The 101,004-nt window shown below is 34.3% G+C and overlaps 14 protein-coding genes across 26 annotated transcripts; 5 read left to right on the top strand and 9 right to left on the bottom strand.

The window, feature by feature from the left end:
- Positions 1-1,803: 1,803 nt before the first annotated feature.
- LOC108198468 (histidine-containing phosphotransfer protein 1) lies at positions 1,804-4,158 on the bottom strand. The gene is made up of 6 exons (XM_017366223.2): positions 4,053-4,158; positions 3,782-3,912; positions 3,344-3,412; positions 3,121-3,192; positions 2,956-3,028; positions 1,804-2,130 (listed from the first exon to the last, which is right to left on the bottom strand). Exons 1-6 carry the CDS (start codon positions 4,110-4,112, stop codon positions 2,080-2,082), a joined length of 456 nt encoding a protein of 151 aa, XP_017221712.1. The 5' UTR covers positions 4,113-4,158; the 3' UTR covers positions 1,804-2,079.
- Positions 4,159-5,777: 1,619 nt separating this feature from the next.
- LOC108199800 (probable prolyl 4-hydroxylase 4) lies at positions 5,778-14,132 on the bottom strand. Its single transcript, XM_017367779.2, has 7 exons — positions 13,808-14,132; positions 13,644-13,701; positions 13,431-13,535; positions 11,509-11,566; positions 10,026-10,201; positions 6,370-6,439; positions 5,778-6,235 (listed from the first exon to the last, which is right to left on the bottom strand). The coding sequence occupies exons 1-7, from the start codon at positions 13,927-13,929 to the stop codon at positions 5,940-5,942; spliced, it is 885 nt and encodes a 294-aa protein (XP_017223268.1). The 5' UTR covers positions 13,930-14,132; the 3' UTR covers positions 5,778-5,939.
- A 493-nt stretch (positions 14,133-14,625) lies between these two features.
- Positions 14,626-18,984, bottom strand: LOC108199799 (receptor-like cytosolic serine/threonine-protein kinase RBK2). 2 transcript variants are annotated; one of them, XM_017367778.2, is made up of 10 exons: positions 18,926-18,984; positions 18,712-18,795; positions 17,750-17,856; positions 17,284-17,612; positions 16,879-17,130; positions 16,638-16,792; positions 16,130-16,209; positions 15,904-16,039; positions 15,616-15,765; positions 14,626-15,422 (listed from the first exon to the last, which is right to left on the bottom strand). In XM_017367778.2, the coding sequence occupies exons 4-10, from the start codon at positions 17,588-17,590 to the stop codon at positions 15,246-15,248; spliced, it is 1,257 nt and encodes a 418-aa protein (XP_017223267.1). In that variant the 5' UTR covers positions 17,591-17,612; positions 17,750-17,856; positions 18,712-18,795; positions 18,926-18,984; the 3' UTR covers positions 14,626-15,245. The 2 variants fall into 2 exon arrangements, with proteins under 2 accessions (XP_017223267.1, XP_017223266.1); XM_017367777.2 differs by having other exon boundaries at positions 18,712-18,971.
- Positions 18,985-24,520: 5,536 nt separating this feature from the next.
- On the top strand, positions 24,521-24,925 carry LOC108198467 (uncharacterized). Its single transcript, XM_017366222.1, has one exon. It carries the CDS (start codon positions 24,521-24,523, stop codon positions 24,923-24,925), a length of 405 nt encoding a protein of 134 aa, XP_017221711.1.
- Positions 24,926-26,836: 1,911 nt separating this feature from the next.
- Positions 26,837-27,664, top strand: LOC108199014 (protein DMP2). The gene has a single exon (XM_017366780.2). It carries the CDS (start codon positions 26,852-26,854, stop codon positions 27,458-27,460), a length of 609 nt encoding a protein of 202 aa, XP_017222269.2. The 5' UTR covers positions 26,837-26,851; the 3' UTR covers positions 27,461-27,664.
- A 1,772-nt stretch (positions 27,665-29,436) lies between these two features.
- On the bottom strand, positions 29,437-31,378 carry LOC108197821 (uncharacterized). The gene is made up of 4 exons (XM_017365528.2): positions 30,418-31,378; positions 30,060-30,267; positions 29,835-29,964; positions 29,437-29,748 (listed from the first exon to the last, which is right to left on the bottom strand). Exons 1-4 carry the CDS (start codon positions 31,251-31,253, stop codon positions 29,510-29,512), a joined length of 1,413 nt encoding a protein of 470 aa, XP_017221017.1. The 5' UTR covers positions 31,254-31,378; the 3' UTR covers positions 29,437-29,509.
- A 2,484-nt stretch (positions 31,379-33,862) lies between these two features.
- Positions 33,863-38,226, bottom strand: LOC108199517 (putative E3 ubiquitin-protein ligase RF298). 5 transcript variants are annotated; one of them, XM_017367355.2, is made up of 4 exons: positions 38,038-38,212; positions 37,786-37,823; positions 35,451-37,614; positions 33,863-34,557 (listed from the first exon to the last, which is right to left on the bottom strand). In XM_017367355.2, the coding sequence occupies exons 3-4, from the start codon at positions 37,608-37,610 to the stop codon at positions 34,021-34,023; spliced, it is 2,697 nt and encodes an 898-aa protein (XP_017222844.1). In that variant the 5' UTR covers positions 37,611-37,614; positions 37,786-37,823; positions 38,038-38,212; the 3' UTR covers positions 33,863-34,020. The 5 variants fall into 5 exon arrangements, with proteins under 5 accessions (XP_017222844.1, XP_017222843.1, XP_063938484.1 ...); XM_017367354.2 differs by having other exon boundaries at positions 38,042-38,212; XM_064082414.1 differs by having other exon boundaries at positions 37,940-38,047.
- Positions 38,227-40,569: 2,343 nt separating this feature from the next.
- Positions 40,570-44,353, top strand: LOC108197562 (tRNA(His) guanylyltransferase 1). 2 transcript variants are annotated; one of them, XM_064083549.1, is made up of 3 exons: positions 40,570-42,817; positions 43,451-43,537; positions 43,632-44,353. In XM_064083549.1, exon 1 carries the CDS (start codon positions 40,838-40,840, stop codon positions 42,389-42,391), a length of 1,554 nt encoding a protein of 517 aa, XP_063939619.1. In that variant the 5' UTR covers positions 40,570-40,837; the 3' UTR covers positions 42,392-42,817; positions 43,451-43,537; positions 43,632-44,353. The 2 variants fall into 2 exon arrangements, with proteins under 2 accessions (XP_063939619.1, XP_017220700.1); XM_017365211.2 differs by having other exon boundaries at positions 40,570-43,537; positions 43,622-44,353.
- A 616-nt stretch (positions 44,354-44,969) lies between these two features.
- Positions 44,970-48,560, top strand: LOC108198946 (uncharacterized). The gene is made up of 4 exons (XM_064082581.1): positions 44,970-45,077; positions 46,618-46,767; positions 46,852-46,897; positions 48,306-48,560. The coding sequence occupies exons 2-4, from the start codon at positions 46,636-46,638 to the stop codon at positions 48,347-48,349; spliced, it is 222 nt and encodes a 73-aa protein (XP_063938651.1). The 5' UTR covers positions 44,970-45,077; positions 46,618-46,635; the 3' UTR covers positions 48,350-48,560.
- A 759-nt stretch (positions 48,561-49,319) lies between these two features.
- LOC108199520 (SAC3 family protein B) lies at positions 49,320-64,269 on the top strand. The gene is made up of 14 exons (XM_017367360.2): positions 49,320-49,605; positions 53,285-53,515; positions 54,182-54,424; positions 55,968-56,165; positions 56,273-56,523; positions 58,042-58,142; positions 58,258-58,473; positions 58,756-58,983; positions 59,059-59,150; positions 59,230-59,323; positions 60,584-60,676; positions 60,750-61,516; positions 61,597-61,711; positions 62,427-64,269. The coding sequence occupies exons 1-14, from the start codon at positions 49,466-49,468 to the stop codon at positions 64,188-64,190; spliced, it is 4,533 nt and encodes a 1,510-aa protein (XP_017222849.1). The 5' UTR covers positions 49,320-49,465; the 3' UTR covers positions 64,191-64,269.
- Positions 64,270-64,409: 140 nt separating this feature from the next.
- On the bottom strand, positions 64,410-66,442 carry LOC108199521 (putative F-box/LRR-repeat protein 23). The gene is made up of 2 exons (XM_017367361.2): positions 65,592-66,442; positions 64,410-65,091 (listed from the first exon to the last, which is right to left on the bottom strand). The coding sequence occupies exons 1-2, from the start codon at positions 66,083-66,085 to the stop codon at positions 64,512-64,514; spliced, it is 1,074 nt and encodes a 357-aa protein (XP_017222850.1). The 5' UTR covers positions 66,086-66,442; the 3' UTR covers positions 64,410-64,511.
- A 1,885-nt stretch (positions 66,443-68,327) lies between these two features.
- LOC108197774 (S-adenosylmethionine decarboxylase proenzyme 4) lies at positions 68,328-70,174 on the bottom strand. Its single transcript, XM_017365471.2, has one exon. The coding sequence runs from the start codon at positions 69,784-69,786 to the stop codon at positions 68,755-68,757; it is 1,032 nt and encodes a 343-aa protein (XP_017220960.1). The 5' UTR covers positions 69,787-70,174; the 3' UTR covers positions 68,328-68,754.
- A 14,401-nt stretch (positions 70,175-84,575) lies between these two features.
- Positions 84,576-88,736, bottom strand: LOC108197693 (F-box/LRR-repeat protein At4g14103-like). 3 transcript variants are annotated; one of them, XM_064083854.1, is made up of 5 exons: positions 88,569-88,736; positions 86,957-87,933; positions 86,705-86,851; positions 85,784-86,075; positions 84,576-84,988 (listed from the first exon to the last, which is right to left on the bottom strand). In XM_064083854.1, the coding sequence occupies exons 2-5, from the start codon at positions 87,929-87,931 to the stop codon at positions 84,837-84,839; spliced, it is 1,566 nt and encodes a 521-aa protein (XP_063939924.1). In that variant the 5' UTR covers positions 87,932-87,933; positions 88,569-88,736; the 3' UTR covers positions 84,576-84,836. The 3 variants fall into 3 exon arrangements, with proteins under 3 accessions (XP_063939924.1, XP_063939923.1, XP_063939925.1); XM_064083853.1 differs by having other exon boundaries at positions 84,578-84,988; positions 86,957-87,951; positions 88,569-88,735; XM_064083855.1 differs by having other exon boundaries at positions 84,793-85,043; positions 86,957-87,951; positions 88,569-88,734.
- Positions 88,737-89,945: 1,209 nt separating this feature from the next.
- Positions 89,946-96,878, bottom strand: LOC108199561 (protein FAR1-RELATED SEQUENCE 7). 5 transcript variants are annotated; one of them, XM_064082650.1, is made up of 4 exons: positions 96,515-96,852; positions 94,211-94,343; positions 90,895-93,231; positions 89,946-90,202 (listed from the first exon to the last, which is right to left on the bottom strand). In XM_064082650.1, the coding sequence occupies exons 2-3, from the start codon at positions 94,257-94,259 to the stop codon at positions 90,911-90,913; spliced, it is 2,370 nt and encodes a 789-aa protein (XP_063938720.1). In that variant the 5' UTR covers positions 94,260-94,343; positions 96,515-96,852; the 3' UTR covers positions 89,946-90,202; positions 90,895-90,910. The 5 variants fall into 5 exon arrangements, with proteins under 5 accessions (XP_063938720.1, XP_063938719.1, XP_063938718.1 ...); XM_064082649.1 differs by having other exon boundaries at positions 90,900-93,231; positions 94,211-94,317; positions 96,515-96,851; XM_064082648.1 differs by having other exon boundaries at positions 90,900-93,231; positions 96,515-96,850.
- Between the last annotated feature and the right edge of the window lie 4,126 nt (positions 96,879-101,004).

Raw genomic sequence — 101,004 nt, 5'->3', positions numbered from 1 at the left:
GATATATCACTAGTACTCAAAAATTCTGAATTTGAAAACCAAAATAAATAAACTTCCAAAATACCATATAAAATTTCTAAACAAGATCAATAAAATTCATATCAAGTATCTAAGTGATAGTTTGTGCCTTTTACTTATCATTTCCTTTGATTTAAACTTGTCTGATTGATAGAGGATAACAATCACAAAAGCTGTTGAAGGTTTTGCCTTTAAGCACTGTTACGTACATAGAATCTTACGCACAAAACTATGTTCATGGTATAAATCACTACAAAAAAAGGCTAATTTTGACCGCTATTTTCGAACAGTGCCTATTTTTGACTGTTAACGGTTGAAAATAAAAACAGTCGAAATTAAGCAGCCAAAAATATTGAAAGCGACAAAAAACAATAGAAAATATAGCTAGTCGAAAATATTGCCCTGATATTTTGCCGCCCATTGATTTGGTCAAAAATAATTTCGGTCAAAAAAATTTTAAAGGCGGGAATTATCCCGCATTTTTCATTCAAAAATTTTGACTATATTTCCGGGTCAAATTTATATTCTTATCTAATTTTGATCGAATTTAAAATTTCGACTATTACTGATCGCATAAATATATTTTCGATAATTTCTACTCGAAAATAGCCGAACATAAAAATATGCTCTAACCCCTTTTGCTTTCCAATAATCACTATTAATTTCTCATTTTTCTTTCTCCTTTTACCCCATTTTCTCTCTCTTTGCCTCTTTCTTTCCTCCCTAATCTCATAATTAGCATATGATCTTTATAACAAATAAAGTAAGTACTTTTTTCACTCATTCATGCTGTATACGCGTTTGTGTTTGTAAAATAAATGGTAAAATAGTTTGGCCACATATTTTCGGTCGAAAAATTAAATGGTAAAATAATTTTGACCAATTAAGTTTGTTATATTTGACTGGATACGGTCGAATTTAATTCTTTTGGGGGAATATGACAATGCGGTGAAATTTATAATTTTGACCGAAATTTTAAATTTTGGACGGGAAAGTGAAAATTTCAAACTTTTTTCTTGAAGTTTTAAAATCGGGGTGAAAATTATAGTATAATTATTTTTGACCGCTTTTAGTTGAAATTATCTATTTTCGATTATTTTTTTAAATTCGACGAGCTTATGTTCGACCACCTTTGCTTGGGTCGAAAATAACTATTTCGACCGTTAACGATAAAAAATACTCCCTCTGTCCCCCTGAGTAGTATACCTTGGAGGACGGGGACGCGGCACGGACTTTAATGCTCCTGCAAAATGTAGTTGTGCAATCTATTTTTAACATTTTTTTTTCTGAATTAAAGTTTGGATGTTATATTTTTATACAGAAAAAGAAAATCTCAAAAATAAGTTACGGAACTATATTTTATAAGAGCAGTTAAAAAGAAACATATAGAATTAATGGGACGGAGGGAGTAGTTATTTTTGACCACTGTAGAAATAAGCCGCTTTTCTTGAGGTGAATTTGTTCTTAACAGCGTTGCTCCGACAATATTGATAACTCATAGTCATATATATGTATAATGTGCAAACTTAAATATTCTGCACATCAAAGTCTTTTAGCATAGTAGATACGTACGTAGGTTAAGGATTCAATTTTCAAGCTTAAGTGGAGGCATGCATCTCTGCAACTCTGCAAATTTAAAATTTAGCAAGCGGTTTGCACACAACTACTATGTATTTGTGCTGGCCTGTGTTTCAACCTATTCTTAAGAAAACTCGGAGCAACTCAACTCAAATGCATTATTGCTGCATAATCACGTTCACTAAGTTGCCTTTGAGATGCAAGTTCTGGGTAATCACATCTCTAAAATACAGACTAAATAGTCGAGAAGACGACCTACATAGAGATCGAGAAATATAAAATATTTTCTTTTGCCTTCTGCATGCAATATGTAATAAGTTTACAAGCAGACAACAAAATCTTCAGCATTATTATAATTCTCAAGTCACAACAAAAGGAAATAGAAAAATTATGCCGTGAATGAAAACCGCCAAAAGAAAAGAAAAAAACACGAAGCTATGCAGTCTTAGTCCATGACGACCACATTTCAATGACCCTGACTCATTACTGGAGCAGAGGAACTTTACCTCCAGCTTGCTCAATCTGCCGCTCCAACTGCAACCAAAAAGTTGAAGCAAAACCCTAGTTAGATATGTAATATATGGTTCCGGTCCTTGACATACGGGACACATGATGTTGCATCATACTATTACTGGTTTTTTTCCTCCGGATGCCATAAATACTAAATTTTTGATGTGAATGCAGGGGTTAAGTACCGTCTTCTGGTGGAAAATGACTTATCCTAGGCAGACAAGGGCGGACGAGTGTACGAGCCCCCCTCATCCTTCCAACATCATAAATTATAGTAGTACTATATATATAGTCTGTATATAATCAGTTGTAAAATATGAAAATGGCCTCCATCTTTGCTTATATATATTTGCCCATATTGGGGATATTATGGGCTCTGTGTCCAACATCTCTCTACACGAACACGGGCGCTTGTAATGTGCATTGTATAAGGATATAAGGTAGTACATTCTCTACAAGCTCGGGCTTTTAGAACAACTGGTAAGCGCCTGATCCTAACAATTGGTATCAGAACGAGGTCGCGTGTTTGATTACCAAGGAAGACATTTGTGCGTCACAGGTGGGATGCCTGGAAGTTGACCGACTGCCGTAATTTATGTTAAAGGCAACCCTAGAGCTAATACAGCTAATACTGGTTGAACAAATTTATGCCGGCCTTCTCTTAATAATGACACCAGACAGCCAATGGTCACTGGACTTACCACACAACACACTGGTTGTGATCGATGAATCCCCCTCCCCCAGCCACCACTACCACCACCAACACCCACTTGTGACTATGTATAATAATTTATCCTGAACAAATTAAGATATATTATAAGCAAATAGAAGATAAGTTTAGGAGCAAACCGTGATCAAGTTCTGAAGCTTCTCCTTCACAATTAAGTACTCTTGTTTAACTTGCTGCAGAGATCTCATGCATCTGCAGGTGAACGCATATGTGTTTATGTTTAGCGGGCAGATTAAGATTAATAAATATTTTAGATTCATAATGAAATCGAGTGGAGTACTCACCCTTCAGCGTTCTGTTCACAAGAGAAGTTATGAAAAGCATCGCAGCCATCTCGAAGACGCTGGGCACCAATGCTGCCAAACAATAGAATGAAAATCTTGTTTAGCTATAGATCAATGTTCTAAAAAGTGTATTAAGGGAGCGTTGCGTTTAGGCGGAATTGGTTCTTAAGTAGATGCTTTATTATAGTTACATGTTGACACAGCCCTAAAATTAAATATGTACCTGGAGGTGCTACCCTTAAACTGATGTGTATATTCGGTTAGCTTCCTGAAATCTATAGGCTGCTGATACCTGCAGTTATCATGACATATAAGATTATTAGTTCTAACAAGTCAAATAAGAAAATATGAGTTTCCATAGTAGGGGGATCAATGCTTGGGAAATGGGAAACAAGTAGAAAGAGAAACAGCAGATTAACCAGTGTTTTCCAGTACCGGAAAACACAAGAAATGTCCTGTATCAAAACCATATATATCAACTACTCATATTCCTATCAAAATCTAAAACGTTCAGGACTAACTACTAACAGGGGGGGGGGGGCCTCAAGTCCACTTTCTATGTGTGTGGGAGGGAGAGAGAGAGGGAGGGAGAGGGGGAGAGAGAGAGAGAGAGAGAGGGAGAGGGAGAGGGGGGGAGAGAGAGAGAGAGAGAGAGACTGACAGGGCCACGGTGAGATCGTTAAGAATCTTGTCAGAATCAGTGAAAAACATAGAGACCACTTCACCCACAAATCCAGGGTTTCCAGATGCTTGCAGTTGTTGCAGCTGTCCAAATTGGCAATCGACGTGCCCCTTTCAACCAAAGAAACAATCAGATAAACAATCTAGTCCAACCGTAACTTGACGTAAATGTGTAAAAAAACCCAAGGAATCGACAGAAAGTACCAGAAGCCAGGCATGATATTGTAACAATAGGTAGGCTAGTTACTAACCTCAGTAAACAATGATGCATTGTATTCAATATATTTCATCTGCAATTGAAACATCTCCATGCTTCAAAACTTAGCTTGCCCTTAGAATACCCTGCCACCACAAATAATCTTTCAGCGCTTAGCTATATATTACAGGACTAAGAGCAGTTGATATTACTGGCAGATACCAATTTTATTTCATACTTGTGTGTGTGTGTTGGAAGCAGAATTAAGTAATATAAAAGATTGAAAGCTAGTGATGTGTGAAACACAGAGGCAAAATCCGAGAAGTCTGCCTTGCCTTCTTTGTTAGTTCTCTGGTGTTAGAGAGCACAAAAATGCTTTGTCTGTTTTGTCAGGCAATTACATCCCACTAATTACTCCATTGCCTTATAACCTTGCTCATTCATGAGTTTTCACCAAGATGCACTATTATTCTTATTTTATTAATAGAAAAATGGATGCAATGATATTTTTTTTTGACAAAGGATTCAATGATATTTTTAAATTCTAAAATAGTAGTTTGATAGAATATATAAATTATTTCTAAGTAATTCTACAACTATATGAATATGAATATAGTTAATTTACTTAATTTCCGATAGAAAAGTAGAATATGAATGCGAATATACGAGTAAAACAAAAGATAACTGTGAAAACCGTCGCTAATTGGATGAATCGTGATAATGATAAAAAAGACGGAATAAGAATGCGAATATGTTAGACGTCTGTTTCCTTTTGTAGTGGGAGCAAAACATTTGTATAATATATCCCAATAACATAACATTTGCTTACTATATTATTTTGCTTGTTTTTAATAAAAGAATGGAGTAAGAGTGCGGTTGCCAATATGTTGACAGATTTTCCTTTTTCATTCAAATAAAATACTCATTTTCTTTTTACAATACAATATAAAATTTTTATTTTTATTATTACATTAGTCTATTTTCACAGCTCCACCGCTTTGCATTTTGCCTTTTCGCAATCCATAGGGCCATTCTAAAGCCCATTAGAGATTGTTACGGACCGTCACAACCTCAGCCGAGCCCGCACCACTTTGCTTTTTCAATCTCCCAAAAAATCGTATGCTTTATTTATATTCTAACTATCCGCCCCTCCCACAATTGTGATACAACTCCTAACATTACATGCTGGGGCATAAAGGGTACACCAAATGTAAGACATTTTTTCTGGAGACTCTGTACTGACACGCTACTGAATAGAGCGCGTCTTCGGACTCCGCCATTTGATTGAAAACAAGTAATCATGTTCTATTCAAGTCTGTGCGCGTATCCAGAAATAGCCGAAGGTAATTAACGCTATGTTAATGGCTATCCGAATTGCAGAACAATACATGTACAGAATATTATTTTGGAATCAGATTGTCAAATGCTCATTGATCGTCTCTGCAGCAGCGCAACTTATCTATCAGATTTTGAACAGTGTTTTAGATGATATTTTATCCACAAGTAAAGATGATAGATCTATCATGTGATCTCATGTTAAAAGAGATGGCCATTCAGTTGCTCATCATCTTTCAAAAATAGTACCTTTCGGTGCAGAACAGGTTTGGATGAATCATTATCCTACCGAGGTTCATCCCTTTGTAATGTTGGACTAGCTCCCTGATTACAATCAATCGCATTTCTAAGAACAAAATAACACCAGTTCGAGATGCGCGGGCAAAAAATACCAGTAAATTTATATGAAAAAACAAAAGGTTATAGATGGAGCTAACAGAGGATCTTGAAACATCTACAAAAATTGGTTCACTAATTTAACATTTAGTAATATTAGTACATCGTAAATGCTCAAAGTTTGTATAGAAACTGAAATATTATGGAGTGAAACATAACTCGAAAAGAGTAGTATTTGGTTTCTTTAAGTGGTAATGAGCAAATTAGAGAGCTAACATAGTTTGCAACTTCTTCTACAGGCTCCTGGAAGCTCTGCAGTTCCAACCATGTACTCAGCGTTGTTTTTGCACTCACCAAGAGCTGCCCAACGCTCACAATTGTCATTCTGATCTATGCAGTTTCCACCAGCACCTACTATCTTGTCAAATGAGTCTACGTGAATCCACTTGGTAGCTGACCACTTTTCCCCTTCGATCACTGGGCAACCTGCATGGAGACTTTGAGGATCTGGAATCGCACTTGGGAGGAGACTGAAGAAAAGAAGTGCATCCCCTTTCCGTGGTTTCACTATATGACAGATATGAAAAACAACATTCAAAGACCCATGTCATCCTCCGAGGAAAAGCGATAGACAAAATGCTAAGAACATTTGATAGATTTAATAACTGGTAACAGAAGTATTTTTTTTACTGAAGTCCCACCTGCAACACCTTTTTTTGCGCACTCTGATAAATCATCATCTGATTTGGAAGGTTTGCGACGTGAAGGTTCCTACACAACAACATTCAGTTAAGTGACGTATATGATTTGAGGATTGGAAATAGAAAAAGAGAAAAGAGTCCAATATGTCATCCTCCAATCCCCATCAACGACAGTTTAAGAGAGAATGTGGGGAATAAAGTAAAAGTCATAAGAACACAGTACTCCATAGTTCTTCATTCTATGGCATAAAGAAAAAAGTTGAGAAGGCAACCCCAACTTAGATTCTGATTAATTTCTAATAAGTACTCCTTCCGTCTCTCTCATTTCTTTACCCTTTTTTTACATTACTTGGCACGCATTTTAGGGTGCATATAAAATATAGTTTTATAACTTATTTTTAAGATTTTCATGTTTTGTATAAATATTTAAACATTAACATTTTCATTAAAAAGATTAGAATAATTTAAGAAACTACATTTTATAGGAGTCTTAAAATGCGTGCAAAACCTCCGTCTCCCAGAGCAAACAACCTAGGGGGACACAGGGACTAGGGAGTACCATATAAGACAAAATATTAGAGATGGAATCTTAGAGGTTTAAACCTCGAGGTTTATCATAATTTTCATTTTAACCCTTGAAGTTTTAAATCTGCAGTTAAGACACTATAAATTTCACAAAAAGAGTAATTATGCCCCTAAGCTTAAAAAAAGAATCTCTAGACTTTCTGCAATTTGGCATAAATTCCATTTTATGGTAATCTACCCTATCACTTAAAGTTTGATAACACACACACATATATATATATATATATATATATATATATATATATATATATATATATATATATATATATATATATATATGGGTCCTTCTCTAAGGATAACTATTTATTTGAGTAACGAGGTAACTATATGTCTTAGGCTTATTTACGGATTCGGGCTTGTGGACTACCCAAGTTGTTGTATTTGGGTTAGTATATTTCGGCTTATTTTCGGATTCGGAATTCAGGACTTGACCCGAGCCAGCTCTCTCAAAAATTTGATTAGTCAAGTTGCCGGAGATGGGGATACGAAGGCCGGTGTTATTATCCCACAATGACAAGAGTCCGGAGGTGGGGACACGAAGCCAGCCGATATTATCCCACAATGACGAGGTCAGGAATTTAAATTATCGCACAATGACGAGGACGTCAGGAATTTAAATGGGGGAGTTTGTAACACCCCAGTCCCACATTGAGGAGTGTGGAGAATTTGAATGGGGGAGTTTGTAACACCCCAGTCCCACATCGAGGAGTGTGTAGACTTTAGTTCAATTTATAAGCATAAATACTACTACCAATTACACCAACAAATCATGATCTTTTGGGGGCATGTGGTGTGCTTGTGATTACCCAAGTTGTTGTATTTGGGTCTTTCATACTCCACTCTCTAGTTCACTAATTGATCCAGTGTATTTCATATGAACATATCAAGAAATACTCAACATTCATATTTTTGTGTATATTAAAGAATTATGTTACAAAAAGTAGTTTAGGTGAATCTCTACATGTGTATATTGAAGGATTATGTTACAAAAAGTATTTTAGGTGAATCTCTACATTATAATAGGAACAACTTAGAAGCGGTCATAATATAATATTTCGTTAAGAAAATGAATGATTAATAAATAACAAGTGTTTATTCTATCAATAATTATTATTGACTTTATAAAAGTATAATATGAGTTCGGCAAAATGTGTTTTACATATAGTAATATATATTTTTATAAAAATTATTTATATCATGTCCTGTATAAAGAGATACAGAACCTAACTTTAAAAAATATTAAACATGTAAATATGATATAAATACAGAACAATGGATGTTTCATAAATTCTTAAATGTATTCGACTAAAAACAATTATATCATTTCAAATAAAAAAAATAATTCCGAATGAGAAGTATATATTAAGAAAATACAAAATACAGTATAAAATATAAACAATAATGAACAATTTGCTCAATAAAAATTAATTGCATTTAATGTTACAAAACACTTTTTTTCATGTGTCCAATTAAAAAAAAAAATGGAAGTCTTGTGAATAGCGTTCTATACGTTAAAATAAGAGGTTTATTGGTTTTTTTTAGAAAAATTGAATGTAAGTGAAATCTATATGCTTCTCAATTAATCTGAACTGCGAGATCATTTCTTAATCTCAGGGTTGATGATTACTTACTCGGTTGCTCATTAGTTGAGTTTCTTGTTAAACCACATGATATATATAGAGAGAGGGGGTGTCACACTCCATGGAGAACCACCTTATATAGAGTCTAGTACAGAAAACTCATATTTACACACAAAATATATGTATTAATCTCATCATTCATCAAATATATATTTAGTAGCTATCATTCGTGCTGGTACTTATATTGGACCCCTTACTTTCACTTTCACCACCAACGGAACGAGAAATGTAACTGTTAGTGTAATTGTCACTACCACTTACATTAATCAAAAAATAAAGTTTCGCCATTTTTCTTCAAAAAAACATTGAAAATTAATCATAATATCCAAAGTGGTTCTACAGTGAAACCATTTTCGTCCAAAGTGGTTCTACAGTAAAATCAAATTTAAAAAATAATTTTTTTACTTCATTTGTATGTGTTAAATTGTTTGTGCATGTTATGTATGATTAGTATTCTACATTAGAATCAAATTTAATGCATAATTATGATTAATTTCAAAATTATTTGTGAGATTCTAAAGTAGAACCAAATGGTTCTCTACGGAACTCTATATAAGATGGTTCTCCGTAGAACAATTGCATATATATATAAGATGGTTCTCCATGGAACTACTCAAATAGAAACCAACTTAGCATAAAAACTAGAAACTAGAGTAAAATTGGTAAGTGATGTCATATAAGGAGTGGATGATGTCATGGTGAGTGGGGATAGGCCCGGGATCGAGCTGAGAATGGGTCCGGGTTGGTAATGTTATATAGGAGGTGTGATATCAAGGTTATGTCACAGAGGTTGTGAGTGATATCATATAGGGGTGGGGTTGCGTAAAATTTGGAGTGCGTAACATAGGGAGTGAGGACATTGGTTTTTTAGTTTGTATTTATGAACTGGTTTCTATTTGATCGATAGCATAAATATATATATATATATATATATATATATATATATATATATATATATGTCAGTGTGTTTTCATCATTTCTTGATGTGAAATAGAAAAGAGACGTTTGTCCAAGGTTGTTAAAATTTATAGAAATTGTAAATGGTTTTTAAGAGAGTTCAAGAAATTAGTTTGTAGTTACTTAATGTCAATAGAATATTTGAACATATACGAAGTTTATATATTAGATTATTTGCAGTAGCAAAAGTACAAAAAGGATCCCCCCCCCCCCCCCCCCCCCCCCCCCCCGAAAGAATTGATAATAGTAGAGAGATGAACACATGACAAAATACACAACAAATATTTTGAAACTTGGCAAGCTAAATATATACAAAAACTTAGGGTGCAGATATATGGACATGGATATGGTAACTAGGAGCATTGGTAATGACAGTAGAGATCCTGAACCTGTAGCAATTTGGTAACTGAAGCTAACATCTAAAGTATTTGCATACGAGTACATTTCCTGATAGTCTGAGAAATACAAACTAACCTCTGCTTGGGGAAATACAGTCTCACCTCCTTTGACTACATCAGAGAGATACATGAGTACAGTTGCAATTCGATGACCACCCCTTGCAATATTAACTTTGTCGGTGAAGTAATCATAGTGGGGGTCATATTTTTGCCCAGGTTCATATTTTAGCACCTGAATGTCTTCTCCATTTTCTGAAATAAGAAAAAGATATAAGAGTAAAGACCAAGCAATTGCTAGCCCCCACTGTGTAACTCACTAAATGAACACAAAAATGTTTTACTCTTCACCATGGCTTTCGATTGCTTAGATCATCCTTCTCATTCAAGTGCGATACCAAAAGAACGGACATAAATAACACGGGTAACTTGTACAAGATGCAAAGAAGATATATTAAAGTAAATATATCTTTTTGTAAATACAGTTACCATCTTGCAACCATCAGTAGGTTAATGTTAAAAAATAGATCCTAACCTTGCAAAAAAAAAATTATGCCCGCCATTGTAGGAGATTACCATTTTTTACTACTCTTCCAGAGGACACAGAAATAGTAAGAAATTTGCTAATAAAACTTCTGTGAAAGACATTTGAGTATTAGTTTCCACTGGCCCTGTGCTTGTACTCAGAGGCGGATTCACCTTGGGACCCCTAGGGTCCCATGCCCCCATAATAAAAAAAATTACTTAGTATATTTTTAAAATTTAAATGTTAAGTTTGTGTTTATTTTACTTAGTATCTTTTAAATAATTACATAACTCTCAAGAAATAGCATATAAAAAATTCTTAACTTTCATTCAAATATTATATAATACATCAAATTTTAGTTACTTAAACGGTTAAAAAAGTTTATGATTCAAAATTGGTGGTATTTTTATTTTTTGACCTTAAAATTTGATTAATTTTTAGTTTATGTGTACATTTATTTTAAACCCGTCTTTCGATAATATCGGTATGTTATATTATGCCCCCATATTAATATGTTTGTGGATCCGCCCCTGCTTGTACTACAACTACGTCACCTTTCTCTTCTACTACGATGGAGGACTGATACATGATACATGTACACACCCACAGGCCACAAAATGGCCACGATTATGATTAATATTCAAGGTGTTAAATTGACACTATGGGGTAAAGTGAAACAAGGATTATACCATGAATGAAGTATTTTACTGAATTACTCTAACATCAACCATATCATGTTCTAATATATAAATTCCTCGAGAGTGAGACCTGAGGTACAATAAAGAACAAAGAAGAGGAAAAAAAGCACTGCTGGCTATCTTCTACCAAGAACTATATCTTGATTAGAAGAAAAAGAACATACTAAACTTAGCTTTAACCATGCTGGACTTTGCCCAAAGAAAGTTTGGCTAGCCAAAAAATTTGCATAACTTCCAGTGCGCTTGTGAGCAGTATTCATCTTTTAAAATATCATGAACAATTTTTTAATCTGTGTCAAGTATTACGACATATAGTTTAGAGTGTTCACACCACATACCTTTCGGTAGGAAACTCCAGGTTGCGAGCTTATCTTCTATACCGGCAACAATTGGATCCTGCGCGTAATATTAATAATAAAAATGTTTCACAATAAAAACAAGTACAAATTTTCAAAAAAAAAAAGTATATGCAAGCACAAAAATAACAAACATGAATTGGTCATTGAAAAAAGAAGAAGTTAAAAACAACAGTATTTCTCTCATAGAGCACATCGCTTGATCAATTAATCAGGAATTTGAGCATGAAGGACACAGAAAGAATCACACTGGTATTTGAGCCTCGAGAAAGCTTCATAGTTGCTCTTTTTGTGTTTTCTCATGAAAGCTTCCATACTCAATGTTATTTAATAGTGTTTATTCAAAATTTAATAAATCTAAGGGAAAGTAGCCTTCTGCATAGTTTACTAGTGCCTGGCAATTTAGTCATCTCAGATGTCTTTCATTTTTTTATTTTTCCCGCTTCGTCATACTTATTACAAATAATAAAGTAACTTTCTTAAGCATAAAGTTACTTAAATACGTATAAGTTAAGCAAGCAGATAATTTGCAGTTAAAATACATCATCATATGTCCATATTCCTTTGTCTGAAGGTAGTGAGCTCGATCTTTTTCTTTCTCCTAACAGATAACAAGTATTCTTCCTTTATTTTGATAATTTGATAATCTTTAGAACTATGATGTATAAACGGTAATTTCAGACATTTTAAGAAAACAGTGATGGCGACATAATTTTTTATGATGGCATCCCATATAGGAGGTAAAAAGTAGAATGCTGGAGCCATGGGGGACCCTCGGCTTGATCCACCTACAGTGCCTTGACCTGATGAATTGGAGTACAGGCAACTACTTTATTAGTTTTTAAAGTATGCAAGGGATGCAAAGAATGGAATACCATTGTGCAAAATCACTAGATATTACAGTAAGGGGTGAGCTACTCTCAGCTGAAAGCAGCATCCGACAATAAACCAAAATCTTTTTTATTTGTTAGGAACCAATATCCCATTCAAATAAAAATTTAGGTCTTGCTTTCAGTTTTTCGCGCCAAAGCATATGAATTATGTAAATGTAGATAGAGAAGAGGGAAAAAGGAATAAGAATAGGTTCTATAGCATCATTGGAATAAGGAGCACCTCGGTAAAACAATGAACCATTGCCGTGACTCCAAAGGATTCTCTAGGTAATAGAGAATAGGTTGTCAAGCTGTGGTTACTCATTCAAATAACATATTACCAAATTAATGCACAAATCTACATGCAGCAAGAAATAACGACTATATAACTTTTTAGTTCTGCTTGACTTGATCTTTAATGCCTCAAAACCGAAAATGCAGGCAGGATGGCTAAACAAAACCTCTTGCAGTCTACTTTCATTGAGATCAAACTTTCTTATTCTACTAAGAGATTCACCATCTTCATAAAGTAGTCTGAATCCACCATACTAACATTTATTTGGCATTACCAGACTCAGTCTTAATGCTAAATGCTATTACTGACAAATAAAATATGCTCTGTTCTATATGCTTAACAATATTAAAACATTCTGATAACATATTTAAAATAATTTCCAAGACATTGCAAACAAATTAACAATCAACAATAGGATAAGTAAATCGATAAACACTATATATATTTAACATGTCTTACCTAAGGAAAAAACATCCCAGTTCTCCGTTCTAGTAATTCTTACTAACATTTACATGGCACTGTAAAGTTTGTTAATTAACGTTTCTGGTTGGAAACAATGCGACTCTCATTTCTTTGTTTCTACCAATATATGATAACATCATCTAAATGGCAAAGGATGCACTAAAATCATACGCTGTCCTCACTTAGCAAATACTCGAACTTATATACATATTACCCCAAACAGGCCAGCAGTTAAGGTTGCAACACAAACATTAGAAAAACATCGAAAAACCGACCTTCTCCTTGGGAATAAACATCCCAGAGCTAGTCCGAACCTCGCTAAGCTTACTCTCTCCAGATAAATTATCCGCAACAGCCGATCTCTTGAGCTCCAATTTCGCCTATCAAAATCATCAACCTCCAAAATCAGCACACACTCATAAATCAATCAAAACTAAACAAACACAAACACAAACACAAACACGAGGCTCGAAAAAGCGGAAACTCACAATAGAAATCAAATGATCACATTCTTCATTAGTAAGAAAACCTTCGTACACAAAAGCTCTGCGAACAATTCATCATTCAATTAGCTAAATCACTCGACAAAACATAATAATAGATAAAAATATTACAAATTATGCAATCAAGTGTATACAAATAGATAGAATACCTAGGTTTCCATGAAACTTGCTTGACTTTGGAAGGATTCATAATAGCTGAGCTTGTAGATTTCCATAAGATCGAGGCGATCGAAATCACAAAAATCAATGAAAAATTCGATAATTTATTCATTAGCTTAGATTTTCGAAATATTGAAGACTTTTGTGTGTGTGTTCGTTGAAACTGTCTAGTGTTAGTTAATCGAGTTGTAACTGGGAAGTAGAAATTTCTATACACGGTGCATGATTGTTTGTGGGTAGTGTTAGATCCGGATTCCTTTTTTCCAAAACAAACAAAATAAGTTCAAGAAAGTTACGGTTCAGTTGCAAAAGAAAAATCTTCGATCTGAAATCGAAAATTGGAACTAATTAGTTACCGATCATCATTTATATAGATTATTTGAATTTTTCTGAAGATTTTTAGTCAAATCAAAGTGTAATAAATAAATTGGTAGCAAAATTTAGAATTAGTCGATGATTTTTGTTACACCGTTTATATATGTTCATATATATATAAGATAATTGATTTTTCGCATTTTTATGAGCTTTTTTTCTCATGATTAAAATATTTTTTACAAATAGATTAATTATTTTATTGTTAAATAATAAAAAATACAAATTTAATCATAAGTCAAATCTATTGTATATATTTTAAAGATTAAATTATTTAGCTGATCAACAAATTATAAAGAAGTTTCAATTAATAAATAGAAAAATTATACTTCAATATTCCTCACAATTATTTTTATCATACTCGACATGCATTTTAATACAGTATAATACAAATCAGAAGCAAAATATGATACCAGTTTAACAAATCATGTGAATATAAAGGGTGCAATTTGTAGGATAAATGTAAAATCATACACCTATGACAGAAACAAGTGGATGCCCCAGTATTCAACAACATCAACTTACAAAGAAACAAAATTTATACTAGCACAAAACAGAGAAACAAGTAAAATCAAAACCTGAGAGTATTGTGAAAACAAGGAGAATCTACACTGATGTTACATCACAACAAGACTGGTACAGTAAAAAGGAAATCTTCCAAAGGCTACTAGCGGCGCCAACACGCTGAACAAGAAAGCCTACTGAACATACCATTTTGTATCCCATGATCAATATAAGAAAGTCTGTACAAGAATTTAGGTTTGCTGCAACATGTGGCATTAGCTTTTCCACTGCATTTATAAGATCTAACCTTTAAGCTAAGTCTTGTCTCCGCTTATTTAGTTAGGAGTGGATGTATGCAAGAAACAAAACCTTAGGTTTTAAAGACAATGAAAAAGCGGTCTTTCTTTAATTGTGCAACACAGGTTTGTTATATTAGGATTCTGATAATTTACACTTCATGCCATTTCTTGGATCATTAGTGCGCAACAATAACTCACAGAACTCATTACTTGCTCTAAGAACTATTACTGCAGTCATCACCCCTTTGAGATCTTAGAGCTCCAGTCTAAGTTTATTTTGTGGACTTAGATCATTCAGAGGTGCAGGGCTGTTACCATCTTCCATCATAGAGAAATCCGCTGAACATGTCCGCTTGAAAGCAGGTCTTTTCTGGAACTTTCTTCTGCCACTACCTAAGATTCCTTCATTGCCCTTTAAGATCCGAATGACCTGTAAAAGTTTCATTGATAACTTTAAAAAAAATATGAAGTCTTTATAATTCCACTGCTTTAACCCTTCAGGATGAATATGCTTCTATAAAAGTGACAAGAATTATAGTGTCATATTGTGTATTATCTATAGGTAGTCAGGAAGTAGAGCTGTAATATCTTAAACAATAAACATAAAAATTATAGAAGAGCACCTGGCTCATTTGGGGCCTCTCAGTTGAACACTCATGTATGCACATAGAAGCAACTGCAATCATGCGATTCATCTGCTCTGCATCGTGCAGACCAGCAAGCAATGGATCAATAAGCTCTTCAATACTTTTCTTGGTGATCAGAGGTCTAGCCTGCAAAGTACATAAGCAGATGGATTTTAAATGAACATTGTATTGTAATTTAGCCTTAAGATTGTTTTGTTGCTACTGCTGTTTATAAATGATGACTGCCAGCATAATATAATGGGAACAGATTAAATCCTAACATACCCACATCACAAGACTTTTTTGTGACTTGCTTATTGCTGGGCGTCCAGTTATAAGCTCCAATACAAGTACTCCAAAAGCATAGACATCAGTTTTTTCATCTACTACTCCTTGCAAAAAGAATTCTGGGGGAAGATAGCTGCCACAAGAAAAGTTCTAGTGAGCAAAGAAAAGGTCTCTTCTAAATTTTCAGACATATTAACAAAGACTAAATTTATGTAGGACAGACCCGAAAGTTCCTTCATATTGTGATACAGTGACATGCGCCCATTGATCTGGTAGCCACTTTGCTAGCCCAAAATCACATATCTACAGGAGTTAAGGAGTTACGGATTAAAAAACCCAAAACTTTATTAGGGGAAAAATCACTTTGCTAATTCTAGCCTCAGAATATGAAAAATGACTCAGCATACATTAATTTATCTATTCAGCAGTTGCATGTATGTGCTTAACAACGAAAAAGAAACAAAGGTCAACTGTTTCTTAAGAAATAAATAAGTCTAATTCTTAAAACTATTTTTCGTTTCATCAAAAGAGTCCATTTCAGTTGTTGGCAGTATCAACCTACACCCTGGCTCAACCCTATTCTTGATTTTTATTTCCTTGGGGGTATTATAAAACAAGCATTCCCAACATACATACATTTTGCATATGAGCTCTTTTGTGAATTGGTGGAATGATGAAGTGCACAATCAGCCATTGTTTTCGTTTAGACATCTATATAGTTAAAGATTCACCTGGGGCTCGAAATCTTCAGTAAGCAAAATGTTAGCAGCCTTAATATCTCTATGAATTATTCTCCTTTGACAGCCTTCATGAAGATAGGAAAGGCCTGCAGCAACGCCTATAGCAATGTTATATCTGATTCCCCACTTTAGCTTATGCTTCTCATCTGAAGCCAAGAGAACAAAAGATATGGTTTAATTACTAATGCTTCAGTCACATAGTCGTATCTAGAGAAAACAATGAAGTACAGACCAGTTAGGAGTGACGCTAAGCTTCCATGGGGGGATAATGGCAGAACAAGATGCATTCCACCCTCAACTCCGTATCCAAAAACATTGGCAATATTAGGGTGGTTAACATGGACTAAAATCCCAAGCTCGGATAAAAAATCTGATGTCATCTCTTCAGGGGTTCCCCTCGTCAGCCTTTTAATTGCTACAATTTTTCCATCTTTTAAAACCCCTTTGTAAACTTCAGAATACCCTCCTTCTCCAATAATATTTTCTTAAAATAGAAAAAATAATGAGAAATTAGCTAAAACAGAATACTAATTCATCTTTGAGTTCTCGAAAGGTTTACTGTCTGGAGTTGAAATATACCTGTGAAATCTATACAGTGTTTGAAGAAATAAAGACAGTATATGAAGAAGATGGGTACCTCGGCTAAAGTTGTTGGTTGCATTTTGGAGATCAGAGAGTGTAAAATTCAGCCATGAAGACTCGAAGCAATAGAAATCAGAATCCAGCTGGGAAGGCAGTCCTGGTGGCATGCTCTTCGTCGAATTTCTACTTTTTGATTTAATGAGCTTTTTCTGTGAGGGCAGAGAAGGATAATAGGAATGTGTACCCGTCGGGGGTTTCCTAAATTTACGTAAGAATCCAAACCCGCGCCACGGGAACTCATATTTGGAACTGGACTCAGGTTCTGAATGTGACATATTCACTTCCTTTTTCTCCTCCTCCATAGCTAAATCACGATTTCTAAAGCTACAAAACCATATTTATTGATAGAGGCAACATATAAGCAAAAAGGGAAAGAGTGATCAACTCAGAGCTATTAAACTGAAAACAAGGAGTATTTTATCTTTTTTAAAAGAATGAGAGATGAATCATGTGTATTATACCTTTTTCGTTTACTGAAAGAGATTGACAGTACAGAGAACAGGATTTATATCCACTGATAAAAAACAATTGTCATCATCCCGGCATGTATGCAGTCACTAAACTACCACTGCAAAAGTCAAGCAACCTTAGACAATATTAAACTCTTACTGCAGCAGAGGCGTAACTCTACATACATTGCAGAAGACAAAAGTACTGAAAATTATAGAGATTGGATAACTACCTACTGCATAATTAAAAAGAATCAGCTGTTCAAGATGTTGAAGTTAAGAAAAATAAAAATGCAATGCACTGATAAGTATATAACCTCAATCTGGCACGAATATAAGTTATTTTGTCAGTCCACTTAAACTAGTCTTCCGTCGTGTAGGTATCCCGGATCCTACTAAAGGCAAATTTACAAAGTGAAGAGGGATACCGGCAGGCTGTATCGTGCCATCAACTTCTTTCTTTGATAAAGAATCACCAATTGCATGTATTATCTACATGCTTATGTTTAATTATGCATCTAACCTTCAACAAGGGAGAGTAGTACATCCATCAATAAGTACAGTATCACCTCCTAAAACAATTAAAACGGAAATTTGGCTCCTATCCTCATGGATTTCAAAGTAAAATGAACAAAAGTCGGATCCTACTCAACAATTTTCCTGGATCCACCAATAATTCTTCTTATTAGCACGGAAAATGCATGTATAGCAATTAGGTGAGCCGGGTTTAATTAATTCAACAAATTCAATGAACATGAGATAAATTTCAATCCAGAGAAACCAAAGGCACATCATAAATTTTCACAAGGAATAGATTAAAGACAAGGACTCTGCATGAAACCAAATAATTGAATACAAAAATCACAAAACAATGCCAAGATAAAAATCCAAACAAATTGATACAACCCATTATAAACTCGAAAGATTATAAAAACAATTAAGCAAGAAAATGAAAAAACGAAACAACAGAATACCTTGTCTGCTTCTGGACTTGTGGTTCTGGACAAATGCAAGAAGCTACGGAACCAGAAACACCCCAGGCAACAACAAGGTTTGGTCTGAAAATAATTATGAGGAGGGCAATGTTGTTAATTAAGATTAAGATTATATCGATACAACATAGAAAAGTGTCTGCAAATATTAAGACAAAAACGGGTGTCATGCAGGATATCTGTGTTCAGTCCGTACAAGGTTTTTCTCGATGAGCGAGCCCCCCCATTTTTAGTTCCCCATATTTTGGTTCCTCCACTTCACCAAGATTTTTAGAAATAGGATATTTATACATTTATATTATTTTGATAGATTTTAAAATTACGTTAATACCGGTGATTACAATAAAATAAAATATAAAACACTACCTGTTCTTTTTTTTTTTTATACTAGCCTTTAACCCGTGCGAAGCACGGGCGGGTATATAGTTCGTAATTTATTATTTATAATTTAAATTTTAACATCATTTTATTAGTATTTTAATATTAATGGATTGAATTTTAATTAAATTATATTATTCAACTGACTATATTTTCTCCCCATTACTTGAAAATGGACAAATGCTAGTGTGTGTGCACATATCTGGATTTTAGTACATTTAATCCGAATTTAGTACACATAGATTTAAAAATAAAAAATTCGGAAAATTCAAATCTTTTCCGAACATAGCCGATCGTATAATACATTTGAAAGATTCAGTAATCTAATCAATCGAATTTCAACGTAATTTTGTAATCTTGTTTTTTTTACAGCAACTTTTAAGATTAGGGTTAGAAAGAGTTATGTAATGGTTCGTGTTTATATTGAAATAGAACACGTTAAAGTTAAAAAGAATTATATGAAGGTTCTTGTTAAAAAAAGATATTCAAAATTGTATATTTATAATCTTATTTATAACATCATTATAATTTTTTTAATGAAATATTATATGATAATATATTGTTATGAGTGTTTTTAGTATTTGAAACTGTTAAACAATAGAATACTAATAGACTTCACATTTGTAGACTTTTAGTACCAAAAGGAGAGTACCAAACCAAAAAATATAACTAAAACTTGGGACTACAAATTATACCCATGTTAGCTTATTATAGTATAGTATAGATATAAAATACACTACTTGTCATCAGTTTTTCCATAGTCTCATAAGCTCTTTTACAAGGGATGTTTGGCCTCCATTTTTTCGAAAATAAAGATTTAATTCTAGAAAAATTTCATATTAGTATTTAATATTTTCTTATTTAATAAAATACGTCGTCTGTTTTCATTTATAAAATTATTATCGTAAAATATACGAGGTCAAGTATATTTAGTAGAGTAAGAGCAAGGCCAACGCAATTCCCTATTTTCAACCCCTAAAATATTATATATTAACGGATACCTAAAATATTGGGGATCAAAAAGCTATTTTGCTCCAACGGTGTTCCCTATTTGATTCCCTATATTTTAAATCTACTATGTATACAACTCAAGGAGAGAGAAAGATTGCACTAATAAATAACAGAAAAATAAGAGGAGTTATGAGTTGGTGATGACATGGAGCATATAGGGGTTGCTTTTTCATCCCTCAAATAAGGGGTTGAACTTTCTCTCACCTAAAATTAATAGGGGATAGGGAGTTGCGTTGGAGGAGCTATTTTTGTTCTCAATTCTCAAATCTTGTCCATGTAGATCAAATATAAGTAAGGAATGAGTGCATTGGAGTTGCTCTAATAACGAATTTAATCATGAAACTTGTTTTTTAAAATCATTTTGAAATTTAATTTGGGTGTAACCCGGGTCACAAGTATTTTTGGGGTGAGGCACAACAAATATATTTTTGAGTCGGACTCCATGGTACTGATAAATGCAATTCGAGCTGGTCAAGGCTAATCAATTTTTGACACTCTTGTCGAGGATTTTAGGAGTTAGGATAAATCGATCTGTGTTATAAAATAATTAATAAACTAATATTATTAAGCAGAGTGAATTTGAGGAAGCAATGCTTTCTTTTTTTCTTATTTCAGCGTACATGAGATATGCGTTCTCTATTCTATTTATAGCCACAAGTATGAGAAAAGTTTCTGTATGAATACAAGCTGGTAGAGTTAATTCTCCGTGTATGGAAAACTGAGATACAACTGTATTCTTCTGTTCATATGTCTTGGAAATTTATGCGTAGCTTGCATGCATGGTTCTCCGTGCCATATCAGTTTGACAATCACAGTCCAATTTCATATGCGAATATTATAGACTTGTAACTCATGGCTTATTTTATATACTATCAATCCTAAGGAATGATTATTTGTTGTTCCTCAATTTATTATGTATGATTCCAGAGACGTTTTGATTAATGCAAGTACAGCCATTTCAATAATAAAAAAAATTAGTTGTCGGGCATTATTATTTCGAAGCGGACAAAGAAACAACGAGGAAGCCAATTTGTTGCCAATAGTTGACTACAAAAGAATTTGATAGGAGTATTTGACCAGTCTCATGTTGAAATAGCTGGTCAAACCGTAGCGAAGCAACAGGGGAAATCATCAATATACTTATATAAAGGAGAAGCGAGGGGCGTGTAGGTGGCGCCTCTCAGATAGCTCCGTTCTATTTTTCTAATTTTCTGGAATTTTTGGGTGAAAGATATAAAAAAAATTGTTTCAGATTCATTGATATGGTATATATCCTGTCATAAATTAATCTGATTCTGTTTCAGATTATTTATGGAATATAATAAATTGAAAGTATTAGTCTGATTTTATTTCAGATTATTTATGGAATATAGTAACTTGCAAGTTTTTTAATCTGATTCTATTTCAGATTATTTAATTATGGAAAAGAGTAGCGCACAAGTTTCTCGGCACCTATAAATACCCTTATAGGTTGTAGGGTTTTGTATCATCTAAACACAACCTACACTGTCTCTCAATATCACAGTTAAGGGTGTGCATTCGGTTCGGTTAACCGAAAACTGAACCGAATAACCAAAATAATTTCGGTTTGGTTAATCAAAATTTATATTTCGGTTCGGTTTTCGGTAGCCAAATTTTCATTTTTCGGTTATCCGGTTTTTTAACCGCGGTTTCATAGAATTTCAGTTTCGGTCAACCGAAATAAATTTCGGTTTCGGTTAACCGAATGCACACCCCTAATTACAATGGTATATTTTTGTTGGTGATTCTTTTATGATATTTGTTTTGGTCGTCGGACGTATTTGTTGTTGTTTGCAAGCTTACGGTCTGTTTTATTGATGTCATCAGTCAGTATAGTCGTATGCTTTTTATATGCAGGTAGTGGTATGTGTCTAAGAAGTAGTGTTTGGAAAAGTTAATGACAATGTTAGTCAAGAACATGATTACTTTTCAAAAAGAAAAACACAATTAAAATTAAGATTCGTCGTGCTTTAAATCGTTAATTACATGTAGAAACTTATTATCATTTTTTCACATATGAATTATAGTCCAATTTTGCAATTTTAAAAATTAATATTGGTATTGCATCGAGATGTTTATAATATAAAATTTATTTTATTTTATAAATATTAATTTTGAATTATTAATATAATTTTTATAAGTCGCCGCAAATTGATTTTATTCTATAAATATTAATTTTGAATCATCAATGTAATTTTTATAGGCCGCCGCAACGCGCGGATTCTCAATTAGTAAGTAATAACCCAGGTCACAGGTATCGCAGCTCTCTCTTTAGTCTTTAGCGAGTTGATTGTACATGAAAAATTGATTTATGTACTTGCAAACGATTTGAAATAATGAATATTATTTTCTTTTTGGGCAAAAAGAATAATACTATATGTAATTACATTATATTTATTTTATATATATAATAAAAGACATGTAATACTTGTCGCTTTTTGATGTAGAATATTATTTTATTACCTTATTTTATATATATTCATTCAAAATAGAAAGATTCTTGTTTCTCATAATAAGTAGTGTTTCATCAAAGCTATTCTTATGAAAATATAATTCAAAAAAATACTTTTTAAAAATAAATACCTTCATGATGAATATTATTAAAATTATATTATTTTCGTGGGATATAACCTGTGTATAATCTATAACTCTAATCAATTGAAAACATATTACTCAAAATTTTTTTTAATGCTTCCTTAATGTATGCAGTTCTCTTTTAAAACTGTGTATGGCAAAAAAAACAAGAAACGAAGAATAATACTCCCTCCGTCCCAAAATGTATGAGCTGGTTTGATTTTCACGGAGATATGGTTGCATTAGGTTGCAAGTATGGTTGCATTGAGTTGCATGCACTATTTTCACAAATGATTTGTAATTTTGAAAAACATATAGTGTTTCAGAAAAAAATATTTTGGACTTGGATATTCATGAGAAAAGCAGAAACCAAATTATTTGGAAAGAGTACTTCTAGGAAGTTCCCAAGGAGGCACATTTTCTAAATTAAAATATTAATATCAAACTATAAAAAAAAGAGTTTGATATAAAGATACATTTCAATCCACTCATTCAACATATTGGTGGTGTTTGACAAACATTTTTAAGCCCCGCTTCTGAGTTTATAAATTACAAACACTTATTCGTACCGTTTATGTAATAAGTCGAGAAGTACTTAAAAAAGCTGGAAATACTAACTTTGTTTCACGACTTCTACTTCTTTTCTAAACACTTTAATCACTTATAAGTCTTAGTTTGCTTTTAACTTCTACTCCACTTTTTTACTTTAGCAATAAACATTTATTTTAAACTCGTCCAAACAGCCCCTGTGTTGATTAGGAATGGTATTTAGAAGGATCCCCCAATTTTCCGTATTGGGTCAATTAATTAATACATATTTTATACGGTAAGAAATTAAATAATACTTTGATGATATAATATGATTCGTATTATCTAAATAAAAATATTTTAATATATAAATAATAAATCATAAGTATGACTTGTGAGAGGTCATGATAAGTTTCGTGTGCGGCGGACATGGAATTTAGGGCAAGCATGTAAACCATAAACAACTAATTGGACGGCCACACGTGTCTTTCTTTTTATCTACAAACCTCACGAAAAGATGAGGACTTTATCAAAGCAAAGGGCAAACATCACACATGCATTGAACCCAACACCACAAAACCGACATGAAAATCATTGAAGTATTTTTTCTGTAATAGTGGTTGATAAAATTATTATATTTAAAATTCTCTTTTTCTTCAATAAAAATATAAAATTAAAGTCTAATTTATTAAATCACAAATAATTAATATTATTATATAATCAAAAATCAAAATATATTAAAAAGGTCTTTTATTATAGCATTTACTCAAACTATTTTTTTAATTAAATGAAAGATTTTGATTGACGAAAATTTGTGTATACACTATATCATTAATATTAATAAAATCTGAATAGATAAAAATATATTATTTATTGTTAGCCTGATTGTGACAAACGTTAGCAAATCCGATAAAAAAAATAACACAAAATACCATTTACAAGCAACTGTGATTATTAAATATTATAATGACCGCCCACAAAATATAAAATTATTAAATAAAGACGACCAAATACGCCTCAGGACCCACGCGTCTCTCGTTGAACTAGTCCCCCTTTCCACATTTCCCCTGTATAAATATTCACTCTCGTCTTCTTCATTTCCAAACACAAATCTTCTCTGTAGCATAAACTAATTAGTTTGCTTTTTTATTTTCCTTCTAGGCAAAAAAGAAAAGAAAATTTAAAAACATTTCAAGCTTGAAACTTTAGATCTGCGCACGTAGATCTCGTATATACATACACATATACTTACATATATCTAGGTTTTGATTTGAGAGAGATGGGAACAGAAGTGTTGAGATCACAGGATATCATCAGAGAAGCTCCGGCGAGTTTTCATCACCGGAAAACTTACCACGGCTACGGAAACTCCGGTCCGAAAGTCAACCGGAAGCAAGTCCGGCCGGAGCACCGGCGAAACTCGCCGGCTCCGAGAAAATCGGAGATGTTAGGCCAACTCGTGATTCTGAAAAGAGGCGAAGCACTTGGCGCGAAAATCAAGGCAGGTCCGGATCCGAAACAGGTCCGATTGGGAGTTCAGGACACGTACGCAGGATCGGCGTTCTCGATGTCGCCGTCGCCGAGTTCGTTGCCTTTGCCGACGTTTTTTACGAAAGGCGGCGTGAAAGCGGTGGATGATTCAGCGGCGACGAGGGATTTGAGGAGGTTGTTACGATTAGATTGACAAAAAGTGATTTTTACCAGTTGAATTTGAAGTCTATGCTCGAGTATGATTTGAAACTCGCCATGATATTTTTTCACAAGTGGGGAGGAGTAAACATCTGAATATATCGAGCTGGAAGAGAAGTGAATTAGCTAAATCATTTTAGTAATTTGTATCAATGTATTTCTTATGTATTTTAAGCAGTTCTGTATCATTGTATGGTTGTAAAATTTGCCATCTTTTTTTCTAATTTGAATTACATGTTTTCGACTTTAGAGGATCAATTTGAAAGGATGATAAATAACAGTGTATGAATCATTGCTCCATATTTCAGAGTTTTGTACTTTTGTTGGCTGGTTTATGATGGTCAAGTTCGGGTTACGGATAGTGTGGTTCGGGTTTGAGTGGAGTATTCTGAGTCATTAAAATTTCAGATTAGATTTGAGTCGGGTAAAATTTTTGACCCACTATTAACCCGACCCGAACCTGAAATCAGCCCTAAAACTGGCATCACGGGAGTTGTCCTTGTGATGATAAGGAGAAAAAAAAAAGTTGGGGACAGAATAACCTTTTTTGGGTAAGTTCGGTCATCACAGGAATGAATAATTCTATCAGGGAGACACGCAGGTACCTGTAAATCACATCATTCCTCATATTTCTCATATTTTTCATTTTTTATTGAAATCCAGGTGTGCTGATGAATTCCATAAGTTAGGCATGCTTTGCACAATACAGAAGCTAGTTATTTTTAATTGATTAAACACTTGGGCTTGGACCCAAGTGCTACAATACAGACACCTGATCCACAACAATTTGGTCCCATTGTCATATCCACTATTCCTCTTTCTGTGGTCAATGAAATAGTAAAACAAGAATGAAAATACTACAAATAACATTAGGGTCAAGCCCGAATAAATGGACCTGGCCATTTTTCAAATAAATGATCTGACCACTACTCAAATTTTCTCAAATTTCATGGACGATAGCAAATAAGTCTTTATCACAAATATTCTGAATGACATGAAAAGGAATTAATTCAAATTTAGCAGACGAATGCAGCAAATGGGAAGGTATAGACGCTGTAAGGTAGTATTTGACATCAGAGAGCGATATCATCTTTTTGCTGAAAAATATGTGAAAAAGTGTTTGGTAAATCTAAAAACAATTTTTCTGACCAGGAGTTTTTTAACGAAAAAACTATTTTTAGAAAAAATAAGTTCTCCCATAGTTTTGGAAAAAAATGCTTTTTAACTTTTACTTATTACTATAACTCAAAATAAGCAAATATATCAAATAAGTTACTTGGAAACACTTCTTAATCAAACATTTTTTCATCTGTAGAAATACTATTAATTAAATTTAAAAAATATATAAACCGAATAGTAAAACTAACAAACAACCATGTGCTCTTTTAAGCACATGATCATCAGTGAAAACTTGTACGACTTCTTTCAGTAAAAGTATTGAAATGTTACGGCATGCTACTAATGGAAAGTCCAGTGACCAGAGAACATAACCCACAGCCATGTCTTAGGTATTAGTCATTCTTAATGAAACAAATCAGATAAAGTTCACGTCCTCTTTAACCTAATTACACCCAGAGATGACCACATTGCTAGGAGTAAAAGCAAAACTAAAACTCAACTTCTTGTCCAAGCTCAGATTAGTCCTTAACACTATTACGTAGAAGCAACTCCTTACTCTCCGCCCTGTACAAAAATATGTCGAGTGAGTGTCAACTCAAGTCCCACATCGAAAATATAAAGAAGATTTATCTTGAAATAAACAGTCGAACAGCTCTATTAGCCTTTTGACAGGAGTCCAAAAACAAATCTGTGCGGGCTTGACAGAGTGGACAATATCATGATAATGCGGAATTAACAGGTATTGCACGGCCAACAAAATTTTCCCTACAAATACACCATTATACATGCATGCATTTGCACAATGTCTCTAGCTTCTGATCCTTTACTCCAAGCTACTTCAAACATGTCTACCAAAAAAAACTTCACCTTGAAAGAAAAAACCCTTATCGGAGTCGGAAACCTGATCAAGCTTCTCCCTAGTGGCACAGTCTTCATCTACCAGTTTCTCAACCCTGTTGTCACCAACAATGGCCAATGCCAGAGTGTCATGAACAAATATTTATCCGGAGTCCTTATCGGACTTTGTGCCCTTTCGTGTTGTTTTGCATCGTTCACCGATAGCTACACTGATTCTAAAGGAGATACTCATTATGGTTTGGTGACAAAATACGGGTTGTGGCCTAAAGGGGATGCGGATGAGGATTTGTCGAAGTATAAGCTGAGAATTGGAGATTTCGTTCATGCTTTCTTCGCGTTGGATGTGTTTCTTGTTTTGTCTTTGTTGGATCCGAATACTGTCAAGTGTTTCTATCCTTCTTTTGAGTCTACTCAGAAGGTTTTGCTGATGGTGGTGCCACCGGTTCTTGGGACAATTGCTGGTACTGTGTTTGTGGTTTTTCCGAATACTCGACATGGGATAGGGTACCCTACAAGCAACAATGACGACTCCAGTTCATCACAAGAAGACTAATTGTTTTAATGCACGTATGCATGGCTTATGAGTGTTTGTAAATCATCTGCATAAAATCAAGTTCAGTAATTCTTGCATGAGTTTGCATTTGTATGTTATGTGCAATAATGAATTTACTGCAAGAGAATAGGGCGGTACTTCTCAGTTATCTGAATATTTTTTTAATTGTGTAAGAACTTGTGATTAATCAATCTTTTAAATTTACGCGCTTTTCTTTAAGATTGCGTTTGAAGACATGTATTTCATTTCAAATTTTAGATTTCAAATGATATCATTTGAATGTCCTGAATTTCAAATGAAATTCAAATCCAACTTTTTTGGTGTATCCGAACATATCATTTGATCAAATCCAGGATTCAAGTTTCCAAACAGGCCCTTATATAATTCAATATGCTCTAAGTCCTAAATTTGATATGTGTTTTTTCCCACATATGACGAGTATTCATATTTTCATGAAAATTACTCTTTCCTTTACTTTTCTCAACTAAACAACTTTATCTATAACTACTTCCGAGGAAGTTGAAATACCTAGGCACCGGAGAGACAACCAAACAAGCACTTAGATCAGGCTTTGCACTCGTGCATAAATCCTGAAAAAGAATGTTTGTAACGTTTGGTTGCTAGCTGCAGAAACTAAAACTTTTAACTAAACACTTCTCTCACGCTTTTATTAATCAGCATTTTGCACTTTCGGCAACTGATACTAGTCAAGCTTATAGTCTCTTTCTTCACTCAAAGGGTCTCAGGCTCTCAGCTAATATCAAGTTTCTCCGTTATACACAATTTATGTGCCTGCATTTGGATTAGTTAGAGTTGGGCAAAGTCATATAGCTATTGGCTAGCTTATCATCGAAGTAGCTTGTGAATGAGTCTTTACATTTGTGAATACATGACGAAAGCTCTCGAGCGCCAAAGCTTACCGTCAAATATGAATTACGTAATATTAATCTGACATATAACTACCAAAACTAGGATTTTTTGTTATGTACAGGACGGCACTAACATTTGCAGAGCACAGTCAAAATCGTTTCTCCGAGACCCTAATTTATATGTATTACATATTCAGACAATTTTTTGTATAAAGGAACAGAAATTTTGGGGTCCATAAACATTGGACCCTCGACGTAAGTCTTGTCCATCTATAACCAGGATCCCCATGTTTACGAACATTTCAATGAAATTTAATATCAAAACTCGGCACCCACTAGCTTCTCATATATTACCAGAAACTTGAAAATATTTTACCAACCTGCATGTTATGAATGGATCATGAGTGGGAGAGCACGTTTTCTTTCTAATTAGCCTAACATCATATGGTGGGCTTTAACTTACGTGCAGTGAGAAAGTGAAATTCACAACTTGAACAAGCAATTCTTAAAGCTTAGCAGACATATGTGTGTGTGTGAGTATTTATTGCTTAACTTTTTGCCATTAACAGTAGAACTAAAAAAGAATTTGGACCATCAAGAAAATAACTTAACAATGAATCAGTGGTGTGGCAATGTGAGATCCCTCACAACTAACAGAGTAATTTACTAGTCCCAGAAAGTAGTTTGGCTGTACCAAACTAAACCACTAGCCCATAACATACGAATGCCGCTAGCATACATCTAGCGACCGGACGTGAAAAATCCTAGAATGAGTCAATTTTCCGCTGAATGATACTACAATACTCTCTGTATACATATCAAAAACTTAGGATTAAGTTGTCCAACACTTTTTTCCGCTGAACATATGCTACTAACATACGTATGTCAGGGATCCGGACCCACCAAGCTATACAATGTGATCTCTGTGCAAGTCACCAAACTCAAAATCCATGTTTTACTTGTTTTAACTTTTACCCATTGTCCCCCTGCTCCCCCAATTTACTCCCCCAGGCATATGGAGCCCCACAAAATATTTTCCAGAAACAAAGCAGTCAAAATCGGAGCCCTATGGAATTATATCTGGACACTTGATCAACCTTGGGTCACAGCAGATATCAAATTTTCATCTAAATAAAAATAAAGTATGATAGCATCTTATTTAATTGTTGAAGGATTAACTCTAGTCTATTTTCCACATTCCACTAGACGAACAAGAACTGGCTATTCTTGCAACCTTCTGTGTCAGCTTCTTCGGTCGTCTGTCTGCTGCTTTCACTATATCAACCTTCACCAGATGGTGATCAGAGGTGCCTTTTGATGAAATCACAGAATAGGTTTCAGGAACAAATTTATAATGCAGGTCTTGCGACGCCATAATGTAATCTACTCGTGTTCCATACTTGCACGTACCCTGCACATCTGCAATCACGGAAATATAAGTTAAAAAAAATACATTTTATTTTGGAAAACACAAATGTGGCTTCTTGTAGAACAGAGGGAAGTACTTTGGCCTTTGGCAATCATGACAACGGGCTCACAGTCCCCTGAAAAATCTTTCGCGTCTATGTACTCTTCCCCCTTTAAGAAGTTTGTTACTTCAACTTTCGGTGTAGGCTTTCCTATAGCCTGATAGTACTGCAGACATATATAGTTGCGATTTAGAAAAAAAAAATTAGTAACTTATTGTATCACAATGTATTTATCGGTTACACTGAGGATTTTGAGATTACCCTGACAATGTCTGCCCATCTCTCTGGTGAATAATCTGATATATTGAGAGAATTCAGACCTCCTGCTAGGATGTGCGGATGATCACTTGATTGAATGATCGCGTTAATCTGTTTCAGTCTCCAACTCTCATCAAGATGATCAAGTTGAGTGCAGTAGAAGTTGATATCTCCTGTCCATGGGACATCAATTGTGGCCTTCAACACGTTCCTGCGTTTTTGATATTAACATAGACTTAGCGTGTATCATGACTTTAATCTACTCAAGGCAACTAAGAATTAAAATTTTAGCAAACTAGATAAGCTACCATACTGAAGATGTTAAGCCGTGTTGTAGATAATGGAAAAGAGAAGAGGGTACCTGAAATCTTGATCGTCGTAAATTCTCTGTACTTTCCAACGCTTGATTGGCCATTTTGACAAGATGGCATTCCCATACTCTGGAGCCCAGCTTTCTGCAAAGACATAATTCATTCCTAATGCATAAGCCAAATCAGAAAGAGGCTTCATGTTTTTCTCTTCCTCGGCCTTCACGTCTTGTAAAGCCAGGATATCAGCATCCACTTCTTTAAGAACATCAAGAATAGTTCTACTTCCGATCAGACTTCCATCATTCATCCAATTAGTCATACCAAATGGTATATTAACCGGAGACCTCATTGGACCTTGGTTTCTAACACTCCCTTGCCTAATAGGCCTCGAGGGCTCGTCTATTTTGCCAAGAACCTTTTTCTGAGCCAGAGATATCTCATTATCCGGAAGATTAATGGAAACCTTCATCTTTGGTTTTATTGGACTCAACAGATACTCAGGACTGGCAGTGCCACTAAAAGAAGAGTGCAATGGTGACTGCTTCAGTATACTTTTAGGAACATTATTTGCAGACTTCTCCATCGTCGTAAACAGGTCATCTTCATTGAGAAAAACAACCGCCTTCTCAGCTCTCGGGACAGCAAGTGCAAGAGAGAACAACGCTGCATTAAACGTGGCAACACGGACAGATTTTTGCAGCAATGCACCTCCCATAAGGTCATTTTTTCGACGTACAGCTAAATTGCTTGGTTTCCTCCTAAGCTGCCCTTTAGAACTCAACTTCCCAAATCTTCTGATCACAACTTTAGATTTAGGCCTTCTCCATATCAACCATCGTATCCTCGAGCACAGATGAGAGAGCTTCTTCCTGAACTGACTCAACATGGAGATGATCTTTAGCTTACAATGTACAACTTTTTTAATAACTTCTGCAGATCAAGAAACTGGCTTGTTTTTACACTAGTTAGTATGCATTAATGAGAAGAAACTTGGTTTATTATATAGCATGTAAAAGATCATGACATGAGATTGGTGGGGTTTTTGTTGAAAATGTGGACAGAGAAAGGGGAAAAGGTAGTTATCAAGACAAAAATGCATTACAACTGCTCCAAGAATTCATGTGCAGGTTGACAATGAATCAATCTATGTGTATTTGTTGAGCTTCATCTTCTCTTTTCTTAACAATAACTCACCTAATCTCACCTATGTAACTCGGACTTTTGCTGGAAAAACAGCAAAATTAACTGTTTAAAAAGAAGAAAGTGAGACATAATTTGATTGTTTAACACCATTATTTTATGAATAGCCCTTTAAGTTGGCTTTGTGTGAAGCATGTTGTTATATATATGCATTCCTAGGGGTCCAATCAAGATTTTGTTGACTGTTGATTCTTCATAGTATTATTGTGTTTAGACCGCGACTCTATTCATCACAGATATCATTATTCCAAAAATCGGTGATTAATTATGATTAATCATCGATCAATCTCTGTTTCGTAGCTTGACTCACCTATTAATCTTTGTTTCTTAATTCAACAAACTGATTAAATCTCCGATTATTCGATTAATCATTTGATTAATCTCCGATCAATCCAATTATTATAATTCTTGTTACGTGTCTTCTAAATCTGATTCCCGCTTTTACACACTACTGATGGATACGATTAAGTTTGCTTTACCAACAAAATTTCAATGAAATCATCGCCTAATAAACCGTGAGAACATAGAGGATCAAAAATTTGTTAAGGGCCAAGATATAGACTTGGCATCATTTAAGACTTAACGTGCTATCAACTAAGGAGCCTAGGGTCAAGAAAGAGACTATAGATTCATTTAGTTAGCGGTCTCGAAAAGTTGGCTAAGAGGCTCAACGTTTATTATCTCAGGATGGACGTTTGTGAATGATGGTGACTCTTCACTAGCCCTTCTGCTTGCTTAATGTGCGGCAAGTCAACAAAGGTTGAAAGAGAAAGGAATAGAGACTAAAGTCTAGAGACTACCCATATTTAAGTTGTGTACTGATCACTGTTCAGGCACTGATTTAGGAACTAATTATTTGGGGGAGACAAGCAGCCCCGGATCAAATATAAACAAGATGGGTAACATATATTATCTTAGTGATCAAATACATATATAAATATTAAATACAAATAAAAAAAAAACTATTCTTACATGACATATCCACCCGTACAACCCCGGATCACATTTCTCATCCGGAGTTTATCCTCTATCGTACTCAATTCATCTTGGATCCACTAAAATCTTGCTAAAGCTCCGGACAGGTCTAAGAAAGGCTCCAACAAGCTCAAGAGCCAATACTTAATTCCATCCGCTTCTTACTAAGCTTAGTGACGTTATGGCCCATCTCAGGGGTCCTTCAGGACCTACAATCCTCCCCAAAATTTTTTTTTAAAAAAAACCGGTATTTATTGAGTAGTTTGTAACGGTGGAAGACTCTGTATATAATTCTGACAAATGTAAACTGACCTGACTTATGTTATCTACTTCATTAGCCAGCAAATCTCAGAAAATCTTATGTTAACAGGCTTCCAAAAGCTTTACTATTCTATTTCAATATGGTTTAAGTCTCAGAAAATCAAACTCTTGTTATGTTCTGAACTGAACTGCAACGCGGGCTAACAAATCATACATACCATTAACAAATCTACCATGCTCGTCGGAGTAGGAACAGAGGCAAATTTTCTAGGCAAACTACGTCTTTCTTTGAGAAAGATCTTAACATAACTAAAACGCAAAAGGTGGAAACACAGGTAAACAAGTTGTGTGCATGTTCTGTTTCTTCATCATTGTCCATCAAACAATGCTTCTAGTAAGGTGAATCTAGTTTTACACTCTCATCAAAAAACTCATTTAAAGCATTTTCTTTTCTTAATTTTCGCTCCTCAGACCATCTCCAATCATAATTTTATAAATAAAGCAACTTCATCTTCATTTTTCACCTTTTTCACTTTATATCTTTATCCAACTCCAACCATTACTTCATTTTATAAATAAAGCAATTTTTGCTTTATCTTCAAGTTCAACTTCATATATAGAGTAGGATAGTGGATGACTTTATATATAAAGATAGAATAATGGATGATTGGAGATTGATTACTCTATTTATAAAGTTAAAAGTGAAGAAATATGAAGTTTAGAGTGATGGTCGGAGATGCCCTCGGTGATTGTCTCTGCTGTTACCATGCAATAATTTCATCCTGATTGTCTCACTGGTCTCTCAACCACAAGAAACTTGTTTCTCAGAAAAGCCTGCCCAGACTGATATTGCAAATACAATGAATTAGATGCTTCTGCAATTAGCATGGTCCTCAAAACACTTAGCAAAATTACAAGAACTTTTTCAGTTTGTATTTGATCATCTCATATTCTCCCCTGTTCTGTTCTATACCAATAGGCCGAGCAGTGATAATAAATGTATCTGTGCTTTCCAAACTAAAAAAAATAAACATATGAAATGTAAGGAAAAAGAAAGTATTAAACAATCCAAACATAATGCAGTATATTTTTTCTTTATAAAGCATTCACAAATAGCAAGCTCACAAGTTTATACCTTGAGAAAGGTACTGAGCATTATTCACTTTCATAAGAGACACACTTATTATTAGGAAAACCCACTCGGTATCTAGAATAATTTAAGAGCGAGAAAAATGGACAGGAATTCGTTTTATGATGGTGCTCCTGCATGAAGGGCAATCTTTCATGCCTTGTTTTTCGTGAAGCTCATTGCAAGTTGTACACACAACCTGATGGGCACATGGGAGGAAAACCACGGACATCTCCTCAGACAAGCACATCACACACTCGCGTTCACGTTTGACACCTCCCGCTCCAGAATGGTCCTCAAAATTATTTACCATTCTCGAACTATAAGATTTTGTGGACTCCTTGGTTGGAGTTTGAGAATCTATTAATCTGCTGGCATAACTTCCGTCAATGCCTTTCCTTAGTGCAGCTATTTTGGAAGAGTCCATCTTTGATCTAAGCTGAGAGATCTCTTTCTCATGCTTTTCGATATCATCTTTGAACTTCTGTAGTTTCTTTTCTGCTTTCACCCGAATAATATTTTCCTTTGATTTAGCTGAAACTTCACTTTGTTCTCTCTCTTTCTTTAGTGACATGGCTTGTGTAAGCAGCTCTTCAATAGCCATTTCTTCCCGTTTGCATCTAGCCTGTGATATTATACCTTTTCAATGAGAAAATATGGAAGGGTGAAATATATATATATATCAAATAAAACCACCACAAAAGAAAGCATTATGCGTAGAAAAACACAACCACCAACGTCTCTTTTAAGAGCTAAAATTTTGAGAAGATAATAGATGGAACTTCTTAGCACTGCTATTCTCGTGACCTGAATTCCTTCATATTTTGTACTTTATATGTGCTAATATACAAATCTGTTGCAAGAATTCTAGTATATTGTGTGATACATACAGGATAAGATGATTTCAAGCACAACTAATGTGTAAGATTTGAAGAAACAATATGTGTAATTTTGAAGATAGTTTCATATGCCAAACAAATACAAGGGACACTAAAAAATGCATCAAAAACCAAAAGGAATTCAATTGTCTTTTTAATGATACTTCTACTCAACCTCACACAAACTATAGATGAACATAAGTAGCAACTAGCAAGAGAACAAACATATAACATAAGTTGTGCACAAGAGATATATAGAATAGATCAAAAGCTAAGAAGAAATTAACCACCTTGCATAGTTGTATTTGAGTTCATACCAATCTCTATTATTTTGAGCTGCCTATGTTCATTCAAAACCAAAGGACTCAACATAAACATATATCTCAGTAATTCACTATCGTGACAAGGTTAGTAATAAGCCTAATTCTTCTTAAATGATAAAATGTGCAGCAATTTAACTATAACTTATCCAATAAATCTTGGGCACCCCACAACAATCCTGAAACAGAATAAGCAAATAAGCATGAGCAGCACCTTTGTCAAAGAGGCTAGACAATTATTAGTCATTATCCATGAGTTACAGGCGAGTCAATGATATTCATTGGACAAGTATATAAAAGAAAAACATGGGAAAACATACCTCTTGATGATCCAGAAGTTCAGTAGCCTGCTCCAATTTATGTTGCAACTGTGTTTTCCTGTGTTTCTCTGCTACTAGCTCCTCTTGAAACATGAGTTTTTGTTTCTCCCATGACTGAATTTTCATCAGCGTGTTTTTCTCCCTCTTTGACACCTCCTGACAGCTTGCAGCAGACTGTGCTGCTTGTAATTTTGCAGCCTCCATCTCTTGTCTCAATGTTGAATTCTCCACCTCCAGCCTACGGACAGCAGCATTAGCCCGCTCCACCTGCCCACTTGCCTTGCATAAAGCATTTTCCATCTCGCATAGTTTTTTCATTGTGTTCTCCTCCAAATTTTGCTTGTCCTTCTTAAGGCGCTCCACTTCTTCTTTCTCTTGTTTAAGTGTCTTAAGTTCAGCCTTATCTTTGCTCAATCTACGAGCAGCCTGCATAACCTTCTGATTAGCCCATTCTGTCCATTCCTGCATTTGATTTTGTAATTCACGCACCCTTGGAGCCAGCTTCATAATGCTTTCATCTTTTTTATCTTGAGGTACCCACTGTCCTGCTGGCTTCTCATTGGGGAATCCAGAATAGCCAAATTTTGGAGCCCCAGAACTGCAGCTGGCAGGCATTGGTACACTGTTGTTTTTTGACGACAGTGAGAGAGAGAGCTCAGTATCAGGTGCTGGTAGTGAATTTTGGTCACTGATTGTAGGTATTGCTGATACAAAATTAGTCTTAGGTATTGACGAAATAGTATTATTAACAGTATCCAGACTGAATGTCGGAGGCAGACCATTTGTATTCAAAAGATCATTGTGCAAGGTGTCCTGAGGCAAACAGGTTCCCATTTCCTTGCTAATCTTTAAGGTGGCATTTCTTACACTTAGACCTGTAGAATCTGCCACGGACTTTATTTTTTTATCCAAAATTAAACCACCAAAACTACTGAGTTTTCCTGCCCTAGAGCCACCTTTGGATCCATAAGTACGGTAACTTTTCTCCAGTTGAATCGACTTATGCCGGAGTATGTACTCTCTTTTAGTTATACCAGAGATCTTTCTGCTGCCAATGAATTTTTCTTCAGAAGCCGAAGAATGGGTTGGTCCAACAGCAGTAAATGGTTTTTCAATAGAGCCTGCAGTTTCCTTCTCTGCGACAAGTCCATTCTGAGCAGACGAATTTCTAGGCTTGAAGTTTGAACGCACAGTCATAGTTGGTGCCTCAGGAGAGTTATGCAGACAAGGGACTGTAGCCATGATAGATGATTCAGATGGGAAATGACAAGCACAGGCAAATGACGGGTTCTGTCTACCAGAAATTTGAAGGTTTTCAGAACCTCTTGCCTCAGTTCTTGCTTGCGGTTGAACAGGAGCAGTCACAGCACCATTTGGAACCCCATCACCCAGAAAACTACCGAAAGAATCACTCTCCATTGCACAGGCAAGTGAGACATTCATGTCACACACCAGCAAGCACCACATCGCATCCCCAGTACTGAAAAAAGGTTTGACTTCACGAATAACACAAACCAATTCGGCCAATATATACTTCTCCATCTGCTGTAAATCATCAAAATCCTGCTCCCTTGCTGGATCAAGCTCCTGGCCATTTCTTAAAAATGCTAAAGTATTCTCCACTATGTTCGACACAGTGTCTTTACACCCATAGCAAAGACCAGACCTCAAAACAGCCCGAGTAGCAAACTCTTCGGTATAACCACAATCCACTAACTTTTTAATCGCACTCTTAAAAATCGTATCCAAATTATTCAAAACAAGCTCCTCCAACTGAGACTCCGTAAGATCACTCCAATCCGCATCATGAACCTCATCGTGCACCACATTCTCCTCCTTAACCTTACTCGTCCCAGCCTCAAACGGCCCAACAGCACACGCCAATCCAAGATCAAGTTTCAACGCATCAGCATGTCCTTCACTCACATGACACATATCACACCCCCCAGAATGCCCATGATTTTGCATAATATCCAACTTCTCCGCCGAAAACTCATAACTCGAACAATCACTCAACGGCACCGAAACCGTTTTACTCGCATCCGAAACCGGCGGATCAGCTCTAAACTTCCTCTTATTCCTACTCCCTTTCTCCTGCACTGATATCGACGACAACTGACTCGAATTACTATTACACGCCTTGGCAACCATCGACGCCATCACACTACACAACACAACACCAAACCAAAACACCCTCATCAATCATCAAATTCATTTCATCAAAAACACAACAACATTTTAAGTAGCTCAACAAATTAAAAACCACATCAATCAACTAAATTAAAATCAAAACCAACACTCTCAAATCAACCAAACACACTCATCACATCCATACCTTTATTACTATCAAAATCAACAAAATCGACAAAAAATCTGCACAAAAACACAAAATTAATCATCAAAACCACAAAATTAACCAATCAATCAACAAAAACAAACACAAACAATCAGAATCAACAATCAGATCAATCAAATTCAACAAAACATACATTCATACAGTGAAGATCCCAAACAAGAGTGTTTTTTCAATTAAAATTATATACAGATGTGTGTGTATATACAGGATATAGATACGATCGATACATACATACCAGATTGGAGCTACACGAGTCGAGCAATCAAAGATAGAATAAATCTCGAAGCATCGACGAAAGTAGAGAAAACTGATTTTATTTTTATTTTTTATTTTGTGTGTGTGTGTGATTTTAAAACTTTATTTTATTTCTTCTTCTGCTTTATGCATTCAACGTCTGTCTCTTCTTCTCTCTAATTTTCAGGAATATATATAACCATTTATTTTTATTTTTATTTGTTTTGTTTTTAATTGGATATTTGTTTTTCTGATTTTGTTTGTTTTTAATTTTTCTGTCTAGGGCTGACTAAGTAGGTAACTATGGTTAGATATTAACCATGGTTAAAGTGGTCTTTGTCTAAGCCACTCACATTGGCACACGTGCGATGATGCAGGCATGAGTGCAAGCATTTTCTTGTTCTCAATTTTTTCTTGAGAGCTTGGTCTTTCTTTCTTTTTGTTTTTCATTTCAAGCATGTTCAAATTGTCTCGTAATTTTGCTATGGAGTATGGAAGGCTTGTCCATTTTGTCATAATAAGATATCGTGATGTTGTATGATCAAGGGTTCCTTAAAAATACTCCCTCCGTCCCAGTCAATAGTATACATTGGGGGACGGGGGCGCGACACGGACTTTAATGCTTCAATATAGTATAGTTCTGTAAATTATTTTTAAGATTTTTTTTTTGTATAAAAATATAACATTTATACTTTTATACAAAAAAAGAAAACCTTAAAAATAAGTTGTAGAACTATGTTTTATAAGAGCCTTAAAAAGCGTGTCGAGCAGTGAAAAAGAAACGTATACAATTGACTGGGACGGAGGGAGTAGTATATTACGTTGTAGGGTTTGAAGAGTCGTCTCTTTTTTTTGAGTTAGCTTTTTCTAAATTAGTTGAGGCCTTGAGGGCTTTCACCGGTTTTTCCGCCCAATTTTTTTGTTTTCTATTATTTTTATTGATTTTCTTTTAATAAAATCCAATTTATTAGATGTTCGTGCGTCTCTCCTTTTAAGTGGTGGTTTTGTTTTCTCCTTTTGGAGTTTTTGTTATGTTTTTGCTTAATTATGTTTGGAGTTATTAAATGTTGAATATGTTGAAGATGATTTTATTGATATTTTTGGGGATTTGGAAAGCCTTCGTCAAATCTGAGTCGATAGTGGTAATTATTGGAAGAGCTCACATTTCATAACTAGATATGGTTCATCTATTAGGAGTTTAAATTTTTGACATGTCTATGGTCGGTATCTGTCATGTAAATAGTTAGGATGTCTATCCTCTGTCTCAGTTTATGCGATTATGATTTCTCAACACTAATCTGATAATGATTTTTATGTAATAAGATCAATTGTGATGCGACTGTTTTATGGGATATTGGTGCAATTTGTATCGTTTGGAATATTTTTGATTTCATTTTTAACTTGAAACTTTTTAAAATTTTATAAAATACCCATCTGTAAAATTATTTTTTTAAAAATACTACCATCTTTTTCATTGTTTTTAAAAATACCTTTTCATAATTTTTTTTTTTCAAAAATACGATTTGCAACTTTTGCAACCTCATTTGCAACCTTGGGCGGCGCAGCCGTAAAAGTTGCAAATGAAGTTGCAAAAGTTGCAAATGAGTTTGCAAAAGTTGCAAATGAGGTTGCAAAAGTTGCAATTAAAAATGGGAAGTTGCAACTGTTGCAACTGCAATTGCAACTAGTTCAACTGAAAACTGTAAGTTGCAAAAGTTGCAAATGAGGTTGCAAAAGTTGCAAATGAGGTTGCAACTTTTGCAACCTCAGTTGCAACTAAATTCAACTGAAAACTATATATAGTTGGAAATGAGGTTGCAACTGCAGTTGCAACTTTTGCAACTTCATTTGCAACCTCAGTTGCAACTAAATGCAACTGAAAACTGTAAGTAACAACAGATGTATGGTGTGCCCCTGGCGGGGCCATTAGATTACAATAGAATCAACTGAATGCAACCATATGTAACTGAATACAACCATATGCAATCATATATGCAATTACAAATCCTGATTTCAAGTTCCAGTTTTCAAATGTCATTTTCGACCTCATTTTCGGAATCGATATATCGATTCCGAAAATGAGGTCGAAAATGACATTTGAAAACTGGAACTTGAAATCAGGAATTCAGCTGCATATGAAGTTGCAAAAGAGGTTGCAACACGGCTGGCGCCGCCTGTAGTTGCAAATGAGGTTGCAAAAGTTGCAAACAGTATTTTTGAAATTTTTTTTTATGAAAAGGTATTTTTAAAAATAATTCTGGAAGGTAGTATTTTTGAAAACAATAAAAGAAAAGGTAGGTAGTTTTGTAGATTTCCCCAGAAAATAAAACAACGGAATATTTTTAATATGTTATTTGTTTTACATCCTGGTTGTATTGACAGTTGAGATTGTCCCAACATTATTTTATTCTAATGAAAGTGATTTCTTTTTTTGGCAAAAAAAGAAAAGCAGTATAATCAGTCTTTTAATGTTTTGTAAAAATATTATAAAAATACTATTCTTTATGAATGTTTTTGAAAATAATAAGATTTTTTATGTGTAACTTGTACGTAGGCCGAGGATTTTAGAATTTATTGATCCAAATAATTTGTCGAGAATAAATTTACTATCGGCGTGTTAGAGTCATCGGGGTAGATCCAGCTGGAGAATAATTTGACGGGAATTATAAGTAATTAATTGGGAAAATATAGTGAACCCACGCGCAACTGTAAAAAACTAGCCGGCCAGGCGCCAACTGTTTGTTCAAAGTTCCCTGAGAAAACAAAGATCGAGAAACACCGAATTAACGCTCCCGGGATGGCAAACAGCAAGTATGAGTACGTCAAAGTGGACTACGAAGTCAACGACGAAGTAATGTTTCCTAACTTCATTGTTGTTAATCTTCACTGCTGCAATTCAACGACATTTTATGAGTTTGAGCAACCCAATGATGAGAGAGCTGTGAATTTGATGAATGCTTGTGCAACTGCTGTGTTGAAAGAGTACCCAGATATCGTTTTCGCCTACGGGTTTGGTGATGAGTATAGTTTTGTTTTTAGTAAAGAAACAAGGTTTTACCAGAGGAGGGCTAGCAAGATATTGTCACTTGTTGTTTCGTGCTTTAGTTCGAATTATGTGAGGAGTTGGAAAGATTACTTTCCGGGGTTGGATTTGGCAGGTGTTCCGGTGTTTAAATCACGGGTTCTTTGTTGTGCGAATGTGGAGGTTGTTCAGACGTATTTGGCGTGGCGACAGAGGGAATGTCATGCAGGAAATCAGTATAATACTTGTTTATGGAATTTGGTTAAAGGTGGGAAAACAGAAGTGGAGGCACGAGAAGTGTTGAAGGGAAGTGGGAAGCAAGACAAGAATGAGATGCTATTTCAGCAGTTTGGAATTAACTACAAGTCGATTAATAGAATGTTTCGTCAAGGATCATGTGTTGTTAAGACGGAGATTGAAGCAATTGTGAAGCATAGAGATGGGGTTCCTGTTAAAAGATTGCGGAAAGATGTCATTGTGGAGCATCATGAAAGCATTGCCTCAAGAAGTTTCTGGAACAAGCACTCTTGTGTAGTGAAGGAGATAGGTGAATTTAGAGAGGACATTAACAAGATCAAACCAGAGTTTGTCAAGTCGTTTGAATTTGAGAACAAGTTGATGCCTTCTACGTGGATTGTTGTTAGAATAGACGGCTGCCACTTTCATAAGTTCTCAGAGATGCATGAATTTGAGAAGCCAAATGATGAGCAAGCCCTGAACCTTATGAATTCTTGTGCTGTTGCTGTGCTCAGGGAATTTAGTGATATAGTATTTGCATATGGGGTAAGTGATGAGTACAGCTTTGTTTTGAAGAAAGATTCTCAGCTCTATCAAAGGCGTGGTAGCCACATAGTGTCAGCAATCGTGTCATTGTTTTCTGCTGCTTACATATTGGAATGGATGCTCTTTTTTCCTAATAAGGAGTTGAAATACATACCCAGTTTTGATGGGCGTGCTGTTTGCTACCCTTCGTCTAAGATTCTTCAAGATTATTTAGCATGGAGACAAGTTGATTGCCACATTAACAACCAGTATAATACTTGTTTTTGGGAGTTAGTTAAATCAGGAAGGAGCAAACGTGAAGCTCAGAAATACTTAAAGGGTACTCAAACAAATGAAAAATATGAGCTGCTTGCGCAGAAATTCAATATAGAGTACAATAAATTGCCAAATATGTTCCGTAGGGGGTCTTCTGTTTTTCGGGAAGAGAAGGACACTGTCAATACCATTGGAGAAACTCAAAAGAGAGTTGTAATTAAGCACTGTAATATTATTGACAGCTGTTTTTGGGAAGCCAACCCAAATATACTCAATGAGGAGCCGCTTTAGAGAACAGTGATATTGAGGATCTCCACAATTTTACCTCCATTAATCTTTGAAGCCTACATTACCAATGGAGGTGCGTAGACACCCAATTACAGTATACTGGAAAAGCTTTAATTATATATCAGTGTTATACATGCATGAACTAACGAAACATAACAAAAGGAGGAAATTTTAGCGAGGCTGCATATTGTGATCATACATTCACAGCAGTGATCCATGCTTTTAACGAAGGTGTACTGTGGAGGGGGATAAGGCGTCTGCAGTTGTCCAATTTGATTTGGTACTGTGGTATCTGTCTATTTGAAGAGGACGGTTTTATGCTTATAAGGCAGAAGCATTTTGGTGATGAACGTGTCGCATTCTCTAGAATTCCTTGTGCACAGTGTCCTCTTGATACGAGAAAAAATATACAGCTTTTGGCGCCAATAGGTTTTTGTTGCTTGCCTTAGAGCTAGAACTTTATGGTTTTTGTCTTTATCTTTGGTATTTGGTTCGTTTTTTATTAAATTTGATATTTTATTAGTATTAAAAGGTTTGGAGGCTGAATGTGTGCTAATGTTATTGAATACTGATTTAGTTCTATACTGCACATTACTTAATTATGAGATTTTTTCGTCGTATTTGGCTGCTAGTGGAGTTGGGTACTCAACCGTGGCTAATTCCACCCACAAATGAGCTGTACAATGTAATAGAGTGGCACTTAGTATTGCTTTAAAAGTGCTTGGAGCTTCTTTACCTTTACTGGTGTACGGATAATTACACTAGTCCAACTAGGCTAGTAGGTGGTCCACGTATAGAAGTACTGTTTGTGGTAATGCATTATGGCTTTCTATCTAATTTAATGTATATATGATTTAGTGGTGTCACTCTGATGCTTTAGTTGATTGAAGGAGATACTTATGGTTTCTTTCTGATGTTATGACGATGCAATGTCTAGGCGCAATGAATGTTGGAGCTCTTATTAGTATATGTTTTATGTGTTGCCATGTTTTCATTTTGAAGTGTTTGTATAAGATTAATATGCAATACAGTTATCTATGGAATGATTAGAAATATACACAGGTCATTGTTTCTTCTGCGCCCTATATAAAGGTGGATGAGCTTATAATCTTACATTCCGAGCAGCAATATGAACGTCCAATCAGCAAGGTTAGAAAAAGTTAATTAAATTGAATGCCTGGTTTTTTTTTGGTAAATTAGTTTTTTATTGATGATTCTGATATATACTGTCAGAATTTTACAGTATTGACACTAACCTCGAGGTTTGGATACCCTCCACTATGCGTACTCTCCCCTTCCTTTGCTGCCTATTTGATCAGCCCCATAATACCCGACCTGTTCTTTGTATCATAATGACACATTTGAATATTTGAGAGTACAAGAGAATCAGTAGATAATGATTGTGTTTCTCCTATACTCCCCTGTTGTTTCTGTCAAGAAAGCGTCTTAGTCATGGTTGCTGGGATTCAAGATCTTTTAGCAGGCATATGTGTCAGCAGCTACACCAGCAAGTTTGACTCGAGCAACCTGCTGTTGTTTCTCAGCAAGCGTATTATAACATCGCGGTGGGCAAAATGTGGTATACAAATCTTCCCTTGGCAGCTTAAATATTTATCTTATCAAATGCGAGTATGCGGCCACATGCAGCAGGGCCAAGGCTTCTCAATCCAGAAGTGATGTGTTTGCTATCTGTCAACAATTTATGATCTATCAAAGGTTTATTGGGGATCTGTTGTGGCCTTTTTGCTGTAGTACTTCTCTTCATTCTCATGATCGGTGTTGTCTTGTTTCAAATTTTTCATATTGACATCATTATAAACACGAAAGTTGTTTAAGCTGATCTTTTCCCTTTCCAATTTATAGTGTATGTTATTGTTGGTATTTTGTTTGGATAAGAAACAGATGTCATGAATGGTATCAGGAGTGCCTCAAATTTGTTCCGTGACATTTTAATTGAATGGTTGATGCAAAATCGTGAACTAAAATTTCGAATTTTTTCTTTGAGATCTTTAACATTTTTTCTAATTTATTTGTTTTTATATCCCAGAAATGGAAGTATTAATATTTTTTGAAATGGGTTAAAATATATATGTTTCAAAAAAAACAATAGAAGATATTTATTATTTTACTATGTAAGTTTAATAAAGTTATATAAGAAAATCTTTCAACAATATAATCATATTAACTTTTTATAAACGATGGATTTATTTTAGTTATTGTGTAGATGTGAATTCAGGTTCAGTTTATGATTAAATAATTGAAAATTAATATGTAAAATTTTAAATTACTTACATCTAATATTATTAAATTAAAGATATTTGTTTTTTCTACCTAACATTTTATATAATATAATAATTTACGCTAATAAAGTTGTTCAAAGATTTAATTAAATTTTTGAAAAGAATATTTAGTTTAACACTTTAATATGTTAACAACAAAAAATATTTAAAAAATTAATATTACATGTTTGACATGGTGGTTGCCTAAAGTCAATAATTTCGTTAAAGAGTAAGCACAGAAAATTAAAAAAAAAAGGTATTCTAACACAGGATTTATAAATATTTATTCTTATATAAGTATAATTTTGGACAGAAATAGAAAATGTTGGATCAGGGTTTATCAAAACCCCCAAATCAATTTCCCGGAATTCTCAAACTTTGGTTTCCAATTCAACTCCGATCACAATTGGGTACGATCTTTGTCTATATATCTCTGTCTGTGTGCATTGTAGGTTCTCTAATTCAGATGTTAAATTCGTAAATATTTTTCATAATTATCTACAAGAACTAGTCTGCTAACTGCTTCTAATTTCATTCCGTATCCATGTACTTGAGTTGAGTTTCCATTTGAGTTCCTTCTTAAATGATGCCAATTGTTAATCGCTATAAAACTGGAACAATGTTATGACTTGCATTATTCAGGTTGATTTGTAAAATCAAGAAATGAATTGGATCATAGGAACTGAGAGTGAAACGTATGTTAGGTTTGTTTAATCATATAGTGGAAGGCCGGGGTAAACTAGTTAATTTGAAAACAAAATCCTAAAGCTTCTCGTCACAATATGCTTTTCGTTTCTATTAGGATACGGCGAGTAGAATGATGTAATTAAGTTGAATGTTTTTTTTTTCTTTCTTTTGTTAGCTAGTAGATTAATTTAGCTCACCTTATACTCTGCGGTCTCAGAAAGTGACTGTGATATACGAGAATGATATGAACATGAGCTAGATTTTATGTACATGCAATAGCCTTGTGAGATAATTCACTCATTGGGACTTTTGAGGTTTTTGATAGTAAATTAAATTAGTATGAACACGTTTCCTCGAGGCTCTGTAGTCAATTGTGTGGTATGTGGTTGTCCTGTATATTATGATGGTACTGCTTTATTGAGATTTCTATAAACTAATATAGTAGTCTAGTAAGTGCAGTAGTGATACAGATATTCAGCAAGCATTAATCTTATTACATACATGTCATACTTGGCTCTGGTGGTCTAAATTGTATACTGCTTCAGGATATATCTGCACGCGAACCAAGCTTTAAACCCAATAAATAGATGGACTTAGTTTTTTTTTGTTAATCAGATGAAGTTAGTTTTGGTTATGTTGTATTGGTTCATGCCATACTGAAAGAATAAGTTGCCTTGAACCACCCGGACCACACTGCATTTTTTTTGACGCATATAGTCCGGTTTCAATTTTTTGTGATGCAACTTGAAAAATTAAACACATATCCAGATTGGTTTGTGGCTTTAGAGTTTAGCTATAAACTGCACAGCTTGCACAACGATCGTACATTAATTTTGTTACTCTTCACTCTTCAGTACTTTAGGGGTCCGAAAATGTTAGGCTGGTGCTTGATTGGATTTTGCTTTCCCTTTATATCATCTCCCATGGACTCCAAGTTTTATTGTTTTCTGGATCATCACTCTGACCTAGGCTTTGATAGTCACTCGATACATCACAATAAAGCATATGTATGATGAAATAAATTATATTTATTATGTGGGATGAGAAAGGGAGCTGAACAGGGGAGTGTACATGTGCGCGCTTGACTAATATTTACACAATACTACACAATAAAGCATGTCTGTGTAGATTAAATTAATAATTCTTTTACTTGGGATGAGAAAGAGAGCAAAATAAGGGTATATATGAGTGTGTGCGCTTGCCTTTGTAATAAACAGTGCCGTATGGTCCTCGGTCTCACTATCTCATTTGCTACTTTTGAAGTGCAGAGGAGTAAGCTATATGGATCAGCCACCAAGTCAACCTGGTCAGAAGCCTTTGCCATCACCTCCACTCCATAGTGACGATGCAGATGAAGATGATCAAAGTGTGAAGCAGCTTCAGGAATGTTCCTCTGTCTACCTTACCTTGCAGGTATATATATATTGGATGGTTATGTACTATCACTATGTATACAAGAGTGTTAATAACTCATTCATTTGTCTCTGTCAATTGCAGGATTGTCTTATAAAGAATGATCGAAATTGGAAATCTTGTCAGAGAGGTATGCCTTTTTCCTCCATTTCTGTTTTCTGCAAAATATGAGATTTTCTAGGGGGATGTATTTAACTGAGATTTATAAGGAATCATTTTCATTCATGAAATCTAGGTATATTCAACTCGGATTTTAAAAAATGTATCAGAATCTTGGGGTATACAATTAGGATTTTAAATTATCCTTGAAAATCTGGTCGTATTGAATCAGGTTTTCAAAATATGCTTAAAAATCCGATGGTATTTAATTGAGATCATATAAAATGCATTAAAATCTGATGGTATTCAGATGCTGATGGATTTTCTTGGACTTCCAAAATGATAGATTTCATGAGATTGTTCAGTGTATTAAATGCTTTTTGAAATCCCACCATAATCCATGGGATTTTGAAGTATTCTGCTTAAATCTTAAGGACTCTACGTCAACTCACAATTTATCTAGAATCCACATAAAATCAAAATTAGATACAGTTCACCAAAATTCATATATTACTATTACGAATTTTCTATGGTGTGCCCATGGGCACACAATAGTCACTGACTCCCATGAGAATACTAGCTTTTGATTGGTGGATAGATAATAAATGTTAATGGCCCCCCTGCATTTACATCAAGTCCACCAATCAAATGAAGCCATTTTCATGAGAGTTGGTGCTTATTATGTGCCCTTGGGCACACATTAGAAAGACCGGTACTATTAATCCATTAAAATCGTAGTTGAATACACCCACTTATGAGTAAAAAACGGACTTGTACTTAAAAGGATGTATATTCGTTTACAAGTATGATTTTAATAATTAAAGGTTTTCGTAAGAACTCTTGAAATGATCATGGAATCATGATATGCATGTCTAATAACATATCATTATATATCATCATAAATTGATTGCCTATAAGACTTTTCTGGAGATGGAAGAAATATAGTTCCCTTCAGGCCACACCATAGTAGATACATGATTTAACATGCTAAGTTCCACATATACGTGGTACGAGATATTCTATTCTCTTATGACTAGGGTCAAGGAGTGAATTAGTGAAAGGTTGGTTAAACACATTCCAATACTACAGTATACAAGTGAGTATTGGAATGTGTTTAACCAACCTTTCACTAATTCACTAGTAAAGAGAGTGAATTATTTTTTTTTTTTGCCAAAGAGAGTGAATTATTAAAAAATCTCATACCACGTAACTAGTGAAAAATAGTAAAGAGCATCACATTGATATATTAAGCGAAAACTAGTGAGTCCAAAATATATTGACTTCTTCACTATCACACCATCGACGGAGGCATTTCCTTGTCTAGCTTGTAGCATCATTCATTAATTACTTTGATTTCTTCAGATCTTGTTATTCTCATGCCCAATGGAAGATGTGAATATGTTGTCCCAGTCTCATGTATTTACTGTTTTTTTATACAGAAGTTCAAGCTCTGAAGGCATGCAATGACCGGAGAAAGAAGTGATGAAGGAAGAGAGTATGTTTTGTAATATTGTGGCGATAAAGATATCTACCACATTAAAAAATTTTTAAGCCTTTATTTTAGATACAAGTTGTATAATAAACTCCTATCATGTTGCCTTGTGATTTTTTATTACAAGAGAAGAAATATTAAATGTACTTATGTCGCAAATTGCAAGACTGTCCAAGGAAATTATAAATTAAGATGATGGAGCAGTTCGATTAAAATTAAAAGAATCCTGAAAAAAAAAGAAGAAGAAAAGAAATGATTTATGATAAGTAAATTATGATTTGTGAGTTATTAAAGGATTTGGATAACATAGTTTATAGTTTTTTTAAGTTATGTAAAGAAGCCAATTTACCCTCTTCAACCCACTTTGTTTACCGGAAACTGCAAACGGAAAATACAGTCTAACTATATTTTATACTTTTTCTAAAATGGTATAATATTTCCTATATTTTTAATAAATTATAGATTAGCATTCTGTGAAAAAAATAAATGCAGTTATAGGAATATCTTCACAATGTATATATATATTTTTCTTGGCAAAAATAAATGATCAATTTATTTTATAAAACTATCAAAATATGTAAGATAACATTATTATATTGTAATCATTTCATTTTTCAATTAAAATAGTTCATCTGTCAATAATAAAAATAATTTTTTATTTTCTGATTTTATACATTATCATTATTATCAACTCTTTATGTGAAATATATAAGGTTCCGTCGTCGCTTGCAAGAATATTTTTTGGAGAAAGATCAAACAACCCATTTCTTTTTGACAAAAAAAAAAAAAACAACCCATTTCTTATTTTTAATTAGAAAATATTCCGGAACAAATTTCAAAACTACGAGATTGGTGAATACAGTAATTAGTACTACGATATTGGGCCGGGTCAACCTGTACGGGCCTTTTACTTTCCACAAATGTCATTTTACCGAGTTGTATAAGTAGCAAACATTTTTAAACACTCACTCTGTTCTGCTCTTCCTCTTTCTCATTCAAATTCATCCCTAATTTCACCGCATAAACCCTAATTTTACAATTCAACCTATACATACACACTTATACCTACACTTCTTCACTAATTGATGCTCTGACTTATCGAAAACGATGTCGTTTCAAGGATTTGGGAAGAGCTCAGGTCCAGGCGCTCCACCAACTTCTTCGAATCCGTTCGCTTCAAGCTTTCCTCGCAACACTGCGCCTGCGCAACCTCTCTTTGCTCCTCCGCCTTTTCAGCCTTCCGCTAGGTATTGTATGTTTAATTGTATGTGCTTACGTACAATTTTACACTAGAGGTTACGTAATTGATGAAGTTTGAATGAAATGTATGTTTAATTTGATGGTTAATTGGATTGGTTAATTATTTTGTGTCGAATTGTTTGATAGTTTGTTTAGTTTGATTGATCGGGTTTTCAGTGATGTTGTTTTGTTTTAGTTTGATTGATCGGGTATTGAGTGATGTTGCGATCTGCGAATGCGCATTGCGGTTGAGTTCAGTTTAGTTAAGGTTTGATTTTGTTGCTGTTGGGGAGAGAATTGATCCTAGATTAGGGTAATTAGGGAATATGATCATCGGTTTGGAGTTCATGTATTGGTTTGATCTATGGTCATGGTCTAGTAATGTATTCTGAAATATTTTTGGGATTAGAGTTGAGGGTGAAAGCTTTGCGAAATGCCTCAGTTCGGGTACTTGAGTTTGGTTTGTATTGCCCTTCATCATTAGATTATTGGACTTGTAACGGATTTGTCAAGAAATGGGAGTTTGAGTTGCTATTCATAGTGGGTATTGGATAAAATATACTACTGCAGTGACTCAATAAGAAACTAAAGGTTAATGGATATAGCATGTGATTTAAATCTTTACAGTTACTCACAAAGATGACTTTTGCATCTTAGTAGCCCTGTAGCTGGGCACTAGATAACCTTATACTACACCAATTTTGATAATCAAGAGACTAAAAATACTTTAAAGAAGGAATTTTTGTCAGTTTGTGCAGATAATAGATATCTACATGCAAAAATGTACGAGCTGAATTGCGTTTCAGTTCCACATTGACGTGAATACTTTCCTTGATATCCAGCAACTTATGTGGTAGTAAATTTAACTCAAACTTTAACACTAGAGTTCCTATGCAACTTATGTATGACATATAATGATATAATAAGTTACCACATTTCCGTTGTAATAAAATTAAACCTTCAACGTTAATACTCATACGAAGGTTACCGAGTCTTTGTTTAGTTGAGTACCATCATGGATTCACCTTATGTTTGCAGTTAGAGCAATTCCAACGGTGTAAAATTGATGCAATCTCTATAATATAGCACCCGAAGAGAAAATCCATCTAATGCAATCCTAAACATTGATGTAAAATACCAAAATGCCATACTTGGTGCTAAATATAAAACCAAATATAGATGTTATTATTGCTGGTAAGCATGCAAGTGAAAAAATGGAGAGAAATGAATAATCAAAGTAATAGTGACAAGTATACTTGTGCATTTAATGGTCATGTGGTTGAAATATAGCTAAATTTGGATCTATTTGGTGTTATTTTAGAAATATGCAATGGACTACAATTTCTATTTTGACATCAAAAAATCACTTTTTGCTTCCAGAATTTAACAAGAGCTATATGTATTTTACATGCTCTTACACCGACTCTATAGAAGGCTCTTTGCATAAGAGTATGGACTTTATTTTTGTCGCTCGACAGGCCCCTCATTTATTGCCCTTATTATATACTCCCTCCGTCCAATGAATTGTATACGTTACTTTTGGGCACGCTTTTAAGGCTCCTTTAAAGTATAGTTCCACAATGTTCTTTTAAAATTTTCTTTTTCAGAATAAAAATTTGATGTTTAAACTTTTATTCAAAAAAAGAAAATTGTGGGAAAACATTATGAAACTATCCGTTATTGGATCCTCGAAATACGTGCAGACCATTGTTATCAAGTCGACGACTAGTCGACAAGTCGTTTTATAGAAAAAGTCGAGCAACGAGTTATTTAGTGTGGCGACTTATTTTCAACATATCAGTGTCTCCCTAATCTTTGTATCATTTCAACTTCACATTATTTTTTCCTTCCTGGTCACTACTTTTTGGCTTCAGGCTATGTAATCTTTGTATCATTTTCAACATATAAGTATATCCATAATCTTTGTGTCATATCAACTTCACATTATTATTTCTTTCCTATCACTACTTTCTGGCTTCAATTCATATGTGAACAAACAACCTGCTACATCGTATACATCTCACTGTTGCTTATTATCTTTTACTTTTGATTCAAACTATAAACTGATGTGCGTTCAACTATATTTTATACATTAAATCTAGTAAAAATATGTATAAGAATGACTTGTCGACTTTTTACGACTAGTCGGGCGACTTGTCGACTAGTCGATTCCAAGGTATCCGGGCGCCGAGGCTCGACTTGGCGCCGTAATAACCTTGGTGCAGACAGTGAACGTATACATCCCATTGGGACGGAGGGAGTAACTTTCACCTATTTGCCTTGCTATGTGGAGCAGACTCGTATCTGTGTTACCTTGTGTCCATAGTACGGCTCAGCATTTTATGTGTCTTTAAACCCCGCTGTTCTATTAGAATGTGAAAAGAATACTGCAGAATGTAACTGAATCTATAATGTTTGCTCTCCTTCCAGATTTGTTTTACCGTCCTTTCATAACAACATGTCAGTAATTGTAGAATTGCTGAGCTATTTGTGACTTTTTTTGGTGTTTTATATCGGTAAAATGCAGAAATAACAAATAAAGTAGAGATAACAAGACAGAGAGAGAGAGTTTAGAGAGATTCAGAAAGAGAGAGATAGAGACAGAAAAGACAGAGATTGAGCGGAGAGACAGAGCTTGAGTAGAGTGAGACAGAATTATAGTGATGAGAGATAGAAACCCTAGAGAGAGAAAGTAACAGGATCAATTAGAGAGATAGAGAGAGAAAAAGAAGGTTGGTGGAAATTCATCCATTTCCATATCATAATCGCAATAATAGAGATTACAAGTAGTAGTTATATTTATACACTCAGCTAATGGGTCACAACTTCTGAGAAAGACACATATTCCCCTGCACTAAAAAAACTGAACTAATACTTCTATTACTTCGTAGCCACACTACTATTAACAAGTAATATCGCTGATATAGGCCAGTCCTGACGCAGTGATGCAAGATAGACAAAAATTGCTATTATGGAGTATCATTCAATATTTAAGGAGGAGCTACATGAAATACGTTTTTTTTTTTTTGCTTAAGTTTCTACAAGTGTGCCTTTACTGAAGTCATGGCTTCTCAATCCATGACTTCAGTAAAGGCACACTTGTAGAAACATAAGCTGAATGGAGTCTTGGGGGAAAGAGAAACTTTAGATGACAGTCAATAATGTCCTTCACGACCTCCACTTTGACTTGTATATGCTGCCTTCTAAATTTCCCAGAGCGCCATACTAGGGCTGTGACCTTATATCTTTCTGTTTCTTATGTTTGCTAGACGATCCCTTCTTTTCTTGTAGTTTTTGTGTCTTTGGAATAAGAAAAATACTTTTCTGTGCTCAAGTACTTGTTTTTTTAAATTACTCATTATTGCTAGATTCACTCCTGTTGGACCATTGTGTTTGGTCATACAGAGGATAAACAAGATTTGAAGTCAGTTTTTGTATGTTTTATGGAGTTTAAGGCTGTTGGAACTTGGTATTCTTAGTATACAGGTCACTTCTATGCATTTCTTTTGGACTTTTTCAATGTAATGTTTCGTGTTAGATACACAGATAAGGATGTTCTAATTTCGTTGCTTGTTTTAAATGGCTAATTTACATAAACGGGGCTTAATTTTTGTTATGCTAATAAAAAAATGTTTATTCCATGATTTTTTGTTGCTACTTTCATTATTAACTTACATTTTATCTCAGGCGCACTGAAACTTCAGCTAAATGGGCTAACGAGTATCCAACTTTAAATGAAGTATATAATAGCCAAACCAATCAAAGGGCTGCAGTAACACCGTTTAATGCCGTGCATTCTGCTGGAAGCCGAACTTTAAGCAAGAATCCCCAAGTTCAAGATCCGAAGAGAGATAGATCACTTCCATCACTCTTTTCCGATGAAGGAACTCTCCGCAACTCCACAACTTTTACTGGAATGTATGTTGTTCATAACCACATTTTAGCGTCCAGAATTCTTTACTTGATATGCGTACATGTTAGCCTCTATATATCGGAATACAAACATTTTGACACCCATTATTGTCTGTGTTGTGTATTGTTAGTTTTCCCTTGCTTTTTATGTAAGGACTACCCTTTAGTTCGTGTTCATGTCTTATAGGGTTGCTGTATTTGTTTTTTTATATATATTCTGTTTCCGTGTTTAATGTGCCCTTACTTTATTCCTATCCATGTTTACCTACAATAGAAATTTAGTCCCAGTATATTTTTACATGTTAAACATTATATAATTTGTGGTTTGAAGTATCATTCTTGATTGCCATGGACCATTTTGCTTATTTAAAGAAATGTCTATTTTAGACTCTACCATGTACTGCTTGTAGCTGTTCAATTTTCCACAGGTAACACTACTTATTATTTATGTATGTTCTGTGAAGCACATAAGTTCGGTTAGTTGAATTTAGTTTACATTTGTGGTTACGTCTTCTGAATTCTTTTATGTGCATTCACATAAATTTTATCCTATTATACACCCATAATTCGTTTTTATTTAATTTGTTTTGGGTAGGATTCACGCTGCATGAAGAGTGAGTAAGTTACTTTCTTTAGAAAGATACTGACTGTTCGTATGCTCTTGTATTATAGGCCTCGTCTTCCTTCTCCTGCATGGGCTAATCAAAGCAAATTTCCTACTCGATTTACCAATTCCATGAATCAACAGGATCAATCATCTGTCCTTTCTAATTCTGGCAATTATGATAACGGAGGAAACTTAATAAACAAACAAGCCCATGTTCAGGCTCCAAAAAGAACTAGGTCTCCAGTGCAGTACGATGATCTGGATGGTTTCACAGAAGATACTGTATCTGTACAAACTGAATCGAAAAGGTACTGTGCACTTTTCGTTTCTTTTGCATTAGTACTAAGAATTGGATACTGCTTTCTCTAGGTGGTTCTCATGTTCCCTTGGTGCCATTTTAGTGAAAGAAATTTATCTCCATCCCTAGACCTGTTTTCAGTGTGATATGAAGATCATTTGAGTGATTTTTCTGTTGATAATTTATAAGCTTATGGTAAATGTACAAGCAGAAGTTCGTAGCTTCTTTACTTGTGTACCTATATACTACTAATGTTTCAGTCATGAAAGATGACCATTAACCAGAAATTGTGATTCCCAACTTTCATATGTTCACAAAGTTTTAAATCAAAAAGAACGGTTCATTTGGGTGTTGTAGCTTTGATCCCTCATGAAATGTTTGGAAGTATTTTGTTGTAGGCTAGAAGCATTTTAATTTTTATGTGTTAGTAATACTGGTGTATATAAATTGTAAGCATAAATAAGCACCATTTCAGGTATAGGCCAGCAGCTGAGCAAATACCTCTGATTGATAAAAGAAAAGAATTACTTTGGTAAACATACATTCATACTGAATTACTATGTTTACTCTATTCATACTGAATAGAGTAAACATAGTGTTCTTCTTTGAATGTTAATTAATAAATGTGTAAAGAAACGGCTGGAAGGAGAGCCTTAAATTTTTATCCTGATGGTAAAATTAAAATGACCTGCCTTCAGAATTCAGATATACTACTTCAATATATGGCTTGTGAATTAAAACGATCATCTTAAGCTGCACTGTTTACATCTGCTCTTGTATGCAGAATGTATGAACTATGCATGAACAAGACAGCAAAAATCGAGTGCCACTATAATTCAGTGTTGCTACCAACGCTCATGTTTATTCCTTTCCAATGACATCATCACTATTTGTATGTCAGTACTCAATTCATTTGCTTAACACTAAGTGATCTTTTTTGTAAAAAAAAATATTATGAAGACCTTTACCTCTCTCACATCTGATGTAGGACAAGGGTAGAAAAAGGGTAGAATCAAGGATAGAACCCATCTCCATGGGGAACTTGCAAAACACACAATAAATCCTCATGTTTAATACATATAATTCAAATCCAATGAATAAAGATGATTACAACTGTATAAAACGATATTCTAATACTTGGAGGCCAAGTTATATACTAATTATAGTTATTGCAAATTATTCCTAATTGAAAACTACCACCTAATGACTTGCTACTGCTTTATTTAATAAAGGGAACACTTATCTAAGTCTGATATCTTCATACTACTAAAGTAATTATGACTAATATATCTTTACTAATACACATAAAATAATTAATCAAATTCTTGATTTCGTGCTACGCATCAACATCCCTCATTTCTCTTGCATTTGCACTGATTCATCTTGCTTTATTTGTGTCACTGAGTGGGGAAGTCTTTTACAGATTGAGTACGAGGTTAAGTGATCATTCAGTTCTTGATTTCGTGCAACGTATCAACATCCCTCATTTCTCTTGCATTTGCACTGATTCATCTTGCTTTATTTGTGTCACTGAGTGGGGAAGTCTTTTACAGATTAAGTACGAGGTTAAGTGATCATTCAGGCACTCCTGATTCTCAATCTCATGAGCCGTTTGCACTATCTGGTCCGATGTACCCTGAAGCGGCCACATCCAAGCTATCAGTTCCAAAAAGGAGTAGGTCACCTTCTTCACTTATATCGGATAGGAAGCCTCAGGGTGATATTAATGTTGCACAAGATGATACAGAAAGGTAATATAGTGTCAACTCTTTATGGATTACATGAGTTGGCTGTTCAGACATTCCTTACAATTAATATAATTAAGGCACATCATAAACATGACTCTTGTGATTTGAAGAGAAATGCAAGCAAAAGCAAAACGATTGGCTCGTTTTAAGGATGAACTAAGCCAGCCAGAGCCAAGCAATCTTGGTATTGGAAACCAGAAGGTTCCTTCGAGGGGATATGATCAGGCCATGTCGGATAATCGAAAATCAAAAGAATCTTTGGATTTGCCTGCAGATAATGCTAATGCCAACATTTCAACGGATTATGAAGGGCAAGAGTCATCCACTATCATAAGTGGACTGTGTCCAGAAATGTGTCCTGGTTTGTCTATTTTTTCATGACTATTATCCTCTTAATTGTATTGTAAAGCCTTTTATTCCATTAATAATAACCCACCATTAGTAAAACCTTTGCTTCCTTGAGATTATCCTGCTATACTGCAATCAGTTAGGTTAATTGGCTGAGAACTTATATGATTTGAGTAGATAAAAACATAAACTTTCCTGATTATACTATAGTTGCCGTAAATACTAATAAATAAATGAAGAGATGAAGTTATGAAACTTGTTAACACCTATGTGATGAACTTAGCTGAAGGAAAGTTGGTTTCAATTGTACTCTCTTTTACAGTGTTACAAAAAGTGTGATTGTAGCAAATTACTCCACCTTATTCCAATTTGTTTTTTGTTCTTACTTGGGCATCATCTAATTTTTTTGTCAATGAACTAGTAGTTTGTTTGTCAGGTATTGGTAATTATTCCATGATTTATAGCTTACCTGTCTGACTTCTGTTGTTCTAAAAATCTTTTCCAGAAACAATGGAACCATGACACAATGCACTGCATTTCGTACAAAGTTAGAATATGGTAGGCCTATCTCAACTATTATGATTGAGAGAGTTAAAGTATCCAGGAAAAAAGTTAGCTTTTAGTTGCAGGAAAAAAGTGAATATTTCTTAGTAGATAGAATTTTGTTAAATGACAATTCCATTGCAAAACATTAAATAACTTACGAGTATAAGTGTAAATACGGGAATTTACATGGAATAACATGAGAAGCTCACGGAAGTTTGGTTATGGTTACCCTTTCCTTCGCATGTTCTAATTTTTTTTTCACTTTCTTACTCATTTAACTAATAGAATGTTACCCCAGTCTTATAATTTTATTTTTAATTTTTTTTTGTTGGGGGGGGGGGGGGGGGGGGGGGGGGGGGCTGGCTTAGCTCTCTCAACTCTAAAACAGATAATAATAGAAATTACAAGTAATCTAGGATGATCCTATATGTTAGTTGATAGCTTAAACTCTGTGTATATCCTTCGATTCTCTAGCATATACCGGTGTTCGTATAACTGATCTGCCTTTATGCTGTCCAAAACTGCACTTTATCTATATATTAATTATAGTAGACTCTATCAATGTTCAGACTCTAGCTTGTAGACTCTGTAAGACCTGAAGAAGTTTGAATCTTATGAATATCTTCTGAATACACCTTCCTATGGCTAATGTTACAGAAAATCATACAAGAACATTGTATTCACCTGTGAAGAGTCTGTAAGACTCTCATACTGCATACTAGACTCTGACATATACTGATATACATTACATTGTATAGAGTCTAACTTGGCTAATTCTATGGAATTCTCTGTTCTAGTATTTTGCTAACGGTCAATATCAAATATACATTTGTAATTTAACATAGAATATGAATGAAGCCAAGGCATGATTTTTTTTGCTTTTACCTGGGGTTGTTCCTATTGTTTGTAGTATCTGCAGTTTCATACCTAATTTATGTGATCTGATGAAACAATGAAGTTGACTTATTCTTAATTGGTATTTCAGAGTCCGAACGGGCCGAAAGAGAGAGAAAAGGAGATTTAGATCGGTTTGAACGACTAGATGGGGACAGAAACCAGACCAGCAAATACCTGGCTGTGAAGAAGGTCATCTTTGTACTTCTGTTCAAGCACATCCAGACCTCCTACCTCTATGAAGTGATGCTTAAAGTGCTGTGGAAAATCAATAGAACTGATGGTTGTCTTTGTATACATTTTTCAGTACACTAGGACTGCTGAGAGAGAAGCAAATCTTATCCGGCCTTTGCCAATCCTACAGAAGACAATGGATTACCTTTTGGAATTGCTTGATCAGCCTTACGATGATGGATTTCTTGGTTTATATAATTTCTTGTGGGACAGAATGAGGGCAATCAGGATGGACTTGAGGATGCAGCACATATTTAACCTAGAGGCAATCACTATGCTGGAGCAAATGGTGTGTCCCTTTTCTCACTTCTTTGATGGTTTTGCATAACAATCATGCAACTGTTTGCAAGCTATTACTTAGCAAAAAGAGAGTTTAGAAGCTGTCTGCATGTTTGTTTAAATTGTAAATTTGTAGGATTTAAAAATTATTGGCTCTACTTTATTTGATTATAACAGAATTCTATCATCATTATATTTGTTGTTTCTCTTTTGGAGATTTTTTTTTTATTAAAACAAAATGCTATACGATATTTCTCAATACTAAGTTTCCTTCTTGTTGTTATGGTGTCAGATTAGGCTCCATATTTTAGCTATGCACGAGCTATGTGAATACACCAAAGGAGAAGGCTTTTCAGAAGGATTTGATGCTCACCTGAATATTGAACAGATGAATAAAACGTCCGTTGAATTGTTCCAGTTGTATGATGATCACAGGAAAAATGGCATTGATGTGCCCACAGAAAAAGAGTTTAGGGGTTATTATGCACTTCTTAAACTAGATAAGCATCCAGGTTACAAAGTAAGTGACCTGCAGTGGTGCAATTTTATATTAATTATATCCAATGTGTTTTGTGAAAATAAGAACATATGCTAGGTTGAACCTGCAGAGCTCTCACTTGATCTTGCCAAGATGACTCCAGAAGTGCGACAAGCCCCAGACATATTATTTGCCCGTGATGTTGCCAGGTCAGATCATCTTTTAGATATATATGCATATAGTGCAATTGATAGTTTGCCTAACTGTATCTTTTTACTTCTCTTCCAGATCCTGCAGAATCGGTAATTTTATAGCGTTTTTCCGGCTTGTGAGGAAAGCAAGTTACCTTCAAGCATGCTTAATGCATGCACATTTTGCAAAGGTGTGAAAATAATAGCTCTTTGTGTAATTGCTTTTAGCAAATATTATGTGGTACACACCGTCATTATTTGTACATTGGAGAGTTATTGGGTAGTGTTGTACTTAATTACCGGTGGCCTCATCTATACCCTTTTTGAGAAGTCCATTATCATGTGAGTGATACGATCTCTTGGCCAGGAGATTACTTGTATTAAAGTTTTTATGCTCTAAACGAGTTAGGTAGCAGGTGATAGAGAGATTCTCTCTATAAAAACAAATGTCAACTAGGTCTATGGATATAGATGCCATATATTAATTTCAATATATTTTAAACTCTGATTGCAGATCCATTTTCATTTTGTTTACTTTTTTAAGTAACCAATAGAAGACCTATAATCAGTGTTTGAAAAATCCCTGCACAGACTGATTACTCGTTCCGTAGGCAGGTCTATTAGTCCGCAAGGTGACAAGTGCTAAACACTGAGATGATTGTCTTAAAAGACTAAAGAATGCTAAGGCTGTTACGATGTACTAATCGCCGATCGAGTTTGCTTTAGACGGAATTTGACTTTAAATTATTTAATTTTAAATATGAAATATAATTGATAAGTTTATTCAATTAGATATTTAAGAGACTTGTCAAATAGTAAATTTATATTCGAAGCAAAGAGTGAGGTATCTAAATAAATAAAATATAATTATATCAGCCAATCTTCTGTCATTGATGATTGATCATATATATCTCTCTTTTCTAGGCGGGCTTATTTTCTCTATTGAAGCTGATAAATAATTCGTGGTTACTTGTGCATCTCCCACTAGGCTGAAGAGAGTTACTAGTCCATACTTTGAATCTATAATTAAAGGGTGAAGTGTATACGTAGGAAGGCATTAAGGATTCGGTTTGGTTCCTGGTAATTGAACATTGACTATAATGTTTTTTATACAATGTTTGTAATACAATGAATAAAACATCGAGGCCAAATTTTAAATACTTGATGAAAGGCAAACCCTTTAGTCTACTTGAAACCATGTCACATGTTTTATTGTTTGCATAAACTGCTTACACTGAATAAGCTTGTCTGAGCTAGGGGATCGGGATGTAAGATTTGACCTGGATTGTTTCATCATTACTCTTAAAGATGTTTCAACTCGTGTCTGGTCGTCCATTTCTTCTTTTTCTTATGTAATTGCATAGAGGTGGAAAGTAAATTATTCTTTTCCTATCTGTATTTGTGCTGCTTATACTGACACACATCAATTTTGACTTGTATTTATTTTTCAGTTACGTACACAGGCATTGGCTTCACTACACTCTGGTCTACAGAATAATCAAGGGATTCCTGTGGCGCATGTTGCTGAATGGCTTGGCATGGAGGTAACTTGTCTTTTGCTTGAGCAGCCTATCATTGTTCATATATTAGGAAAACTGAAGTGTTGGTTCATGCTAGGATGAAGAAATAGAAGACCTCTTGGACTATCATGGTTTCTCAATAAAGGAATTTGGAGAGCCATATATGGTGAAGGAAGGTCCATTTTTGAACAACAATGATTCTGGGACTTCAAAGTGCTCAAAACTTGTTCACCAGAAAAAATCAAAAACAATGTTTGAGGATGTATTATCTCCTTCTTTGATGGAACCAGTCTCTTTGGAAGCAGTTAAAAAGATCAGCTTGGAAAAGATTTATGAGAAAAGTAATGCACCTGATCAAAGTAATCTGGCACAGGATCCCCCGGTTATTGAGGAAGAAATGGACAGCGAACCTGTGTCTATGCCAACAAAGGATGTGCCAATAAAACCAATATTTAAAGCCGCAGAAATTAATCAGCAGAATGTCCATGACCATCAACCGGCTGCTCTAAATCCTGTACCAGGAAACATATCTACGCCCCATGTTTTCAGATCTATGGATGATAGAGTTAATGATGCTGTGACAGATAGCTTTAAATTTGAATTTCGCAGCTCTTTTGGGAAAAACAAAAATTCTGAAACAAAAACAATGCCGCAGGACATTGTGCCCATAGTAGTTGATCAAGAGAAATTGCTGGTTCCTGAAATTGACTTGACTATAGATAATATAGTGCCCTCGCCTCTTCATGTTGAAGACTCAAATGATGTTGAATCCATCAGTACCTTTGAGGACTTGGAAAACAATGAAGGTGGTAGAAGTTATCAGGACGAAGAAATTGCTCAGGCGAAACTCATTCTGATGTTTAGGTAAATATTTGTCCTAGGAAGCTGTTTTTTATAGTTGTGCATGTTTCCATGTAAAATTTGCATATCTTTTCTTTTGTTAGGAAATGGAGACGGTACTCTTCTAAAAAACGTGAGTTGCGCAACAAAAAGGAGATAGCGGCAGATACTGCATTAAGTTCTCTGTCGCTAGGTCCTTCAATTCGATATTACCAGGAGGTACAGAGTTTAGAGGTCATATCTATCTATCTATTTATCAATTATTGTCACTCATCATGTTGTCCAGTCGCTAGAACCAAAATTTTGACTTGTACAGGAGTTACTCTTTGTTTGTAATCTGGTTTTGATAAAGTCTTAAAATGTTATGAGTTGGGTTTATAGGGAATGCTTGTGTTATAACTGAATCCTCCCATTTTTTTAAGTAACGAGTTCTCCCTAAATAGACATCAATTCTGCTATCAATTCATTTATTTTGGTAATCTATCTCATTTGCAATAATAAAAATTATTCTAGTTTTTGGGAAGGCCACTGGAAATGCTTCTCTAAAATCTAAAATGCCCAATACCAGTTTTTAGTATCTATGTGAATATGTTTTACATCTCCACCTGGCATTCCTTTCTTTGTTCCCTTTGTAAAGCATGTTATAAAGAAGAAAAAGACCAAGAGTTTCTGGTGAATGTTCTTGAAAATTGTTGTCATCTTTATTGTGAATTACTTTCAAGAAACTTTTGGTTATGCTTTCAATTGAGCTCTTCTAGCTTAATCATGCATGAGTTAGCCAAGTTCACTTTTCTGGTTAAAAATTGTATATGCATCTATATAATTCGTCACTCTCAGGCATATATTATTAGTACGAGAAAGAAATAATTATTAAAATATTAAGTCCATGTTTTTCTGTTTATATTGCTAAAGTTCTTTTTCCCTTCTTCTAAAGCAACGGAGCACCCCTGGTGAGTTCAACGTACGTCTTGTTATGAAGGAGCGCCATGATAAACATGAACGGTCATGGTCAAAACTGAATGTGTCAGACGTGGTTGCTCATAAGCTTAGTGAAAGAAATTCAAGTTCAAAATTCCTTTGCTGGAAAGTAGTTTTATGTTCTCAGATTTATGGATTAGATGGGAGCTGTCTCTCAGGTTTAGCTGCAGGCTCATGGTTGTACTCTAAGATCATACCTGCTGGAGATTATAATGATGATAATCTATTAACTTCATCAACTGCCCTTTCTATATGGAAGAAATGGATTGAGGGCTTCTCTTCTGATGAGCTTATCTGCTGTTTGTCGATCATCAAGGATACCAGATGTGATAATGTCGAAGAAAATGTTTCTGGTGCTAATGCAGTTATGTTTATTGTGTATGAGTGCATTCCATTGGAACTACAAAAGCAGCGCCTTCAGAATCTTGTGATGTCTCTGCCCTCTGGTTCAAGCATTCCTCTTTTAATCTTAAGCAGCTCGTGCAAAAACCATTCCAGTTCTTCCTCCATAGCTAATAAATTGGGACTCGATGAAGTCGACAAGTCAAGGATTAGTTGCTTTTCGGTTGTTTTCCTCCTTGAGAATCAGAGCACTGTGTTCCATGATAGTTTTTTCAGTGATGCCTTATTAAGAGAGGGATTAGAATGGCTGGCAAGTAATTCACCCTCACAACCAGTTCTTCAGAGTGTTACTACTCAGGAGCTGGTCTTCACCCACTTGAATCCTTTGTTGGACACACTTGATGGGCGCAGTGCCTACGAAGTTAGTCCAACACACTGCATCTCAGCATTCAATGATGCTCTGAATCAATCAATTGACGAAGTTGTTGCTGCAGCCGATGCAAATCCTTCATGCTGGCCTTGTCCTGAGATGGCTTTGCTAGAGCAGTCAAGTGATGTGCATAGAGCTGTCAATTGTTATTTGCCAAGGATAGGATGGAGTTCAGCTGCAGGAATAGAACCACTAGTAAGTGCACTAAAACGATGCAATCTACCATCCTTCTCTGATGACATGACTTGGTTGTTTGTCGGTTCTGGCATGGTTGATGATATTGAGAACCAGAAGTCTCGACTTGAAGATTGCCTAACTAGATACTTAACCCAGACAAGCCAGATGATGGGGTTCTCGTTAGCAAAACAAGAAGCATATGTGATGTTTCAGAAGTTTTCCCGGCTTGAGCTTCATGAGTCAACTTATTATATAGTTCCGAAGTGGGCCGCTATATTTAGGAGGGTCTTTAATTGGCGGTTGATGAGTCTATCGAATGTGGAGATTTCAAGAGCATATGTTTTGGAGCAGCATGATAGAGCTGTTGCAAATTTTACAGAGTTAGACATGGATATAATCCAGGATGAGGGTGTTGTCCCCTATCACTCTTTAACCGGACCATCTCTAGATGAAGTTCTTCAAGTCAGCTGTTGCTTGCAGCGTTATCCAGAGAGTGAAGCTTCTCAGCCTCTGCGCGTGATGAGGTCGGACCACATTAAAAACGTAAATGGTACAAGGGAAATTGAAGCCATGGAGGAAGACAGGAGTTCCCAGCAGACTAATAGTTTGGCTAACATTGATAATAATTGCAGCATGAATGCACCCAATAATACTAGCAGCGAGCGGGTTGCAGATGATGTTGCCAACGAGGCCGACAGATTAATCAAATTGTTAGAGAAGTGTAATGTGGTGCAGAACATGATAGACAAGAAGTTGTCAATATATTTCTAGCATTATAGTTACTGTACACTGACATTTACTGTATCATTTGTACTTGTAAAAGGCAAAAAGTGCTTCATTTCGACTCTTACACGTGAGGCTTAATCCATTGATTAGGGCTATTTGTATTTGAAAAGTTCGCTGAGGCTGAGCTTGTGAAGCACAAACTTTATACCAGTTGGGGAGGGGATAACAGGACTGTAAAAGTGGATAGCATAGTTATGAAAAAATTTGAGGCGCATTAGTATTACTTCAGTAAAAATGCTCAGCATTATGTGGAATTTGGGACATTGTAATAGTTACGATTGTAACCTTTGTTTATAACAACACCTTCTAAACTTGAAAAGACCTTGGACTTGGTAAGTCGGAATAATAATCACTGTAAAATAGTCCATCATAAACATCAATCCTGCGTTGCAGGCTATCCTCCGGGAACCTCACATGCTTAATTTGTTGACACAGTTTTTTTTCAACAGAAGGATCTTCAAGTGCTTCCCAGAGGCAACAACACTGTCGGAGATCAAGATATTCAAGATCATGACAGCTATTGATAATGGCCATTATACCAGTAATTGTTATCCCATTTCCAATGAGTTGCAGGTGCTGTAATCCAGGCATGTTTTCCGCAATAGCAAGAGCCTCTTCGTCACACTCTTCAGGAGGAATGTCCCTGTTATCTTGTCTGGTAGTCCATGTAAATGACTTGAGGTTTGGGCAGCAGCGACCAGCAACTTCTATCCCTTCTCCGGAGATCCTGGTGTAAAAAAGATGCAGTTCTTCCAATAAGGGTAGGTTTTTTAACATCTGGATCAGTCCTTCAGATGAAATATAGGGATTATATCCTCGGGTATAACAATAATAATAATCGCCCACAAAGCAATTTTCCAGTTGTAAACATTTGAGCTGACTTGATCTGAAAGCAGAGGAAAAAAGAAGTTAAATGGATTAGCATAGACATGAGATTACGGAACCATTTGGGTAAACTCAAAAAAAAATGGAGCTGAAGTGAGAATAAATTAAGATTCACAAATGATTAAACTGTTTGGGATAGAAGTAGAAGTTCTGAAATAAAAACTAGCATTCTCATCTTCTTGGCTTTTTACACAAACGGATTAGGAAACGTAAAAGCCGGCTTCTTATCGAAAAAAGCTGGAAGTCGTCTTGTCCAAACAAGCACTGCATTTGTACTAAGAAAAACGACCAAGAGATAAACCGCTACTATTGAAAATAGTGAATTTTGCAAAAATACCCACTATTTCAAATTTATTGTCAAAAATACGGTTGAAGTTATAATTGAGACTGCAACACAGTCGATTTTCAGGTTTAGTGGCGTTGCGAATGAGGTAGCCCCGTATTTTTGAAAATAATTTCTGCAACTTGAAAAATATGCAATGATATTATTATACTTATTACCGGTGGTAGATATACTGAAGCAGATAATCGGAGCCATGATTCTGGATACACAACTGAAGCAAGTTTCCACGGCTCAAGTCTACAACAAGCATACTCATCTTCTGGTAAAACTTTTCCAACTCTTGATCACTAGGCTTGGCCTTGTTGTGTTGCACAGACTTCTTTTTCTCCCAGAGTTTTTTAAGCAATATATCATCTCGAATATCGACAATTCGCCACAGAGCCGGGTCTTTGCAGAGCGTGAGCCAGTATTTGCACACCTTTTTGGCGTTCATCACCACATCATACCAGTGTAGGCGCTGCAGGATTGACAGCATTAAGTCCGGAGGAAGATCTTGCCAGTCCCGATTATTCTGCTCCGCCTTGGGGTCTTTTAGGAGATTGGGCTTGGAAGATCTTGTTTGATTTCTGGGTTGTCTGTGATTGGTTTTGAGAGACGGAGAAGGGACAGGGACTCGGTTTGAGCCTTTGAGAAGTGCTCGTCTGAAATCCATGCTGGTACGTGGCTGTTTAAGGGGCTTTGGTTTGTATATATGGAGTTTTTGTGATCGTTTTTCTTTGTTATTGTTTTATATTTTTTCTCATTAGGGCATCGATCATCCAAAAAAATGTGATCATTAATGAGCACATCTTGTATTGGGCCGACTCCAATACAAATCAAGGGAAAGGTTTGGAGGCTGGGATTGGACCCTGAGATGGATCTAGATGGAGTCTGGGGTGAAACCTAGTAGGGTTGAGATGGAACGTAGGACTGTGACGGAGTCAAGTTTTGACTTTTAATACTGTTTGGAGCCTGTCCAAGACATGTTGAGAGTCTTGACGAGGCTTTAATGGACTTGTCCAAGTCATGTTGAGAGTTTTGACGAGGCTTTAATGGACCTATCATCAATTGAGTAGGGTGTAATAATTGCTCTCGTTAAATATAATTTCTTGTTCTCTTGTTCTTCGATCGGTTATTATTACAAGGTAGAGTTTTGTTCAGTTGTATCAAAGGATGAATATCAATGGTATCTGAATATCGAAAAGAACGCACTACATATAATAACAATGAAAATGAGACGGAGAAAAATTGGTTTAGGAAATTAATAAAGTATATTAATCAATGTCGATTGTCATGATCTGTCAAGTAATTAGAAATATATATCACTGTGTCAATACATCCATGATCAGAAGTATGAAAATTATCACTGAATCCATATTAGTCGTCTTGTGTTGAATTCTCTGGGAAATTCACATATATGCTTTATTTGTTGTCGAAGTTTTGGTTTAAGACAAGGTTCATCTTCAAATATGTCATAGAGGCCATGACAATGACGAAGATCAAAATATTCATGACATTGATAACTATAAACCAGTAAACATGTCATCCTCTCGTTACAAGCTGGAGTTGAAGACGAGTTAATCCGGGCATGGTTTTTGCCATAGCAAAGCAAGAGCCTGCAACTGCTTATCGCATTTTGGAGTAGTACAGTAAAGAGAGGGTCTTCTTTGAGGGCAACTACTGCCAAAAAAATCATACATTTTTCAAAAATGAACATTGGATTGGGGGTCACAGGGAGTCGAACCCGCGGACTAAGCTCTAATACCATGTTAAGTGACCAATTCTGCTAAAATCTGGAGGTGTTAGGAGGAGGGTTTACATGATCATATTTTAACATTCCCCTCACTCGAAAGAGAGTGGATCACGGGCCCTTCGTATTCTTAATAAATTATGAGATTATCAGGGGTCACGAGAGTCGAACTCGAGTCTTTCGCGAGCCTAAACTCTGATATCATGTTAAGTGACCAATTCTCCTAAAACCTCGATTGTGTTTGGTTGGACAGAATGGAATGGAATGAGTAAAAATACTTGAAACTAATAGAGATAGAAAGAAAGTTTTGAGAAAAAATTGAGAGAGTGCAAAATTGCTATGATGAGATTTGATAAGAAATTGAGGATAGGAGAGAATGGAGCATTCCATCTCAAATTGGAGGTGTGATATGATGTAAGGAATGGAATAGAGGAAGCAATGAAATTTTTTAAAAAATTGGGCATAAGATAGTTTATTTTTTATTCTATTCCTTCCGTAATCATTCACCCCGACCAAATACAACGTGATGTTAGGAGGCAGAATCATATTCTAAAACAATACATCCATGCATAAATCGATCAATTTTAGAAGTGAGTCAAGTCAGGAGTGTACAAATACCCCCCAAAAAAATCTCCCAATCAGATCGAGTAGAATAAATTAAAAATGTCCTAATTGTAAAAAATATGCTAATGTGATCGATCAACCGTCTAGGAAAGGTTAATTCATCCAATCTATACTATCTATATTATTATAATATAATAAGCCAACATAAGTTTAATTTGTAGTCGTACAAAATTTTGGTTTGATCATCTCCTTTATAACTACAAGTCGGTCGCATGTAGACTTCTCTTGCTCTTATAATATTAAAGAGTTTTATACCGTTCAAATTACAAACACTTGTGATGTAATACAAGATAAAAAAACTCCACCATTGTTCTTTTAAATATAATATATATATTATTTATATACTATATTATAATAAACCGATATTGGTATAATTCATAGTCGTCCAAAACATGTAATCAGTTGGTAAATATAATCTGGTTAAAATCTAATTCATTAATAATAAAATACTAATAAGATGATGTTAAAATTTAAATTATAATTAATAAATTATGAATTCTATACCCGCCCGTGCTTCGCACGGGTTAAAGGCTAGTACAAATAAAAGATGAAAGCTACGTATGTGATAAACAAAGTGAAGCAACAAATTGATATAGACTTGATCGATCATCAATCACACTAGACAAGAGAAAAATAAGAGATAATCGAATAGGATGATAAAACACTTTTCTGCCCCCCAACCCCCACTACCAATTAAGCAATATTACAGATGTTACATAAAACATCTTCTCAAAATCTCAAGCGTGGCAAACCTAAGCGGGGTACAATATTATGATCAACCCACCCCACATATTTCCCATAGTTCATCCCTAATTAATTTCTTAATTAACACTTAAAAATATAATAATCATAATTACCGTGCACCCTTTTAAATTTAATAATCTTTTTCTACGAGTCATCCATCATCCATGCATCACCATTAAATAAAATTTCCAAATCTAAAACCCTAAAAACCCGGCCCACGTAATTTATGTCCGACGAGTGGTGAAGGTTTGGAAGACCACAGTCCCGGCGGCCGGAAACTCATCGACGGTACAACTCCGGCAGTTCATCCCCACTTGCTCCACCGCCTTCGCCACACGCGCAGCCACCTCCCGGCTGTTGCATGTCGTCGACACCGACATAGTCCCCGGCCGGAAAACTTGCACCACCTTCTTTAAAACATCTCCGATGTAGCCGCCGCCTTCACAAACGGACCCCACGCACTCGAAGCTCGCGTAGCTGAACCCTTCTTCCGGCGTTACATGAATGGTTGAGTACTTTTCCCCGTCGAGCCCGTTCATTGAGTACCCACATGGATCAAATGCAAAATCACAAATGTGAGCTCTAGGGTTTATTTTCCCAATCCCCGTCATCTCCGTCATCAATTTTCCGGCCGAGTCTCCGGTCTTCCCATCATTAGGTCCCCGGAAAAACTTTCCGGCCAGAACACTATCGAGCTCCGTCATGCAAATCTCGAACGTAAAATTTGTGCATGGACTAGGCTCTTGCATGAAAATTAAATGCGCTTCATCGGTAGCTGAAAAAACATGCCATGCATGCGTAGCTAGCTTTGACGGCATGAGGGAAGCCTTCTTGTAGCAAAGTTTCTTGGGTAGTACGTTTTGCAAGTAGACAACTTCTTGTTCAAAGCTCGTGTGAGGGTACGGCTGGGATTTGGGGAATATGAAGCTTCCTCGAGAGTATTTGCAGCACGAGAGTGAAAGACCTAGAATTGAAGAGTAGTGAATTAACGGACGGACAGATTTTAGGAGCTGAGTGGTTCCGCAAGTCTTGATTATGATCTTGTGAGGATACACAAATAGGCTTGATTCGGAGAGAACGTATGAGTCGAAGAAGTGATTTCCGACGGATGAGACTACGGTGCACTGCACCGCATGGAGTATTTCCTCTAAGGTTTGGAAGTCGAGTTGGCGAAGGCCGATTCCGGTCATCGGGTCGTCGCCGGAGAAGTGGAGCTCCAGGCGCTTCTCAATGCCTTCAAAACCAGAAGCCGCCATTCAATTGATATAATATTATAGATATGTCAATAAATCAATAATAATAATATCTTAGTTTTGAGTAAGTAATAGGTGGTGCGTGAGTTGGTGTACTGGTTCGAGCTCTTGGCTTCCCAAGGAAGGTCTTGAGTTCGAACCACGGAACTAGCAAATAGTGAGAAGAAGGTGGCTAGTTGAGGGGAGAAGAAAAGTGATGAGTTGGGGAAGAATTATACAAGGGAGAGGGGAGTTTATATAGCAATGGAGAGAGAGTAGAGAGAGATGGGAGAGAGAATAATATTAAAGTAGAGGGAGAGAGATAACAACGAGCATGCATGCGGAAGTATGGAGAGAGATGGATTAGATAGGTGGGAGAGAGATGAGGGAGGGGCATGCGGAGATGAGGCAACCAACAAGTATGATTGCAGCAGGCATATATAATCAATTTTGTATTTTGTTAGTAGTGTACATATCTCTTTAAGCCTTGACCTTTTCTGTTATACTTTAGTTTATATGTGTGGCCGTCTAGCTTCATATGTTATTGCTTTTTCGTTTACCTACATATATTCCATGTTTTCGTACTTTCTCTTGGTTGGGTACGTTTGCAACTGTGAGAAACCAGGACAGATTTATCTCTTCTACATGTAATAGCCAGAAAAATTGGTGAGGCTGAGGCATTTTGCTCACCATTCAATTTATCAGACATTTGAGATAAGTAGATTTTTTTGGAGACCACAGTCTGTTGGTTAATTGCGGTTTACCTGCTTCACGTAGTTTGCAGGCTATTACATGAGCTCGTGGGTTTACTTGTACGCACCCGAAGGGTAGAGACTGCGGGTTCCTACGTAAAAAAAAAATAAAAAAAATTGCAGATTTCATATAATAAAACAGTGCTTAATATCAACCAGTGATTCTCGTAGTTGTAACCAGTGATTTGTATATGTACTATATAAATGCATTAGTTTAAGTCAGACTAAAAAAGTGCTTCAGGGATTAATAATTGAATATAGTAATCTCTAATTAGCTGCAGCAATAAATAAATGCGAAGTGCATAAAGAAAAATTAATTATATATGAAACAAATTATTACAGTTTGAAAAAGAGGAAAAACTCTGTTTCCATTTGTAGGAGTCTGCACACTCAAGGTTGAGCACACTAAAAACGGAAAGCTCAGTCCTCAATATTTTAGAAAGTTAATGCAAATTTTGAAAGTAATTTAAAGATAAAAACAGCAGCACTGTTCTGGATTTTAATTCATCAGGACACTCGATGATTTTGTATATTCCAAGGTCGTGATGATGAAAATCAGAATGTTAAAAACAAAGTGCTTGAAGTACAAAGCGTTTTTCTCAGTGATATGCGGCCTGATCAGATAATGTAAAAAATTCATACACTTTTCTTGAAAATCTGGGGAGGTTTTCAACAAATGAATCTATAAACATGTTTGAAAAGAAAAAGTTATTTATATTAAAATTTTAAATTAATTGCCATATGTACCAACTTTTAAGAAAATTGTATTTCACTTTGTTGTACTATCGACTTCACAAAATGAAGATCAATTGATGAGATATATTGACATTCTGTATCTGATATTAGTATTAGTTTTTTGGATGTTTGATAAAATTTATGGTAAAATATCAAACCTATAAATTTATATTGATGAGATTTTTCGGGATTTGATTATAAGTTATTATTAATTTAAACGATATTAGAAATTTGTATTGTGTCGTTACTATCGTGTTTCATGTCCCAAAAAATCTGTATATTCGGGATATTTTATTGTGTAGTAAAGAATAGATATATATTATCATAAATTATAATTATCATATTTTCCTTTCTTATATAAAATTGTTGATATACAAGAGAATAGTTAGAAACATGAGGTTGCACATTAGGTAGACAGGTGGGTTAGTCAGACGTGCCCGAAATATCATCTCGTGTAGCACTCGTAAAACCAGATTGAAACCCAAAAACACAAAGAGATTCAATGTTTAATAAAATGTATTATGTGTCCTTGTGTGTCGTATAATAAAACAAAAGGAATCAGGCGTGGCTGCTAAATAATGAGAATATCCCATGAATATATTATTTGGTGTCTGGGGTGTGATCTGTTTCTGTACGTGAAATCATTTTTATGCTTCATGCATTTCATTATCATCATCATCATCTCTTCGATTTTTTTTCAAGTTCTTGTTTTGTTCGGTAGTGTACATCTCAGTGCTTGCACTTATACTTTTACGTGTCTTTCATACTAGTACTTCCTTTTAATGAAAATTTGTCGAGGTGCATGCGCTGTTCAAATCTATTTTTAACGTTCTAAGATAATTTGGAAACAAGAGAGACATCGTCCTTGATTGGCAAAAGAGAAGCTGGACTTTTTTTTATAAAACAGTCTTTCATTTTTCTTGACTTGTTAGCAGAAACGCTTGTTTCTGAAACATAGAATTCTTGAACAGTGAACAACCAGTTCATATATTCATGACCAAGAAAAAAATTAAAAAAAGTATAATAATTTTAAAAAATTCTAGTATAACATCTCAAGCCCACAACTATATGCACACCGGACCCAACAACCCACCACAAGTTGGCCCAAAAATGCGAGCAAATTGGTATACATTAATTGTTTAATTGTGCTTATAAAAACCGAAATATTCTTTTTATGTAACCGATGTGGGATGTTACAAACACCCCTCTTATATGCTCGACGTCCTCGTCGAGCCACAATCAAACTTACGGAGGGCAGTGCCTTGGTCGTTCAAAGTCTAATGAATGTATTCAATTGAGATTTTAAAATATTATCTTTTATTCATCAAATTTGAGGGTATTTAACTCGAATTTTAAAAAATTATCAGAATTTTGGATATTCAATTGAGATTTTAAATTATACTACAAAATTTGGTGGTATTAATCAATTAAGATTTTAGATTATGGTTAAAAATCTAATGATATTTACTTGAGATTTTTTAAAATGTATTAAAATATCATGGTATTCAATTAATGATGAACTTTTTTTGATTTCATAAAATTATAGATTTTGTGGTATTGCTTAATATAGTTTAAGTTTTGTGAAATTTCACCAAAATCCTTGATATTTTGAACTGTTATACTTAAATTCTAAAGAATCTATATCAATTTTATGGCATTTTATCAAGAATTCGCACAAAATCAAGTTCATATAAAACTATCGATTAAAATCTCAGTTGAATACACCCTCAATGCTGATTTTGTTTACGATATCCATTTTTCTCCTATAATTTTTCTATAGAAACACTATAATTTTTCAAATTATCAAACATTCAAATTAAAATATTTCAAAAAATTACTTTGGCCAAATAAATAATATAATTTTCTTCAAAAATTAGGAGTTCATTTCTAAAAATTAAGATTAGCGAAATGATCACAGGAGACGCCCTGATTGGTTTTACAAACTTTACCCATTTCAGCTCTTATTGTTATGTTACCACAAACTTCATGATTGGTCGCACGAAAGGTTCAATTTGTCCCCGGCCGACAACCACCGTGGCGTCCCCACTCCGGCTCGCTTATCATGATCCGTGATGTGCCCTAGTTCCTCGACAAAAATAAAATCCGAACTAGCTAACTAGCTGCACCTGATAATTGCTATGCTACTTATGGCTAATTACTTGCTACTAGGATTCGCAGACAGCTAAGTAGAGCACGCTAAGTGGACAAGTTGAGTTTATCCATTTTATTATTCCCATTTTATTATTCCCATTGACGATGACATTACAGATGTTGGTAAACGCATATAAAAAGCGATTTATTGTTATGTCCATCGGCTAGTCATGCTAAGCAGCAGGGCCACCATTACGTCACTACATTTCTTTTTCAAGAATAAGCGTTTATTACGAGAGAAAAATATATATAATTTTGTTCTTTCGAAGAAATATATAAACGGTCTTTCTAATGTGTGCCCAAAAGCACACAATAAGCACCAATTTTCATAAAAATAGCTTGTTTTGATTGGTGAAATTGATGTGAATGCAGGGGGGTCATTTACATTTATTATCCATCCACCAATCAAAAGCTAGTATTCTCATAGATGTTAATGACTATTGTGTGCCCTTGACCACACCATAGAAAATTCGATATATAAATATGTGTTTTTGAAAGAAAAAAACAAGCTCTTAAATTTTAAAAAAGAAGTCTCCCTAAACAGGGTCTACATTCCGCAAAAAAAAATGCTGGATAATAGAAATATTTTTCGGATAATATCGAAAAAATTAGTTATGTAAAAAGTTTATGATTGAATTATTAAAAAAGAACATGTTAATGATTATATCTTGACATCCATATGTTCGGAATCTAGGTAAAAGCAGATTATATTAAATTTAGATATATTTGTTAACATATATTTCTTCTATCCCATTTTTTATATTATTTAAAAAAAATTGTCTAAATATTTGTATCTCCTTTTTTTCAAAACAATATTTTGATTGATTATCCTTAATATGTTATTGAAATATAGTTTTCCGTCTTTGACAAATATACACGTACTCATAACATAATTTAATTTACTATAGTTATCAAGAAAATTATATATTTAACAACAATTTCTTATGATATATAATATTTAGAAAAGTGATATGTAAAAGGAGATGGAGGGAGTATGATATTAGAATATTGTTCAACTTAATCATTACAAAATTAGTTAATTGCTCAAACTTATATTATATAATTAAAATAAAAGTTAGATAATTTATTGAACAGGCAAATTCTATTAACAGGTAATAACAATTACTCATATACATTATGCAAATACTCCGAGGAAAATTAGCGTACTACATGATTGTCATATTCGAACTCTTTTACGTCTCAAAAAAGACCAGTCTCACGATTTTGCCTCTTCCAAAGAATCGAATACTAACTGTCTAATGCGACAAAACATGCTAAATAATTAATTTCACAACATGCAATTGATGATCAATACCACTTGTTTTTGTCCAGTAGTGAAAAAAAATTGTCATTTCACAATCTGTTGCTACATGGTAACGTGATCATTTTCTTTCCTCCGCGTCCTCTTCAACTCTTTTTCTTCTGAAAAGCATAAATAAGTACTGCGATTTTCGAACAGGGGGATAGTTGTTGTATGTACATAGAATATGTAACTTATGTTAAAAATATTAGATAGTTCATTACATTAGGTTAGAGTTTGGACTCGGATTGCTTAGTTGAAATGAAATGAAAAGGAATGAAATGAAATTTATATTTTAAATTGAGATTGTTTATTAAAATTATTGGAAACAAAATTAATAAATTCTTGATGATTGATCAACTGATCAGCTACAACTATGCTTAATATGGTTTCAAAAAAAAAAAAAAAAAAACTATGCTTAATATACTTGTAATTAAATACTTAACAGAAAGATTAACATACTTTAAATCATTTTGCGACACTTGAATTTACAAGCTTCGAATTTAAATCGAATTTAAGTAAAATCTTAACTTCTGATCTAAATTGTTAAAAAAATGTCATTCATGAACTTTACTGATTTGAACTTAGTTTTAATTTAAGTTGATGCTAAATAAAATATTTAACCGGAATTTTTAAATAATGTCATTCATATATGGACTTTACAACAGTACTGGATGTTCATCTCTACCAAAGTGTTGGCCGTCTCATATTCCTGCATTATCTATGTGCAAACACATACTCCCTCCGTCCCTTTTTACTTGTCCCTTTTGAAAAAATAACGAATATGTTAGGTGGATATCTTGTTTTCATACATATCCCTAATAAATGTAATGAATTAGATAGAGTTGTGTATATATACTATATGCTAGTCAAACATTGGAAGTTGTTACATTTTGAAAAAGCATACAAAAAGTTGCTTTGAAAAGAGAAGTGGACAAGTAATTTGGGACAAAATTTTTTTTCAAAAAGGACATGTAAAAAGGGACGGAGGGAGTATTAATTAACTAATAATAATCTGAGTCATGGGAGTTTAATATTAAGAGCATGCACTTAAACAGGAAATGTCCAAATACGCATGATCAAGCGAGTTAAATACAATATACTCCCTCCGTCCCACAATACATGTCTCTTTGACTTTTTGCACGTAATTTGATGTGCAAATAAAACATACTTCTATACATTATTTTCAAATTTTCTTTTTCTGAATTAAAGTATAACATCCATATTTTTATTCAGAAAAAGAAAATTTGAATAATAATATATAGACATATGTTTTATTTGCACCTCAAATTACGTGAAAAAAGTCAAAGGGACATGTATTGTGGGACGGAGGGAGTACAGTACTAGAATATGCTCACATACATTAATTTCTATCTCAGCATGCTATCTATATTATACTTATTTTTATAACTATAACAACCCAAGTCAAAAGATTTATATATAAAAATAGCAGCATGACCTTTTAACTACAGCATAAACTCTAACAAATTGGGGGCTTTGGGCTATCACCATTTTCAACTCTATCATATAAATCCTCAGCATATAACTGGTGGAATTAGAAAAGATACGAATATAAATCTACTCAAAATATTCATATCGTTATTTGATAAGTCGATAGATTAAGTTTCTTAATCACCTTTTGGCATGTTTTCCAAATAAATTATAGATTAATCTATTGACAAAAGGAAAATATATTTTTCTGATTTATGTGTTATCGATTTTTTATTTAATTCATGTTTTTATTGTTACATCATAAATCTATGTATATCGATAAAATTATATTTATTTTATAATGTCATATACGACCTACTTAATTTATCACAAAATTAGAAAGATGAAAGATATGGTCCACATTTAATCGATAAATTTGGACGGAATATGTATTAATTATAATATTACAATCTTTATGAAACCTAATTTTATAAACATATATCAGGTTTCATAAAATTTATAAACGACTTGATAGTACGAGTGATAACTTGAAAAAGTGGGATTTTTTGCTTTGAAAAGGAAGAAGTGGGATTGGGCTAAAAATGAGTTCATGAAGCCTAATTTTGAAACCGGCTTTCAGGTTTTGGGCCATGTACGTATTTATGTAAACTTTTGAATGGGCTTAGCCCTTCTGTGTATAAATATCACACATGAGAGCAAGTACAATGCTAGATGCTATATTTCTATTGCTATTGCTATAATATAGCACCAAAAAGTGATTTTTGGTGCTAAAATATAACTTGCACTCCAATGCTAGGTTCTATAACTAGTTTCAAATTTAATCAGTTCTATAACTAGTTGCAGCACTTCTGAATTATTTGCCAACGTGATTTCATGCTTGCCTCAGTTCGTTGATTGTCACTTGTTTTTTCTACATACCCTAGTAGCACCCGATTCCAGAACTGATTTCGTGGCTGAGAGTTACCGACTATTGGATCTTCAGTGACACTCAAGTAAGCTCGGCAGATGGCTTCATCTTGCTCGGAAGTGAAAGATTTCCCTCTAGCTGCTGACATAGTGGTTTTTGTGCATGGACTGGAGAGAAAATATTGAGAAAGAAGAATGTTGTAGTATTTTATTGAAACATAGATAGTGAACTAATTTATAGCAAGTCAGTGTAGAAATAATGTACAGATGAGATAGTAGCTGGAATAGTAGTTGAACATAAATATAGTGCAATAATTAATATAACTACATTCCCTCCAATTTATAGTTATTGATGATGTGGCAACATGGATGGATCCATCCTTGGTTTCAAATATAGAACCAAGGATGCATCTATGCATGGATGCATCCAAATATAGCACCCCTTTGGAGTTGAGTTTTTTTGCTTTTGATGCTATAATATAGCAATAGAACCAAGTATAGCAATGCATTGGAGTTGCTCTGAGCGATAACTTAAAAGAAGTAGGAGGGTGGTCAAAATGGGTTAAAAGTTAAAACACATACTTGTCTCACTCAGGGCCGGTTTTTGAGACGTGCAAGGTGGGCGACGGCACAGGGCCCCAAAGCTATAGGGGCCTCAAAATTTAGAAATTAATGTTTTATTTAATAAAAAAATTTAGAGAATGAAATTGAAAATTAAAAATTTTATATTTATTTTCATTCTATTTATTTATAGATAAATAATTACATAATCTGATAGATTAGTTTATTATGTCTATTTGCATTTTAAATTCTTTTGTGTTGTATCTTTACTTTTTTTATATTAATTACTCTTTTATTAAATGTTTTCATAATGTTTTTTACATATGATATTTTTTCATATGTACTATAAATTTCATTCTTTTCAATGAAATATAGATATATCTCAAATAAATTCATATATAAATTTTGTTTAAAATACTGGAATTACTGATTATTTAATAACATTATTTATCTTATTTTAAGTGACTTGTTTTAATTTTATAAAAAAATAATATTTTTATTATTTATTTATTTTTATAATATACATATTTTTTTTAATATTTGGGGCCTAATTCATATTTTAGCACAGGGCCCCAAAATTCTCACAGACGGCCCTGGTCTCACTCTTGATCGTGTTCTAATAAATGAAATCATTTTCGTATGTGGATTCTTCCTGACCGAAAACAAGCTAAAGATACTACGGAGTATTAAGAAAACTTACTGTATTATATATAGAAATCTGATTTTCAATCTCGATGAAGCATAAATAAAATAATTATAAAAAATTTAATCATGTGTTTCCAATCATCATCTTAATTATTAATGTGACTTAAGTTATCTCGATGTCTCTCTTTTACTAAACAATATGTTTTAGAGTAATTTACAGTTTGCACCCCACAAATTTAAGCGTTTTTTCGATTTGGTTCCAAACAAAATTTCTTGTCAATATGCACCTTAATGTTTAAAAAGCGCTATATGCATCCTTTTGACCATTTTCCGTCAAGTTGACTGTTAAAATTAAAAACTATAGGAGTTAAATAATAATTTTGTATGGAAAAAATCAGTAGAATGAAATCTACTGAATTACTATTTTACCCCTGCAGCTAGGGGTGTTCATGGGTTTCAAAACCCGACCTAACCGACCCTACCTGACTCTAACCAACCCGAAAAAAATAAAATCGAAAACTAATTGGGTTGAAAATATAAAAAAACCGAATTAAATGGGTTGGGTTAAGGTTTTATTAACTTTTAACCAACCCAACTCAACCCGACATTTAATTATGCACTACATCTCTACTTTGATATAATTTACAAAGAATATAGGACACTTATATTATTTATTATCTATTTTCAAAACTTCATAATCGATATTATCTATTTTTGAAACTTCAGAGTCTATCATCTATTTTTGAAAACACACACATATTTATATGAGTTTATGTATTTTAGTGTACATGGCACTAGAATTGTTGAAATATGTATTTGTTATTCTATTTTATAGCGGAACAGGAGAGATTGATGGAGGCTTACTCTGTAGTTAACCAAAAATTACGGCATTATCAATCCGAACACACATATTCTAACCGACCCAAATAAATAATATAACCGTAGAAAATAAAAACGTATTCTAGCCGACCCAACCCGAACCAAACCGAACTAAATTCTAACCAACCCAAACCGAAAAAATATAAACCGAAGTTTAATTGGGTTAGAATTTATTAAAACCGAACATAATGGGTTGGGTTAGGGTTTCAGGTAAAACCGACCCAACCTGACCCATGAACACCCCTACTTGCGGCCGTTAATTTTAACAGTCAACTTAACGGAAAATAGTCAAAATGATGCATATTGAAGCGCTTTTTAAACATTAGAGTGCATACTGACAAGAAATTTTGTTTGGGACCAAATCGAAAAAACGCTTTGTTTGAATGGTAATAACATTAGGGTGCATATTACTCTTTTAATATGTAATAACATTAATATTCAGTAATTATTCATCATATCATCTTTGTTTTATATTTTTACTGGATTTAACTCTCTTGCACATATTTTTAGGATATATTATTGATCAGTATTCCAATTTATGTCAAACCTCCCTTCTCATGCAACTACACAAAGCGTTGCACCGGTCATGGAAAACTTCAGTGTAGTGCCATTCAAATGAATGGAATTAAGATCAAATGGAAAATATGAGTTTTTATTTATTTCAATTTTCACTGTGTCTTCTTTTCTTTTAACATGTATGTCAAATTTATTGTAGAAACATGCAAACATGTAAGCACTTGGACATGTTTAGGAGATTTCTTTACACACATTCTATTCAAAATTAAATAAATATATTTCAGAGATGATCTATCTGGCTGGATGTTAAAATGGTGAAAATATATCTTAATAAAATCAAAAATTTTAGTAATCATACAGATATTAAATTGAAATTAACTTAGATAAATGTGTAATCATCACAAGAATTAATTAATGTTTTGTTTTTTTTCTCTTGTTTTTGCAAACAGTCCTTCGTTTCGTCTAACATGCCTCTGGAGTATGAATTGGTTATTACCTTTCAAGCTTGTGGAAGTGTCACTCTTCACAGTCTATGGTCTTGCAATTAGATTGGTGATAAACTAATTTATTTGGACAACAAAAGAGCTATATATCAGACTTATTGATGTGAGATATGAACAAACTATACTTTAACGAGATCAAAGCCACTGCTGGATTTTGGAGGCAGCTAAGAGAAAGTACTCCAATCAAAAGTACTTTAATTCATGCATGCAAAACACATAATATATGTTTATGGTAAAATTTCGGAGTAAGATTATTTTGGCATAGCTAACTAATTGGCATCAAAATCCTTTGCTTTGATTCCTACAACAATTGAAAATTACAAGAGAGATTTAGCAAATGCAGTGGCTACTGGACATTAAACAAAAGGTCTTCCAACAGACATTTTGTCATTGCTCTCTACTTAAATAGGAAATACGTTTAGTATTACATAACATATGTAATTATTATTGCACTGATTTTGTAAGTGAAAAATTAATATATCATAACTAATTTTGCAATAGCTTTCCGAGTAAGGTATTGTACTAGATTTGAGAAAAAAAACAAAACGCTAATAGTATTATAGATAATATTGTGTAACGGTAAAGAAATATTGTAAACAGTAAAAAAAAGTTGTGAAAACGATAAAGAAATGTTGTGAAATGTTAATTAATTATTATAAGAGTTAATTAAAAGTTTGTTAACTGATAGTTTATATCAGAGACCTTTCATCTTGTTTTTGAATTAGTCAAAGATTACCAGATTGATTTTGCACATGCAGTGTATATTGGATAAAAATAAGGGTAAGAAATTTGAAAAAGTAAACTTCCTGCTCTTAATTTCTGAGAAAGCCAGAGAAAAATTTCATAGAAATACGAGAGTCAAGCATGTGATAGACCATGATGAGAGCGGATAGAATTGTGGCTATTCTTTTACGATTTCAATGGTTCTTATTTTTTCTTTTTTTTTTTTGAGTAACAATGGTTCTTATCATAATGACGATCAATGAAAAAACAATCTCCACGGTCCTGATCTCGATGTTCTATACAAGTTCTTTTATGAACATATGAACGCTTACCTAAATTGAAGATAATATTGTAGTTTCTATTATTTGGAAACTTATTTCCATTAAATATATTTTAATATTGTATTTACTATTATTTATAAAAATTCATTCTAATAAGTTCGAATTTCAAACAAGACAAATTTAATTTTTAATAATGATATTTCTAATACGTTATTAACTTCTTTCCAACATATTTGAACTAATAAAAGACAATTTTTATGTTTGACATTAAAAATTCACAAATTAAAGACAAACTGAAAAAATAGATTAAAGCAGCATCGGATATTACTGCTTCAAAAAAAAATATCGAATATTATTTACAACTTAACTTAAATATATTCAACCTTATTGAAACCTAGCACAATAACGGTCTTTACTTCAAGAAACACGATATCCTAATCTGAAAACCCAGCAAAATTTAGTTTTGCTCTGCGTAAATAGAGTGAGGTTCCAGAGAAAACCAAATTATCAAGAAAACTGAGGAACCCTCTTAGATGCCGTTGATTATTTTTGTCATATATAATTATTTCCCAAATTGAATTCAATCAAAAAAATATCACAATCTAACACACACAGGGGCAAAATCATAAGGAATCTATTTTTGATTAACTAGAAATCTTTTAATTTTGGTATATGCCAAAATCCAATCAAAGCACACAAATTAATCACAAATCATTACATATCAGATCATTATATATATACATTGTCATGAAGAACCACTAGAACAGGAGAAAGCTACCAGGTCGTGTAAAAACTGTGATTCATCAATCAAAGGTTTGTACGACATATCATTCTTATCGATCATAAATCTTCTTCATACAATTTAATTGTTGTGACTCTTGTATTCCTCAAACTATCGCTAAATAGCCTCGCTTCATTTTCAGAGATATAATGGCGGAGAAGAATCTCCATGAGAACACCGGCCATTTATTGGTTCGAGTCAAACCTATCTTTTTAAAGAGAATCTTGGACAATCTTTCGGATGCACAAAGGCAATGGGTTTGTTAATACTGGATTCGAAAAGGTTCTACTTTTCAACATCAAGGAGTACCCTCAACCTTTGAGTTTTTTGATTTCAAAGTCTTACAATCCAATCGATTCAAGCATTTCAATTGGTGAAAATATTATAAACTTTTCATAGGATGATGTCCAGAATGTACTTGGCTTACCGAAGGGGAGTTAATGTTTGAGAATTCTTACAATACAGAGTATACAGATGTTTGGAGATCACAATTCAAAGATTATATGTATCCTCATAAGATTTCTACGGAAGTTATATGTGATGCTTTCAAATCATCGGAATTGGTTAACTTGGAATTTAAATTGAACTTTCTCATTGTTCTCGCCAATGTTCTAATACAGGGTTCCAGAACACCTTATGTGTCTTTGAAGATTCTGTCTTATTCTGGTGATTTGGATCAATGCTTCAAATATAAATGTTGTGTGTATCTATTACAATGTCTTGGTGAGAATTTTGATCAGTGGATTCTTGCAGATATTCTTTGCATCCCGGTCGACTGTTTTTTGTGTACTAAAATAAACGACACATATATTTTTTTTTAAAAATGAAAATCAAAAAATATTAATTCTAAATATGTGGACAAAACATCTAGATTTGAGTGAAAAAGGTCAAAGTGAGTACTTGAACAAAGGAGAGCAAGGGATTACTTCGTTTACAAATATACACTATCTAGATTTAATTAATTGAATTCTTATTCGAATCTTCATTAGACTAATTGAGAGAATCTTTAACAGAGTTCATATTGATAGACTAAATAATACAATCTTAAATAAAAAAATAGTTTACGTTTTTATAAATACAAAAGAATCTTTTCCGGAATTTATAATATTGTAAGAATAATAGAATCTCCTTTTAAAAAGAACACATTTTACATGAATCAGAAAAAAATGGCGAACATTATTCAGCGATCAGCAATTGTTGTTGGTCTTCATATGCCATTTTGGAAAGAACACCAATTCATATGCCATTTTGGAATAGTTGTACATATGCCATTTTTAAAATATGAACGTTTAGGGTTGCATATAAAGTTCCAGAAGAGTGGTTGTACTCCTCCGTGATAAAAAAAAAAAAAGCAACTGACCATAGTCGTAGTTAATAGGGCATTAATTACGTCTTTAACAAATCGAATTTATTGATCTGTAACTTGAAATATCTGTATGAATTATGAGAATTACGTTTGCAAAAAGTAACAAACTCAAGTGACTTTTGCCTATACTCCTATCTTAATAAAGATATTAAGAGAATCTTAGAAAATATGAATAGTATTTTAATTCTAATTAGTAAGATATTTAAGAGAATCTTAGAAATCTTTAATAATTTTAAATTAATATAATACTTAAGAGGATCTTAAAAACAATATTCCTAAACTACCCCTTATTAACTAGATTTAATTGCTTTTTTTATAAAATACTGATTAGATCATGATTATAAGATCAACGGTGATTAGATGGGTTTCTCGGTTTTCTTGATAAGCTAGGTTTTCTTAGGATCTTCCTCCGCGTAAATATATGTAAAACATTTACTATGTCCTGTCAAATTTGTTTAACATATATAATAGTTCGCTAAATGCAGGGCGGTTGTGGCGCAGCTTATAATCTCTTTCATATTACGAAGGTTCAATTTAATGTAACAAGTTTAGTCGAAATTATGATAAATTCAAAATATATGATTGTTACTATTACTTTATTTTTCTGCTATGCAATGCACATCTCAATGTGAATTGAGGACCAGTGGACTTGAAGTTAGTAATGTACAAGAAAATAAACTGGATTTTAACAATTGGTTGGGTTGGTTTAGGGTTTTAGATAGCTGAATTTTAACCCAACCCAATATAAAGGGCCCAATCGAAAATTAATTCACAGATTTGGATGGGTCGGTTTGATCGGTCCAATTAAGGGTTAGATTGGTTTGATTTTAATGGGTTTGTAACTCATGAGCAGCCCACTTTATATAAATATATCGATTGATTCTCTGTATTTACTATTTAGAGCAAGTTCAATGATGAGCTAAAAATAGGTGCAGTTATTGCTATAATATAGCACCAAAAAGTGGTTTTTGGTACTAAAATAATACTCCCTCTGTTATTTTTATATAACGCTTTGACTTTTGGCACACATTTTTAAGTGTTTTGACCGGGTAGTTAAAAATATTATTTTTTTAAAAAAAATTCTGAATAATAATATATAATCAAAATTTTTATTCAGAAAAAGAAAATTCAAAAAATAATATTTTTAACTACCCGATCAAAACACTTAAAAGTGTGTGCCAAAATTCAAAGCGTCATAAAAAAAAAACAGAGGGAGTATCTCATCACCAATGGTTGGTGCTATACTTTGTGTCAAATTCATATATGTGCATTCATGTACTTGAATAGGTTGAGATATAAATCTATTTTTTATTCATTTCTCTCCACTTTTTTACTTTTTGATGAGGTGGCAATTATAGCTATTGCTATAGTTTGTGCTAAATACAGCACCAACTATAGCAATATGCTATTTTAGCACCAAGTTTAGCACATTATTGGAGTTGAAATTTTTTAATTTTGAGCTATAATATAGATATAGCACAAGATATAGCTCACCATTGGACTTGCTCTTAGTTACAAATTAATTACAAAATGTAATACAGTAAGCTTTTCCTAATCAATTTAAAAAATTTGCATTCTTGCTGGGCTGTACCGTAGTGGGCCAAAACCAACAATGCTCCTCTTAAATTTGGTAGAATGTAGCGGTCATATGTATCCCCGATTTTCACATGCTCCTCTTAAATTTGGTAGAATGTAGCGGTCATATGTATCCCCGATTTTCACATGCTCCTCTTAAATTTGGTAGAATGTAGCGGTCATATGTATCCCCGATTTTCACAAAAGAAAAGCGATTAAAACAAGATAAAAGATACCCATATAACTTCCATTACCCTGTGCACCACTAAATAATTGAGAAATACCAAAGGAACATTACCTTATGCACAACCAAATAATTGAGGAATACACAACCAAATAATAATAATTGAGGAATACCAAATGATTCTTCTCTAAAAAAAACATATTGAAAATACCCTCAAAATTTTCAGCAGGAGAGATCTTATGAAAGACAGGTGCTTATCACTTTTAAAATTTGTATTCTGCAACTGACTACATATAGTTTCAAATTTATAGTGTAGCATTCATAGTATAGCATCGTAGTAGAAAATAATCATTTCAAGATCACAAGGAAACATTCAACAAATTCATATCCTGTGCTATCGCCACTTAAGAACTCACCGTACCAAAAACCCTCTTAAGCAAGATACATATAGTTGCATACTTATCAGTATACTATATCTAAGAAAAAGTGTGACAAGCCTCTATACGAAGTAAAACACAGAACCATAATAGAGAAAGCATGGAAACACTAGCATAATGCGTTCATTTCTAGAACAAAGAAAATAATAGTGTTTTGCAAGCTAAAATGTCAAGGTAGGGTCTGGATGCTCTGAACAAAATTTATATAGGTAAACCATGCTAGGAAGCAATAGACATGCACAAAAAATTCCAGCTTAAACTTAATAATCAATACCTTTTAGTATCAACTCTAGTTTACAAGTAGGTGATCCCCTTCGACATCGCAGCAGGTTCCTTTGGCAAGACTCCTGTCGCTTGAAATTCAAAAAGTATATAGTCATCTGTTTTAAAACTTTTGCATTTTCCAGCAGGTACTCCACCAAATCCATCTCACAGTTCTTCCCAAAAAAATCATGTATAATGATCATCTTTAGAGACAGCAGCAAACATCCAGGCACAGTTTCCGGGGGATCCCATTCAAATTGAAAGTATGGCTTTTTACTGGAACTTATACGTTTTACAAGTCCCTGAACCAAAAAGATAATAAAGGTCTCAGATTTAGTGCTTATTCTCAATTTTTGCTCCTCTCTTTCTGGTTATCATACAATTTTTGTTATTAGTTGCTCCAATTTACAAAAACAAAACCGGCACTAAAAAATTAGTAACTATGTGAATCTATCAATAACAAAGTTTTTATGCTAATGCAGACAACAATAGTCTTCTTCTCAGCATTTGATAATTAAACCCCAATCTTTTATTGTCAAGATAATTAAACCTCAATCTATTAGAACTTTTGTAGACTTTTTTCAAATATTGATAAATTGACTTCTGTTATGTTACAACCTTTATGCTCCAAAGTAGCTTTGTTAACTTCTCTTTAAATAGACAAGGTAGCGAATATTAGTCAAATTTTAATTCCAGAAAATAAGGACATATGAAATAGTAATAGGTATTCTGTTATATGTAAAACCCTTTTCGAATAATAGGAGTAGCTAAGCCACTCTAAGAGCTTAGAACTCCGGTCCTTTTCTTATCAGTCTTATCCATTTACCTCGTTGACTATATTTCTTGTCATTTGTCAACTTATATTTACTTACTAAATTAATCTGCGTGAATTAATACCAATATGCTAGTTGCAACTTAAACTGAAACTTACCCTTGGAAAGACAAGTACTTCTAGATTTGGTGTACTTTGAAGTAGCTCTGCTAGTAAATCCCATCCAGCTTCTTTGTTAGCCCCCAACTCCAAACGCACAAGATTGTGAAACAGCGGAAATTTATAGTTCTTAGCAGATTCAATGAACTGTAACAGATAAGTACAATTTAATAGGATTTCTTCAAGAAAAATCAAGCATGGAACATCTGGTTGATTTCGTGCAGTTAAAAAAAAAAAAAAACAGGTTGCTACCTCCAAAATCTTTCCAGACAACTGCAATACCCTAACATGAGCAACTTCTTTAACAAGCTTAAGTGAAGAAGGAGAATTATAGTTATAGATACCAATTTGTGCTTCAACTAAAGATGGCATTTTATCCACAGAATACTTCACTGCCATATTATCAGCCAATTTCAGATACAGAAGACTGGGAGCAGAAACAGAGATCTTGTACGGGAATCTTCCAAAATGATCATACAAAAAGAACTGCAACGAAAATCTTTTCAGAGTGGGGGAAGTTATATCAATGACCTGAACACCGTCCCAATTGCGTCTCTCTATATCCAGATCCTCTAGTACAGGGCAACCAGAAAGTAGATTCTGTATGGAAACATCATCTACGTATATAACAGAATCCAGATGGAGGATCTTAAGTGCAGGAAGACATACACGAGTTGGAATACGTAGCACAAATCCCCCACACAACTTTAAAGTGGTTAATGTCTTACATGTAAACAGACTCCAAGGCAAATCAACTTGCCACAGTTCTGATGAAGGCGTTTGACGAACTGATGTGGAAGTAACTTGAAGTTCTTTCAGGTGACATGGTAATACAGCGGATACCCAAGTATAAATCTGATTATCACACACTCTGGATCTTGAAGAAATACATAATTTATCAACAGACATTCCATCATGAAAAAAAAGTACCCGTTCAACAAATTCCACAAAGGATTTCATAAATTCATCAGAACTGGCGTAATAACCCCGACCGATATTGAGAATCAAGGAGGAATTAAAGTCAAGGTTCTTGACAGAGGTCCAAAGATAGTTCCATCTTTTCGATAATATAGTAGTTCCTACAGCATACTTTGTTGGCAAGAATGAAAGTATGTGAGAAATTAGTGCATCAGGTAGATTGCTAATCATATCTTGGTTGTTGCACCTGCTGACATCCTCCGAAAACCTAGGTCGTTTGGTGACAGTTTTTTGCAACCCGGAATCCATGACTACAGCACGAACACGTTCTGAATTTAAACGAAGAAAATGCAAGAAATTTAATGAACCAAAACGTAAAGTGCCCGATTATGAGTAGACATAACCTAACAAAAAAAGGGCTGTACACAAGGGACTAGGAAGTTATGTAAGTATTTCTCCTACACAGCTACACTTGTTGATTTTCAAAACATTCCTTGTTTCAATATAAAAGCTTTGTGTATTCGAACATCAATGCTGCCTTAATCACCAATATAATCCTCGTATTTCACTGGAAAATGATAAGTACCCAAAAAAAAAAAATTCCCGCATTGTATTATTAGTTATACTCACACTAATAATAACGGGGACCCCTATATACATATAAACCATCCAATTAAAATCAACGTGTCTGACACGTCATTTGGGAATAAATATTACTTAGCATTACTAATGATTCTACTAGTACTTGTAAAATGAGTATATGAGTAAAACAAGTAGACAACAATTAAGTAGTGAACCATGTGATTTAACATTATGATTTGGGTAATCAAGTGTGCAGTCATACTTGTAGATTAAGAACATCTCTATATTTACAAGTAAATAAGTTGACAACGTCAATGGTTATTACACAGTCAACACACAAGCAATTAGTAAAGTAGATGACAACCTGGATTTGGGGTATGAAAGTTTCTCCTCTGCGAACCCTAGTTACTACTTGTGCGAACCCATTGCATATGATATGTCCCAACTCCAAACCCTCGGTTTTTATTCGGAATGAAATATCGATTTGATTTTAGAGATGGGCTCTGCTGAGTTGGCCAACGACAGTTACAAACTTACAATCAATTAGAAGATTATTTCCTGAGATTTCAATATTTCATGATCCAAAATCCTTAGTTAAAATTTAATAGACCGCATCATAATTAAAATTAAAATTATAAATAATAACGAAGTTTTGTTAAAAAGTATAACCAGATGATAGTTATATTGACCAACTTATAGCAACAGATTTTGCATCATCTATTATATATATAAATTTTGAAATAATAATAACATATCATTTTTAAATATAATCGATCACTATAATCAGTACCATCGAAACAAAATATCTTACAAATTATACAATATAAGAGTAAATTATACATAAAATCTTACATGTTCAATTTAACCAATATCGTTGGAGACGTTCAATTTAACCAATATCGTTGGAGACGTTCATGTAATGCCACATAGTAAACACCTATTAAATAATAAATTAAAAACATTATGCGAATGTAAAGCTTTTTTTTAATGACCAAACATGCATCGAGCTTTTTTTAAATGACAAAACATGCATCGAAGGCATTTATCACAATCAAAACGGGATTGAATGCAATAACCTCTTCATGTGGTACTGTTTGCACCTAAAATCGAAATTTAAATCACAAAAATGCACGTTTTAAATTTGAAAATTGAAACTAAGCCAGTTTATGATATGTACAGATTTAGTTTTAAATAGTGTAATTCTGTTTTTTTTTAAATCATGAGGGTTTTAAGTAGTGCGATTCGATTTTCAAATCACAAGGAGTCCAGAACGGTAAAACTAAATGACCCAACCCGTGTAGCCCATTGCATAGTGTAATTTAGCATCACTAATACGCCAAGACTTCCTCTGTTCCAATTTCTTCTATAATACCTCATTCAATTATTTACATTTCAAAACTCGATTCCACTCGTGTCAGAGCCAACAAATATCGAAATTGTTGAACCATATATAATCTCGATATTGATTTCTTAGTTCAAACTCATTCCACTCCTATGGGAAGCCAACAGATCTTTCCATAGAACATTAGCTAAAGAAGCGTTTATTGTCAAATATATCAAGTCACCTTCATCCCAGGGGAAAAAAAGAACGTAAAAATAAGAAAACCGCTAAAAAAAAACCCTCCTTTTGTAAATGGAGTATACGTTAGCATGTTTAGAAATGAAAGGAGGCAACTATACTCAAGCTTCCAGAAACTGCCCTGAGGATATTAAACATTGATTGCTAGACTTGCTACCAACATACAAGAAACGAGACAGACCATTGTCATTCATAGGCTCAAACCATTGAAATTAGAAGTTAACAAAACATGAAAAGGCAATGTCAGATTCTGATGTGAACCAAAAGTATTAAGACATCAGTTTTAAGTTTAAGAAAAACATCTCAAAAAGCAATTGTCTGCCCTTTGGTTTGAAATCAACAGCATATGCTAAGGCTTCTTGAGCAGTTCCCCCAAAACTCTGGTATGTGATCCAAGGTTAACCTTCCAAATAAGATTCCTGGCAGCAACAGAGATCACAAGATGAGAACATGTTAATGTATCCGTCAAGAGAACCGGTATGATACGAAGTGAACATGTGCATGGCAGACCCAGTAATTTTGTACATCAACAGAAAGATTTAGTTACACGACACAGATCCAGGTCTAAATGCCATGGTCAAAATCTTTATTGCAATTGATAAAAATTCCACAGGCTTAACATGATACCCAGATCTTAGCACTAAAATAGTAATTTTCATTACTCCCTTCCCAGTACATGGTTTGCTAGGTTCTAGATTTGTTCAAGAATAAATGACCAACTGAAATGTGAGAAGCATAAAAAACTGGTTTTAGGGAGTTCAGATAGGCCTAGACACTTCAATAGTTTCAGATGTAAACTCGACATTCTAACACACAAACTCCAAGTATTAGCAATCACAAGTAACTAATCAAAAGGCAAACAGTACTTCCTGTTCAACTAATTTAAAACCTGTGCTTTTAAAATCCTTGATCAGGTTCAGCACTTAAATTTGTTGGGAATCAATTTTTCATTGGTGATGCAGGCAAACCACTGATGAAAGACAGAAGTTGAAAGATGCAATTAGGTTTTGTCAATAGTTGAAGTTGGATTAAAAAAATTAAAGTTTCCCTTCAGACTCAATAAGGCATAAGCAAAAGAACAGGAAAGCTTAAATTCAGAGCAATGACGTGCCTCACCTTGATTTCTTCTAGCTTGGCCAGGAAAGAGTTCTTCTGCCCTCTTGAATTATCTCAAATGCTAGTTTGTACTTTTCAAGCGATGTTACCCCTGCCTCAATATAGCTACCCGCTTCTTCTCTTAAACTCCACAACATTAAGGCCTTATAATCTTGACCTCCTCCTGAATCAGTATCCCTTAGAATACCATACTTGGCATTCTTGGTCCACCGATGTAAAATGTAACGAGAGGGAAGTTCTCTAACATTCATTATCTGAAATACCTTTAACGCATGCCTACAGAGAATCCCTTCACACTCAAACATCCTACAACTACAACTGATATTGAGATTGGAAGCATTGACGGCAACAGTGCTCCTCTCATCTCCATTGCCACACTTCTGCACCATGAATCTACTAATAACTCCTTCCATATTTAATTTTATCCCGACATAACCATAGCATTCCAGGAGTTCTTTCTGAAATACTTTGAACATTGTAATTGTATAGAGCCTTCGACATTGTTCCTCAATGGGGTCTTTCGTGTGCAGGGCTACTTGTATGTTGAACGAATTGAAATCCTCTTTTCTTTCTTCCTCACGGCGTTGCTCAAGACCTTTCTCATATCTTAACAGGAATTCATTAAGAGGTGTCTGGGCAGTCAAAAGTGTGCCAAAATAAGGCTTCATGCTTCCATCCACAAGGATGCCTGCAAAAAAGGTGCCCCTCAAATATAAAGGAACCCAACTTTTGCGCATTCTGTACATTTCCTTTAGCCAAATATTCTCTCTCAAGTTGTATTTCGTGACAAGCCTGTTCCATGCAGAATCAAATTCATTTCCCGTCTGACACTGTGAAACACATGTTTCATATTCATATCTGAACTCGTTATCCATTGAAAGTAATGCACCTAAATTCTCCTGTTCCTTAACCATGATTTGCGAGGCAGAAAATCGATGATGAGTGCCAGGAAACACATTTGCAATTGAATGTTGGATGGCCTTGTCTTGATCAGCTATTATTGACAACGGATATCGCCCAGCCATTGCTTTAAGCCATGACTGAAACACCCAGGTAAAAGACTCCTCCGATTCATCAGCAATTAAAGCACACCCCATAAGCACCGGTTGTCTGTGATGATTAACCCCAACAAAAGAAGCAAATGGCACAGTATAACTAAATCTCCTATATGTCGTATCGAAAAAGACTGTATCGCCAAATTGAGAGCAAGAAAATCTAGACCGACCATCAGCCCAAAACACATTCATGCATTTACCCTCATCTGCTTCAATAGCATAGAAGAATCCTAGGTCTTCTGCTTGCCGAGATTGAAAATATTCTAATAGCACACCATACCAATCACTTCCTATGTTACTTTCCCGTCCTCTTTTAACAAGGCTGAAGCCTCCATTTGTCTCAACTAAATCTAAATTTTCTAACTCACCCATAACTTCTTCTTTACATACCTTTGAAGCACCTGATCTTTTTTTAGTAGCTTCTGTTGGAAAACTGAGTTCATGATTGTGCTCCAGAAGAAGACGGTCAACCACCCACAGTCCTGTTTCTTGTCTTTGTATCCTCATAAATGCAGAGCAACCTACTCTTGAAGGATGTTGATGCCCTTCTTTTGAGCACACAAATCTTCGCGATGTAATTGAGCCATCATTTTTTGAGCGAAATAACTGCCCAATCCGAACTCTGAACCCGACATTAGCAGCATATGAATGGTAGAATCTGTAAGCCTCATCAGCTGAACCAAATTCAAGACCTTTATAAGGATCTCCGCTAAATCCTACTGTAGACTCTCCTTCCGCCTCCTCCCTTTTATGACGCTTGAGATCAATCACATTAGGTGGATTATCCCACTCATGTGATCTAATACCAGTTCTCGTGGACACAGGTTCTGCTCTTGTGGCGGGCAGGGGCTTCCTTTGTGTTTGAGGTGGACAAATTTGACCCGGAAGTTCCAGCTCATGATTATGTTCTGTGTGGATATTTGCAATTGCCCATCTCTCATTGTCATTTTTCTGTACTCTAACAAAAGCTGGACAGCCTGTTCTTGCGTTTGTCTGGAAACCCTCCTTAGAACAAACAAATCTTCGAGATATAACTGACCCATCGGTCCTTGACCGATACAACTGACCAACCCTAATCCTGAATCCTAAATGTGCTGCATATAAACTATAAAACTCCTGTGCATCTTCTGCAGAGTCAAATTCTAACCCTACATATATTTCAACGTTGGACTCTCCCTCGTTCACTCTGTGTCCATCAAAATTAATAAGCTCCAGGCCGTTTTGCTTTGATTTTACAGTCATAGCATTTGTGAACTCTTGCCTATTCATATCAGTGTCTGAAAAATGCAAAGTAAACTAACAAAATGTTAGGGACACGAAAAAGGCTGCAAGATAGAAGAATGCAAAAAATATAGGCCAAATCAAATGTAAAATATAGCTTTCTGCAGAGTACACAAGCTCCGGATTTTAGACCAAGTTGAAAATTACAGCTGAAATTGCTGTTTACAACAAGAAACACAAAGAGTCACATCCATAGTACATGTTGACACTTGAGCATAATGACAGATGTTGACAATAACACAAACAAAGGCAATAGTATTAAGCGTGGATAATATGACAAACAATTCATGAACTTTAGGGTAATTAAGAGCATTTGGAATGTCATTCGTTCCTGTAATATTCTTGAGAAAATAATATTGTGCCCCACGGGATACACCCGGATGCCTCATTAAGAAAACTAATTTGAATGGCAAATTAAGTAGATATACCTTGTGAACTGTCGATTTAGTAGCTTATACCTTTTCATATTGGCAAAGTGCTTCGAATATGATTGTTCCACAGTAAAAGTAGAGCGACAGAACGTAAATATTGCCTATGCTTTTACTGAATACTCTAGTTAAGCATGGCTTGCAATAAAAACATTATGATGGATAGATAATTGCAACTCCATATGTCTAGAAATCTTATTCATAAGAAATGAAAAAACTATTCCAAAACTTCCTCCGGCCATGTATAAGACATACCAAAACGAACTATGTATTAGTTCAAAATCAGATGAACGTTTATGTTGAGAGGACCAAGGACTTGCCGCAGAGAATAGCAGTTTCATGAAATTTGATTTCCAATATATTGTTTCTTAGCAAAGTGAACTATACATTAATTTTTTGGGGGAAAACCCATAGATAATTTTGAAAAGGTTTTGAAATGATGTCTAATTTCTTTTGTATGTGTTCTGTTAATAAAGCTAAAAAAGGTAATAAACATTTAAAAATCATGCAGATATGAGATAACCAATATAGATCAGGGTGTCACAACCTTCATATTGAAACTTAAAAAATTCTATATCCTGGCTTTGGTCCTGCATCTAATACCACCAACTTGATGCATATCATACCATCCTTATGCGTCACTTGTAGAGAGTTCTGCAAGTATAGTTGCATATACAGTACTACATGACAGATGAAGGTAAGAATCAAGTTCTAGTAGATCACCCTATTAAAAAAAAATAATTACCCTTATTACTAATTAAATAATTACCATAACAAGCTAAGAGTAAGTTCAGCATTAAGATGTTACAATCGTGTACCAACTCTTTCATCTCAAATTTCAGTGTGCTCCTTAATAACACATTATCGAGATTCACAAAAAATACAATCATTGATGGTAACTGATAAGTTCATGTGCAGTACTCCAGTTCAAACCATAGTTACATAAGACTTGGTTCGATTCGAAACGGGGAAACGAAATCGGGTACGTGGAACATTAGTTTTAGTGAATCCGGTACGATGGAACGTATGGGTACGATGGAACGTATGGGTACAACAGGTCCTTTTAAAAAGAATTCTATAATCATATATATAAATTCCATTATAATATACAATTTTACTTGATAATTTATGCATTTATAATTTTTTTAAAGAAAAAGATGTTGAATAACAAATAAAAGTACACATTTATTGATAAAATAAAATACTTATCATATGACATAAACATGGATCTATTGTTCAGAACAAGAATGAAGTGTGTTCTTGCGGGTCGTCACTTCCGGCGATCTAGGTCGCGACCCCGAACGTTTCCGTTTGCGTTTCAGGTACGAACGATTTGGATCACGGTACGTGGTAGCATACCCGTTTCCTTGTAACTATGTTTCAAACACTCATGTGATATAATAAAATAATTTGAATAGTAGGTGAAGAGCTGAATCAATGTGATATGTATAGTAATATAATGGTAAAGGATACGGCCACCACATATTAATCTAAAAGGCTCATGCATGTGACAAACTTAAATAACCATTTTTAGTAGAATTATATACTTGTTACTTTATCAGAAGCAAATCCTAATGAAGTAGAAAAGCATCAAAAAATCCAATAATCGCCATATATTTGTTTCATATTAAAATGCATTCGACTCATCCAGACACAATTCTCCTACATGGCTACATAAAAGTCAGAAATGAAAGGGATAACATTTCCTCGGCAGCCAGACAAATTCATTGCACAGGTGACAAGTATATCCTGCCACATCACCTATCACACTGCTGAGTCTAATAAAAAGACAGGAGCACCTAATTAATGCCTTTCTGAGTTCCAAACTTAAGACATCTCCTAACAGCCACGATTTTATATAATCTTACTGAACCATATCAGTACCTTAACTGTAAACAAAATTTAAGCATATCCGATATACATAGACATCTAAAACTACTACCCATCAGCAAAATTACAGCCACTGTCAACAAAATTCTGTGTATATGCATCAAGGGCACAACTTCACATATACGAACTAATCCCGCATTACATAATCAGTACCTCAACTGAAAACATATTCAAAACATCTCTGAAACACATAAACATCAAAAATCCTAATCCTAATGAAGTAGAAAAGCATCAAAAAATCCAATAATCGCCATATATTTGTTTCATATTAAAATGCATTCGACTCATCCAGACACAATTCTCCTACATGGCTACATAAAAGTCAGAAATGAAAGGGATAACATTTCCTCGGCAGCCAGACAAATTCATTGCACAGGTGACAAGTATATCCTGCCACATCACCTATCACACTGCTGAGTCTAATAAAAAGACAGGAGCACCTAATTAATGCCTTTCTGAGTTCCAAACTTAAGACATCTCCTAACAGCCACGATTTTATATAATCTTACTGAACCATATCAGTACCTTAACTGTAAACAAAATTTAAGCATATCCAATATACATAGACATCTAAAACTACTACCCATCAGCAAAATTACAGCCACTGTCAACAAAATTCTGTGTATATGCATCAAGGGCACAACTTCACATATACGAACTAATCCCGCATTACATAATCAGTACCTCAACTGAAAACATATTCAAAACATCTCTGAAACACATAAACATCTTAATCGCGCGCACGCACACACATAGAAGCAAATTGCAGCTGACGTCACTCAAAATATGCTTGCTTAAATCAAAATTGAGCATTAAGAAACTAATCGAAAACACAATCACGAAACACCTAAATTTCACAAATTACAAGCTCAATTCACAAGAACCTTACTGAATTCAATCAATACACAGCATATCGATATCGAAAAAGCCGAAAAGAGATTAAGTAAAGAGCGAGATTTACCTTCACATAACGACTCGGAAGCTCAATTAGGTTTTGCAATTGGCACTACAACACATCGAGAGAGTCAATTCGCATGCAAATCGCTCCGATACAGATCAATTTGGCTGGAAAGGATTAGTCGATTGGAGAGAGAGAGAGAGAGAGAGAGAGAGAGAGAGAGAGAGAGAGAGAGAGAGTGATTGATTTTTTTAGGGTTTTGATCGGAGAAGAGATGAATTGATTGTAGATGAGAAATGGAGAGAGTAGAATAGATGTATACATACATATACATAGACACCAGGCACGCAATAATAATTTGTAAGCGAGAATTATCTATATCGATTATAATGATTCTTTTATTCACACTCGCTGCTATTTACGAGCTTCTGCGGTTATGATTCGTGTGATTCACCCTCTTTATTTCATTTTCAGAGGTCGTATATGTAATTTTAAAGTAACGGTTTGGCTAGTGTGTGCCCATGGGCACATGCTAAGCGCGGAAATTTTTGTATTTGGGAAATTTTGATTGGTGTGGTTGGTGTATTTGCAGGGGAGTCCACCGTTATCATGAGATAGGAGCCAATCAAAATGATCCAAGCACAAAATTTTCCGCGCTTAGCATGTGCCCATGGGCACACCATAGAAAAACCGTTAAAGTAATTTAATCTTCTTCAATTTAATGGGTTAAATATCAAATAGACTGTTGCGTTCAAAAACTTCAAGTAGATCACTCATTATAAATTTGACACAAATGAGTCATTCATTTGAAAAATTTTATCAAAAACATCACTCTATCGTTAGTCGAAATTTTTAAAATATTATATATTGAATTTCACACATTTTTATGAATATTAATACATCCAAATGATAGATTCTGAATTCTAATTTTTTAGATAAATTTTTTAGATTTTTAAAAAATTATCCACTACTAATATTTATTTAAATCAGATAAAACAATCAAAAAATTAGAACAATGTTATTCTCTCGAAAATTCAATGATGCTCTCGTATTCAACTTTAATTCTACTAATTTTATGTGTACCTCTAGTATTATATCTCTCGATTATAATCCTATTCACAGAGAATCAATTCATGATATTGGCCAATTACATAAATAAATATTGAAACATATCAATCAAAATTACCATAACAAATCAAATCCCCCCCCCCCTCCCCTCTTTTTTTTTTTGAGTAAAAGCATGGCTTCCCCTTAAATCCTAGAACACACTACTCGCTAATAATTAAACAAAACAATAAAAAGACATGATAAAATTAACAATAAAAAAGAACAAAACCCTTAACCTTCAAAGCTGTAATTCCAAGAAAAGCTTTTGGTCTCTTAAAGCCTCTCTCTAACCCTGATCCTCATCTAAAAGTATATAATAATAGAAAACTAATATACAAAATATACTCCAAAACCGAGTAGGATTTTGTATCAAAATTCATAGCTTTTTTTTCTAGTTCAGTTTTTGGTCTTTTCAAGTTGGACTTTGCTTCTTCGACCACTTTTGAGTTATAAGAGAATTTCAAAAGCTCCGCGTGGGCTGTAAGAACGTCCAAATTCGACGTTCAGAACTCACGATATGGCCCAAACAGTATAGAAATCGGGTGGAACCCAATAAATTCGTATTTCAACAAAATTTAGCTCCAAAATAGCTAATATTCTTAAAATCCTTCTTAACTTAGAATTCTTTATTCCTTACAATAAAAATGAAAATATATTAAATAAATATTCAAATCATTGTGAAATACAATTAAATATGGGAACAAAATCATATAGAACATACACACACACACACAAGTATATTCTATCAGTAAGCTGCACTGTTGCACTCCAACAACTCTTCACCACCCAACGGTATCCCTCCACTATTTGATGGCTCTCCTCCTCCATTATGAATACTCCTTCAGCTCTGACTATCTCGCTCAATCGCACTCTCTCTTATTATTTCTCTCAAGTCTCAAACACACTCTCTTTTAATCTCTCTCATTCCGGCCAACTTTAATATTTTCTAGCGAGTTAAAAAAAAAATGACAAGTGTAATAATTTTTCGGCAGACAAACAATGGCAGAAGGTAGTGAAAGACAATCATCTCAAGATTCAAGCCAAGCAACCTCAATGCTACCATCATGGAACCCAGTATGTTTTTTCGATTTTATTTTCTTAAGTTTTTATTTTATTTTCATTTTTTATGTTTTCGTTTTTTAATGATTTTACGTTTTAATCATTTTAAACTCTATATTAATTGCTTTGTATTTAATTTTTGAAAGTAATTATTCAAGTTTGAGACATTCATAACAAGCGTGGAATTATTTTTCACAAGAAAAAATATCAAAAATTCCGATCCATATAGATTATTTTATTTACTTCATATTCAATGTGGTCGAACTCCATCACCTTTAATGCTTTCTAAGGGGTCCAGCACAGCTCGACTTGAACGGCAATTGATACAACATCACAGAATATCAAGGTAAAGTCGCGAAAGTGGAGTTGCACATGGAGGTTCACCACAAAAAACACAAATTTGTTATTTTATGACATCGTCTCTCGGTGAAGGTATACTTTTCGATTACAATAAAGATAGAATGATTGAAAAATTTGCTGCTTATGTTACATTAGACGAGTTACCTTTCTTCCACGGTGAGAGTGACAATTAATATTATTTGTTGAGTCATCTATCTTTTATTACATATTCTTTTTATATTTTATATGCACTTTAAAATGTGTGCCAAGTAATGCAAAAAAAAAAACAATAAAAATAAATGACATTAAATCCTTCTTAAAAAATTTAAATTTCAATCTTGGTTTTTTTACTTGTGTTACATTTTCCTAATCCTCATCTAGTCCAGATCCGTGCCTCGCACGGGCCACATACGAATTAGCTAAATATTCTTTCTTCATTCAAGTTATGCCAATATCTCGGAAAGATATATCGAAATATCTCAAAAGAATATTCACGCTCATATTGAAATCTCGATGGAGACCATAATCTTATCGAGGAGGAGTTACACATCAAGCGAATTGAAAAAGATAAAGGTATCCGACGAGATTAGGAATCGAAATCACCGACATTGAATTCTTACAAGGTATTTTAATGAAACATTATTAAATCTGATGCTGCTTATGTCATATTTACAATTTCCCTTTGTACATTTCAAATAAAAATATTAGGGATGAATGATAATCCATTATACTAGAGCAGTAACATAATCCAACTCCTCTAAGATACGGTCATAATAAAATGGTTTGTTATTTAAACCAAGAAAGGTAGTAATCGAGATAGGTTGAGGGTAACTAACAAAGGGAAAAAATGAACAATTACTCTCATTTTTGTTATTAGCGCATGTTTCCTCATTCTCGTTATTAGCGCCTGTTTCATAATAATTATCATTATCTTTTTCTATTTTTAATCTCAGGTTTATCATCCTTCGCTGTCCATTCCCGAATCCGCTTGTTATTTCTTTTCCATTTGATGGATAGTGTTATCTTTTATTTAAAATTTATTTTAAAAATTATTAGAAATAAAATAAAATATAATATATTTTTGAAAAATATTAGATTTAATATAGAATTTTATAATTAAAAATAATTTATTAAATATATTAACCGAACATTCAACTCCAAAGGGAATATGTATAATGGTTGGCTATATTGATTATGTAAGAGCATTTTCAACCATGAAGAACCTTTAACTAAAAATTGAGTTGGCATATCAAAAAATAAATAAAAATATAGTCAATCTCTTAAAAAAAAAAAAAAAACACTCCAACCATACACATCCTCGTCTATAATTATAGCCAACCTCCTATGGAGATGACTATATTTGTCGAACATCTATAGTTCTGTAGGAAATCTGTAGAAAATTGACACATCATCTATTACTATACTAAACTGATATCGGTTGATGTAACTGATAATTCTGAACATTGGGCTACAGATGCTGCTGCTTACATGAAGGTCAATTGCGATACTACTATGTTCACAACTGATGTAGGTTGGATTGTTCGAGATTTGATTGTAATACTTTTTAGTTTAAAGAATTTAAATATTGTATTTGTTAAGCGATCTGAAAACAAAGCGGTTATATGTTCAGCTCGTTTTTTGTTTCTTAATCAGGTTGTAATTGACAGTTCGAGGGTTTGTCTCGGCTGGGTTTCAGTTATTTATTAAATTCTTCGCTTTTCGTCAAAAAAAAACTGATATTTTCTATTTATATAATTCTAAATATTAATAATATATTATTTTAAATTATAACCAACTAATATAGCCAATACTATCGGAAGCACAATGTCTTACTTACATGTTGAGTAAATTTCTTGCAGATCCAATTTAGCCAATAATTATAGCCAACAATTATAACGAACGCTATTGAAGATGCTCTAAATTTATTGCTAAGGAGACATATATGTGCTCTAATGAGATTATCCATAATTGTCTTTATGTAATTGTCTTTTGTAACATTATACCTAAGGGCTAAGAGCTCATTTGCTTCGACAAAATATAACTAACCG

This window comes from Daucus carota, chromosome 8 (genome assembly GCF_001625215.2).
Source record: "Daucus carota subsp. sativus chromosome 8, DH1 v3.0, whole genome shotgun sequence".
Taxonomy (NCBI): domain Eukaryota; kingdom Viridiplantae; phylum Streptophyta; class Magnoliopsida; order Apiales; family Apiaceae; genus Daucus; species Daucus carota.
This window is presented reverse-complemented; position numbering and strand designations above follow the sequence as displayed.

What these genes read in the sequence shown, in the direction of transcription:
- LOC108198468 (XM_017366223.2), bottom strand. Translation starts at nt 4,112, where the DNA reads ATGGAGATGTTTCAATTGCAGATGAAATATATTGAATACAATGCATCA. An exon ending in ATGCATCATTGTTTACTGAG is followed by an intron (nt 3,913 to 4,052) that starts GTTAGTAACTAG and finishes TTTGGTTGAAAG; the next exon opens with GGGCACGTCGATTGCCAATT. An exon ending in TTTAAGGGTAGCACCTCCAG is followed by an intron (nt 3,193 to 3,343) that starts GTACATATTTAA and finishes ATTGTTTGGCAG; the next exon opens with CATTGGTGCCCAGCGTCTTC.
- LOC108199800 (XM_017367779.2), bottom strand. Translation starts at nt 13,929, where the DNA reads ATGAATAAATTATCGAATTTTTCATTGATTTTTGTGATTTCGATCGCC. An exon ending in GTGATCATTTGATTTCTATT is followed by an intron (nt 13,536 to 13,643) that starts GTGAGTTTCCGC and finishes TGATTTTGATAG; the next exon opens with GCGAAATTGGAGCTCAAGAG. An exon ending in CTGTATTTCCCCAAGCAGAG is followed by an intron (nt 6,440 to 10,025) that starts GTTAGTTTGTAT and finishes GTTGTTGTGTAG; the next exon opens with GAACCTTCACGTCGCAAACC.
- LOC108199799 (XM_017367778.2), bottom strand. Translation starts at nt 17,590, where the DNA reads ATGGAGGAGGAGAAAAAGGAAGTGAATATGTCACATTCAGAACCTGAG. An exon ending in AACCAACAACTTTAGCCGAG is followed by an intron (nt 17,131 to 17,283) that starts GTACCCATCTTC and finishes TTCTATTTTAAG; the next exon opens with AAAATATTATTGGAGAAGGA. An exon ending in CAATATGAAGGAACTTTCGG is followed by an intron (nt 16,040 to 16,129) that starts GTCTGTCCTACA and finishes TTCTTGTGGCAG; the next exon opens with CTATCTTCCCCCAGAATTCT.
- LOC108198467 (XM_017366222.1), top strand. Translation starts at nt 24,521, where the DNA reads ATGGGAACAGAAGTGTTGAGATCACAGGATATCATCAGAGAAGCTCCG.
- LOC108199014 (XM_017366780.2), top strand. Translation starts at nt 26,852, where the DNA reads ATGTCTCTAGCTTCTGATCCTTTACTCCAAGCTACTTCAAACATGTCT.
- LOC108197821 (XM_017365528.2), bottom strand. Translation starts at nt 31,253, where the DNA reads ATGTTGAGTCAGTTCAGGAAGAAGCTCTCTCATCTGTGCTCGAGGATA. An exon ending in GATGGGCAGACATTGTCAGG is followed by an intron (nt 29,965 to 30,059) that starts GTAATCTCAAAA and finishes ATATGTCTGCAG; the next exon opens with TACTATCAGGCTATAGGAAA. An exon ending in CATGATTGCCAAAGGCCAAA is followed by an intron (nt 29,749 to 29,834) that starts GTACTTCCCTCT and finishes CCGTGATTGCAG; the next exon opens with ATGTGCAGGGTACGTGCAAG.
- LOC108199517 (XM_017367356.2), bottom strand. Translation starts at nt 37,610, where the DNA reads ATGGCGTCGATGGTTGCCAAGGCGTGTAATAGTAATTCGAGTCAGTTG. An exon ending in AACTTCTGGATCATCAAGAG is followed by an intron (nt 34,558 to 35,450) that starts GTATGTTTTCCC and finishes ATAATATCACAG; the next exon opens with GCTAGATGCAAACGGGAAGA.
- LOC108197562 (XM_064083549.1), top strand. Translation starts at nt 40,838, where the DNA reads ATGGCAAACAGCAAGTATGAGTACGTCAAAGTGGACTACGAAGTCAAC.
- LOC108198946 (XM_064082581.1), top strand. Translation starts at nt 46,636, where the DNA reads ATGGATCAGCCACCAAGTCAACCTGGTCAGAAGCCTTTGCCATCACCT. An exon ending in CTGTCTACCTTACCTTGCAG is followed by an intron (nt 46,768 to 46,851) that starts GTATATATATAT and finishes TGTCAATTGCAG; the next exon opens with GATTGTCTTATAAAGAATGA. An exon ending in TTGGAAATCTTGTCAGAGAG is followed by an intron (nt 46,898 to 48,305) that starts GTATGCCTTTTT and finishes TTTTTTATACAG; the next exon opens with AAGTTCAAGCTCTGAAGGCA.
- LOC108199520 (XM_017367360.2), top strand. Translation starts at nt 49,466, where the DNA reads ATGTCGTTTCAAGGATTTGGGAAGAGCTCAGGTCCAGGCGCTCCACCA. An exon ending in CTGAATGGCTTGGCATGGAG is followed by an intron (nt 60,677 to 60,749) that starts GTAACTTGTCTT and finishes GGTTCATGCTAG; the next exon opens with GATGAAGAAATAGAAGACCT. An exon ending in AAACTCATTCTGATGTTTAG is followed by an intron (nt 61,517 to 61,596) that starts GTAAATATTTGT and finishes TTCTTTTGTTAG; the next exon opens with GAAATGGAGACGGTACTCTT.
- LOC108199521 (XM_017367361.2), bottom strand. Translation starts at nt 66,085, where the DNA reads ATGGATTTCAGACGAGCACTTCTCAAAGGCTCAAACCGAGTCCCTGTC. An exon ending in CTTCAGTATATCTACCACCG is followed by an intron (nt 65,092 to 65,591) that starts GTAATAAGTATA and finishes CTCTGCTTTCAG; the next exon opens with ATCAAGTCAGCTCAAATGTT.
- LOC108197774 (XM_017365471.2), bottom strand. Translation starts at nt 69,786, where the DNA reads ATGGCGGCTTCTGGTTTTGAAGGCATTGAGAAGCGCCTGGAGCTCCAC.
- LOC108197693 (XM_064083854.1), bottom strand. Translation starts at nt 87,931, where the DNA reads ATGGATTCCGGGTTGCAAAAAACTGTCACCAAACGACCTAGGTTTTCG. An exon ending in TGTCTGGAAAGATTTTGGAG is followed by an intron (nt 86,852 to 86,956) that starts GTAGCAACCTGT and finishes TATCTGTTACAG; the next exon opens with TTCATTGAATCTGCTAAGAA. An exon ending in ACTAGAGTTGATACTAAAAG is followed by an intron (nt 84,989 to 85,783) that starts GTATTGATTATT and finishes ACCAAATTTAAG; the next exon opens with AGGAGCATGTGAAAATCGGG.
- LOC108199561 (XM_064082650.1), bottom strand. Translation starts at nt 94,259, where the DNA reads ATGCAGGACCAAAGCCAGGATATAGAATTTTTTAAGTTTCAATATGAA. An exon ending in TTTTAAGTTTCAATATGAAG is followed by an intron (nt 93,232 to 94,210) that starts GTTGTGACACCC and finishes TGCATTTTTCAG; the next exon opens with ACACTGATATGAATAGGCAA.